The sequence below is a fragment of the Glycine max genome, chromosome 18 (genome assembly GCF_000004515.6).
Source record: "Glycine max cultivar Williams 82 chromosome 18, Glycine_max_v4.0, whole genome shotgun sequence".
Classification (NCBI taxonomy): domain Eukaryota; kingdom Viridiplantae; phylum Streptophyta; class Magnoliopsida; order Fabales; family Fabaceae; genus Glycine; species Glycine max.
In genome coordinates, this window is record NC_038254.2 from 10762065 (window position 1) to 10906243 (window position 144179).

Below are 144179 nucleotides of genomic sequence, written 5' to 3' on the forward strand. Positions count from 1 at the left end.
TAAAACCTAAGAATATATACAACAACTAAATAATATTTTCATACTAATTAACCAAATAATATTTTCAACCAAATAATATATATCATTCAAACTAAAAATAATTAACTTAAATAACATTAACTTATCAACTAATTTATTTAAAATTGTACTATGTATATATAACATATAAAATTGTAATACTAAAAAGGCAAATTTACGTGTATGAAGTGTCTAATATTACAATTATTTATTTACGTGTAAAGTACTTAATATTACAAAAACTATAAATTTACATGTGGCTAAAATTTACAAATATATAACTAAACCTAATATTAACTTGTGCCTAATATTACAAAAGCTAATATTACATGTGCCTGACTAAAGTCTCATATTAACTAACCAAATAATATTTTCATACTAATTAACCAAATAATATTTTCATACTAATTAATCAAATAATATTTTCATATATATATATATATATATATATATATATATATATATATATATATCACACATATAATATCTAAGAATATATACAACAACTAAATAAAATTTTCATTCTAACTAACCAAATAATATTTTCATACTAACTAACCTAACGTTGGAATATCTATTAATACATAAAAATTAACAACACAATACCTACTAATACTAACTAACTTAAACTTAGAATATCTATTAATACTAACTAACCTACTATTTTTATAATATTATTAACATAATATATAAATTTATTTACTTTGAAAACACTTACCAGGAATTTATGGAGGATAAGGGCACACACCAAACTTGAAGGAAGGAAGCACAGCAAGCACAAGAAGCTCACACTCAAGAAGAAAGAGAAAGGAGAGCTCAACAACTTGAAGGAGAAATGTACATCCATTTACGTTGATGAGCATTTTTTTTATAGGTGAAAACATAAACAAGCAACGTTCAAAAGCTTAATGTTCACCTGCAAATAATCCTAGCCTTTTCAGAACACTGCAAACCCTAACCCTAAACACTGCAAGCCTACACTGCCATCCTCAAAACTGTGGCATCTTCAAAACTGCACTGTGCATGGCGTGAAGGTGTCTCGCCAATGGGAGAGGCGAGACCCTCTTCACGTAGCTCCGACGTGGCATGTCTCGCCAATGGTACCAGCGACACTGTCCACGTCAGGTGTCTTGCCATTCATCCCGACGGCACCCTTCCAGGTCAGCAACAAATTCGCCATTGGGGATGGCGGCACAGGTATCTCGCCAACTCTGCTAGCGGCATCCATGAAAAAAACGGACCCCCTTTTCAAATACTTTGAAAACAAACCTTGATTGGTAAATAGTTTTTAAAAGTAACCCCCTCTGTGGTAAATTTGCCCATTATAGTTTCCTAATTTTTTGCAACCTAATGTAAGAATCCACTTAGCCATTTTCTTCACCTCTTTTTCTTTTCTAGAGTTACAACTACCATGCAACTGCATTTTTTTTTGTCAATTAAGCACTTTGCAATATTTTCATAACCTAGAGAAACTAATAATTACCATTATAATTTCAGCTTTATTTGTGATCATTTCGTTAGTTTATGATACTAATTTAGTCCACTTGGTGTATGTGACAAATAAAAAAATGTCACATTAATCAAAATTGATAAAAAAAAAAACAGCCAAAAGAATTAGTAGAAATACTATAGCATAACAAATTATAGTAAAAAAATTTAAATGGATCAAATTAAAACCTAAAAATAGAAAAGGGACCAAAAGTTTTTTATTTTAACCTTAATTTTAATATCTTTTGTGAATATTGTCAACTAACTAGAATGGGCCATCGATATAATTTTTAAAAATTAACAATTTTATTTTATATATATATATATATATATATATATATATATAACAATTCATAATTAAATATTAATATAAAGTGTCACTTGTCAGGAAAAACAAAAGGATTTTCCTAGTAAACCATGTTAATTTGGAACCATATTCCATAATAAATTGATACTAAATGGGTTTGATATGTATCACTTGAGGACATATGGTCTTTCCCTGTCGGTCTGGAAAAGAGAGAGGAGATTAAATTGGCTTCCCCAAATTTGTCTCTAGTCTCTACACTGAGGGTGCTAGTTTTGGAAATCAAAACTAAATTCAACTTTTGAGGAAAAGAACATGGAGCCCTTCAGAGGCCTCGAAGAAATATATCCAAATTAAATTATATATTATATTTGTCGTTGAACTTTATATAAAAAAACTAGTCGGTAACCCGTGCGTACGCACGGGTCTTTGTCTAAATGATTTTCGATGGAAGAATAAAAAGAAAGAGATTGTAAAAACATAAAAGAACTAACATTCATATTAAATAGTTCTAAATAGTAGAGTTGATCAATTGTCAAATTGTTTGAAGATAAATATAAAGACGTCAGAAACAAACATAACTAACATTGTTTTGCAAAATAACACAATAGGTTTTCCTAATCTATATCACTGTCATCCCAATCAATTGCACGCCTGATGATAACTTTCCAAATTTTGTCAGCATGCCTATAGTAGAATGAGAGTTCGTCTCCATGGCTAAAATCACCTTCTTGAAGGAATTTATACCAAGGCAGAGTGATATACTTATCACCAATTCCTTTGTCAAGCACAACTACATTCCACTGCAGTGGAGGTCCGAATCTTCTGAGAATTGTCATGTGATCACCACAGTGGATTAGGCATTGTGTGACAGAGGCTGGAAGTTGCTGTAGGGAAAAAAAAAGAGTTAGGCATTGAAATTAATATTTGTATAGAAGATATAAATGGATATGAATATTTTACCAGTGGATATGGTGCCCCTAGCATTGATTGGGTGATTTCATATGTCCAGATATGTTTTCTTGATGCGCGACGCCTTTTCCATGTCTGCTGGTGTAATGGTGGAGTGAAGTGGAGGTCAAATTTTGAGTGGTGGTCATAGGCTAGGAAATTTATGATCACTGATTCATAAATCTGCAATTTTGTCCTCAATCTTGTTAGGCCATCAACAAAGTAAAGTTTGCCCTTGTGTTGCCTAACTTGAATTTCGTAGGTTGCCCCATCATACTTAAATTCAACAATTTCTGGATAATTTGGTAGCCATTGGCGCTGATAGAACCCTGGTATTTCTATGGCGTCCTGCAAGGGGAAAAAAGTATTTAAAAAAGAAAAAACAATATCAAAAGCAGCAAAGGATAAAGTATGGAAAGGAAGCTTTTGATTTAACCTTGTCACAATGGAACGCAGCTTTAAATTGCAATATCAATGGCTGTCTGATGGTAGGCAATCTCAACTGCAGTGCAATGGAAAAAAAGTGGACTTAGCATTTAAAAAACATGTATATTGACCAATTTAATTGTCTACAGGTCTAAATTGGGGTGTTGTTGCAATGTAGTAGTAATTGGATTTAAGAGTTGTAAATTAGGATAATCAAAATAAGATAAGAGAAGATGCATATAATATAACACGTAAGCAATTAGATGCAAGACATGAAAATAAGCAATACAGAACATGTATAATTCATGCAGAGTAATGAAAGTCAAAGATCAAACCATGGCTGAAGAAAATAAAGCAGAGATAAGAAAATGCACCAAAAGCAAATACAGCAGCAACAAAAGTTCTTAATCAGAGATCATATGATCGAATAGATAAGAAAATGCATTTCATGATTCGAATTAAAGGCCAAAAGCAAGAAAGTTTGAAAGGGCAGAATCAGGATTATAAAAAGAATATAACAGATGATGTATATCAGAGATGATATGATCGAATAAATAAGAAAATACACTTCATAACCCCAATTAAGGACCAAAAGCAACAAAGTTTGAAAGGGCAGAGTCAGCATTATAAAAACAATGTAACAGATGATGTATATAACCGAACAACTCAGAATCTTAATACAATACTTGGAAATAATGGTAATAGAATGCTACAAAATTTAATAGGCACTTAAAAAGGTTTAACTTAATCTTCTTTCTGTTTTGTTTAGGCTGGGGCATAATCGAACAGGATACGGATAGGCTGTTTTTTCCTACATGCATGATTCAAATGTTATTCTAGATGACATGCTACCTAGGGTCCATTGACAGTGACAATATAGTAGCATCATTCAAAATTATTGGATAATTTTCACCATTCGTTAGCAATGAAGAAAACTAAATTAATATTTAAATTTCTTACTATCTATTTAACAATAGAATATCAGAACCACTGGAACATGTTTTTGAATTAGTATCAACAAAATGTCCAAATAGAGCATGCATTGCCATAAAAGCACAACATGAATGCAAAAAGTGTGAGGGGCAAAAATATGGATTTAAATGTTACTAATATCTAGAGAGTAAGGTAGATGATAACGTAGTATGCAAGAAACCTAAGACAATGGGTACAAATAAATGAAGTAGAAGCAGAGAAAATTGAATTAGGGCTTTGCCACACGAAAGAAAGTTGAGTGAGACAATGATGGATTCAAAGGTAGAATTGTTCAATATGTCTATCCTAAATTGCAATTGGAAAAGTCACAAATACAGATGTCAAGATGTTGAATTTTGGTTCGGGATATCGATGAAAAATCTAAGCAAAGGCAAGGAAAAAAAATCAGGAAATGAATGAACATGCAGTGAGGTATTGGGTTTAGTCTTACCTTGCTTGAGGCAGTCGATGAAGCGGAAGTCATGGTGCTAGTCGCTTTGAGAGAATGATTTGGTTAGAGTTGAAGTGAAGGTGGTAGAAAAACGAACCGTGGTTTGATGATGTAAAGTAGTGGGTGATGGAAGGTTCATTGCTTTTGGGGGGGTGTAACTGGCGGCAAGTTAAGTGGTTTGGGAACTGTGGAGCATTGAATGTTACGTTCAAAGGTTGGACGTGAATTGGCCGAATGATAAGTATGAAGGACTGTGGTGGTGGAGGTAGGTGAAGAGGTGTTTTTATTGCTGAATATAACAAAGAGCAAGTTAATTTTTTCGATTGTTATAAATACAATTTGCATCATCAGATGAATGACCTGTCTAATGCTGAAATCGGTAATGATTTGGCATAGATAATATTTTGCAAGGGCAATTGATTATCTAACAAAAGAGAAATGGTTCTACTAAAAGAATAATAATAAGTGTATTATCCTAGGAAAACAACCAGAATAACATATAGAATTCATTTGCTGAATGGTAGTATTTAAATTGAGATAAGCATTTTATTTTCTTTCGTGCAATTCATGAAAGAAATGGTTAATTTGGAATTCATGAAAAGGGATGAAAATTTAAAATGCAGCAAATAAGAAAATGCACTCCATAACGGAAGACTAGTTTTTTGAAATTAATGAATTATAGTTTGGCTTATTTGATGATGTTTTAACTGTGTATCAGAGATTATATGAGTAAGAAGCAAATACAGTTATGGTTAGAATTAAATTTGCAATCACAAATAAATTGGATTTACCTTTTAATATTTGTAAAAACCTCTTTGAAAACCACATTGGTGGTTGAAGTCATTTTTTTTTGTTCTGATCATGTATAAAATTTGAAGTCCTTTCTTTGACTTGACCCTTGATAATGCAACATATAATTGGCCATGTGAAAAAATTGGTTTTGGCAAGTAAAGTCCAATTGAAGATAGGGATTGTCCTTGGGATTTATTAATTGTCATTGCATAAGAAAACATTATCGGAAATTGTCTCCTCAATAGCTTAAAAGGCCATGGTGACTGTGAATGTGACATAGACATTTGTGGGATATAAACATGATCTCCGATATTTGTCCCAGAAATTATGTCAACTGCAATAACATGCTTTGCTAGTCTTGTGATAATTAACCTAGTACCATTAGACAACCCTTGAGTTTGGTCTAAGTTTCTTAATAGCATTATAGGTGTTCCAATCTTGAGTTTGAGACAGTGATTGGGTAAGCCAGATGTTGTCAATGAATTAAGAAATTTAGTTGTGAGTGAGCGGAAATGACAACTTTCAATGGTTTTGGATTTGTCAACTGAATTAGAGCTTAGATATTCCATTTGTTCACCTATCAATATTTTAGACATAAAAAAGAAAATTCATCAACCAAAAATGTAAAATCCAAGAAAGTTGACTAAAAGATGAAAAAAGAATAAGATAATTTAGTATATGATCACCTGGTATCATTGTAAGCATATAATCATTAACTTGTTGTACTGTTTCATTTGTAGAAGCTAATATTGCTCTAGTTTGGAAGTATTCACGATCATTGTGATGATGAGATAGATCTAGGAATGTAGAGCTAATTATACTATGAATAGGATCATTATATTCTGTGATTAATAGTTCCTGTGGAATTTCAATAGTAGCATAGCCATCATTTTCATCTCCAATAATACCATCACCAATATCTATAATCCATTGTGCAAAAGCCGCAGTTTCTTTTTGATCTGTTGTTTGCATGTTATTTTGTAAGTGCATGTTTTTTGTCAGTCTCAAGATCTGACAATGATCTCATAGATAAGAGGAATTAATTGTTGCGTTAACAATATCAGAGCGGCTGCCTCTTGGAATGACTGGCAGGATCTGCCGGAAATCTCCACCAAAGACCATGACTTTACCTCCAAAGATTTTATTGTCCTTTGAGTTGTGTTTGATGATATCTCTAAAACTGTGATCAAGTGCCTCAAAACAGAATTTGTGAGCCATGGGTGCTTCATCCCAAATGATCAGACTTGTCTGATTTAATAGTTCAGCTAATTGAGTTCCTTGATGGATATTGCAAGTTGAGTCTTCAAAAACTGGAACTGGAATTTCGAATTTTGAATGTGCAGTTCTACCTCCAGGCAATAACAGAGAAGCTATGCCGCTAAAGGCTACCATTATTACAATTTCATTGTCAGCTCTTAGTGAACTTGCAAGTGTTTTCCAAATGTATGTTTTTCCTGTACCTCCATATCCATAGAGAAAAAACATACCACCTTCATCTTTATTAACAACTTCAACAATCTGGTTGTAAATTGATGTTTGTTCATCTGGAATTATCGATATGTGGTGTTAGATTTAAACAAAAATGAATCAAGTTGAAATACTAATTTATAGATGAGAAAAGCTAAGAAGGAAATGGACATAATAATTTTCAAAGGGGTAAATTGCTCTGTAGTTAATGTACATGTCATGTGAGAAAATAAATGTTCAAACTCTTATCTAATTTCTTGATTGTTGTAATTCAGATCAGCTAATATAAGGCTATTGTCTAGATAGGTTGTACAATTCGCATCCTCTGAATATGGCATTGAAGGATAGTCTTTAAGCGATCTTTGATTTGCTTGCAGCAGTTCTTCCATTTCAAGCAAGACCAGATTTTGAAGAGTTCTATCATCAAACTGTAATGCTAATACACAAAAGAGAAAAAAAGTCAAATTATGTGTCATATCCATATTGATTTGTGTCATGGGAAATTAGCACTAACCTGGACTTGTTGATGATTTTTTATAATTATAGACAATGTCATCAGCCATCCAATGCCAAGTTTGGTCCCAAACTTGTTCAGGTTTTCTCATTGTTGCAGTTAAAAGTAACAACACAAATAGCTTTCTTATATAATGTGTTGAACCCCAATCTTTTGCTTCCTTGATTGCCTCAATGAATTCTTTATCATCTTGCAAAAATCCCATAGCAAAATATGCTTATTTATATGTAGGATACTGAACATTATCAACTGTTCTTAAATCCTCAAATGAGGTAGGTCCTTTACAAACAGTAAGCATCATTCTCAAATAAAATAATTCCCCTGTAATTGGTGGAACCCATAGTAATCTGCCAATGGTGTAGCCTTTCTTCCTAAGGTGCCAACATCTTTTCTTCTGATTGTATACAAACTTAGAAACAAATTCTGCATAAGTAAGATTTCTTCCTTCAACAGAATTTTGGTTGGTGTTCATCCATGAAATAAACTTTGAATCAGAGATACTTAGCTTAGACAATACATCATCAATATCACCATGGTCTTCGTAGAGAACACTATGTTGGCCTGGAAGATGGAAGTGTAATCTTTCAACAACATGTTTTCTGCCATGTATTGGAAACCCAAAGATTCTCCAAGTAGATTCACAGGGACATATGTATCTGTCAGGAAGATAGAAGTAGTTGTTATAACAATGATGATCAGATAAATTAGAGATCAAGTTTTAATAATACCTGCAATCTAGATATTCTTTGATCTCATCATTATGAGTGCCACCATTGTGAGTTTCATCATTATCTTCATGAATCAAAATAACAGTTACTCTATCATATCCCTTGTTGATGTACTTAAATAAATATTTGATAGAAGTGCTTTGGTTACACCATTCAATATTGATATGTGCTTGGTATTTTCTGAGCAATCTTGGATTGTAAGGTACAATATACCTGTTATCAATTATAACACCATTTTTCTCAATTGCATGACCATTGTTTCTTCTACGATAGACCGGAAAACCATCAGCATCTAAAATAGTATGTGGCTGGAACATTTTAGGATAGAAACGACTACACTTGCCTTCTTCCATGCATGGAGATCCAAGATTCAGAGTTCCACATGGGCCATGAACCATATGGTTTTTTACTAATGAATACAGTTCTGGATCATCTTGCTGTGAAGGTATCTCTACTGATATAATTTGATCAATTTCATCCGAGGATGGGTATTTGTTACCAGGATGTAAAAAAAGCAACAAATGGACATGAGGTAGCCCCCGTTTTTGAAATTCTATTGTATACATATCTGCAATTTATTAGTAAGTCTGTTAATAGACAACAATTAAAGTTATTAGATATGGTTGTGTGGTTAATATTGACAGTGTAAAATAACAATGTCACACATAATATAAATTCACCAAACTTAGAATCAAGTGACATGCAATAAATTTCCCTGGCATGTGATTCTTTGTCAGGTCCATAAGCATTTGTTCATACTTTAGTTTGTAGACTCTGGAGATTATGTCTGGTCTATCTGCTGCTTTTAGATTCAACGGATTCAGCAATCTATGGATTTCAGGCCAGTTTGAATTGCAGGTTAAAGTAAAAAAATAGATTTGGAAAGCCCACATGGCTACATATGGCCATACCATCAAAATAAAGTTGATCCATATAGCATGGACTACCAACAAAAGTTGAAGGCAAAATGACTCTTGTACCTTTATTTAGGCCTTTCATGCTTCCATCATCCAATGATTGTTGTAAGCTACAAAACTTGTCAACTCGAAGTTTTTTTTGGTTGTTTCTGATGTAAGAAAGCCTTTCTGATTCAACCATAGTATACCCCTCAACAACAAATTGTTGGAATAGTCTCCTAGAATTCAACAAATTTTTTGACTCATTTGATCTGCATTGTAGCCTATAAGAAAACCACTCCTTCATTGTAAGACGATTTCTTTTCCTTTTCTTACCATCTGATCGACTGCTATGTAGGATATTAGGTCTATATCCATCTTCCTCGTAAGGAAATAAGAGAGGGTATTGTAGAGCTAGATAGCTAGAATGTAATTCATGGATCCTTTGTAGTTGTCCATGCTGAGTTTCAATAATAATATCTCTTTTTGAATTTGCATCAAAATCGCCTACTATTAGTGCTGCAACTTTAGGAACAATAGGTACATTATATGTATGACCATCTTTTTCACGATTAGCAATCAATTTCAACTTGATATTATCCACTTGAGCATCTTGCAATCTATTTCTCGCCATCCTGAAAGTTTTTGCATGCACGTTGTATTCATCCAGCATCTCACTAAGTTTTGAAACAATGTGCTCTTGAATTTGATTATGTGGACTGCTGAGCAAAGCAAACAATTATATATATGATGATTGCAAGATTATCAATGCAGAATAAACAATTGAATTCTATTTAAATGTAACATTGTTGATCGATGTTGTGCATTTATAATAATAACAATGAAAGACTAACTACCTTATTGCATTAATCCTATTCTGCACTTCATTTTTTGTGTCAAAGATATACAATTGTGCAAATTTTGGTTCTTTCCTAGGCATTGGTAACATGCTACCTATTCTATGACATGGTTGACCTTGAATTCTTATTGTAGGATGTCCTCTTGAATGATTAATTGATTTGTCAAACTTAATACCAGCAGAAGTAAAAGCAAACATCATGTTATATGTCCTTATGTTCTGTTGGTAATTTTTACTATCAGATGTACCATGATCATACAAAAGTTGGCAGAGATATTTAGGTGGATTTTGTAACAATGGAAGTTCAACTTTGCAATTTCCACAACATAAACTGAATCTTGGATTTGTAGTTCTTTTATCTTTTGAGACTCTTTCATCATACCACATATTTGCATGAGTTGGTCACCAAGATCAGAATACCTTGAAATTGTTTGATGACATATGGCAAAATGAGGTTGGTTATTGAAAATGTTTTAGGAAAACATGTAAATTGGAACACGATAAACAAAAGCAGTTCTGTACAGTGCAAGGTATTCGACACTAAGCTAATAACATAGTGTTTATGAATATTAATTGTTACCTTCTCTATTAATTGCGGGCTCATTAGTTGAGGACATATAGTTTTGATTTTCAGGTGAAGAAACTGAAGCAGAGCCTATGAAAATTGCATTTAGATCAGATTATAGCATTATAATGTTGAAAATTAATTTGATAAAGTAGATTTTGATTGGTACTTTGTGTTGATTCAGAACTCTCATCCTCTGATGGATCACAAATATTAACAAAAAAAAGTGAATTAAATATAAGTTTAGTGGAATTTATTTAATGTGGAATGGATTCACATAATATTGAATGCACCTTACAGCTTGCTTGTCTTTGTGTGAAAAAAATGTGGATATTGTATTATTAAATCAACAAACTAATTACAATTATTAACTGTAATTTGGAAGATAATATTTTGAATTGCTTACAATCAATATTCTGAGTCTGATCATTAACTTTGTGCTGCCTGATACCTTTTTTCTTTATCCTGGCTTATGCTGTATCACTATGATTTGCATGCTCATGGTTATCCATGTTCTTGATGCTTGTTGTCAATCTTGACTGAGTTATTAAATTTTTAGTGATTTCTTGTTGGAATGTTACAATACATGGTAAATTAAAATTGCAAAAGTCCATGGACATGAAGAAAAGAAATGTTATTCCACTCGGACCAAGACATAACTTGACTTGTTGACTAAAATGATCAATATTGACAACTGGTTAAATGGATCATACTTTGATAAAAATGATTAGACATGCATGTATAGCCATGGTTTTGACGGCCACATTAAAACTTGAAAAGTAAGTAATAAACAATAAGCATAAGGAAAAATACTAAAATTATGAATGCTGACAGCTAATTAAATGCACTAAAATGATTAGACATGCATTTATAGCCATTGTTATACCTATGCTTTGGCGCCATCGATAAGAAATGTGATATGGAAAATGTTATGCATGGCAGAAGTAGGATATCAACCTAAAGAGAAATTGTTTTTTTACTTGTCTTACTAATTGTACATCATATTGAGAGATATGATGAAAGATGGAGTAAATTTATAAAATATCTGATTCTGCATTTGTCAAAGTAAAATCAAGCCAAAAATGCCATATAAAATAACAAATCATGCTAAACGATGATTGATAATAAAGAAACAATTAATTACATATCATTGATGATCCAAGATCATGTTTCTCAAGACTCGAAAGCTGATACTTTTGTCTTGGTGTGTATATTCTGCTGTTAGTAAATTAATCAGATATGAATGTTGGTTTAGTTGTCCTAGTAATCAATATTTCGTGGTAATTATTTCTAATATTCTAATTTGTTTCCTGTGAATACTTTGTGTTGAGACAATTAAGGATGTACACCTTAAAATCAGATGCTTTAATGGCCCTCTAAAACTTTGATTGAATTATAAGTTATCATGATTGTGAAGAACATGTTTTCTGAACTTTCTGTCTAGCAATCTGTGATTTGTATTTTCAAATATTACTTGTTCTATCTCTCACGATATATTTGAATTCATAACATTTGCATAGGTCGAGTTTCTTGAAACATGCCTTTATAACCATTAATATAACCATGCTTTGTCGATATTTATTTTAACAATTGAACAAATAAGGATTTTGAAATATAGTGCAATAGTTAAGGTGACATCGGATAAACCACAGAACTAAAATCCCAGAATACTTGGATACAAAATAAGATTCAAATTTAAACAAAAGTTGTGATCAAAGTTATAAAGGAACACCACCACAATAGAATTAAAGGTAGGAGCCAATTTACAATATACAAATAGCAGGGCAAAAAAAATTGTTCAGCACAACTTGCAAGCAACCAAATGCACTAAATTGCGCCATGTTTCTTTAATTTGTTGGATGAAAGATGTGCAAGTGAAATTTGAGAGGTCCCTGCTTCATCATCACAATCTTGAAATGACTGTCGCTTTGTAGGCGTCAAGGGAAGTCCAAGCAGTGGATCATGGTTTGCTATCACAGACAGGGATTGCTGGATAAAACAAATAGCAATGAATAAGTTGAATGCTAAGTTGAAAGCCATGAAGTGTCAAAATGCAAGAGTTGCAAGAAAGATCATATTAAAAAATGAGAGCAATGATCAAAACTCACAGATTCATGTTGGGCATAATGATTGGAATCAGAAACTGGGATATTCATTTTTGAAGATGTTTGAATAAGATATACATTGAAGATAACACAACCTATGCAAAACAAATAAGTATGAATAGAATACATAGTTTTCACAATAGTTAATGTCAAATAACTTGCATTGAACAGTACCTCAACATCAGCTAGCATATCCATCACAACATTTATTAAGCTTGAGTCAGCTGAACACTTCAAAACAGCAGAATTCTTGAACTTGGGTTGCACCTTTATCTTGAAAGCAAGTTCATAACCCAGCAGCTTATCAAGTGTTTGGGGTGAAACATTCAAATCAACATCACCATCCTTGTGCAAAGAGAATAATTGTATCACGCAAACAAAAAATAACATATCAAACATAAAGAGTTACTCTTGAATCCAAAAACACACTTCAATTTTAAGCTTATTAACTGCATCAGCTGATTGACCAATTAATTCATTGCATTCACGGTCCCAAAGTAGGAATTTTGTGCTTTCATTTCTCTGGTTGATCATCACCTCAAGCCTATACCTGCTACCATATGCACCAATAGTGAAAAAATGATGAAGGTATGAAGAATACACAACATCTTAAAAGATCACAATGACCTAAGCACAACTTCCTTATTGTATTTGCCGCATGCACATGTGAAGGGAGCCATCTCTGCATCACTTTTTTTGTGGCACCGAATGCAAGCTGTATAACACCATGAATGATTGTCCAGAACAATCCTAGTAATTGTGCCAACAATTACACAAACAATTTCCTATGTGAAACAACATACACATCAAATGAAAAAACTTCAGATAGTGCGGGGTAAAGAATTAAAATCTATATAAGATGATTACTTCAGAGATGGTATTAATGTCAGCAATAGTCTTTGCCTCAGCCTTCCCAAAGAATGATTCCTTTGATGATAATTGGATAGAACCTGAAAGTTGTGTACTCCCTTCACCATGGGATTTAAAACCTGATCGGGCCTCAATGCCCAACTCTGCAAGCCTACAAATATAGAATCAACAACAAAAATAAGACAAAAAATGATCAACATATATTACATAACACATACAAAAAATACCGTTCATTGAATTCTTGAATCTCCATCACGGGTTGGTTAATAATTAACTTTGAAGCCTTGAAAGAATTGCTGACCGATGGGGGATAAGATCCTAAATCATTTAAAAAACAGAACCATAACATGCAATAGCATAAACAGAGGAATCAATAAATTCAAGATAAGGATATACCCTGAGCTTCCTTTATTCTACCATGGGTCAATAGAACTCTAATTGGGCCATCACCTTCATAATCATCTAAGAACTTTAAAAACTGCAAGCAATAATCATCCCACAAAGTGCAAGATAGCAATTGCTGGCTATCAGAAACAAATAGTTATGAGACAATCAGTTAATAATAATGTAATCATAGCCACAACTTGACAAAGCATATGACACAAATTGTTACCAAAAATCAAACTTTACCTCAAGTCCTTTAGTTTAAAGACTACCCTTCTACCTTTTCCTGAAACTTGGCGAAAGACAACCTCCTCCACAACACCAATAACATCTAAAGCAAGTAGGAAAATCAAGGAATGTTATTTTATTCCAAAAAAGAGTAGAACTTTCAAAATAAACTCAATTGCAAAAATGTAAGTTAAAATACCAACCAATAGCCTAGGTTCAAACTGGCCAGCCACAACATCCGCAAATCCAGCAAACCTGTATTTTCTAAAAGGGATGTCCTCTAGAACACACTCCCTCACAACAGTAACCCCAATAAACACCAATTTAAATTGGTGATCACACACTCTGTACTGACCATTGTTTTTTAGCACTTTAAAATTGTGCATGACATAAGTACAATTTTCTTTCAAGTCCATCTTTTTTTACTTCAATTGGTCTTGTTTACAAACAGCGTGGATCTCATCACCCTGGATTGCATTAAAGTTACAACACAATGAACTGAACAATAAGTAATAAATCTACAAAAAAAAAAATCACAAAATTGAAGCATACGTCGGAGTCCACAAACACCATCTCAGCTTGCTCAGATTTGTTAGGCGTGCCAATAAACCATAGATCACTGATCCTCACACTAAGTTTAAGAGTTTCTTTTGAGCCATCGATACTTTTTATCTTGTCTGGAGAACGTGCCATAATATTGCGAAAAAAAAAACAACAAAACCACCATGAAAAGATAAACATGATAAGCTAAGAAAAAATCCAAAACCTCGTTCGACACAGAAAAATGAGAAGCTAACATTCATGTAAGAAAACACACATGAAAACAGCACCAGAACAGAACAACAGAAGTACCACGAACAGACAAACACGATAAGCAAACATGCAAACCAAACATCGTCCAACAGAGCAAAATGAAAAATAACATGCATGTAACAAAACAAACATGAAAACAACACTGAAACAAAAGCCAAAAACTGAAAAGATAATATGCATGTAAGAAAAGAAAAGCCAAAAAACCATAAGCTAACATCCAATGTAAGAAAACATACATCAAAACAGCACCAAAGAGAACCCAAAGCTGGTCTGTATCAGGAAAAATGAAAAGCAAAAAACACAAACTGAAAAATGAAATGCAAGAAACCACGTAAAGAAGCAAAGGTCAGCACATGCACAATCTTAAAAATCAAACACGTGTAAAAGCCACAATTTGCAAAATCAGACACCTGTAAGAAGCAGAAGAGTGGAAAATGAAAGGATTAAAAGACCAAAAAACCAAGGAAATGGACAACTGTCACAATCTTAGACAAGAGTATTTTAGGAATTTCCAGAGGATTCTCTTTTATAGATAGTATATAGATAATTACTTCTTAATTCTTATAATTACAATTTTTAAAATATTTATATTTTAATCTTGTACTTATAATTTTTAATCGTTTTTAATATTTACACTTATCATTTTAATCTCTTGTCCCAACGGTGAAGACTAGAAGGGATGAAAATTGCATGTATATGGACTAAAGAGATATATTTTTATGTATATAGAAATTAAAAGAGAAAATTTTATTCTTATAAAAATCAAATAAGTAATTAAACCTATAAAAAAATATAAAATAAAATAGACAAGTATTATCTAGTATACAAACAAATAAATGTTTAAATATATTTTACATTTGTTTTAGTTTGAATTATGTGTAAGTTTGACCATTAAGTTCTATTTTTAAAATAAGGTAAATTTTGTTTTACTATTTATATTCTTCTATTTAAATCCCTCAAATCCAAATATTTGCAGTTTATATTGAATTTAGAAAATGAAATAATTTAAAAACTTAGAAGTTAGAAATTTATAATGAAATGGATAAAATTTGAAGTATTTTATTGGAACTGAGACTAGGGTTTGAAGAGAGAAAATTTTTGAATATTTCTTATTTCGAATAAAATTTGATGTTTTGATTAATAATTAAGTTGTGAGTAAAAAATTTTAAGCAACTCAATTGATTCAGTTTATTAAAATTTTGAGAAAAAAAATAAAATTTTAAATATTTCAAATAAAAACCGTTAACAAAAAGATTAAATTTGTTGAATTTCAAAAATAAAAAAATATTCATTAGCTTGAATTTTTTTTGAAAAAGCAAAGTCACACTTACTAATTAAAATTAATTCAACTGAAAATTATTATTATATATATACATATATTGTTAGTATAAAAAGTCTTACCTTGTTAATCAGTAGAAAATTATGATATAACTTTCAAATTAATTATGGTAAAATTTAATAAATTTATCAATACATATTAATTTGTAATTATCATTAATTTATAATTAAATGATAGTATAATTTATTTATTCTTTCAATACGTAAAGTATTTATCCTCTCTCACATATATAACAAATAAAATTTTATAAAATAATATTGTAACTTCCTTCCATTGAATGGCATGCTAGTAAACAATGTATTTCACGTAAAAAAGTTAAGGGATGATTCAGAGCAAGCCTATCAAATTTGGACATGCATGCATGTTCTGTACATTTTAAGTGCTTAATTAACATGACCAGAGGAAATGAGAGAAGTGGTGCAGGGTGCAGCAGCCTTTTACTTTTATCTAAAATATACTTTATTAATTCAAAAACTGTCAGATCTATCCATGAGACTAAAGTATTTTTCTGACAAATTTATAATAAAAAAGTAATTAGCCTACTGGATGCCTAATGGTAATTAACCAAATACTAGAATCCTAATGCTTGTTTGGTTTGCTATTTACAAGGCTTTAAATAATTGTTCACACATTTTAAAGCGGCAAATAAAAAAATAACTATTATTAAATTGAAAAAAAATGTAAACTAGGTTGAACCAAATATTTTCTAAATACACCATAAAATATAGAAAACTTTGACACTATCAGAATTTTTAAATTAGATTCATTTCTTTTATTCTCAATTGATAAACATTATTAATCATAATTAATAAACATTTATATGATTTCATGTGGATTTAAAAGATGAGAACAAAAGTGAAAAAACGTGAATTTCACATTATTTTATAGTTTAAAAAAGTTGAAAGAAATAAAAAAAATTAAGATAAAAATTTTAAATTAAAATAAAATATAAATTTTACATTATTTAATTATCTATTTCTGTTGTTTTTTATTCTCTTTCTCTGTACAAACCAACCCACTCAAAAGATGAAGAAGCAGACTTTCTATTTTTTTTAAAAGTGAAGAAGCACACTTTCTAGTTTCTAGATCCACCGGTAAATTCCTTGTTATCATAAACACCTTTTTCTTTTTATTATTTTTTACAATCTTTTTGTTATCTCAAAAGCAGGTCACAGACAAGATGCTTAGTGAATGTAGACAAATATATGGCTTGTTACCTGTTTTTACGAAACTGACCCTGTGAGTAATTTACTAGAATACTCCTACAATCACAACTTCCATTTTAGCCGGCAACTTGGACCCCTTAGAAATCGCAGAAGAAATACTAGTCAACTGCTCTTATGAGAGTGACGTTTTCGTCTCTCTGTGGTCCTGCAATACTAAAATGTATATACTGTTTTTGAAAATTGTTATTCACTTTTATAATAATAAAGATTATGAATTAAATTCTATAAATTAAAAATTGGTTTGAAGTACAAAACATTGTTTGGTTTTAAGAATGAAAAAAAAAATCAGACTCACTCGACCACTCAATAAGGAGGGGTCATAGATCCAATTTATAATTCAACTCCATTAAAATTAATTAGATTGAATTATTTTTTAGATACTTATACTTCTTAAACTCGATGTACTTAATTCGACTTAACTTCTATAACTTTTCATTGTATTTAATTTTTATTAATGTTTTTAATTTAAAAATATATATGTACAATCAATTTTTTTTAAATGTAATTTTGAAATTATAAATGTTTCTTTTAAAATTATTCATCTACATCAACCTAATGACTGAATCTAATCTTTACCTTATCTAATTAGGTTAGATTAATTTGTATTCTCTCATACTGAATGTTTCCGGTAAATGGAGAGGATCTAGTGTTAATAAAAGATTTTAAATTTAATTTCTGTTCATTCTCTTTTGTTAAAACTGATATCAAATTCTCACATGTGTACATGTAGTCTAATGTAATAATAATTGGTTGCCTCTAATCCTTTGCTTTTGTTTTTTTTTTTTCCTTTTCTTTTCTAAGAGTTATTACAGTGATTCATATTAAAATGGGATGTATTAAGGTAGAAATAAGAGAGAGAAATAGAAGAAAAAAATGAGAAAAGTGAAAAATAAGATAAATAATGCAATTAAAAATATAAATAAAGATAAGAAGAAATTATTTTTTAAAATGTTTGTCATGTTATGTCTTGATTCTTATATACACTAGTGAGAATAGACCAAATAACGCATAGGTAATTTTTTATTTATTGTAAAGCATTATAAAAAAATATTTCGGATTATATAAGGCGGCAAAAAGTTTGATATATATCTTGTTTAAGCCTTCGAATGTTAAAAAACAAAAGCATTTAGAAAGGCTTTAATCCCTTCAAGAGGGTGTCATCACTGTCAAACACAAGAAAAGAGAATTTCAATTTTCGACATACCTATTCTATTATATAGAAATAGACATATATGAAGAAATTAATAATTTAAACATGCACAAGAATTGATGCTTGCTTGATGGGACCAAACTAAGTAAAGGCACGCGCAGCACAACTCAAAGCAATGGAGTGAGTTGCTTATGAGCATATTGAGAAAAAAAGGCAGAGGCAGAAGCAGAAGCAAAACCCCACTTTTTCATGGCCAAAATCATTGGCAAGAGCAGAAGAAGAAGAACAACGACGACTCAACAACTATGCCACAGAATGGTTCACCATGTCAACGTCCACTGCAACCTGTTCCATAGGGTGTCCTTTCTTGGCCGGTTCATTTGGGACAGGATGCTTCTCTGCTCTCTTGGAAGGCCTTCTTACCTCAGGCTGCCCCTCCGTGACCCGCCACCGCAGGCCACCGTCCACGGTGGCGCCTCCATGCATGGATACCCCTTCACCACCACCACCCCCTCCCCCTGTGACTCTGACTCTGATTTGGTCAACCTCAAGATCAGCTTGCTTGGTGATTGCCATATTGGAAAAACTAGTTTTGTGGTACTAGTTTTATGTTTTCATCTGATTTCTTCTTAGCTTTTGTTTCATTTTTTATTCATCTAAGATGTGTATCAGTTGTTTTTGCTTGTGATTGACATGTTGGAAAAACTAGTTTTAAGTTTTAATTTAATTTCTTATTAGCTTTTGCGTTAACTAAGTTTTAGTTCCTAACCTTTTTCTAGATTTGATGTTTAGTTTTAAACAAAAGTTTGATTGGTTGATGTTTTTCAACTTTTTTGTTGCTAAACTTTTATTTGACCAATTAAGATTCTTAAATTTTTTAAAATTTTAGTTTTTAATCTCTAAACAAAAATTTAAACTTATTATTTTTATTTAGGGATCATAAACCGAATTTTTATTTTTTAAAAGTTTAGGACTAAAAATCTTCATAAAAAATAAATAAAAATCTTGATCAGTTCAACTTTTGTTTAGGAACTAAAAAGTAAATTTTAAAAAATTTGAGTGACCTTAACAAGTTAAATTTTTGTTTAAGGACTAAAATCCAAATTTTTAAAAAGTTTAGGATTAAAAATTTAATTAACCCTTACCTTTTGATTCATTTTTCATTCATCTAAAATGGGTGTTGGTTGTTTTTGCTTTGTCATTGCCTTATTGAAAACACTAGTTTTGTGGTACTAGTTTTAAGTTTTAACTTAATTTCTTCCTAGCTTTTGTTTCATTTTTCATTCGTCTAAAATGGGTATTGGTTGATTTTACCTGGTGGTTGCCATATTGGAATAACTCGTTTTGTAGTACTAGGTTTAAGCTTTAATTAAATTTCTTCCTAGCTTTTGATTCATTTTTCATTCATCTAAGATGGGTATTGGTTGTTTTTCTATTTTTCATTAGGAGTGAATTTTGGTATTTGGTCATGTATAGTACTAGTTTCAAGTTTCAACCACAAGAAAAGGATGACCTTTTAAAAAACTATGACCCCTGAATTAGTGATGAAAAAGTAATTTTTGTTGCCAAAATTTGGTAACTAATTCATTAATTTTTTGTAGTTGTTATTCTTTTAATGTGTGTGTGGCTACTTTTTTTTTTTTTTTTTTCCAGATCAAGTATGTAGGGGATGAGCAAGAAAAAAGGAGCTTGCAGATGAAGGGACTTAATTTGATGGACAAAACTTTATTTGTTCAAGGAGCTAGGATTTCGTTTAGTATATGGGATGTTGCAGGTGATTTAACTTTCCCTTTTTCTGTATGTGTCTACCTTTTTTTTAAAATTTTTAATTTTAAAATTTTCTTTTATAGCTTTTCTTGGTTTTGTAGCTTTGAGTTTTGATGGTGAATTATTCTGTGTTTTGATGTATGTAGGTGACACAGGGTCCCTTTATCAAATTCCAATGGCTTGTAAAGATTCAGTTGCAATTTTGATTATGTTTGATCTCACCAGTCGGTGTACACTGAATAGGTAGCTGTTAGCTTCATTATCTGTGTTCAATTTCTGTGGAAACTTTTTGGCAGCAAATGCAAAGATATTTACTTCTTTGTTTTTTACTTTGGGGTGTGTTTGCAGTGTTGTTGGATGGTACAGTAAAGCAAGAAAGTGGAATCAGGTACCAATATTCAAATTCACATGGTGAATGGTTTTCAAATCACAAGAATTCTTTGTGTGGTACTGATAATTAATACCTTCACTTATTAGAGTTAGTTACAAATTCTTTTCACATGGAAAAGCTCTGAAATAGTACAAAAGGACAGGGCACATGCATTATTTTTCATAAAGCATTACTGACTATTATGATTTAGGACAAATACATGGTGTCAATTTCTCATTAACTCCCAATAAAAAATGGTATTGATTTATTGATAAAGGTTAAGTGTAGTAATTGTTTTATATGCCAAACTGGCAATTTAATCAATGTCATTAATTTAATGCACTTAAATAACCTTAATTTGGCTGTTTAATTTGTATTTTTGTAGTTTCTGATGTCCATATTATTCACTTGCAGATTGCAATTCCCATTCTAATAGGAACCAAATTTGATGATTTTGTTAAACTCCCCCCAGATGTGCAATGGACAATTGTAACACAGGTCAATAAGTATTGCTAAGTAGAAGATTTAGTAGCTCCTTTCTCTTAATCATTCATGCCAGTGACTGATTTGTTTGTTCTGAACATTTTCTCCCATAAATGCATTAATAATCCATTAACCCTTGATTGACGCGTGAAATTGAAGAATGTCTTCATTGACTTGGAGTCTTCTTTGGAATCTTGGCACTTGACATTTACCAAATTATCTATTTCCGCGTTATGGCCTATTTTATTGATTAAAGCTAGATTAGTAATTAATCTTAAAACTTCGTTACTTTAAATAAAGTGTTGCTTTCTATCTTAAGCTTTGTTCCAAAATTTAACTTGGTGATTACTAATGTTCAAACTTCATTACTTTAAATAATGTGTTGCTTTCTATCTTAATTAAGCTTTGTTCCAAAATTTAACTTGGTGATAGTGCATACAGGCAAGGGCATATGCAAGGGCAATGAATGCTACTCTTTTCTTCTCAAGTGCAACCCACAATATAAATGTCAACAAAATCTTCAAGTTTATCATGGCCAAGCTCTTCAACTTGCCATGGAAAGTGGAACGAAATCTGACACTAGGAGAACCCACAATTGACTTCTGAAATGTACTTTACATTATTGATTTATATGTAAATAGCAGGACAAAGAAAAGAAAAAGGAAAAAAGAAAAAAGAAGAGGTCCACTCATATTAACTACTCTTGCTTTGTAGAGTTCATCGCCTAAGAACCTAATTCATTTATCTTCATTGGGCCATTTTAACTACAACTTGTAAGTGTGAGAAGGGAGGGACCGAGTTTTTCAGACACTACATATAACACGGTCTTTTTGACACACTTTTAATTATATATATCGAGTGAAACACAAGTGGATCCTACTAAATGAAGTAGGTCTAACTTCTTATTTAGGAATCATATTTCCTATTTAGCTAGACCTGCATATATTATACTCAATATTAAAGAATGTGTTACAAAAATTTCTAATGTATGATGTTATATTGGCTCAAAGGTCTTATCCTTTAATGTAAGGAATAAAAGATGTGAAACACAAAGATCAGATTATGATCTTTTCTATTTTTGATGTTTCATGACTCTAAACTAATTTGTTTAACATTTTAATGATTCTACATGGTTTCATACTTTCATTAAATTTTGATGTGCAATTAGGTGAATCGTGAATTGTGATGTTACAGTTGAACATGGGCTGCTTATTTGTTGGTTAGCTGAATATACCAGGAGTATGAGAGTACGTTACAGACCAAAGATACATCATATTAATTCTATTCACTAATTAATGTGACTTTTATAGTCTCCCGCAATATTGATCAACAATTTGTGTGCATTAACTGAAACTTGCCATCAGAAAAGAACAGATAAAAATGGAACATATTTGAAAAGATGAAATAGAAATTTTTATTAGATAATTTGAGATATTTTATTATACAGATTTTTGAGAGCCTGTCTCTCCACAATTCAGATTCTTCTTAATTTCAGAGTGATTTTTCCATTCTGGATTACTTCTATTTATACTACATCTAATGGACACAATTATTCTGAATAGGGTCATGACCCCTTGATTCACATCTCCTGACCTTGCATCCCTTGGGCGGATCATAATGGTTGGTTGTGACTGTTCCCAAAGGTCATGTCCCCTTGATTTACATCTTTTGATCTTTCACTCTTTGGGTGAATCGTAATTGTTGGGTGGTTTACATCCTTTGGGTGGGTTGTAACTATCGGGTGGTTTGCACCCCTTGGGTGTTGTGCACCCTACTGCTAGTGGTCTATGGTTATTGCTTCTCTTGCTCGCTGTTTGCGGGTGTACACCTTGGTGTTGTGTGACTTATGCTTATGCTTATCAATACCCCTGCCTAAAAGACTCACCTTGTCCTCAAGGTGATAAGTCGGAAAAACCTCTTGTAATTTAGCCACAGATTCCCAACTATTTTCATTGGGAGGGGGATTTTGCCACTGAATTAAAACTTCCACGTTGCCAGGTTGTAATTCACGAATATCTAAAATAGAATCTGGATAAGCTTGTAATTTCTGATCCTCAGATAACATAGGTGGTAAAGGTTGGGACTGGAACGAGTCACCAATGGCTTTCTTGAGGAAAGAGACATGAAAGACCGGATGAGTTTTACTGTGAGATGGAAGATCTAACTTATAAGCAACAACACCCACCTTATTTAACACCTGGAAAGGACCATAAAATCGAGGGGAGAGTTTTTCATTAATCCTTTTAGCCAAGGATCTTCTCTTGTAAGGTTGCATCTTCAAGAACACCCAATCACCGACTGTGTATTCTATGTCCTGACGACGTTTGTTGGCATTTGCTCGCATGATATCTTGAGACTTCAACAAATTTTCTCTTAGAGTAGCCAATAATTTATCCTAAGCAATTGTTAGTTTATTGACTTTTTCAAGGCGGGAAGGAATGGTGGATCCCTTGAGAGTGTGAGGGGGATCATGTCCATACAAAGCTTTGAAAGGAGACATCTTGCTTGAAGCGTTATAATTAGTGTTAAACCAGAATTCTGCCCATGGAAGACAAAAGACCCATTTCTTAGACTTTGTTCCAGTTAAGCACCGTAAATAAACTTCCAAGCATCGGTTAACAACTTCTGTCTGTCCGTCAGTTTGGGGATGATATGTTGAACTGAACTTAAGCTGTGTACCTGTTGCTTTAAAAAGGACTTTCCAGAAGTTGCTTAAAAACAAAGGGTCACGATTGAAACAATGGAAGACAGAAATCCATGCAATCTTACAATTTTTTGTAGAAAAGTTGTAGCTACTTCGGTAGCGGTGAAGGGATGTCCTAATGGTATGAAGTGGGCATATTTAGTGAGTCGGTCAACCACTACCAGGATTGAATCCTTCCCATTGGATTTGGGCAGTCCTCCAATAAAATCCATAGAAATATCTGTCCATACTTGAGTAGGAATAGGTAATGGCTGTAGCAATCCTGCTGGAGACAAGTTATCGCTTTTGTTTCTTTGACAGACTTCGCAAGTAGCAACGAAATTCTTGATATCGGTTTTCATCCCTTCCTAATACACTAAACTTGCTATTCTTTTGTAAGTTTTGAAGATACCTGAATGTCCTCCTACCAATGATGAATGAAATTCTTTTAAAATGATTGGAATCCTGGAGGAAGATTTGGATAACACCAATTTCTCCTTGTAAAATAACTTCTGATCCCTCAAAGTATAGCCCATATGAGATGCAGGATCAATAATCAGGTCTTGCATGATTTTCTGTAACTTGTCATCTTGTTTGATCTCTTCTGTCCATTCCTCGAAATCGTGAATTTGTAAAACTGTCATGGCACAATAGGAACTTCTCCTAGAAAGGGCATCGGCGATAGAATTTTCCTTCCCTAGCTTGTACTGTATTTCAAAATCATATCCTGCGAATTTGGAAATCCATTTGTATTGTTCCTCATCGAGCATCCACTGTTCTGTCAAAAATTTCAAACTTTTTTGGTTAGTTTTGATAATAAAATGGTTTCCCAGCAAGTAGTGTCGTCATTTTTGGACTGCTTTCACGACTGCCATCAATTCGCGATCATACACCGATTTCCTTTGGTTTCTTTCAGATATGGTAGTGCTCCAAAAAGGCTAGGGGTCTTCCTTCTTGCATTAGAACCGCTCCTAATCCAATTCCACAAGCATCAGTTTCAACCACAAAAGGCTTTGAAAAGTCAGGTACTGCTAATGTAGGCAAACTGGTCATGACTTGCTTAAGTTGTTCGAAGGCAGTTTGCGCCTCTGGACTCCATTGGAAGGCATTTTTCTTCAACAAGTTGGTCAATGGCCTTGCTATTTTTACATAATTATGAACAAACCTCCTGTAATAGCCAGTAAGGCCTAAGAATCCCCTTAAGTTGGTGACATTCTTGGGCGTAGGCCCTAATGTAATTGCTTCCAACTTATGAGGATCCGTGGATACACCGCCAGTGAAAATAACATGTCCTAGATATTCCAAGTTTGCTTGGTCGAAGGAGCATTTCTTGTCGTTGATCTTTAATTCACTTTGTTGCAATAATGTCAATACATTTCGCAGGTGTTGCTTATGTTCTTCCATGGAAGGGCTATATATTAGGATATCATCAAAGAATACTAAAACATATTTCTGGAGTACTGGCCTTAAAACTTCATTCATTAATGATTGAAAAGAAGAAGGTGCGTTAGTAAGTCCAAATGGAAGTATCATAAATTCATAGTGGCCTTCATGTGTGCGGAAAACGGTTTTTGCAATGTCATCTTCCTTCATTCTGATTTGGTGGTATCCGGATCTTAAATCCAGCTTTGAAAATACGCTAGCCCCTCCTATCTCATCCAACAACTCTTCAATTACTGGGATGAGAAATTTGTAGGGAATGGTGATTTTGTTAAAAGCTCTGTAATTTACACAAAACCGCCAACTGTCGTCTTTCTTTCTGACTAGTATGACAGGACTGGAATAAGGACTCATGGACGGTCGAATGATTCCTGCTTCTAACATTTCAGCAACCAATTTTTCAATTTTTGTTTTCTAATAGTGAGGATACCTGTATGGTCTGATATTTGGTATTTGGGCTCTTTCTTTGAGGTGAATGGCATGGTCCTAATGTCGTTGCGGAGGAAGTCCTTCTAGAGGTTCAAAGATGGAGGGGAAATCATGTAGCACATGTTTTAATTTTGGCGGAATTGTATCCTTTCAATCTATCTTTATTTGAATGTGGTGATAGTCAATAAGGAACCCTTCTCCCTGATGCAAAGCTTTCAACATAGATTTAAGTGAGACGTCTTTCTTTAAAAGTTTGGGTTCTCCATTTATAACCACCTTTCTGCCATCAATCTTGAGGACCAACGTTAGTTGTTCAAAGTTGGCTCTAATATCTCATAAGCTTGCTAACCACTCCATACCTAAAACCATATCTACGCCTCTAAGGCCAAACAAGAAGAACTGCTGCTATACAGGTTCTTCTTGCACTTTCAGGGGAACTTCTCTACATACTCCCTTGCATTTAATTTTGTGTCCATCTCAAACTTCTACCACGTATCGCGAAGTGTCATCCACCTTTAATTGTAATTTTTCCACCAGTTCCTTAGAAATGAAGTTATGGGTGGCACCGCAATCTATCAATACTTTGACTTTGTAATCATCAATATTTCCCCAAATTTTTAAGGATCGTCGAGAAGTAAATCCCACAATACTATTCATGGATAATTGGGGTGTTTCTCCAATTTTTGGTTCGGGTTCCTTTTCGGAGTCTTCAACATCATGCTCATCTGTTACTAACATTATCCGAAGTTGTTTATTTCTGCATACATGAGAGGTGCTCCATTTTTCGTCATAGCGAAAACATTCCTCTTTCTTCCTCTTTTCTTGAAGCTCTGCTTCGGTTAATCGTTGAAATCCTTTGGGTCGGTTGCTATTTTCTAGTGTGTTCACGGATGTACTGCTAGTGAAAGAATTAGAAGGGCCATTACTTTTTCCTCCACCTTTCTGACTCATACCATAAGTAACAGTCTTCGTATAGGATGGATCTCGGTAAGAGGTATTGACTTTTGAAATTGAGTTTGAAGCAACATTTTGTCACACCTTCCAAATTGCTCTATTTTTCTGTTCGATCATTAATGCCTTCTTGACCATGATTGATAAAGTGGGGGGTTCGTAGAGTTTGATTTCTTCCCCAATGTCTTCCTTCAATTCGTTCACAAAAATGTCCTTTAAATGTTCTTCACCAACATTCTACAACATTCTTGTAAACCTTTCGAATTGCTCAATGTACTCTTCCATCGTTTCTTCTTGTTTAAGTGCAAGGAGGGCAGCAAAAGGGTTGAGAGTGGCTGAAGTTTGGAATCTTTCAAGAACGGAAACTTTGAAATCGCCTTATCCAATATCAGAATTGCAAGTCTCCCACCATTGGAACCAAGATAACACCTTTCCATCTAGCACCACCATAACTGCTTGAATTTTCTCTTCTTCTAGTATATCTCTCATTTGAAAGAAGTGTTCCAATTTATTTATCCAACTATAAGCATCAGTTTCCCCATCATATATAGGGATTTCTAATTTTCTCCATCATTCTGTTTTCCTTCGCCAGTGTGGTTTTTGGGTGTCTCTTCTTTATTGACGGAACCTTTGGGTGTGCCATTATCTGAATGCTTGGACAAATTTTCCATCATGGCTTCTAGGCGCGTAAAACGTGTTTCAAGTTGTTGTCGTTCTGCATCTCGTTGTTGTCGTTCTGCAACTCGGTTTTCTCGATTCGCCATTAGCATCTCCAAAATTATCTCCATTGTGTCTGGATTTTTAGAATTAGAGCGAGTTGTCACCATTGTTGGAAACCAGCACCGGATCGCTGCTCTGATACCAAATTGATAAGAACAGTTAAAAATGGAACAAATTTGAAAAAGATGAAACATAAAATTTTATAGATAATTTGAGATATTTTATTACACAGGCTTTTGAGAGCCTATCTCTCCATAATTCAGATTCTTCCTAATTCAAGAGTGACTTTCTCATTTTGGTTTACTTCTATTTATACTACATCTAATGGACACAATTATTCTGAATGGTTGTGACTGTTCCCAAGGGTCATGTCCCCTTGATTCACATCTTCTGACCTTGCACCCTTTGGGTGAATCATTACTATTGGGTGGTTTACATCCTTTGGGTGGGTTGTAACTGTTGGGTGGTTTACACCCCTTGGGTGTTGTGCGCCCTGCTGCTGGTGGTCCATGGTTATTGCTTCTCTTGCTCGCTGTTTGCGGGTGTACACCTTGGTGATGTTTGGCTTATGCTTATGCTTATCACCATCAAGTGTATAAAAGCAAAATTGATCAGTTAATTAGTTATTGGCTTAGAAAACTACTGAGTTTATGATTGCTGCAATTCTAAATCGTAATAATATGAAACAATTAAAAAATATATCAAATAGTTAAACAATTAATTGAAGAACTAAGTCCAAAGTTACAAGTTTTTTTTTTACAAAAATGATTATAGATGCATCCAAATAAATAACAGGTAAAATGCTTGTTGAAATATTTTCTAAACACAACTTTCTTGGACTTTTAATCTGTAAAACCAAAGTTCAAGAAAGCTAAGTATGATAAAAAATAGAGACGAATCTAGGGGGGCAGGCGAACCAAGAATGGACGCAAGTAGTGGAATTAAGTAAACCTATTACTCTTTCCAGAGATGGTGGAAGCTCTAGAAGAGACACAAGTTTCCTGCAATGATCCAAATAAAGCTCACTTAGGGTTGATGGAAGTTCCGGCTGAGACACGAGATTCCTGCAATCGCCTAAGCCAAGCCATGTCAGCATTGAAAGGTTTTTGATGTTTGCAAGAAAGCCCCCAAGATTAATATCATTGCACTGTTTGCATCTAAAAAAATCGTGACAATTGCTTAGATTAAAAGAAGTAAGTTTGCTATTACACCAAATCGATGACAACAATGGACATATAACACTGTCATGTAAACTCAAACTTGCCATTTCTTTCGATTTCACTGAAAACTGCTTGAGAGATAAACAATTGTCTAGAAAAGGTTCACGAAGTCGAGATTTTGATTTAACATCAAGGTTTTCAATCTCTATGCAGCCTCTTAAATCCAAATGTGTAAAATTGGGAAGAGATATCATTAATGGATGGACCTGATGCAAGCTTTCACAACATTGGAGATTAACATTTCCAAGTTTTTTTTTTCCTTGGATATGTTTGGGATCTCAATTAGATGTCGGGAGTGTTGAAGGTTTAATGTCTTTAAATTTCTCAGATTATGTAACAAGAAAGATGCATTACATTGTTTAGAAATTTTTAAATTCATAATCATGAACCTTAACTAAAAGAGTCTCCTAAGCAAAATGTAGTATGTTTAGCCACATTCATATATGAACTCCATCCCAAAGCTTTTTAAGCTTGCTCTTATGCATCATAAGATCTACAAGTTGTTCAACACAAAAGTTAGAGGGAAAAGACTCAAGACAAAATTCATCCCAGTGAAGGTACCTCAATTTATTAGGCAATGACTCAAGACCATTAGGAAATTTCACACTAAATTTGTTAATGCTGAAAAAACTATGGATTTTTAGAAGTCACACATTAGTTATCTTTGCCAAGGAACTAGATCTCAAACATAGATCCTGAGTTAAATTTTGCAAATATACTATTATGCCTTCAACAATTTCAGTTCCCTAACAAACAAAAAATAGAAGAATAATTAGCAAAGGCTATACTAGCTACATTCTAAAAAGACACATATATTATCAAATATAAGCAATTGCATCTTCCACTTACCTTGTTATATTTCAATATATCACACACTTCCCTATGTTTCCACAATCGACTTCGTCTTCCAAGGTCTTTGATAGATTCTTGATGAACAATTATCTGACCCATTTCCTGTATTAAGTCATACATTTCTATAACATTGTCATTTGAAATTGTTATGAGAGCTTTATCTAATAGGCTTTCTATCCCACATGCTGCAAATTCCAGTACTCTTGTTACCAAATCTCTTCCATCAGCTCTAAATAAACATGCAAGGTCTAAAAAAGTATCCTTCTCAGAACTATCTAAACCATCATAACTTAATTTTAATATGTTATGAATTTTCTCATTTGGAATCTCTTGTAGTTTTCTCAATTCACTTTCTCATGCTTCTTTACATCTTTTAGCAAGACTAGCACCCAAAACTTTTAAAGCCAAAGGAATACCTTTACAATAGGAAATTTCACTTCTTGATAAATCTTCATATCCAGGCTTAGGTTGTTGTTCACTAAAACAAGTCAAACAGAAAAGTTGAAGAGAGTGATGAAAGGTCAATTTCTTGACCTCATATATTTCATCTAAGTATTTGCTTGTTTATGGTTGTAACAACAACTCTACTTCCTTATCCGTAGACAAAGGTTAGATTTTCTAATTGCTTGAAAGTATCCACATCATCCAAGCAATAAAAATGTTTTTACAATGAAGCCTACACATGTCAAAATTGGATAATACAAACGATTAATTAAAACAATGATTTTCATTGTCTAACAACTTTGAAAAAAGTTTATTACATAAATTTGAGTCCAAGCTTGTTTGATTCTTCCCTTACATTTTCAAGGAAGTAACCACTTTCAAACTCATGAGACAACTTGACATATAAAGCCGAAGCAAGGGTCGTTTTACCTATTCCACCCATGCCCCATATTGCAAGGGTTCTAACCTCACTTGACCCAAGTTTTAATAATGATTCAATTTGTTCATACTTTTCCTCAATTCCAACAAGTCCTCTAAGTTTAATTGGGTATTTAGGAGGTAATTTTTGCAACACATCTCCAACAATGTCCTTAAGGAATTCAGATTCATTCCTAGCATATGAAAAGGCCAACAACAAAAAAAATGACGTGTTATAAGTCTAACAAATTCAAAAGAAAGAAAAAAACATAATTATACAAATGATTATACATATGATCAATATGGTGGTGAAGTAGAGAAAGAAACAAAATTGGGAAATGAAAATCTAATGACTTAGAGAAGAAAATCAATGCCCCTATTTTTCTACTTGACAAACTACTTAAGCAAACTTCCACGAAAGTTGTTATACTACAAAAGTATGCTTGCATGCATGTAATAGTACTAGAAGTTAGCAAGTACAAATGAAAGGAAATTAATCAGTGAGAGCATCTTTCATTTGATGCACTTAGGTTCTCCGTTATGTTTTGCAAATGCTTTCACATGGCTTCCTTTTTGCTTCCTCATATCCGATGGATCTATGTTGTAAAACACAAGTATCACAATCTTTCCTTGGTGTCTCTTGCTGTCTAGAATCCTATTGAGTTCCTCCAAGCACCACTTTGACAAAGCATAGTTCTCTGAGAAGATGACAATAGATACATGAGAATCTTCAATGCTTTTGATGAGTGCTGGTGAGATTTCATCTTCTTTTTTAAGCTAGTTGTCTAGTGCTTTCGGAAAAATGAGTGCTTCTGATGGATGGCGGATTGTAAGGATGCCTTCAAACAATTCAAGGAATTTCTCACCACCCCATCCATCTTGACAAAGCCATAACCGGGTGGGTTGATCCTTGTGTACCTATCTATTGTTGACCAAGCAATGTTTTGCTAGTTCAAGAGCACAATTAAGAGCAAAAACCCATCTATTTTGTGAGTATGGCATTGTTGGGAGCCGAGTTGAGGTATTAGAAGATAAAGAAGGCGGAATTGACCATAGTGGTCATAACCAAGAAACTTCAACCATATATTTAGAGCCATTTCATCATGATCAAATCAGAGCTACTAGTTAAGAAAATGTTGCGAAAGTCGAACCTAGCAGGAAAATTGTGGCTAGGCCAATATAGTTGTCAGAATTTGATGTTTCCTATGAAAGAATGAGGGGCTATAATAGCTCAAGTGTTGGCTTATTTTGCGGTGGAGCTGATAACCCTGTTGTATGAAGAAAAAGGAGGAAGAAGGAAATTAGATACTCTTAGTAGATTGATCATTACTGTTCGGCAATGGGGGAGGCATTATTTTGGAAGGACTTGATGGGCTCATGTTAAAAGAGTCCTTAAAGTTTGGCTTCAAAGCCAACAACAATTAACAAGAGTATGAGGCACTATTGGCTAGGATGAGACTTGCATTAGATGTGGGTGCAAAAAACCTAAGGGCCAAAAGTGAATCCACCATAGTAACAGAGCAAGTTAATGTCGACTGCCAAACTAGGGATCCCCAACTTTTAAAATACCAAGACATCGCCAATGAAAGAAAAGAGAAATTTGAATCCTTTGAGTTGGTCCGTGTATCGAGAGAGCATAATAGTCGGGTGGACTTGTTGGCAAAGCTAGCTAGCATAAAGAAACCAGGGAACAACAGGTCAGTCATCCAAGAGATCATTAGTCACCTAAGCATTGATGACTTGGAGGTTTGTACGATCACATAGGAAAAATCGTGCATGACTCCCATAAAAGCTTATTTTGAATAAAATGTGTTGTTGGAAGGGCCTAATGAAGCTAAAAAAATCCTCTAAAATGATGCAAGTAGATACATTGCTCTTGACGACCAACTATTTTAGAGAGGATTCTCGTTTCCTTTGCTCAAAGGCTAACAACACAAGAGGAAGAATACATCACTAGAGAAGTGCACGAAGGAGTTTGTGGTACTCATATCGGGGGAAGATCCCTAGCAACCAAAGTCGCCAGAGCATGGTACTGTTGACCGACACTAAAGGGGGACTGCATGAAATTTGTGAAAAAAGTGACAGGCCTCAGAGATACGTCGACTTACATAAAGCACCGCTAGAAAACCTACACCTGGTAACAAGCCCCTGGTCATTCCATATATGGTGAGTGGATATTCTGGGTCCTTTTCCTCTTGCTCTAGGACAAATCAAGTTTTTTATAGTAGTCGTGGACTACTTTACCAATTGGGTAGAAGTAGAACTAGTCGCAACCATCTCGACAGATAGGGGGAAAAGGTTTTACTGGAAAAATATCATATGTAGATTTGAGATTCCAGTGACAATTATCTCAGACAACGAACTTTTGTTCTCAATTGAATATAAATCAAATCTTCACTGTCATCACCATTGCTTGATGAGTTGCAAGATTCATTTGATGAGTTGTAGTAGTTAGAATCCAATATGTTTTCATTAGCAGGTTGACCAACATCTTCATTTCTTGGTCCTTGAGAACAAATACGGTCATTTGGATTGGGAAGTGTTAAAATCCAAATTTCGTCATCCCCATCTTGGGAAAGGCACAAAGATCTTAGTTGATCCATATGTTGGGGGCTACAAATTGATCTAACTCCTCGAATGCTCTCGCTAATGCATTTAATTCTAGGGGGAATAGGAGTAACTACCAAGTTGGAAGTTAATTCACTAGCCTCTCCAACCATGGTTGAAACACAATCCCTATCAGAAGTAGAATATTCACTTTAAGAGGCCATGGTCATATTATAAGAAGGAAATTGACAAATAGCCATTGCATGGTCCTCAACAGTTTCACGACTGGCATTAGCGCCAATTTCCATCAAATCAGCTTCAAGTTTCAGGAATTCTTCTTTAGTAAGGGATCAACAATCTTGAGAAGAAGAAAATTCCATATATTGAGGAAAGTCCATCATGCTTCGAGCAACCTCTAGGATCTCGTCAAGACTAGGGTCTATTTTGATATCCCTAAGACATTCCCTATAAAATCTATATAACTTCTCAGAACCTCTTTTTCCTAAGATTTGGGAACACCGACAAGTGAAGGACCACTAGCTCAATTAGTTTTAACAGATTTATTCCTATTCTTTCTTAGAAGTTCCTTAGGAGAAGGGCAAGAGTTAAAGTCGGGATTAAAATGGCGATTAGCCTAAGAGGAATGGAACCACCTTTGGTGAGTAGCACTGTTATCCACAGGGGGCGGACCCATATTAGTGGTAGATTGGGGTGTTCCAAAAGCATGGGGAATTTCAGTGGTGGAGGGTTGAAAACCACCGCCCCTTTTCTTCTTATTTCCAGTAGTCTTAATGCAAACCATCACTAGAGGAAGATAAATCCTAGAAATTATGAGAAAGTAAAAAAAAAGGGGAAGGATGTACCTTTTTTAGGGTAAAACTCTAGAATACGAAGGAAGCTTCAATCCACTAGCCCAACGAATGGAGGCACAACAAGAGCAAGGATCAAAGGACGAAGGTCGAAGAACAAGGAACAATACTTGGGTGATGAAGAAAGGGAAATTTTTGCTCTAAGAAATCCTATGATCGAAGAAAGAAAAAAAAATGGGGAAGGATGGTAATATATGAATAACTCTAAGGGGCATGAAACCATCGTGACACATGTGCGAATAATATCAATGGGATTTTAAACTGCCATAACACTTGGAAGAATAGGAATAAGAGCGCGAATATTCAAAATTCAAATGATTAAAGATACGTTGAGCCCAACAATAACCGCTTTGAAGATAGAGAGACTGCACCCAAAAATAAGAGCATATAATTGATGGAATCAAATCTTATATACATAAGGATCACATGAATGAGATAAAGCTGTTTAGATTTGTAACAACCTGGTATAATAACAACCAGATATGTTATCTACAATTCAAAGCAAACACTTGAAACTGATAACAGACTGAGATATGTATGGCATTCCTTGATTCTAGGGTTGGTTAACTTGCTGATCTAACACACCCCCGCAAGAGTGGGGTCCCGTCAGTGACACCAATCTTGTTTCGTAATTGTTGATGGTGAGTCTTCGAAAGAGGTTTAGTGAGACAATCAGCAAGTTGGTCAGCTGTGCAAACATGATGAATTTTGATTTTTCCTTGCTGGATCAAGTCTCGAACAAAGTGAATGTCAATGGAGATATGCTTCATACGATTGTTTGTGATATACTGGATTATGAGTAAGGTAGGTGGCACTCAAGTTATCACAAAGAAGTGATGGAGACTTGGGGATGGTGACACCTAATTCAGTCAATAAGGAGTGGATCCATAACAATTCGGGAATTTGCAACAGCTCTATATTCAGCCTCCGTTGTTTAGAGGATTTCCAAGATATCAAGTTGGAGCCATAGTATACAAGATGTGCAGAGGTAGAGATGAAATCATCTTTGTTTCCAGCCCAATCAGCATCACTGTAGGCAATGAGGGAAGAGGACCTTGGTTTCTGAAGCAACAACCCATGAAAAACGGTGCCCTTAAGATAGAGAAGAAGCATTAAGATAGCGAAGAAGCCTTTTTAATGCTGTCAAATGTGTGACAGTGGGTCGTTGCATGAATTGGGCCAGCTTGTTTACTGAGAAAGTAATGTCTAGCCGGGTCATGGACAAGTATTGGAGGCTGCCAATGGTGCTTCTGTAAAAGGTGACATCAGTGCTTGGGGAACCATCATCCTTGCACAAGGGAATGCTGGTTGACATTGGAGTGAGGACAGACTTGGCTTCATCCATCTTGGTTCGCTCAAGAAGGTCTATAATGTACTTATGTTGGCTGAGGAATAAACCCATGATTGTAGGAATTACCTCAACACCATGAAAATAGTGTAAGTTCCCTAAATCTTTGAAAGAGAAGGTCTTAGCAAGTGCTGCAATACACTCATCAACTTTGCGGGAGGAGTTTCTTGTAATTATAATATCATCTACACACACAAGTGTGTATAAAACAAAATCTGCAATTCTTAGCATGAACAGAGAGGAGTCAGATTTCGAATTAACAAACCCATAGTCACAAAGGAACTTTCGTAAGGTCTGAAACCAAGCCTGTGGTGCTTGCTTGAGGCCATAAATTGACTTTCATAGACAACAAACATGATAAGACATTTCTGGATGGATAAAGCCTGGAGGCTGTTTGCATGTAGACTTCCTCACTTAAGGAACCATGAAGGACGGCGTTGTTCACATCAAGTTGAGGAAGTGGCCAGTTATTTCGCAGGGCTAAGGAGAGAACCAATCTGACCGTCGTTGGTTTAACAACAGGACTGAAAGTCTGAGTAAAGTCCAACCCAGGTCGTTGATGAAAGCCTTAGGCCACTAGTCTGGCCTTATATCGATCAATATCACCATTGGCCTTTCTTTTAACTCTATAGACCCATTTGCATCCTATGAGATTGATATTTGGAGGTCGAGGTACAAGGTCCCACGTTCTTTGTTGGACTAGAGCATCAAACTCCTTACTCATAGCATCACGCCAGTCACTAGACTTGAGAGCCTGACTAACACATGTTGGTTCAATGGAGGAAGGGAGAGGATGTTTGGTAGTGAGAAGGTATTTGGGGTTAGGTTTTTGTATTTGATTCATTGATCTGGTGACACGACGAGGTGCGGGGGATGGAGGTGGTACTGTGGGAATAGGTAATCGGTTATTGATTTGTCTCCCTTTGTGCAACGTTGCAGTTGGTTATTGATTGACATAACGTGGGAGCGAGACGTGTTTGCATATTGTGCTTCAATTGCCACCCATAGAGATCGAGCCGTATCATACGAGGCAAAAGAGAGACTGTCTGCCTCTGTCATGGCTGAGAAAAGGAGATTAATGATCAATTGATCAATAGTGAACCAATTGGTGTATTGAGGATTGAGAGTAGAAGATCCATCTTAGACTATAGTGGGTGATTGAGACGATATAGTTTCGTCAAGGTGGCCCATGACTTGGATACCAGTGAGGAGAGAGGAGGGTGGTGACACAATTTGAAAGTGATGGAAGCATTAAGGAGGAGGGATGATTTGGAAGAGGTGGGGTTAGTGGTGGGCATGGCGGCTGATTCGAGGGAGGATCGAGGTGCTGTTAAGCTAAGAAAGCTGATACCATGTAGAGAATTGAAACAATAATGGCACACTCTTTCTATTGCTTTGGGAGTGTATTTATACATAAGGATCACATGAGATAAAGCTGTTTAGATTTGTAACAACCTGATATAATAACAACCAACCAGATATGTTATCTACAATTCAAAGCAAACGTAATTGAAACTGATAACAGACTGAGATATGTATGGCATTCCTTGATTCTAGGGTTGGTTAACTTGCTGATCTAACAGTAATCTAGCGACAAGTAAACTAGTTTTTTAATCTTTTGAATCTTGTAAGTCGACAACTTCTACAATAAAAGCAACCGACTTGAGGGAAACTATTGTGGCAGTAATCTAGCAATGAGTAAACTAGTGTTTGAATCTTGTAAGTCGACAACTTCTACAATAAAAGCAATCTACTTGGGGGAAAATATTTTGGAAGTAATCTAGCGATAAGTAATTTAAAATATTATTTGGGCTCGAATCACTAATAACCGAGAAGGTTGAGCTGAGAATTATCAATACTCAAACTATGGTGTTGACCTTCTTGGCAAAGAATCAAGGAGGGACACGTAATACCATGATCTTAGGACAAAAACATGTGCCTATACCAATGACAGCCGGAAGGCACGTGCGACAGTTGGCTAATTGATTTTCCTGCCTAAAGCATGGTATAAAGGGCGTGAATTGTTGGTATGTAACTACCTCTAATTCATTCTCTTACCCAATCTAAAATGTTTATCGACTTGAGCGTCAAAGTGTTTATAGGCTCCATAACACCACTGTTGGATTCGCCTGGCTCCATTGTGTCAGAATTTGCTCTTACAACTGAGTCTTGGAACAATCTTCTCTGAACTGGATCTCCATCTCCAAAACTGAACAAGAACCATTGGATTTGTTTTATTAATTTTCCAACATCCATTGATTTTGATTCAATTTGAATTTTTGGTAAAAAAAATTATGTAAAGGAAGCTTGAAAATTTTTAAACTATTGGATTGAGATTTAAATTTCACCACAACCGTTGATTTGATTCAATAAATGTCTAGCATACTTCAACATTTGTCAACTATTTAACCAAAATTCTAATTTGATAATAGTCATTGATTTGATTCAATAAATATTTAGCATACTTGAATATTTGTGAGTCGTTAAATTGATATTTTAATTTCACAACAACCATTGATTTCATTAAATACAAATTTTTATTCTTATAAACAACCCTGGAACATTTTAGAACCATTAGTTTTGTTTTCTTAGTTTGCCAACAATCATTGATAAAAATTCCAAACATTTTAGAACCATTAGATTTTTTTATTCATTTGACGACACCCATTGATTTGATTCAATGTAATTATTTATAAAAAAAAATGCATAAATATTTTAGAACCATTAGATTTGTTTTATTAATTTGTCAACATCCATTGATTTGATTCAATTGATTTTTTGGTAAAAGAATATTATATGTAAAGGAAGCTTCAATTTTTTTAAACAGTTGGATTGAAATTTAAATTTCATTACAACCATTGTTTTGATTTAATAAATGTCTAACATACTTCAACATTTTTCAACTAATTGATTGAAATTCTAATTTGACAACAATCATTGATTTGATTCAATAAATGTTTAGCATACTTAAATATTTGTGGGTCTTTAGATGGATATTTTAATTTCACAACCCTCATTAATTTGATTAAATGCATTTTTTTTAAAAAAAATCTTGAACATTTTAGAATCATTAGATTTTTTTTTTATTCATTTGACTAGACTGTTTGATTTGATTCAATGCATTTTTTTTAATGCTTAAACATTTTAGAACTATTAGATATGTTTTATTAATTTGTCAACATCATTGATTTGATTGAATATAAATTTTTGGTAAAATATTTTCTTAAACATTATAGAACTATTAAATTAGATTTTTTTATAATCTTAAAACTCCAAGAGATTTCATGTTATATTTCTAAGAAAATACTAACAATAATAATAATTATCATTATATCTAATATATTATTAATTAAGTTATGAATATAATTAATTCAAAAATAGGTTATACAAATATAATATATATAGATATATAGATATAGACATATACAATAATTTATTATTTAATTTTTATACTAAATTGGAAGAGACTTGCACAATTGTGAGCCATTATATTAAAATTTTATTTTGACGATAACCATTCATTTGATTCAATATATGTTAAAGAAATTTAACATATATGAATCTTTAGATTGATATTTTAATTAATTTGACAATAATTATTGATTTGATCCAATATAATTTTAGAGTAATGCACAAATACATAATAAGTTAGACCAATGCTGACAAATAACCAACGTGCAATGAATAAAGAGAGTATAATAATGCTACGAATAACCAGTATCGGATACTGGTAACCATATCAACAAAATAACTTTCTCTTGTGCTTCCAGACATGTTGAACTCCACAGGTCAATTTATTTGTGAAAAAATATGTATACTTGCAAACGAAAAATGCACCACACCTATATCTAAATGAGACTTGCAGAATTGTGAGACATTGATTTGATTTGATTAAAATATTAAATTAATAACAACTATTAATTTAATTTAATTTAATTAGATTTACGATTATGGAGGATAAATTAGGTAGAATAATGATATTATTACACAAGTTATACAAAAATTTTAAACAGCCTAATTTAATTACTTAAATCATAGAAGTTAATTTAAAGGAAACGGATACCAGCATTCAAAATTATATAATGAATAGCGATTATTAATGGTCATGATAGGACTGGAGTTACACATTTTAAACCAAAACAGGATCATGTACAACTTTTCCAAATTTATTTTAAATTAATTCAAACAAAATACTGGATTTAAAGAAGTTTTAGATAAGAATCAGTTTTAGATTATTTTTAAAACCAAAACAAATTAACCATGAGCAACTGACTCATTCTTTCTCTCTTCCTCTTATAAATTTCTCATTAGTTTGATTTATTTTCTTAACTTTCTCATTGTAATCACTCCCACTTTTTATTTGCACGTTCCATTTTTGTTTATGAAAACTATTCCACTAGACACTATTCTCCTTCTTATGTTTCTGTCTTCAAGAATTTCATCATCATTTACTTTCATCTCTCCATTGAATTTTATCATTTTATTGTCTCTCTTGATGATTTTTCTTAATCTGAATTTACATCTTATTTATCTTACTAAAACATTTTAAAGATTGAATAGGTTTAATTAAAATTTTAATTAACCATCTTCTTTAACTTTATTATAATTATATTTAATATATTACTAAACATTTTGACAATTGATAATTTTATTTATGGAAATATATTTTTAAAAAACTAAAAATAATTAAATAAAATATAAAAGAACATATAATTTAAAAAATCACGTGCAATGCACGGTATAAAATCTAGTAATTAGTATAATTTATTACTATTTTTCAACAATCAACAAAAAATATATTAATAAAATTGTTTTACTCATTAAAATATTTATTATTTTTCTTCATCTTTACAAAAATACCTTAAACATAACTTATTTTAGAATATAAGGATTAAAAAAAATTCACTAAACTCATATTAACTGGTATAAGATTGTTTCTATTCAATCAATGATCTTAAATCTCAATCTTAAATATGCAATGTATTAAATATTTGGAGGAAAAACTATGTTGTCTACATTAATTTTATTTGATTTAAATATAATCGACTCTCATAAATAAATGTTATCCTAAAACAAATTATTATTTTAATCTTTAAAATTACTAGACCATGCTATAATAATTTTTGAAATTAAAAAATATCAAATAGATTTCTAGAATTAAAATAAAAAAATAAAATAGTGGTAGTAAATGTCCAATGAAACTCACATTATAGGCGGTCGAATAAGTCCGGTCTATAAAATAAATGAACCTTTTTTTAAGATTCATATCCAGCCGATAAAAATTCACATATAAATAAATTGGCCTACGAACCAAAATATTAATTTGAAAAGAATATTTTTTATAAAATAATATTTTAAAAAAGTGAAAAAATGTATAAAATTAAAAAACAAAAATTTCACTTTTAAGTTAAAATCTATCGAATTAAAATATACCAATATTTTAACCATATCAAAATAATAATAACAACCTAACTTAGAGAGGTAAATTTTAACATAAAATCTACTAAATTCATGAACTTAACGCACCGATCAAGGACCTGAGTCCAGTCCGTATATCCACCCAGCCACTCAGTCAAACACACACACCTGAAAATCTTGTCAACCAATTTTGTACCTCTTCCACCGACTGAGTTGTCCAAACCACTTCTCCAAATTGAATGCAAAGCTTTTACTTCAAATAAAAGAAAAGTTGGATGCAAAGCTATATCATATATATATATATATATATATATATATATAAACGATAGTTATGTGCCGAATAAATAACCCAAAATCAAAAGATTACTTTTTAATTAGCGGGCAATAAAATCGATAATCATTGGCATTAACAAGAGGTTGGTGACTCTCTGTTGTTGTGGTGCAAGACAATAATCTTCAAACCAATTCCTCAAAACGCCTAACGCACCTTTCCATCAAAACCAAGCTTCAGATCCAAAGCGTGCAAATTCAGATCTGTTTCTTTCTCTCTTTCTCAATCAATCATCCCCAGGTTTGTCCCATGCTTCCTGAAAATTAAAATTTAATTTTACAATCAAATTTTCACGATGGGTATGATCAAGAGCCCGTGTTTGATCTCAATGGTTTCATTTTTATGGAGTTTCTTCGTTTTTGACTTGTACGAGGTAAATTTAGCTCAAATGGGTGCTTATCTCCCTCACCTTTTATCAAAGTAATGATCTTTTTATTCAGCTTCATGGTTGATGACTATGAGCTGATTTTGGGTCGGTTGAAAAATGGCAGTGCAGAACAACCCATACTTTGTATTTGCCTTTTTTTTTGTTGTCTTGAAAAGGATAGTTTTGATTAAATTCTCTTAGTATTTCTAATTATTATTGCAGTTTGGGGCTTACCTTGATTATAAGTAGTTGAGGGGTTTGTAGCATTTTGAATCAATTTCAAATTCAATCTAAATTTTGAAGAATTGTTATGTTTTCCTCTATGCTTTCTCAGCAGTTTGTATTGTAATATCGTTTTGTTTGAATTTAATTATGATTTATGGGTAGATTTAGCCATCTGTTATGAAATTCTGACTTGTAGTACTTGTACAGTCAAAGTTCTTGTCTTCAGTTCAATCCAACCCTAACTATAGAGTAGCTATCTAAGAGCTCTGGAGCTGGTTCTTCTTTTGGACTGATATAAAGATAACCTGTTTTTACATACTGAGTATTGGTTGGTCCCCACGTGATGATTCAATTATAGAAGCAGGTCCTGTGCCTGATCAGTGGTCCATGCACTAGCTGTGTTATGCGACGAAGTTTACTTATGTTGCTGGATTTGGTGGCAAGTGATGATATTAAACATAAGCTGGATGGAAGAGTATATACATGGATATAGCTTGATATGCAATAGGAGATGGTACAGAGTGAATTGGATTCTGAGAATGTTGAGTTCACAGTGATTGATGATGTGGGTAGTGAAAGCCTAGGTCCTGGCATTCGTAGAGAACTTTCATTTTCACGTTGGTGTGATGATGATGGAAGGATCCATTTGGATCAGCAATTAGGTAATGAAGATGCTGGTGTAGAAGATGACTCCGATTTTGAGTTACCGTTTCCTGAAAAGAATGAGCTGCAGAGCAGATCTTTAGATAGAGAGAGATTCTTTCACCAAAAGTTTCAGCTGAGGAATATGCAAATGAACGGTATTGGTACCATGGATGATGATTCTGTTCATCGGAGAGGTAATGGATCCGAAAAGTATGTGTCTTTTGACATTGAGGATAAGTCTGAAAGAGGAACAAAAGGTGTTGATTCCTACATTTCTGTGGGAGGTGATGGGTCATTGGGAAAAAGCTTCCAGAATCCTATTCATGCAGCAAATATATTGAAGACATTGTTTTTGATACTTATGTGGTACACTTCCAGTCTATTTTTGACCCTGTAAGTTCCTTGTTTACCCTGTTTGTCTTCGCTGGTGTATTTATCTTGTTTAGTGTTTGTGATGCAAATCCTTTTTTTCCTTATATTTCTTATTCTAAACTGTTTGAACAGGTATAATAAAAGTCTATTGGGAGATCATATGGGAAAGTTCCCACCTCCCTTTTTAATGAATACTATCCACTTCACAATGCAAGCTGTGTTATCAAAATTTATCACCTGGTTTTGGTCTCACAAATTTGAGACTAATGTTGTCATTTCATGGGGGGATTACTTTTTGAGAGGTAAATTTTCAATTCCTCAGTCTCATTCTTGCTATCATAGGTTTTAAATCTGCCCACTACTTTATTACGTGGATTAGATGTGCAATGCTGTAATTTCTTAATTTTGGGTAATAATTTTTCATATAGCTTAATGACTATTGTAAATGCAGAATGGCATCAGTTGCATTTACACTGCTAGTTTTGATTTAAAATAATTTGTAATTCTTTGTGGTGATAATTCTTCTAAAAATAAGAATTGTGTTTCTACTCAAATATCAAGATACTAGTAGTACTGTTGGCCAGACATGTAATATTTTTGTGGCTTGGAATAAAGACTGAGTCAAACATACTTCACTCTCATGCTTGTAGGTTGAGTGACTGTTTACATGGCGAGACAAATTAGCTCAACTTATCACCCTTTGCTTGGTTAATTACATGACGAGTACAAAAATATTGAAATTTGGCAAATCAATCCTTTCTTTTTGTTAGTTTCATCTAGAAGACTGGAACTTCTACAGCACTGTTGCTATTTATATTGCTAAGTATCTTTTGCAATAATCCTATCTCTACCTCGTCCTGTATTCAAACATCTTTTCCCAAATTATGCATCACTATAAGAAGAAATCTGAATGGTGCTGTCCCATTCCATGAGATGGGGAATACCCATGTTTGTCAGGAAAATGGAAATACAGAATGGAGATTCCATATCATGCCTCATTCCTTAGAACCAGAAATGGGGAATAAAACCCATTCCTCGCTAGCAAGGTGGGATCGGGATTCTATGCCTTGTATAATAAAATTTGATTTTTCTGTTCACTACATATCTTCGATTTCACAAAATGATAACTATTACCTTTACCTGTTATATTTAACCCACTTAAATCCATGATAAATATAGTGTGTTATCACTAAAATATTTAAAAAATGGAAATATGATAAATTTTGAAGTCTTTATTGTACCAATATTTCAAATGACAATTTACACGTTTTATTTTTTTTCTCTCAAATAAAATTTTTGCACTTCCTCATATTTTGTCATCGAGTTATAAAAAAATTAAACTTGAACATTAATCCAAAAAATATACATTCATCTTATACCTATAAGATTAAAGGGAGAAAGTGAAATATTTTTATTTTCTTATGAGAGGCATTTTTGTTATTTAGTTGAACTTTAATTTATGCCACATTAATTCCCTCAACCAAACAAAAAAACCTCCTAACTGGAGAATGGAGATTAGCAGTTGATCATTTCATTCCATTCCATCGTTATTCCATTCTCATTCTGTGGAATCTTTATTCTGTACCAAACATGACAGCATTAAGCCATATTCAAGGGCAGTTGTTGGAGAGGACTGAGTGGTGACACTCATCTATCTAGTGTGTGTTTGGATTAAAATTTGCAAACTCAAGTTTGGGTCAAGCTTAAGTTTGCAAACTTAAAAGTTAAAATTATCCCAAGTCTTGCTTTTCCAAAACTGAGTTTGCAGGAAAATTTTTACTCTCAAACATACTTTTGAGGAGTAACCAAACATGATCCCAAACCAAACTGATTTTACTCAAACATATTTTTTCACCCTCCCGTTGGAAATCCAAACATATCCCTAATAGTCAATAACGCTGACAACTTATTCTGGTTCAATTTTATAATAGTTCTTGCTGTAGCATTCTCAGTTAGGTGAAGACACATGAATGGTCTTATTGACATCTCCAACACCTTTTAATACAACGGTCTTATTGTCAGACAGAAAAATACCCGACTTTTAGTTTTGTGGAACTACTCCCATACTTCTGTTTATCAATATGGAAGCTCACCTATGTTCCAGCAAACAACATTAACCTTCACATTTGGCTTGAATAAAAACCAAATTCTGAGGGATATTATTCACCATGAGATCTTTTTTAGTAATTTCCTAGTGGAAACTCACCTATGTTCCAGTTTTGAATAATTGCCTAATCATCAATTCTTGTTATATGCTGATTTTAGTATCTGTTTTTTCATCGAAATGCACAAATTGGCCAGCAATATGAAATGATTTAACAACTCCCAGGATGATTGAATGTTCCGTTTTTTCTGTTATTCTTTCTTCTACAATAACCTTCACATTTGGCTTGATTAAAAACCAAATTCTGAGGGATATTATTCACCACAAGATCTTTTTTAGTAATTCCCTAGTGGAAACTCACCTATATTCCAGTTTTGAATTATTGCCTAATAGTCAATTCTTGTTGTTTGCTGATTTTAGTATCTGCTTTTCTTTTCATTGAAATGCACAAATTGGCTAGCGATATGAAATGATTTAACAACTCCCAAGATGATTGGATGTTCCATTTTTTCTGTTATTCTTTTCTTGAAGCACGCTTTTTCTGCAGATTTCTCACCACTTATTACATTAACTTTTATATCAACTAATGCCACAGATGGACTTTGCCTTTAACAGTTGTACCAACTGCTTTTGGAACTGCGATGGATGTTAACTTGAGCAATGCATCTCTAGTTTTCATCTCTGTCACATTTGCTACAATGGTTTGTCATTTCTCCTATTTTTCATGTACAATGATTTGGATTCTTCATTTTTCCCTCGTTTTAGTGGAAGTAACTATTCCTCTTCTTATTTACCTTTCCTTTTCTCTTGCAGTGTAAATCTGCTGCTCCAATTTTTCTCCTTCTGTTTGCTTTTGCTTTCAGGTGCATTCCCTGTCATTTTGTCTTTGTAACCACTCTGGTTATGGAAATAAATGTTAAACATTCTAAAATTTAAGCAGCTAAATCAATAAGATAATTTGTAGGTGTGTTAGGATCACAGTAACAATTCCTAGAATTCGAGGACTGGGGACCTCCCAAGAATAAAAGAAGATGATTTGGGATAATATTTTCCTGCCTTCTTCATAATGCTTACATTTTAATATATATCGCATACACAGATGCTGACAGTAAAATAACAGAATGCAAATGACAGACAATGTACCAACAATAATATTCCTAAAATCTAAGCCAACCAATACTATAATGCCAACACAGCACCCCTCATAACGGAATTGGTTAAGGCTTCCTCAGACATAGTCTTCTAGATGCTTTGGTGGAATAATCTTCCTCTGGGACCTTTCATTAACATCCACAGTAATATCATGTTAGGCCATGGTTCCTTTCCTATCATCCCCTATGCCATCTAAAAACACCTTGTCCTCAAGGTGATAATCAGCTTTCAAACTAGCCCAATCTTCCCATGAGGTATCATCAGGGGACAGGCCTGTCCATTGAACCAGTACCATCAAGCGGGGTTCAGCAGTAGAGTGATCTCAACGAGTATTAATAATAGCAAGAGGTGTGATCACAGGTTGGTTGTCAACTTCTGTTTCAAGTAATGCCACAGGGGAAATCGAATCTTCAGACAATTTGTGGAATGGTTTGAGAACGGAGCTGTGAAAAACAGAATGAATTCGAGACCCTTCCGGTAATTGGAGTTTGTAAGCCACTTTGCCAATTTGCTCCAATATTTGAAATGAACCATAAAAACACTTGGCAAGCTTGGAGTAAGGTGCATCAGTAGTTGATATTTGTTTGTGGGGTCGTAGTTTGACCATAACCCAATCCCCGACCTGAAAATTCACCTCCCTTCTATGAGTATCTGCAAATTGCTTCATACTTTCCTGAGCTTTCATAAGTTTCTTTTTCAAACTAGTGAACACAGCATCTCTGCTGGCCAAGAAGTCATCAACCGCTTCAATCGTAGAGGCACCAACAAGATACTGTGGAATGCTTGGGGGTTTCTTGCCAAAGGTAATTTCAAAAGGAGAAGTGCCAGTGTCAGAATGCCTGGATGTGTTGTAAGACCACTCAGACCATATTAAAAACTTTCCCCAAGAAGATGGTTTATTATGCACAAATGTCCGCAAATATTGCTCTACAACACGATTCAGCACTTCTGTCTGCCCATCAGATAGGGGATGATATGCTGAACTCATGCATAACTTGGTCCCACTTATTTTGAACAAGTCTTGCCAAAAATGACTGATAAATAATGGGTCACGGTCTGAAACTAGGCTGCGTGGCATACCATGAATTTTACCAACAATATCCATGAAAAGGAGAGCAACCTTATGGGCAGTGTAATGGGGCTGCAGCATGCCTGAATGAATTCCTTTGGAAAAGCGATCCACAACTACCAATATGGTAGTATGTCCATGGTAGGCAGGTAAGCCCACAATGAAATCCAAGGACAGGTCTTCCCAAGGGCTAGAAGGAATGGGCAGTGGGCATAGTAATCCAGCAGTCTTCTGTGTTTCATACTTAGTGTGCAGACAATCAAGGCAAGCTGCCACAAATTGCTGGACATCTTCTCTGATTCCTGGCCATGTGAAATTTTCCCCCAAATGTGCTAGTGTCTTTGTGGTACCCATGTCCTCCTGTGGGAATTTTGTGAAATTTATCCAACAATATCTTGATGAAAGGAAGCCCTTTTGGCAACCAAATACTTCCTTTCTGAAGAATCAGCTCTTGAGTAACGGTGAAATCAGGGTGAGCAGCGGGATCATGCTGAATAGCTTCCTGGAATGAGATAAAATCAGCATTATAATACAATTCTCGTTTGAGCTCTTGCAAAAATGTGAAACTGGGCATAGACAGCATGAGTAACTTTGCAGTAGGAGTCTTAGGAATTCGAGATAGCGCATCTGCAACTAAATTAGATTTGCCAGAACGATATTAGATTGAGTAGTCATACCCAATCAATCTAGCCAAGTACATCTGCTGCTCCGGGGTTTGCACGACCTGAGACATTAATTCCTTGAGGCTACGATGATTTGAAAATGGTGAAGTGATGCCCTAGAAGATACTTGCGCCATTTTTTAACAGCAGCAGTAATGGCAAAAACTCTCGGACATATGTAGAGGCGTGGAGGAGTTTTGGACAAAATGGTTTACTAAAAAATGCAATGGGATGGCCTTGCTGAGATAATATTGCTCCTATTCCTACCCCCATGCATGTGTTTCTAAGACAAACAACAAAGAAGTTTGGGAGAAGCAGGACCGAAGCCTTACTCACTGCGTCCTTCAAGGCATCAAAAGCTCGTTGCATGTCATAGGACCACCCGAATTGGTCTTTCGTCAGAAGTTGTGTCAAAGGTGTCACAACGGTGGCATAGCCTTTGATGAAGAGCCAATAGAAGCCCATCAAACCCAAGAAACACCGTAGAGCTTTAAGGGAATGGGGAGCAAGCCACTGTTGTATTGCTTGAACCGGTTCAACCCCATGTTCAGAAACAAGATATCCCAAATATTCGACCTGGCGCTAAGCAAAGGAACACTTGGACAGTTTGAGGAAGAACTTGCCTTCAAGTAACACCTGAAATGCTCTTTCTAGATGGAACAAGTGTTCCTTAAAGGTCTTCTATAAATCAATATATCATCAAAAAAGACAATAATAAATTTACGCAAGTAAGGTTTGAATGTACTGTTCATAGTTGCTTGGAAGGAGGATGGTGCATTACACAGGCCAAAAGGTATGATTCAAAATTTGTAGTGACCCTGGTGTGTCCGGAACGCTGTTTTGCTCACATCTTTGTCCTTCATTAAAATCTGATAGTACCCCTGTAAGAGATCCAATTTCAAAAACCAACAAGCGCCGCTGAGCTCATCCAACAATTCATCCACCGTGGGAATCGGGAAATGGTCCTTTACCGTAATCGCGTTGAGAGTGCGGTAATCCACACAAAATCTCCAAGTACCATCTTTTTTCTTGACCAGGAGAGCAGGAAATGAGAAGGGGCTTGTGCTTGGGCGAATAATCCCGTTTTACAATCAACTTGATTTTCGATTTCTTGCTTCTGGAAGTATGGGTAACGATAAGGACGGACGTTTACCGCGGAGCGCATGACGATTGTCATTGAACTTTTCCTCCTGGAGTCGAGCAAGAGTTGCCGCCTGAATCAATGACAAGGGTTGTAATGCCTGTACTTCACGATGAATCTCGGGAGATAATCCAAAAACAAAGTAGCTCAATAGGAAGGGAGAAGGTAAACCAATGATGCGGTTGGCAAGGGTTTCAAACTCAAAAAGATAATCATTGACGGATTCGCTCTGCGTAAGTTTGAACAAAGCCCCTGTCGGATCCTCGTACTATGACAAAGCAAAGCGAGCTTCCAACACTTGGAGGAGGCCGGACCATGATGCAATTTGACCATTGCGGGTCATCCATTGGAACCAAGCCAAAGCAGGACCCTCCATATAAAAAGAAACGATGGTAAAGCGTTCGTGGTCAGGGGTGGTGTGATATTCAAAAAATTGGGTGAATCTTAAAGATCCAACCCAAAGGGTTAGTACCGTCAAATCGGGGCACCTCCAATTTCATGCGATGAGGGTTGGGAGAGGAGGGGATAGAACATTGGTTTGCAGTGGAAGAGGTAGGGGAGTGTTGACTGGTTTCTAGTTGGGCTATTTTTTGAAGGAGTTCGTCAATTTTGGTGTTCATGGTGTTTTGAATGGCGGTGAGGGTGAGTTGATTTGAGGTGAGTTTAGTGATGGCCTCTTCGATGTGGTCCATATTGGATTTGGAATGAGTAGATCAGCCATTGAGCTCAATGAAAGCACCAAAGCTTTTAGGATCACAGTAACAATTCCTAGAATTTGAGGACTAGGGACCTCCCAAGAATAAAAGAATAGAATTTGGGATAATATTTTCCTGCCTTCTTCATAATGCGTACATTTTAATATATATCGCATACACAGATGCTGACAGTAAAATAACAGAATGCAAATGGCAGACAATGTGCCAACAATAATATTCCTAAAATCTAAGCCAGCCAATACTATAGTGCCAACACAGCACCCCTCATAACAGAATTGGTTAAGGCTTCCTCAGACCTAGTCTTCTAGATGCTTTGGTGGAATAATCTTCCTCTTGGGCCTTTCATTAACGTCCACAGTAGTATCATGTTGGGCCATGGTTCCTTTCCTATCAAGGTGTTTTGCTTTAATGAAAACACTCTTTTGATTTTGAAGTCTTGCATAACCTGGAAGACATTAGGTATTGTAATCACTAATCATTACATTCGGCAATAGTTATTTGTTCTGTAAGCAGGTGGAAATATTTTAAGAATTGTCATGCTAACAGTTATTTCAATTAAGATTTCTGTATTTTCTAATTTTTGTTATATTTTTTGTGCTGCTATCTCTTTTTTTTTCCCCTCAAATGATTGCATGTTTGGTTATGTCTCTTTTTGGTTGGAAGGTTGGAGACACCAAGTGTTAAACTATCAGGCATCATCTTAATCATTTCAGTTGGCATATTATTAACAGGTATTATATCTTCCTTCACTTCTACGGTAGTTATATGAAAAATTTCCTCCTATTATTAAAGTGTTAAGAGATAAAGGGAAGGATATTGGATTAAAAGCTCAAGAGAGCCAGAATGAACTGGGTAAGGATATTAGGTAGGACGGGTGGCTCCAAAGTAACTGCCTGTACAGAGTGTACACATGAGCAGGGAGGTGGTATTTAGATATAGAGTACATTCTTTCATGGGAGGTGGAAGGGGGGTACACAAAAGAAACGATGAGATGATTTAGAGGTGGAGAAATAATTGAGTGGTAAGATTTGGGAGGAAAGAGATCCATTGAAGAACCTCTGTCTGTGTTTTCTTTCTTACATTTCTGGCACCCATCATATCTGCTATTTCATTATGCATTTATTTTCACTCAAGAATACAGAGCACCTAAGCCAGTTTGGCTTCCTACGAGCTCAATGATTAAGTATAGAGCAAGGGCACCTTCCAAGAATAAGCAGGATCCGTATCATGGATGTTTCCATCTATGCTTGGCTCATTCAATATATTTCTGAATTTTTGGTGTGAAAGATTTTACTTCATATTTTTGTTGGAATTCTCTATCACTTAAAAGTTGAAAGTATTGGTTTTTTCCAGTAATGTTTTGGAACAGTGATAAAAAAAATTATGAGTTGAAAGGTTCTCAATTTATATTTTTGTTACTGTTAGCATCCCCCCCCCCCCCTCCCCCCCCTCCAAATGAATCTTTATCTTTAATGTTCAACCAAGACTTATCAAATTAGGAATTTATACGACATATAGAATTCAAACCTTCTAGCTTTAATTTTATTTTGGTGTACTGCAGTTGCAAAAGAGACAGAGTTTGACTTCTGGGGATTTGTACTTGTTATGCTTGCTGCTGTTATGTCTGGGTTTCGTTGGTGTATGACTCAGATCCTTTTGCAGGTATTGTAATGTATTTGCATTTTCATTTCTGTGTATATTTGATAGCTACATGTCTATGTACACAAAACACGGACACACACAAACACATTCACGCTCTTATTTTTACTGCTTCTGTTAACCATACATTCTGATACATTACTTCATTTTGTTGGGTTGGAACCTGATTTACATTCTTGCCATTCGTGTTGAACTGAAAACCAAATTGAAAGAAAGAAGCCTACGGTATGTGCCCTGCATAACTTCATGTCAATAATTTGTTGAAAATATTAATCTTGTTAAATTATATGATATTTTGGGGGTGAACAATTTCAGTTAATTAGAATTATTTGATGTTTTTAAACTTATTTATTGTTGGTTTTCGTCCATCAATTCATAAATCTGACATTAATTTCCACCAGTTTATGAATTTTTTATTGACTATGTATTCTTTCTGCCCTTTCTGAATACTCATTCATTTCTATTACCGAATAGTGTAAAATATCAGGTTCAGAAAATGGCACATTATGCCTAGTATTTATTTTTTCTTTGCATAGAGTCCTCGCTTAGTCTTGCAAATATATTTTAAGCTACTACCCTTTAGACCGGATTGATCAACTTACCTTAATAAACTTCAAAGTTGAATTACATTGCAATCAATATATTTTTCAATTCTGGAAACTTACATTTACGTGCAGGGTTATTGAATATGAAGCTCCAGAAGAAATTAATACATGTAGTTAATAAATAGAAAATAACATATGGAACTGTTGATTTGAATATTCAAGAAATTGATGTATATCCTTTGATAAAAGAATTCAATAAAAGGGAAGACTGATACAGGAGGATCAGGAATCCTCCTTACATCCCCCAAATCAAGAATAAAAGGGAAAGACCAAAATCAGATCAAGAGAGCACAGGGCACTCATAGTACTTGATGTGGGCCATGAAGTTCTAAAATATAGAGTGTGATTATTTATTTGAAGACTTAGTGAGGCTAACTTTTTATATTGGCATATTCCAGTCCAGACTAGTGTTTCCTGCTTTCTAAATTCTCACTCCATCTAGCATTGATCTTTTTTTTTGTGGGCCCAAGTTTCCTTTCCAACTAGAATTTTGCAAGTGCTGTTATATTTTAATAAAAAGAATATATGCTTTTCAAATGATTTCAGGTCTGAAAAATCCACTTGTCCTGATGAGTTATGTAAGTCCAGTAATGGCAGCAGCAACTGCCCTTCTTTCTCTTGCATTAGATCCATGGGATGAATTCCGAGAAAACAAGTACTTTGATAATTCATTGCATATTACTCGAAGTTGCTTGCTGATGCTTCTTGGTGGCACACTTGCCTTTTTTATGGTAAGACTGTAGATTCCCTTTAAGATGTATGTATGTTCTTTTAACTCTCTTTCCAGGCCTTTGTTAGGATATAAGGAGAAGGGAGAGTTAGTTAATATAGTTAGACTACTAATGAGTTAGTTAGTTAGTTAGAAGGGTTTATTAGATATAAATAGGGGAAGAAGGATAGGAGAGAGGGGGATCTTATCATTTGTAGATTGAGCATTAGCTCTTTATGAAAGGAGAAATCCTTTGTGAGGAGGAAACCCTTGGAGGAGAGTTTTTTCTCCTATTTTCTATTCTTGTCATCCTATTCAATGAAATTCTTTCTTTTCTTTCTCATTTCAATTCTTGGTTTCTAACGATTGGTCCAATCTGCCGGATCTTCAAGGGAGAGCCAATGTTAGAGATGGAGGAAATGCACATTTGGTCTAAGAAGGTGGAGCTGCCAGCGTTCATGGGGACAGATCCAATTGGTTGGATTGTTGGGGCTGAAAAATTCTGAGGTACAAGAAATTCCTTCATTCCATAAGCTGCAATATGCATTCATGAGCATGGAGGGTGTTGCGATGCGTTGGTTCTACATTTGGGGCCAAAAGAACCCAGATTCAGATTGGGAGTCATTTTCCACAGCTTTGATGAAAAGATCCGGAGATCACTATGGTAACCCACACAAAAAAAGATTAAGTATCATGAAGAAAGAAGAACAAATTGAGACGGAAACCCACATGAAAAAAAGGGAGACTTCCACAGAGTTCTTGAAAGAAAGGACCAACATTTCAGAGCTGAAACACATGCTGCGCAAGATATTGAATGAAGAAGTTGATTCTCATGCCTCTTAACAAGACAAAAATAGCATGGAGGGAAGTGAGTCAGAATGCAGTGAAGCAAAGGCTAGTTCTTGGACAAGAAAGGTGAAACTTTCCAGCTTTAATAGAAGCATAGAAGGGGGAACTAATTTAAAGGGTAATAGTTTTGAGTGTGACAGTGATCCATTACAGTTCTTGAAATCAGAAAACAGAAATAAATAAGGTTCCGTAATCAAGAACCACACCCTTTGTGGTGGAGAAGAAACCAAAAGTGATGAAGCAAAATTAGCAAGAGAAATAAAGATTGAAAAGGTTATGGAGGAAGAAGTTGATCCATCGATAAAGAGGGAGAAGCACAAGGAAAATAGAGTGACGAATGTGGGCTGCGAAGACGAGTTTCTTGATAACCCAATAACAGGTTTGATCAAAAAGGAAGTTGAAGCTGGTGATACAACTGAGCCTCATTCTTTTCAAGTTTCCATAAAAAGATTGTTATGATGAAACATAAATCACTCTTGGACCCAAATTCGATCATGAAGGTGGTTGGAACATCAATGGCATTGGAATCATGGAATTTCAACTTGCTGTGTCAGCCTTTAGCATTAAACTTTGTTGCATCTATGGCTGACAGCTCAGCAGTGGAGCTAAGGCAGAAGGAATGTACTGAGTCAGTCATGGTGATTAAAGTTATATGGTGTCCGCCCTTGTCCCTCCCACCACTGAAGCTGCTGGACCTCAGTTTGCTTGCAGGGGCAGTGGGTCGTTCCCAGTTAAGTTACAAGGGGTGCAGTTGTCTTCCAGCAATCGGAGAAAACTTGAGGAAGTTTCAGTGTGAAATTCCAGTTTTCAAATTCCAACCTTGAGGACAAGGTTGATTTTTAGGAAGGGTGTTGATAAGCATAAGCATAAGCCACACATCACCAAGGTGTACACCCACAAACAGCGAGCAAGAGAAGCAATAACCATGGACCACCAGCAGCAGGGCGCACAACACCCAAGGGGTGCAAACCACCCAACAGTTACGACCCACCCAAAAGGTGCAAGGTCAGAAGATGGGAATCAAGGGGACATGACCCTTGTGAACAGTCACAACCAACCATTATGATCCGCCCTAGGGATGCAAGGTCAAGAGATGTGAATCAAGGGGACATGACCCTTGGGAACAGTCACAACCAACCGTTATGATCCACCCCAGGGTTGCAAGGTCAAGAGATGCGAATCAAGGGGGCATGACCCTTGGAAACAGTCACAGCCATTCAGAATAATTGTGTCCATTAGATGTAATATAAATAGAAGTAAACCAGAATGGGAAAGACACTCTGGAATTAGGAAGAATCTGAATTGTGGAGAGACAGGCTCTCGAAAACCTGTGTAATAAAATATCTCAAATTATCTATAAAAATTTCTATTTCATCTTTTCAAATCTATTCCATTTTTTATCTGTTCTTATCAATTTGGTATCAGAGCACCGATCCGGTGCTTGTTGCCAACAATGGTGACAACTCGATCTAATTCTTAAAATCCAGACACAATGGAGAGAATTTTGGAGATGCTAATGGAGGACCGACAAAACCGAGATGCAGAACAACAACAACTTAAAACACGTTTTGCGCGCCTAGAAGCCTTGATGGAAAATTTGTACAAGCATTCAGATGATGGCACACCCAAAGGTTCCGTCAATAAAGAAGAGACATCCAAAACCACAACGGTGAAGGAAAAACAGAATGATATGATGGGGAATCTAATGCTTATAGTTGGATAAATAGATTGGAACACTTTTTTCAAACGAGAGATATACTGGAAGAAGAGAAAATTCAAGCAGTTATGGTGGCGCTAGATGGAAAGGTGCTATCTTGGTTCCAATGGTGAGAAACTTGCAATTCTGTTATTGGATGGGAAGATTTCAAAGTTGCCATTCTTGAAAGATTCCAAACTTCAGCCACTCTCAACCCTTTTGCCGCCCTCCTTGCACTTAAACAAGAAGAAACAGTGGAAGAGTACGTTGAGCAATTCGAAAGGTTTGCAGAAATGCTGCAGAATGTTGGTGAAGAACATTTAAAGGACATTTTTGTGAACGGATTGAAGGAAGACATTGGGGCAGAAATCAAACTCTACGAACCCACCACTTTATCAATCATGGTCAAGAAGGCATTAATGATCGAGCAGAAAAACAGAGCAATTTGGAAGGTGGGACTACTAATGAGTTAGTAAGTTAGTTAGAGGGGTTATTAGATATAAATAGGGGAAGAAGGATAGGAGAGAGGGGGATCTTATGATTTGTAGATTTAGCATTAGCTCTTTGTGAAAGAAGGAGAAATCTTTTGTGAAGGGGAAATCCTTGGAGGAGAATTTCCTCTCCTATTTTCTGTTTTTCTCATCCTATTCAATAAATTTTTTTATTTTCTTTCTCATTTCATTTCTTGGTTCCTAACAGCCTCCCAACACTCAAGGAGGAATTTAACGTTTTTATACTTGTTAGTTATTGTTGGACTTGTCCTGAACAGGCTTTTGTTTACAGTCATATTATTTAACTTCAATCTTTCTTCATACCAACATTTGGATCTTTATCTTCTTGCAGGTACTAACAGAATATGTTCTGGTCTCAGTAACTAGTGCTGTCACAGTTACAATAGCTGGGGTTGTTAAGGAGGCTGTCACCATATTGGTATCAATTATGTTTTGGGATGATTTCCATTTGTTGATATGGTTATCGATTCTGCGCATTTTATTATTCAATCAAATATTTCTAGATTACCTAGTTCCCCTTCTGTGGTGTAATTGTATCAGGACTACATTTCTGCAGCATATAGTTTTTCATTTACCAAGCTCACTTCACCTAGTCGGATAAGGCTTTTGCTGTTGCTGTTGTATGCTTTCATTTGCCAAAGATATTTTCTTTACTATGATCCTTGCTAGGCAAAACATTAACATTCATTTTATGAAAAAAGGAGAAAAAAAAGGTATTAGCATTCATGGAACTGGTAGTTATAGGAAAAACAAATTTACAAATTTATCTCTTTTATTGATATGTTTGTTACATGTGATGTGCATATAAGACAGAAATTACTTAAGGAGCATACAGACCTAGAAACCTTAAAACAAAGAAATTTCTTATTTTGGTTTGATCCTGATGTTAGGGTCCAGCTGTGATATTTCAAAAAATTAATTAGAGCTGTCATTTTTTTTACACTTCAGTCGATTGTTGTATTTAACTTTCTTTATTATTGAGTTAGGGTAATTTGCCAATTCTCTACTGCAGTGGAGTTTGACATGTTATTTTAACTTGAGCTATAACCAATTCTTGAGTTCCAACATCAGCTCATATAGATGTGCATTATTCGTATTATGTAATAGATATGTATTATTCTACTCTTATAATGCTTTTTATTGAATGAATGAATGAGCGCACACACGCATATATATATTAATTTTTTCTGACATCTTGGTTTGCTGGTTGTACATCTATTTGAACTTAATATTCTGGTTTTATGTTGTTTTTGTGTAGGTTGCGGTATTGTACTTTCATGATCAATTCACTTGGTTGAAAGGATTTGGCCTATTAACTATTATGGTTGGTGTCAGCTTGTTTAATTGGTACAAGTAAGTCATCATATGCTGAGCACTAGGGTCGTCATTTATGTCTTTGCATGATTTGCTTGCTAATGGCTTTTAAGGGAATCTTTGTATTTTCTTTTTATTACATATGTCAGATATTTTAATTTATATTTCAACTTTAATTGAAAAAATAAATAAGATGGTTTCTTTTATTTATTACCTTTTGTTTCTTTATTAGTTCAAGAAAAAACTTGGGTCAAACTTCTTCATACTCTTCTATATTTCTTTATCAGAGAAACTTAAAAAAAAATAATTAAACCTCTTTTTATATGCCTAAGTTAATAAGTAAAACAATGGAACTACAAGTTTTTCGATCTAATGTAACTTACGAGCTCAAATTACAACATGCTACTATGTAAATCCTGTACGCATGCTATCTTGTTTACCAAAGCCAAACTGGTGTTTCTCTCAGACATAGTAATATTTCCTATCAATTTAATGCTAGTCATTAAAGTGTGTTGGTTAACTTTTTGAAAAAAATTCAGATACCTTAAGCTTCAGAAGGGCCATGCTGATGGCAGTGATGTGGCAGAGCATTCAAGAGATTCTGCAGCCAAATATGTTATTCTTGAGGAGATGGAGGAACAAGAAGATGGCATCTGAAACCATTATGCCCCAAATAATAATTCAAAGCCAAAGTAAGCCTTTTTTCAGATGCCAGTTATATGACACAAATCATTGCCTAATCTTTTGTACATTCACAAAATGCGTATATTGTCGCTTCATACTCTAGGATTCATCCAGAGGCACTAAATCCAGATGCTACATTTTATAACAAATTATGAAAATGAAGTTTCAATTATAACAAATTTCCTATTTTTGCATTTATAAGGAAATTTGAAATGCATTTACTTATGAAGCATAAATTCTATTTTGTGGCTGAAATTTTAATATATGTAATGTCTTTGAGTACTTTCCAGGTGTTACATTTTTGTCCTTAATTTTATTACAATTCTCAGTTAACTATTCACTGAAGCCTGCTTTCTTGAATTATATGTACAGTGAAGCCATGATCTCTAAAGACCTATGGGCACAAAATAATCTTCCAGCAATATGCCAGTTGGCCTGCACCATCTCATCTTTTCGAGAGCCCTGTTGGAATTGTGGTGTCAAAGTTCTTTTTAAGTTTCTTTGAGTGAACAATTTTTTAAGATATAATGCCCTCCTGCGATCAACATCACTTATATTCTGTAAAAATATGCACTCAAACAGTTAATAGATTTTGTCATTTTTTTAGAGTTGACAAGGTATATGTTGCAGATCACAACAGGTTGTAATAGATAATTTTTTCTCATTTTTGCATTCTAGTATGGAATTGTATTTTTTTTGTCATATTTTCAGTATTTTTCTAGTATATACTAAAAGCAGTTCTTAATTTCTTGCCAACACACAAATTAGTAGTGGCTATTCAACAATCTTCTTTTCTGGAATTTGAATTTCATTGTTATGATAGAAAGGCAACTTAACATCAACCAGACTACTATATCTATGACAGCATCTACATGTAGTTTGCTTATAGGCTGTTAATAACCTGTAGAACCTCTAGAAATGCAAGTTGAAAGTAAAAGAACAGGCATTAATTAGCATTGTTGAAAGCATGGCAAGGAGGAAGCTTACTTGTTCTGGGATCATTGATTCATTGTGCACCACCTGTTTCAAATTATGCCAAAGAAACCAAAGAATCAATTGGCCACACTACTAATCAATCTTTCGATGTTACAAGGTGGTAGACCAATCCCCACAACTCCTAAAACTGCACAATAATTGTGTCCTAAAGTGACCTTCCAGGAATAAGATCTAGGCCGAAAATTATGGGCCAAAGATTCCTTCGTCAATTATCACCTCAAATGCTAAGCATAAAGAAAAAAAAATGCAGTTCTTGCCTGTATGTAGGATTCTCACTGGGTGATATGTAAGAATTAATGTTTCATGTGAGAGGCACGTGACTCATGTAGGGACTAATAAGTAAATAATTAATGATTAAGGGCTAAATTGTAATTAGGCTTAATAGGAGAAGTTTCTAAAATTAACTGCTACTTGATGGGAGTAGTGGTTATAAAAGGAGTTTAATACCCACTAACGTGAAATAAGGTCCCCTTCCTGACCAGAAAGTGTTCTCTCTCACCCATAGCCATCACGAACGGAGAGAGGCAGAAAAGAAAGGTCTAAGGAAGTGAAATCTTATTTCTCTCCTCTTTCAAGGATATCAAAGTGCACTGAAGAGAAGTTCCTATGAAGAAAGATACAAGTTTTCCTATGGAGAAAGGTACACATCATTATCTATTGTTGTTTATTGATTGTTTGTGAGAACCATAGGTTTCAAGATCCTGTTGTTTCCTATCATTGATAGTCTAGGAAACCCCTTAAGAATTTTTTACATGTGGTATCAGAGCATGTGTTATGAAATTTATGATTCTCCAATATTTTCTCTCAATTATACATGAACCCTAATTATGAAATTTAGGGATAATTTAATTTCTTTCAATTATGTATGAACCCTAATTATGAAATTTAGGGATAATTCAATTTCTCTCAATTATGCATAAATCCTAATTATGAAATTTAGGAATTTTATTTTCTGCTGCATGTATTGTTTTATTGGCAATATTTTTATTATTGTTGAATACCAATTTTTGGAGAAAAATTATTTGAAAACTTATGATTATGGAAGAGAAAGTTGCACGGCATGTATAAATTAAATTTGGAGAAATTTTTTACTTCTAATGATGAAAGAAAGGAAGTGTGCCTAAACGTAAAGATTTAATTTCAATTTTGAAGAGCTGAATATGAAATTTTGGAAATTGCTATTTGCAACCTTATGTTTACTATTTCCAATCCCACTTGACCTTTTTTTTTCAAAAAATTATTGTTGAACGTGATTAAAGGATTGAAAATTTATGTTCTGTAATTAAATTAATGTGAATGTTTTACAATTATTGATAGCAGTAAATATATGTATATGTTACATATTTGCCTGAACGTGTTTGAATGCAAAAATATAAATAAATGCAAATATTATTTTATGGCCTGAAATGAAATTAATAGAATGGCTATGAATTGTTAATATCAATAAGTATGTGCAGGCCATATATAATTGGTTGGAATTAAATGTATGTTGAATTTGTTAGTCACCAAAGTGGTCAAATTTGTAAGGTTATTTAATTTCAAATTAATTATTATTTCAATTATACTTGGTTGGAATTAAATATATGTTGAATTTGTTAGTCACCAAAGTGGCCAAATTTGTAAGGTTATTTAATTCTAAAATTAATGATTATTTTGATTACTCATAGAATAATGGATGCTAAATTATATGGTTATTGGTTTATGGGTAATTGAAATTCATTGTTATAAGGCATTTATGGATCGCCCAAAGGTTGATTAGTTGTTCTTATAATTAATGAATATAATTGTAGGCGATTTGTGTGTATCATTAGTTTTATTTATATGCCCAAAGGAAATAGATACTACTAATTGGTGCATATTTAATTGCCAAATAATGTTAAAATTTATTAGCATCATTATGTTTGTATGTTGTGTGTTGATGTATCACCCAAAGGAGAACATCAATATACATTGACTGTTGTCTGAATGAATCATATGTATGACATGTATTTTATGTCTCAAAACACTTATGTGAATTTTATTATGTAATACATGTTTTGAATTCATTGGATTCTTATGTATCATCTAAGCCAATTTTAATGGGCTTAACTTCTCTGACTGAAATGAGCAAGTTCAATTTCACCTCGGTGTTTTGGATCATGATCTTGCTATGTTTGAAGAGAAGTTTGTTACTATTATTGATGTTAGTAGCAATGAAGAGAAAGTTCATTATAAAACTTGAGAAAGATCTAACAGACTCAACCTAATGTTGATGAGAATGATTGTTGTAGATAGTATTAAGACAACTCCCTAAAATCGAAAGTGCTAAAAAGTTTATGGGATTAGTGGGAGAGTATTCTCAAACAGTTGATAAGTCTGTTGCTGGGACATTAATGAGTACATTGACCACCATGAAGTTTGATGGTTCACGTACTATATATGAACATGTCATTGAGATGACAAATATTGCAGCAAGACTTAAGACCTTGGGAATATAATGGCTGTGAATGAGAATTTTCTTGAAACAGCTGATAAGTCTGTTGCTGGGACATTAATGAGTACATTGACCACCATGAAATTTGATGGTTCACGTACTATGTATGAACATGTCATTGAGATGACAAATATTGTAGCAAGACTTAAGACCTTGGGAATATAATGTGAATGAGAATTTTCTTGTTCAGTTTATTCTAAACTCATTATCTCTGAGTTTGGCCTATTCTAAATGAACTATAATACCATGAAAGATAAATGGAATGTGCATGAATTGCACAGTATGTTAGTTCAGAAAAAAAAAACGAGGCTTAAGAATCAAGGAAGTCACTTAGTCCATTATGTTAGCCACCAAGGGAATCAATGAGCTTGAAAAGAAATTTATGAAGAAGCATGATAAAGGCAAAGGGTCATTAAAGAACAATGACAACTCTTTGCAAATCCAGAAGAAAGGTATCAAAGGGAAATAATTGTCAATTTTGTGAAATTAAGACATTTCCAAAAGGATTGCCTAAAGTGTAAGTCTTGGTTCGAAAAGAATGGTGAGCTTAATGCTCATGTATATTTTGAATCAAACTTAATTGTAGTTTCCCATGATACATGATGAATTAATTCTGGACGTATGACTCATGTTTCTAACATTATGCAGAGATTCCTTACAATTCAAACCATAAGCCCAAATGAGAAGTTCATTTTTCATGGGGAATGAAGTGAAAGCTCCAGTGGAAAAAGTTGAGACTTATTGTTTAAAACTCGACACTGGACATCGTTTAGATTTATTGGAAACTCCTTATGTACCTAGTTTATCTAGGAATTTAGTTTCATTATCTAAACTTGATGTTACTGCATACTCTTTTAATTTTGGTAATGAATGTTTGTATTTATTTAAGCATAATCATCTCATTGGTACTGGTATCCTTTATGATGGTTTATATAAATTGAAATTAGACAGTTTGTATGCTAAAACTGTTTTGACTCTGCATCATAATGTTGGCACTAAACATAGTTTAGTGAATGAACGATCTGCTTTCTTGTGGCATAAACGTTTAGGTCACATTTCTAGAGAAATGATGGAAAGATTAATAAAGAATGAAATTCTTCCTTATCTAGATTTTACGGATCTAAATATTTGTGTGGGTTGTATTAAGGGAAAACAAGCAAAACATACAAAGAAAGGAGCTACAAGAAGCACTCAACTTCTTGAAATTGTGCATACTGATATTTGTGAACCTTTTGATGTTAGTTCTTTCGGAAATGAATGATATTTTATCACCATTATTGATGATTATTCACGTTACGGTTATGTCTACTTACTGCCCGAGATTTCTTAGGCAATCGATGCCTTAGAAATTTACTACAATGAAGTAAAATGGCAATTAGACATAAATGTGAAAATTATTAGATATTATAGAGGTGATAAGTATTATGGAAGATATGATGAAACTGGGCAACACCCAAGTCCATTTGGTAAGCTTGTTCAAAAACGTGCATTTGTGTGCAATACACAATTCCCAGTACACCACAACAAAATGGTGTATCAGAAAGGTGTAATAGAACTTTAATGTATATGGTTAGGAGTATGTTAATCAATTAGACTTTACCCGTATCTTTGTGGATGTATGCCTTGAAAACTGACATGTATTTGTTGAACAGGGTTCCTAGTAAGGCAGTTCCAAAAACACCTTTTGAACTGTGGACAAATAGGATATCTAGTATAAGGTACCTGCATGTTTGGGGTTGCCAGACAGAAATAACGATTTATAATCCGCAAGAAAGAAAATTGGATGCAAGAACAATCAGTGGATATTTCATTGGTTATCCAGAAAAGTTAAAAGGATATATGTTTTATTGTTCTAATCATAGTAGGAGAATTTTCAAAACTGGAAATGCAAGGTTCATTGGAAATGATGAAATCAGTGGGAGTACAATTCCACGAGAAATGGAAATTAAAGAAGTTAGAGTGTAAGTCCTTTTAGCTTGTGCCTCTAACAGTAAGGTGATTGCTTCTTCAGTTATTGCTACAAAATTAATGAAGAGGAGCAACACAATAAAGAACCCATGATGCATAATGAAGCTATTATGGAGGAACCACAAGAAGTAGCATTAATAAGGTCTTAAAGAGAAAAGGAGACCAGCTATTTCGAATGATTATATGGTATACCTACATGAAACAGAAACAAACTTAAGCATTAATGATAATGATCCAGTTTTGTTTTCACAAGTTGTAAGTTGTGATAGTTCTGAGAAGTGGTTAAATGCCATAAAAGAAGAGATAGATTCCATGGAACATAATGGTGTTTAGGACCTTGTAGAATTACCAAAGGGTTGTAAGAGGGTCTTCAAGACTAAACATGACTCTCATGGCAACCTTGAGCGTTACAAGGCTAGACTTGTTGTTAAGGGATATACTTAGAAAGATGACATTGATTATAAAGAGACGTTTTCACCCGTCTCACGAAAGGATTCTTTCAGGATTATTATGGCATTAGTAGCCCATTATGACTTGGAGCTACATCAGATGGATGTGAAAACTGCCTTTCTTAATGGAGATTTAGAGAAGAATGTTTGTATGGACCAACCAATGGGGTTCTCAGTTGAAGGAAATGAACGCATGGTGTGCATACTAAAGAAATCAATATACAGTCTTTAAGCAAGCTTCCCGCCAATGGTATTTGATGTTTAATGATACCATTATTTCCTTTAGATTTAAGGAAAATACTGTTTATCGGTGTATGTATCTGAAGGTCAGTGGGAGTAAGGTTATTTTCTAATTCTGTATATTGATGATATCTTGCTTGCAGCAAACGATCTTGGTCTCTTCATGAGACTAAGAAATTTCTCTCTAGAAACTTTGAAGTGAAAGAAATGGGTGAGGTAAGTTATGTGATAGGGATAGAAATATTTCATAATAGATCACAAGGATTGTTAGGCTTATCTCAGAAAGTATATATATCGATAAAGTGCTAGAGAGATTCAAGATGGAAAGGTGTTTAACATCGTCTATTCTAATTTAGAAATGAGACAGAGTTAGTCTCACACAATGTCCTAGAAATGATATGAAACGAAAACAAATGAAAGTAATTTTGTATGCATCAGTTGTTGTTGCATCTGAGAGCTGAATTTGTAGTATGTTTTGAGGCTACAATTCAGGCTAATTGGCTGCGGAACTTTATTTCAGGGCTAGGAATTGTCGACAGTATTGCTAGGCCGCTGAAAATGTATTGTGATAACTCCGCAACAATATTTTTTGTAAGAACAACAAGTACTCTAAGGGTGCTAAGCATATGAAATTGAGGTACTTTATCGTGAAGGAAGAAGTTCAGAAACAAAGAGTGTCAATAGAACATATTAGCACAAACCTTATGATAGTTGACCCTTTGAATAAGGGATTATTGCCCAAGACATTATAGAACATGTTGAAAGTATGGGCATTATTGTTATTGATGATCATTAAGTGTAATTTACCTTATGTAATTTTGCTGACACTCTGAGCTTAATTATGATATGTTTCTAATTGCCTGTTCTCTATGTTTGCATGCATGTTTGTGTTAGAGTAATGTTAACAGGTTTTGTCTTGAAAGAAGACATTATGTTGGACCAATTATGTACTCCTAACTTATGGTCATATTAAGGAGAAGGCTAATTTGTAGTACATGGGAGGGACTATGTCGATTAGATGATGTACAACCGTCATGACTTGAATTGGTTCCTATTCTTAATCATGAAATTATGATGTACCCAATGTATAGAATAATTTAGTCAATTTTAATGCGCATTATGTTAGTTAATCTATTTATTTATTTAGTCCATAATGTTTATTAATGTCACATGAGCCAAGTGGGAGAATGTAAGAATTAATGTCTCATGTGAGAGGCATGTGACTCATGTAGGGACTAATAAGTAAATAATTAACGATTAAGGGCTAAATTGTAATTGGACTTAATAGGAGAAGTTTCTAGAATTAACTGCTACTTGATGGGAGTAGTGGTTATAAAAGGGGTTTAATACCCACTAACGTAAAATAAGGTCCCCTTCCTGACCAGAAAGTGTTCTCTCTCACCCATAGCCATCACGAACGGAGAGAGGCAGAAAAGAAAGGCCTAAGGAAGTGAAATCTTATTTCTCTCCTCTTTCAAGGATATCAAAGTGCACTGGAGAGAAGTTCCTATGAAGAAAGATACAAGTCTTCCTATGGAGAAAGGTACACATCATTATCTATTGTTGTTTATTGATTGTTTGTGAGAACCATAGGTTTCAAGATCCTGTTGTTTCCTATCATTGATAGTTTAGGAAACCCCTTAATAATTTTTTACATGATATACATCATTGTTAGGAATCTAACATTTAGTAGAATAAGCTTAATGTGGTATTTAAACCAATTTTCTCATCTAATGAATTAGTCTGTTAGGTTAAGTTTTCCTCCCGTGCTTAAGTCCTAACTATTACCCTTGCAAGAAGTTTTGATTTTGCTTGCTGGCGCTATGGCCGGGTCTTTACTTCTAGTTTGATTTCTTTTTAGGACTTTTTGGGAGAGGATGGGGGTGCTTAGATTTTTCTTAGACCCCTTCAAAGAAAAAATAAAATAAAAAGAAATATCCCACTTCTATAGGTTGGTGTAGAGGGTCTGTTTGCATGTCGTCATTGCTGTCTTCTTCATTTAATTTTTTGGTTTTGATTTTCATAAATGTAATGTTTTTAGTTTTGATTTCTATCATCATTTAGTAATAAGATTACATGCTTTAAATGCCACATCAGCAACCACGGGTATATAATTAGTAAATCATAATTTTAGTCCTTTAAAATGTGTAGCACTAACACATGTATTTGAAACCAACACCTTGATATTTTATGAATTACTAATTCCTACAGGACTACACCTTAGTCCAAAACTCCCCCCTCCCCCACCCTCCCTTCTCAAAGCAATTGTATTAATTTCATGTGATTTTATCTCTCTATGTCAGGAACAAAACAGAATTGAGCCAATAGTTTCAATTTCAATGACATGAGGCTAGAAAATTATAATGCTCCAACTCATTGATCCCATTTTTAAATAAAATAAATCCTAGATCCCAAACTTGCGCCCGGGTTCTAATAAAATCTGTTAGTTCAAATTGAAAACAGTTTTACCTTGGATCAAAAGTCCTGAAAACGAATATTCAAAGAAAATATTAATTGGGACATGATAAGCAATAAACACAAATAATACATAAATATTTAGATATAAATATTAGGAGTTTAATGTCTATGCACTAACTGTGTAAAATAATTTTATACTGTCATCCAATCACAAATTACCATTTAAATTACTTTAAAATAAATATTTTAAAAGTTAACAAACTTATCATACATGATAGGTTATGATTAGATGACTGTAAAAAAAATTATACTATCAGTGCATAACCTTTTCTTCTATTAGTTTGATTGATAATACCAATATCACCATAATAATTTCTTGAAAGATAGAAACTTCAAACAGAGTCCTTCAAATTCCATTAACCAATCAATTATTACTAGGATCCTTGTGCAACACACACACACAAGGTAAATAAATAATCACATAAATTTAATCAAACTTGAACTTAAATTAGAAAAGACAACAAAGTTAAGTTGTGTGTGCAGGAAGCTACACACGAAAAGGAGCCACCCCTATAAAGGAACTAAGGCAACAAGAGTCTTTCTGAGAGCAAGAGTTCTAGCAATCCCTGGAGACCACACCACTGTTTCCCATACTTAGGCACTGACATAAAAAAATCCTTTAAATATAGATATGGTGCATTAAATATGAAGGGAAAAAATTGAATTCCAATGCTACCATATAATTCTAATTTAATTTACAAACCGTCACTATAATTTAAATATTTGGGTTAACAAAATCATTCACAACTTGGGATTAAGTCTAATGAATGAAACTCATGCTTGATTTGTAATGTTTAAATTTCTTGTGACTATTGACTAGATGAATGAAAATTTTTCAACAAAACAGAAATTACAAAAACTGGCAATCACCAATTAAATTGATAAATGCCATTTTGAACCAAAACCAGAGAAAAATGTAGTAGAGTAGTAATAGTTGTGCACCTGTATTGTGAGGCAGAGGCACAATAAATGAACCCCAAATACTTGGGGCAATATTTTATGATCAGGTGACAATTTTGGGGTTCATACCAAGGGAAAGTCCTAGTGAGAGTTGACAACTTATTGAGTTTTAGCAAACCTAGACTTGGAAACAATAAATGCTTATCATGATTGTCATCAACAGCCACCCTTGCACATTCTTCTTCACTTGTAGGTTTATGTTCAAATTTAACAATCTTCTTTAGTTGAAAGCAAGATTCTATGTATAGAAAATGCAATGAAGAACAATGAAAAGCAACAGAATTAGGGAATATGCATTTCAATTTGTTGCATAATGTGATTCTAATGTTGTGAATTTTTTGGAGACAAACAGGTTCAGAAGAAGCATATATCTTTTCATCTTGCCCTGCTTCCTCTGAATTGAAAGAAAATATTTCTTCCAATTCATTGCACTCCTGTACAGTTAGACTTTCCAACTTTGGCAGACTTCTAACAATGATCATGGAGAATAATTTTTTCAATTTGTTGCATCTTCCAATTTCAATTCTCTATAGTGTGGGGAAATAAACTTGTTGGGGAGCCATTGACATGTTTCTAAGTGGTTTTGCTTCTGAAGAAATTATATCCTCCAGTTCATTGCAGTCCTATACACCCAGGAGATTTAACTTTGGAAATCTTGATAAAATGATTGGCGAGAAAATGTTTTTCAATTTGCTGCATTTCCTTATCACAATATTTGTGAGCTAGGGAAATCTAACTTGATGAGAAGGATCCGATAGGTTTCTAAGTCGCTTTGCTTCCATTAAATATGGAGAAATTTTGGCCTCCAAATTGTTGCAATCGCCAACAAATAGGGTGTGCAAGTTTGGCAGTCTGGATACAATTTCTGCAAAGAAGATTGTTTTTAATTTGTTGCATCGCTCGACCCAAATACTTTCCAGCTTAGGGAAATATTTGTTTTGGGAAGAAGCAAAGAACTTTTTATGTTTTTCTACTTCCCTTGAACCTAAATTAATTATTTTCTCACATTCATTGCAGTCCCGTACTTGTAGATTATGTAACTTGGGCAGGCTGGTAACAACTGTTGCGGAAAATACTATTTTTAGTTTGTTGCAATTTTCAATATGAATAGTTTCCAATTTGGGGACACAAACTTGTTGGGAAGGTGCATATAGATTTCTTTGTTTTCTTGCTTCCTCTGAATCTAGAGAAATTATTTCTTGCCATTCATCGCAATCATATATAAATACTACTACCAACTCTAGTAGGCTTGTAACAATGGTTGTGGAGAAGATTTTTTTTCAATTTGTTGCATTTTTTTATCACAATCCTCTGTAGCATAGGGAAACAACTTTGTTGGGAAGGATCATCTAGGTTTCTAAGTTGTCTTACTCCCATAGAATCTAAAGAAATTATTTCCTCTCATTCATTGCAGTCTGTCACAATCAGATGCTCCAACCTTGGCAGTCTAGTAACAATGGTTGCAGAGAAAATTGCTTTCAGTTTGTTGCAACCTTTTATATCAATCGTCCTCAGTTTGGGGAAACAAACTTGTTGGAAAGGCACAAATTGGTTTCTAAGTTGTCTTGCTTCCTGTGAATCCCAGGAAATTATTTCATCCCATTCACTACAGTCCTTTACAAACAATTGCTCCAACATTGTCAGTCTTGTAACAATGGTTGAAGAGAAAATTTCTTTCAATCTGTTGCAACCTTCAATCTCAATCTTCCTCAGTCTAGGGAAACATATTTGATGAGAGGGAGCAGAAACATTTCTAAGTTCACTTGCTTCCTCTGAATCTAAGGAAATTATTTTCTCCCATTCATCGCAATCCTTTACAACCAATTGTTCCAACATTGGTAAGACTTTAACAATGAAAACGGAGAACATTCTCTTAAATTTGGAGCATCTTTCAATGCTAATACTTGCCAGTTTTGGAAAGTAAACTTGTTCAGAAGGAACAGATAAATTTTTAAGTTGTCCAGCCTCATCTGAATCCAAGGAAATTATTTCCTCCAATTCATTGTAGTCCTTTACAATCAATAGCTCCAACTCTAGTAGGCTTGTGACAATGGTTGTAGAGAAAATTGCTTTCAATTTGTTGCATTTTTCAACCTTAATCTTCTTCAATTTGGGGAAACAAACTTCTTGGGGGAGAAGCGGATAGGTTTCTATGTTGTCTTGCTTCCGCTGAATCTAAAGAAACTATGCCCTCCCAGTCATTTCAGTTCTTTACAACTATTTGTTCCAACTCCAAATGGCTTGTAAGACTGGTTGCAAAGAAGATTGTTTTCAACTTTTTGCAACTTTGAATCTCAATCCTTTGCAGTTTTGGGAAACTAATTTGTTTGGAATGTGAAGACATGGTTCAAACTTGTCTTGTTTCCTCTAAATCTAAAGAAATTATTTCCATCCACTTGTTGCCGTCCTTTACAATCAACTCAAGCAACTCAGGTAGGCTTGTAACGATTACCATGCTAAAGATATTTTTCAATGAGTTGCATCTTTCAATATGGATGGCTCTTAATTCAGGGAAATAGTCATGACTGTGAAGAAGATAAAGGTTTCAAAATTGTCCTGCTTGATCTGAATCTAGAAAAGTTATTTCCAGCCATTTGTCGCAGTTGTTTACAACTAGTTGCTGCAACTTTGGTAGGCTTGTAACAGTGGTAGCAGAGAAGATTCTTTTCAATTTGTTGCAGCTCTCAATGCTAATCTTTCCAAGTTTGGGTAAAAATTGCAGAAAGGATCACTTACATTTCTATGCTTCTGTGCTTCCTCGGAATCTAAAGAAATTATTTCCTCCAAGTTGTTGCAATTGCATATGGACAACTCCATCAACTCTACTAGGCTTGAAACAATGGTTGCAAAAAAGATTGTTTTCAAATTGTTGCAACTTTTTATCTCAATCACACCCAATTTGGGAAAGGAAACTTGCTGAGATGGAAAAGATAGGTTTGGGAATAGTCTAGCTTTGTTTGAAGAAATAATTTCCACCAATTCATTGCAATCGTGTACAAAAAGCTCTCTCAACTCTGGGAGGCTTGAAATCATGCTTGGGAAGAAGATTTTTCTTGATTTGTTTGATCCTTTAATTAAGATCTTCCTTAGTTTGGGGAAAACTGATTCAAAAGGAGCATACAAGTATTTGAGTTGTCCTTCTTCCTTTGAATCCAAGCAAACTATTTCCTCCAATTCATTGCAGTCATAGGTACTTGTCAAGCCCTCTTGAACATCAATTGATTCAGAAGTTTTTAGTCTTAAAAATGCCAATTCCCAACTGGTACAAGTCTTCCCATTTAAAGTTCTTGCCACTGTCACAATGGCAACAAGCAGTCCTTTACATTTGTCAAAAACTCTCTTTGCTACCTCTCTTAATTCTTCTGGAGAATCATCATCTATTTGTGCATGTTGCTTGAACAATGTCCAACCTTCATCTTCATTTAGCATAAAGAGCTCAATCATGCTTTTGCAACTCATTGAAATGCAAATTTCTTGGTTGCGCGTAGTGAGGAGGATGCAACATCTCTTGTGATTCTCATTTAATGGAATCCCTATAGCTTCCAAGTCCAGCTTCTCCCATACACCATCCAAGATTATGAGAATCTTCTCAGTCTTTTACCTGTGAGATAATCGTAATGCCCTGCCAAGTTCAGTCTCTTCCGCCAGTGAGAAAGTCAAGTGATCAGCAATTTGGCCTTGAATATCTCTCACTTTGGCATCTTGAGATACAATTGTCATAACCACCTTGTCAAAAAGCTTTGACTCCTCTACTTGTTTCCCCACCACTCTTGCTGAAGTGCTTTTACCTGAACCTCTCATGCCAACCACTCCAATCAAATTCCTCCTCTCATTTTGAATTGCCTTCAGTAACTCTTCATAAGTTGGCTTCCTAGAATCCAAGGCCACAAAGTCTTTGGGAAAGAAGTAATTCATGCTTGAGAGTTCAACGGGGTGCGAAAATGGCTTGAATTATTTGTTGTTGAGCAAATTCATTTGTTGTGCCATGCATATCACCTCTTTTGCTAGAGAATAATTAAATGTCATGCTCAAACAGCCTAGGCTTTCTTGCACCCTTTCTTCCAGCCTCTGCGCATCTTCGAGAACCTTCTCCACATCATTCAGCCACTCTTCAACTGGTTGCACAATCATCTCTGCATTTGTAGTGGCTTCTTTAGCATGTTCTTTCATATGCTCAAATGTCTTCTCTAACCCTCTCTTTGATTTTCGAAAATCAATAACAGTTTTGTTTTTTTTTTAATGGCCAAAATTATATTAAATATATAATAGAAGATACATAGTACCAGAGGTACTACAAGAAGCCACAGGAGGTAGGATCTCCTGGGACGTAAAAGTTATTAAAATTATCCAACATCCCAACATAAACAATACAACCCTACCCAATAACACAAACACTACTTAAAAGCCAAAGCCATAGATGAGGACCATTGGTGAAAAGGAACAGTAAAATCCTTTTCCCACCCCCTCATCCAAGACCAAGAGAGGAAAATTGTATCATCCAACAGCTTCGAGATGACAAAAGGATGATTGTTGAAGATAATGTCATTTCTGAGCTTCCATATTGATGTTGTAGCTGCTATCCACCAAATTTTCCACCTTCTGTTAGTATCCTTCAATCCTGACATGGGAGAGTGCTGGAGGAAATTATCCATAGGCCTACAATGAAGCACTCTAGGTTCCTTAACCCATGAGTGAAATTCCCACCATAGAGGCATAACTTTATGACACAAGAAGAATAAGTGAGAGGCACATTCAGCTTTGTTTTGACAAAAGGGGCATAGATCATTTTCAATGGTAACATGCCTCCAAATTAAATTATCCTTAGTGGGCAATCTGTCCCATAGAAGTCTCCAAGCAAAAACTAGGGCTCTAGGAGGGATTTTGATGTTCCATAGGTGCTGGAAACCAAGAGACTGATCTTCATCAAGATGTTCAGCTTTGACATGAAGATAGGCAAAATTAGTAGAGAAAATTCCTTTAGGGTCAGCTCCCCACACCCAAGAGTCTTTCAAAGATGCAGATGGACTAATTGCAGCAGTTTGATCAATAAACTTTGAGGCTCTTCCCATTTCATTATCAAACAGATTGCGCCTCCAAGAAAAGCTCCATTCCCACCCAGATTCACAAAAGGATCCCATGCTTGCCACTGTCTGAAGTTTTTGAGATGAGACTTGATATAACTCAGGGAATTTATCTTTTAGCCTTGTCCCTCCTTCCACCCAAGAGTCCTCCCAAAAAAGAATTTGATCACCCCTACCCAGCTTCCAAATTAACTGCTTTGAAGCATCTACCATACTGTTGTGATTAATTGTGGACCTCAAATCAGACCACTAGTATGAGAATTTCTGCCTTGTGGACCCCTCATGTAAGCCTCTCCATCCCCTGTACTTTGAAATTAAAATTCTATTCCACAGTTGATCTGGGTGCTGAAACATCATCCATTTCCATTTTATTAGGAGAGCTTTGTTGAAAGCTTTAATGTCTTTAACTCCCAATCCTCCCCTTTCTCTAGCAGCACACACTTGACTCCAAGCCACCCAAGCTATCTTCTTCCCTTCTTGGTTACCACCCCAAAGAAAATTTCTTTGAATGGTAGTGAGCTTGTTAATCACTCCTGAAGGGGCCCTGAAAAAAGACATGTAAAACAAGGGCAGAGCTGTTAAGACAACATTAGTTAGGGTGATTCTACCAGCCATTGATATACTTCTCTGCCTCCATTTGTTCAATCTAGCCTCGAATTTATTGATAATAGGTTCCCACACCACCTTCCTTCTCGGATTAACACCTATAAGCAGCCCTAGGTAGCAAAAAGGAAGTTGTAGTGGTCCACAGTTCAAGAAATCAGCAGCACATCTGATCCACTGTTCAGACTGACCAATTGCTCCGAGTTGGCTCTTAGCAAAATTGATTCTCAGGCCAGAAGCTATTTCAAAGCTTCTAAGAATAGCCTTGATAACACTAACATTCTCCATAGAAGCTTCCCCAAAGAAGATGGTGCCATCCGCAAACTGGAGAATATTCACTGGGACCTTGTTCTTCCCTACCATAAAGCTGTGAAATAAGTTTCTAGACACTGCTTCCCTCATCAATCCTGTTAACCCTTCAGCAACCAAGACAAATAATAAAGGGGCCAAGGGATCCCCTTGTCTCAATCCCCTTTGAGGCTTAAATTCTTCAGTTGGGCTTCCATTTACAAGGATGGATATTGAGGCTGATGTAAGGCATCCTTTAACCCTGCCAATCCACTTTTCATGGAACCCCATTCTTCTCATCATATAAAAGAGGAATTGCCAGGACACAGAGTCATAAGCTTTTTCAAAATCCACTTTAAACACCAAGCAAGGTTTCTTTAGCCTCCTCAACCACCTCACTAGCAATCAAGACTCCATGTAACAGCTGTCTGCCCTTAACAAATGCTGACTGTCTTTCATCAACAAGGTGATTTAGAACCTTACTTAGCCTATTAGATAGGATTTTAGCAATAATCTTGTATACACATCCTATAAGGGATATGGGTCTGAAGTGACTAATATGTTGAGGATCCCTAAGCTTAGGAATAAGAGCAATGAATGAAGAATTAAGGCCCTTAGGAAAAGCAGCACTCACATGAAATTCTGCTAAAAACCTTAAGAAATCAGGTTTCAGTTCATTCCAAAAATGCTTGATAAATCTAAAATTAAGCCCATCTGGCCCTGGGCTTTTGTCATTGCCACAGGCCCACACTGCAGAATATATCTCCTCCTCTTTAAGTGGCTCAACCATCAAATCTCTCTAGATTGGGTGCAGAACATTAAAAGCAACTCCATCTAAGTTGGGTCTGAGCATATGAGGTTCAGAAAATTTGCTCTGAAAATGATGCATTACCTCAGCCTTAATCATGTTAGGGTTTTCTACCCAAGAACCATCAATCAGCAGTCCCCTCACAGCATTTCTCCTTCTACTGTAATTAATAATTCTATGAAAATATGAAGTATTTTTGTCTCCCTCTTTAATCCACTTTCTTCTAGATTTCTATCTTACAAAGGACTCATGGATAGTTACCTTTTCCCAAAGATCAGCTTGAGTCTTCTTGACCTCTTGGATTTTCTGATCAGAAGGTTGTGCTGATAGTGAGTTCTCCAGATCATTTAGCTTTTGCTGAATCTGCTTGACTTTGTTACCCAAGTCTCCAAAGTTTTCTTTACTCCAGTTTTTCAATCTTTGCTTGAGGGTCTGAAGTTTGCATTTCAACACATATCCACCCCACCTTGTAGGTTGAGATTCAGACCAGCAATCCCTCACCACCTTGTGATAATCTTTGTTCATTAACCAACCATCATACACCTTAAAAGGCTTAGGGCCCCAATCAATGCATTTAGATTGCATAATGATAGGACAGTGATCAGAATAATTTCTTTCAAGGATAAATTGAGAGCTATCAGGCCACTTAGATAACCATGCATCAGAGACCAGCACCCTATCTAGTTTGCTTTTATAGGATCCATTTGGCCTAAACCAGGTAAACAACTTACCCACACAGGGGATATCATCAACCTCCATATCGTGTAGCCAATCATTGAATTTAGTTATCAGATTAGAATCTGAATTACTATGATTGTTACCCAATCTTTTAGAGGGATGTCTGATACAATTAAAATCCCCTACAAGACACCAACAATCCACTTGAGATTGAAGCTTCCTTGTACTCAAAGACTGCCATAACTGTCTTTTACCTTCTAAATCATAGGGAGCATAAATATTAGCCAAACCACTCTCTTCATCTCAGCCATCCAAACCCCTTCCAACAGAATCAGACCCTTTTCTGATAGTCTGAAATCAACCTTAAATTTTTTATTATTCCAAATACATAACATCCCCCAGCAGTGTTCACAGCTGGATACCATTCCCAAGCAAAATTTGGGTGTCCCCACAAGGCTTGAGCAACTGCCTTATCAAGAGAATCCCTCTTAGTTTCTTGCAAACAAAGTAGATCCACCTTATGCTTCCCAACCAAATTCCTGATAGAGGCTCATTTAATACCTCTACCCAACCCTCTAATGTTATAGGATAGGATATTCATGTATGAGCTTTCCTATTCCCCAACTCCATAGCTTCCTTTCTGTCCCTGGATTCCATATTAGCATAATGTTGAATGAATTCAGAGTGTTCTGTTTCAGCCTCCACGCCTATTCTTTTTCCAACATCCCATAGTTGTTAGGCCTCCTCCATCACCTCTGTGCTACATATAATCTTGCTTTTTAACCTGTTGTCTGCCTCAAGCTGGCTCGGGTTGTGGGTCTTGTCTCATTTATCAGTAATGGCCTCCATGTCATCATCTTCTTCTTGTAAATGGAGTTGCTTTTCCACAGATTGCATGTTACGGGGTTTATTCAGGGGGTGTCTTTGTCTAACATAGACTTTAGAGTATTTATCTGGTGTCTCTTTAGGGTGTTAGGCTGCAGGACAATTTTTTTTCTTATTGCACCTCTCAGACATCAGTAATGGGCCCAAGTTATGACTGGGCCCAACACCAGCACTAGACTGCTTGGGGTACAGGTCCGAATGGGGTTGAAGGCACCTTATTTCTCCCTCTGCTTCCCCATTATAATATATTTTAGAAGTCACTTTATCTCCTTCATTCAAATTATTTCCTTGTTGTTGACTGTTTTCTTTTCGAGCAACAGTCTGAGCCATGTCACAGGTTGCCATTTTAGTGAAAACCTTCTCGTTATCCGTTGCTGCCCAGCTAGGTTCAAGGTCAACCTTTGCCAAATCAGGATCGTGAATCTCCTCATCGATACCTTCTACCTCATCACTATGGGTATCGTGATATTGGGTTTTACCCGTTGGACCGATTTCACGACAGTACCCATCAGTCTCTTCCCCTGACCACTGGTTATTGCGGAAACCCGGTTTGTTGGATAATTCCGGCGAGAAGGAGAAGTTAGTATCCTTATCGTCGTCGGCGCCGCCAATGTCTCCGCCGTCATCCGAAGTTATCTCCTCCGACCAGTCGTCGGAAAGCCCCATACTAGGATCCAAACCACCCTGTTGTTAGGCCAACACCCCGGCCTCCATTTCTCTAGAGAGTAGAAGAGTGAGTTGCCACTCTCTTTCTCCGTTTGGATGATGAGTTGGGCTTTTTCATCCGATACCCCAGAGAAGAGAATCATGTCATCTCCGAGAAATCTGGTACGAACATTGTACCCCAATTCCCAAGCAATACGATCTTCTAGAGTCTCCACTGCCATAACCTCCTTTAATTTCCCTACCCAAGCATCATTACACCAGAGTCCCCTACCTGCGTACGGGGTAAGCATTATAGATGGTATTACAGCTTCGTTGCTCCTCTTATGGCCTGAAAGCTTCCCCATAGTCGTCACTTCCACATACGATCTCCGATAGGGATCAGTGGGAGCATCGCAGAGTTTGGGAGACATGTTAATGAGGTTTCTTCCAATAATAGTGTTTTGCTGCATCCCTTCAGCCCTTGCTGTCCTCATGAACCTAGGTAAGTTGACAAACAGTTTATGCTCATTGATGAAGATATTGTCCAACTTCACCTCCAAACCTTTTGCGTCCGAGACTCCCTTGAAACGCACGAAACCATATCTTCTACCTTCCCTATTGTTCCTTTTCGCTATGTAAACTTCTCTCACATCACCCCATTTTTTAAAATGCTTCCACAACAACTCTTCATCAGCTTTGTCAGGAAAATGGGTGAAGTAGTATGACGTAATGTCATCCTTGTCCCTCCAGTTGATATGGTAACGTGTAGGTTTACCCCTTGCCACTAGGTGTTGCGTTTGATTGTCAGCCTTCAGGGTCTTCTTCAAACCTTTCGCGGTCTTTTTACTAATCACCTTAGTCCATACTCCTTCGTCATCACCAGCATTGTCCCATCCATAGTTGTTGAAGTGCATCCCGACAATTGGTTTTTCCTTTCGATCCATGCTTCTCCACCTTCTTGTCCATCTACTGTTTGCTCTAGGAGAGGCTCTGCCTCTCAACCTATCTCCAAGGTCCTTACGATGAAGCTTATACTCTCTAGGATGGTGTTTTTCACTCTCCCTCGTTCTCACTCTCTCGCTTCCTCTCCCTCTCCCTCTGTCATGCTCTCTACGTCTCTCTCTTACTCTGTGTCTCCCTCTCTCTCTCTGTTACTCTCTCTCTCATCTTACTCAGGTGGCTAGTATAAACTCTCTCATCTAACTAGATAAAATGATGCCTATTCAATAACAGTTTTGTGGAAACAGAATAAATATCGAGTATGACCTATAATGAATCCACTGTGTGCTCTATTATTGTTGATGCCACAGCTATACCTATTTCAGCCATTTTCCTGCAATCAAAAGGTTTCAAGATTTTATTTTAACATTGTGAATGTCTTCATAGGTTTGTAAGATAAAAGTCTGAGTGAAAGCCAGAAATATCTACTTTCGTTTTATATTATACTATTATAGCAATGAAATAACAATGAAATAATAATTAAAATCAACTTATTGAGAACCCATAAACTTTTCAGAGTACAGATTTTCTCATACTCTGCAACAGTTGTTCTTGACATACTAAAATATGGTCTTTCCCACAATGATAATGATGACAAAAAAGACAAAGATAGCACATCTCCAGTTTCGGCCAAATAGCAATATTTCTTTTCTTAAGCTTAATTAAATTTATGCTAGCAATTAGATAATCACTAGCAAACCAAACAATGCCCAACAAATCAAAAAATAAAGAACAAAATTAGTTGGTTTACCATAAAAAACTCACAGCTAATGCATGACTCATTATTTAATGAATGTGTAGTTGTTCTCACGTAATAGAATAACGAACAATAATCATATATACTAAAAATATTTTTTTATGACTATATGACATGCTGAAAATTATGCCAGAAAGGGAAAATTCAGAGCATTTATCTCAATCAACAGCATCAAACATGATGGAACTAGCAATTTCCTACATGTTCAAGAGGTCATCAAATTATAAACAAATAGAAATTTCAAGAAAAAATGTTTATAAGCGTAAATAAATTTCTGAATTCAATTTTTTTAGGAAAAAGCTTTCAAGAAAGAAAAAAAAAAGCAACAGAGCCAACAACCAAGTGATTTTGAAAAGATAATGCACATTCCTTTCCTTTGTTTTCCCACCACTAAATACATATTATTTAGCAAAAAAAGAATCCAAGGGAGTAAACCAAAAACATTGAAAACACGTTTCTTTGATTCCTAAATGATGTTTTGGTTCTATCTTATCATGTGAAATCCAATCATACAAAAGTAAACTACTAAGTATTACAGATATGAAGCAGTACAATGTGCAATGAATGAGAATGAAACGAACCTTGGATTAATATTACTGATGAACAATGATTCCTTGAACAAATGTTGTGCGTTTCTTTCCTTAACAAGCTTAGATTTCAGAATGAACAAGAGACTCGAGAGAGGCTACTATAGAGAAAGATATACATATCAATTGGCAAAAACTTAGTATTAGTTGACAAAGACTTGGTGACTGCAATTATTGAGGAAGACTTGACCTCTCTTTAAGTTAATTGAGTAGTGTTAGGGCCACTTATGTCTGATGATGGGTCCTAAAATATCCTTACCTGTGATATAGTAAAAACCATACATACTACTACATTCTAGTAAGGGTTTAGTTTTGTTAAAAAAAATCATTAATTTGTAAGAAAATTAAAAAGATAAATACAAATTTTACTAATTTATCATGAACCTAAAATATATTTTAGCTTTTCTTATTTTTGTTATTATGAATTATTATCATTATTAATTCATTGAATAACTAAAAGTATAATGTTAAAGACATATTATTGCATTCCTAAAAAACTCACATATTACTTTTTATTCATGTCCGAGAACACACGAAAAGAGGACAAAGGACTCTAGCTCAAAGCCAACATCAGCATCTCCCTCTAGCTTTCCTTAACCATGAATATAAGGTGAATCATGCAACTCACCTTTATTTATACACGATGTTCTTCAACATTGTTGTCCATGTGTTGCGGTCTTATTAGTCACTTTAACCATGTGTCTGTCCCCCCCGTACATAGTATGAGGTGTGTTTCATCTCTTAATCCTGTTGCCACATCTCTGAGGTACCGCCTCGTATTGTACTTTCTGTTGTTTCATCTTTTCAGTTATAACGAGAGTCGGGTATCACCTCATCTACCCAGTAATAGTTGTTAGACAAATGGCCTCAATTATCTTAAGAAGGGGGGGTTGAATTACAATACAAAGACTATTCCCCAATTAAAATTTCACTCCCTCTTTTTGGATTAACAATGCACCCTTAACATGAATTACTCAAAAAAAAATTCAGAATAAACTTCTTTAAAGCAAAAGATAAATAGCAATAAATAAAAGAAGTTTAAGGGAAGAGAGAAATGCAAACGTGATTTATACTATTTCGGTCACTTCCCGTGCCTACGTCCAATCCTCAAGCAACCCACTTGAGATTTTCCACTCTCTTTGTAAAACTTTTTTTACAAAGTCTGAACCACACAGGGACAATCCTTCCCTTGTATTCAGGAATCCTTTATACCAAGAGACCCTTGGTCTGTTAATCCCTTTTCAGAAGTAAGAAGAAGAGAAGAAAAAATCTCTCTTGAAAGAGATAGATATTACAATGGAAGATCAATCAAGATTCCTTATTGAATATAAAAGTGTTTGACCAAAGAATCCTTTTTGAGAGGATAAGACATTTCAGTTCAGAAAAACTCTCTTAATCTTTTGAGAAGATAAGACTTTTTGGGCAATAAAAACTCTCAAGAATTTTCATATCCCAAGTCACTTATATATAGGCCTTTGATGGCCATTCAAAAACATTTGAAAATATGTGACTATTGGGAGTTATATTCAAAAATCCTCACTGGTAATCGATTACAATAATGGTGTAATCGATTACACAGTTATTTCTGAAGAGTTATGACTCTTCTCATTTGAAATTTGAATATTTAAACATTGGTAATCGATTACCAACTTATTGTAATTGATTACACAACTTTGAAATTTAAATTCAAATTTTTCATGGTTGTTTTAAAACGTTCCAAACCTCTGGTAATCGATTACAAATGGCTTGTAATCGATTACATGCTTTCTAAAATATTTTAAACCTTTTCAGAAAGCATATTGGTCACTGGTAATCGATTACATCCTCTGGTAATCGATTACCAGAGAGTAAATCTCAATTTAAAATGATTTAGATAAAATTCTTTGGCCAAACCTTTTTCTTTTTCAATTTGGAAACTTCTTCCTAAGATTCTAGAGATCAACTTGATCATATATCTTGATTTTCTTGGATTCTTGTCTTGAATAAAACTTAAGAAACACTTGATCCTTTGGCATCATCAAAACATCAAAATATCTTGCTTCTACAAATAGCAATAATCACGACTAACTGGTCATCCTAAATATTTTATGATGTAACTCCATGTGGAGCTTGTAGGCCTTGGATCTTCTTCATCAATGGAGTCCTTTGCTTCTTGAAGATGAATGACAATGAAATGGAGAAGGAAGAAAGATGATTGGAGACGCCACTTCAAGGAGAAGATGAGTCAAGAACAAGCTCACCACCATAGGAAGCCATAGATAAGAGCTTGAAGGTAGAAGAAGATGAGTGAAGGGAGAAGGAGAGAAGGAGCATGAAATTTTGTGCCTCAAATGAGGTCTGAACTTTGAAGTGTAATTCTCAAATGATCAAAGTTGAAAAAATTCACACACAAGGCCTCTATTTATATCCTGAGTATCACACAAAATTGGAGGAAAATTTGAATTTCTATTCAAATTTCACTTGAATTTGAATTTGAATTGGTGGAACCAAATTTGGAGCCAAAATTTCACTAATTATGATTAGTGAATTTTAGTTATGGTTCAGCCCACTAATCCAAGATCAAGTCCAAGATTCTCCATTAAATGTGCTTAGGTGTCACGAGACATGTAAAACATGAAGGGCATGCACAAAGTGTGACTATATGATGTGGCAATGGGGTGTAGCAAGCAAATGCTCATCTCCCCCTTAAGATGGTCCACAATTTAATTGGATTGGACTTCTCCCAATTCAATTAAATTTATCTCCCAACACACACACATCAAATAGTGCACTTAATGCATGTGAAATTACAAAATTATCCTTAATACAAAAACTAGTCTAGGTGTCCTAAAATACAAGGGCTAAAAAATTCTACATTACTAGGGTATCCTCCCTACACTATGGAGCTCTAAATACAAGGCCCAAAATAATGAAACTTTAATCTAATATGTACAAAGATAAGTGGGTTCATACTGAACCCATGAGCCCAAAATCTACCCTAAGGCTCATGAGAACCCTAGGGCCTTCTCCTGCATCTCTGGCCCAATCTTCTTGGAGTCTTCTATACAATGCCCTTGGGGGGTAGGATTGCATCATTTTATGATGTAGGCATATGCAAGATATAGTTGTCCCTTCACTAAGGTCATCAGAATGCTTATCCCGGACGGTGTATAGGCCTTCTAGCATTGAGCCTGATGGCGTAAATGCTTAAGGAAAAGTCGTTTAGTGCTCCTATATCGATATTATCGGGATAGCCATCCAGGATGATGCACAACTCTTTGAGCATTAAGCCTAATGACATAAATGCTTAACAGTGGGTTGTCTAATGTCCTTATGTCAGGATGTTTATCTTAGATGGTGTATAACCCTTCAAGCATTAAGCCTAATGGCATAAAATGCTTTGTGGCATGAATGCCTTTTTAATGTGTTGTTTGAATTGGAAGGGTTATGTCTCATTCATTATTGGAGTCGTGTTGTTTGAATTAGAAGGGTTATGTCTCGTTTAGTGTAGAAGTCATGTCGTTTGAATTAGAAGAGTTACTTCATTTATGACGAAGACTACCATGTGAAGGTAGAACGGACTTTGGTAGGTGCGAAACAAAAACATTGTGTAATGTGATACGTTAGATACAATCAATGGTCAAGATAAGTGAGGATTATAATAAACATGTTTACACCGGAATAAATTAAAAAAAAAAAGAAGAAAGAATTCGTCTTTGCCCTCTTCCCTTCATCTTCTCCTTTGCTGGTGATGTTGGCATTGTTCATGGTAAGGTGTGTCTCCTTTCTTTTTCTTGCTTTGCGCCTCGTATTCCCATAAAAAAAAAAAAGATCGAACCTCGTCAGAGAGGATGAGGGAAAAGGTGAGCATTTTATGAAGAGGAGAGGAGAACCTTTGTCGCTTCAAACAAATCTGCAAAAAAATCAAAACCAAATCTGTGTCTTTGCTTCAAATCGAGAGGAAGGTGGCGGTCTTCGACCCGTGGGTGCTGCCACGAGGACTAACAAGGATTCTGATATTGTTGTTCTTCTTGTTGTTGGTGTGTGTGTTAAGCGGCAAAATGACCCCAGGGGGTTTCTTTTAGAAACTTATTCCCAAAAGGGGTTTATTTTCAAACATTTTCCTTGGGGGGTCTATTTTGTAAGGGTTTGGTAAGGGTTTCTCCATTCCTATTGGCGAAACATTTATTTCTCCATTCCTTCCAGCGTAACACGCAGTAACAGTGCATGCATCCATGTCAGCGTAGTAGGTTCACGTGAGTGCCATGTGTGTCGCCATCCACATTGGTGAAACACCATGGGTTTCGCCATCACCATTGGCGAAACACATGCCCATGCATGTCGCCATTCCTGCCAGCGAGTCCACCATGGGTTTCGCCATCACCATTAGCGAAACACATGCACATGCATGTCGCCATCCTTAGTGGTGGAACACCTCCCATTTTCACGTAGCCTTTTTAGAAGCTTGTAGCTATTGAAGCATGTTTCGTTGAAGGTGGGAGCGAAATTAATCCAACTCCCCCACCCTCTCCCCCCCCCCCCCTTTATATAACACTTTTATGTGGTGCAAAATAAACACACTCTCTTCAAGATTTTTCTAATTTTCTACCTTGAAAGCGAAAATTGTGATTATGCACTCCTAAGAGACATAATTGGTTCACTGCCTTTACTGGAAATTGCCTCCCTCTGATTATGCACTCCTAAGACACACAAGAGACACACTAGTTTCAAGTTTTGTTATTTCTCCGTATCTCTCTCATTTTAATATTTCTCGTATGTCTCCTTTTTAAACCCTCACATCATTTACAAATTTTTTTGTAGGATTAAGTTTTAATCTCAAGTTCAACTGAAATAGTATTTTTTATAATTAGATTATTTTATTTTGAAGTTATTGTTGTTATGATTAATTATTTATAATATTTTTTTGTAGGTATATTTTGGTATATGATGAATTCGGTTATATCAGTCTTATATTTCAATGGAAGGGTATATGAAGAAAATGATGGTGTAATATTTGAAGGCAGTAAAAAAGAAATTCAGATTAATCGTGGAATAAGTTTTAATGCTTTGAAAAAAAATGGAGATAAGGTAAGGTTAGAAAATAATGAAATTATTTCTTCTATAAGTGTAGATTTCTAGTTTCAGGAAAATATGTTGCGTTGCAAATTTGTGATGACGAAGATGTTGAAACTATGATTGAAAGTTTTTGACAAAAAGAACAAATGTCAGTTATAAAATTGTACATAGAAAAGGATGTTGTTGGTGGTTCTACATTTCTTTCTGCAAATTCTGTTAGATCATGTGGAAATAATTTATCTAATAGTGAATTGGAACCGCCAAGAAATGTAAGCAATTTAGATGATGATGAAGATGAAGATGATGATGATTATCTTGTGTCTAATTCATACATTGAAGAATCTTTAGGTGAAGATGATAGTGTTGATGGTATATCTGATACAGATGATGAAGTCACTCACATGGTTGAACCAGTTACAATTTTTCAACCAAGAGAAGGTATATTTAATTAAATTAAAAAAATAGTTGAATACATTAATCATTTTATAACATTTGTATTTAATGGTAAATAAATATTTTGGTGATATTGACCTGAATTTTATTTTTTTAAAGTATTAGGTGTAGAAGGAATTCAAAATTCATTTTGGAATGATGTTTTGCATTATAACAATATCAATTGGAGTCATCCTGATGAGGAGGACATTTGCGGTTTGGAGATGCCATCGAGTTTTAATGTTGGACAAGAATTATATGTTGGTATGGATTTTGATAGTAAAGATGCGGTAAAAAATGCACTGAAACAATATGTTATGAAGGTGCATCAAAGTTTTAAAGTTCTTGAAACCAAATCGCACAAATATATTGTTTGTTACCCAAATAAAAGCACAGAGCGTCCTTGTCCTTTTTATATGAGGGCAATTTTATCTAAAAGAAACTGATTCATGGAAAGTAACACAATGGGGTGGACCACACACATGTCTAAATATGAGTATAACACAAGATCATGACAAGCTTGATTCAGATTTAATTGTCACTTGTGTAGTAAGTACGTTTTTAATGTTCATATTATCCTACTTTTGCATTTTTGGTTATTTAAATTTATTTATTTTATTAACAGACATGATTAGAGAAGATTCATCAATAAAAATTTCTTTGATTCAAGAAAGGATAAACAGTGAATTTGCCTATAAGGTTTCGTACAAAAAAACATGGATGGCAAAACAAAAAGTGATTGCAATTGAATATGGCGATTAGGAAGAGTCATATGCCAAACTTTCATCGTGGCTAAAACACATGCAAAATAATTCTTTTGGATCCTATTTTCAAATACTGCATGACAATTTTATTGTTGGGAATAGGGTGAGTCGTGAACACCGTCAGTTTCATGGATTATTTTGGACTTTCGGTCAATGTAAAAAGGCTTTTAATTATTGTAAGCCAATTATACAAGTTAACGGCACACATTTATACGGGAAATATCATGGGACCTTGTTAATGGTCACATCATAAGATGGAAATGGTGGTGTTCTTCCTCTAGCATTCGCCATAGTCGAAGGTGAAACAATAACAGCGTGGTCATGATTTTTGGCACACTTGCGTGAACACCTGACAAATAAAAATGGTATTTGTCTCATATCTGATCGTCACGCGAGTATAAAGTCTGTTGTTGCTAACGAAGCACTTGGTTGACAAGCTCTCCACGCTTATCAATTTTACTGCGTCCGACACATAGCAAGCAATTTCAATCGCAAATTCAACAATGCCAAACAAAAAGAAATGTTGAAGAAATTGGGTAAGATTTAATTTCTAATATGATGTTAATTTAAGTATCATCTATACTTAAAATTATTGTTGCTAACTAATTTTATGCAGCCTACACTCCTTGCAAGAATACATTTGATCAAAATTTAGAAAAATTTCGTCAATTGAGTCCAGCCATAGCAACATGGATTGATCACATTTCAAAGGAAAAATGGACCATGGGCTTATGATAAAGAAGGGTGTAGATATGGTCACATGACAACCAATCTCTCAGAATGTGTAAATAAGGTATTGAAGGATTGTCGCAACATAACGATTACAGCTTTAGTGAAATCAACATATAGTAGGTGTCGAAAGTACTTTGTTGATCATGGTCGCCAAGCCCAAAGAAAATTAAATGCAGGACAAGTATATTGTTCTAAGGTTGTTAAAGAACTTCGAAAAAATCAAGAACAAGCTTGTTTGCACATCGTCCGCATCTATGATATCCACTCAACAAGGTTTGAAGTAGAGGAGACCTTCAATCCTAGAACGCAACGTGGCGGACAAAAGTGGGTAGTTAACTTGAATGACCATTATTGTCAATGCGGAAAGTATTCTGCACTTCACTATCCATGTTCACACATTATTGCTGCTTGTGGTTACGTGAGCATGAACTAGTTCCAATATGCAAATGTTGTTTACACGAATGACCACATCTTAAAAGCTTACTCTGCACAATGGTGACCTCTTGGGAATGAAGCAACAATTCCTCCTTCTGATGGCTCATTGACACTTATCCCTACTCCAAGTACAATTCGTGCGAAAGGTCGGCCAAAATCAACAAGGATGAGGAATGAGATGGATTGACTCGAACCATCTGAGCACCGACAAAAATGTAGTAGATGTGGAAGACAAGGACACAACAGGCGTCGATGTCCAATCTGAATGTGAAAGTTGTTAAATTAATTGATTTATGTATTTTGTTTGTCTACTTCAATGAAATGGTAGCTATCCATCATCAGTTTGTTTTTTAAATTACTTATTATTATATTTTTGTGTGCGACATAAACTGCATCAATTGGTTAATATTCATAACATAAATGATAATAAAAGTCTAAAATTTAAATTAAAAACATACAATAAAATATTTAAATACTAATATGAAAATCAATCGTCATGATGTCCATGATGACGTGAGGATGTGCCACATGGTTGTTTCCATTTTTGTGCGTGTCTATCAAGATTTCTTCTGCCACGATGTCTCCTATCTTCAACTTGATCAGCCTCAGCAGAAAACTGGTGACGTAAATCAACACCTAATAATTCATCCATATCAGGTATTGCTCCGGGTACATTCCATTGAGTACCTAATAGGGCATTAGGTGTTGGAACTAGAGCATGACGTTGCAAGGGGTCATAGTAGGCCATGAAAAATTGGGATATGTCTCCGCAGCACCACCTGATGAATGTTCGCTTGCAGAAGTATTACTTTGATGACCTTCGAATGGATACTGATACATCTGTGCTGGATACTGAGAAAATGTTGGTGGTGTGTAATACATTCCATGGCCATGCTCTACCATCTATAGGTACAAATATGGTTCCGCTTCAACAGCCTCCCTTCGTTTGGCTATGCTGTGAGTTTCAACACTTGATTGGAGAATATTAAACTCTTGTGTTGGAAATTCATGTTCTGTTGGTGGACCGTGTGATAGAGGTTCAGTGATTCTCTGCAACTTCAGCTTATAATTATTAGGTGTTCAAATTAATGGACTAAAATTTCATAAATAATTTAAACTTAAATATTTAGAAAAAAAAATTAAAAATACTAATATAGTTGTGTTTGCATTTTTAGAGTCAACAAACATCTTCATTTTTTGTCTATACCACACCATATAGTCGGACTTAAAACTCAGTAGGCCTTTTTGTCGAGGATAACCGTCAACCCTAAAATCAACCCGATTGTTCCATTGATTGATCATTGGGCCTAACAGTTGGCCCCAATTTTCATCATGTTTACCTTTCAATGTTATGCTATGAATATTAAAGGGTTGCGAATGACACCGTGGAATTGGTTGTTGCATTCCAAATTGTCTCAACACTTTATCAGGTTGGTGCCACTCAATAACTTGGAAACAAATTAGTGGCACCGCTACACATCATGCTACACTTCCAACTAAACAAATTGGAGACAACACTGACATAACACACAAACTGCATATAATTCCAATTTTGTTTATTTTCAGTGAAATATGACATATTATTTATTATTTAAGCAATGCATTTAAATGTTCTTACCTCATGTCATTTCATAATATCTAATTTGTGACGAAAAAGTATCAAATCATCATTGCCGATATGTTGATTTCCCCGTCGCAACCACCTAAAAAAATTATAAATTAATATAACTTACATTATTAATTATTTTAAAATGAAATCTAATTTTTTAAACGACTAACTTGTGTCCAAGTCGTTTATTTTCTATTAGTGGAGGAGTCCTCTTTGGAGTCAAACTTGTACATCGTTCTCATGTCCACATTTGTATTAAGACGCACATACCTCCAATTGATTTAATTTTATAATTGGTGGCGTTGCAGATCTCTCTATATAAATAAGCAAGTATGGTAGCTCCCCATGCATACGTGCTGCTCTCTCTAAAGTCCCGTAAAAATTATAGGTACCTTACCGAAACTTTGCTACTGCCTTTGTCAACAAATAAGACACCTCCAATGAATCTTAGGATCCATGCATGGGTAAACCTTTCTACTTGTTGTAAGTTGCCGTCATGGTTATTTAATTGTGGAAAATGTTGAGCCAGCCAACCTAATTTAATCAAACTACCTTGAAATTCACCTTCTTCTGGTCTGACCCCTAACAATTCTCCACATAAATCAACCCAATTAAGGTTTGTTGGACCAATTAATGGTGACACATCCACATGGAGACCTAATAAAACAAATGCCTCTAGAAGAGTAATAGTGCACTCTCCGCATCTCATGTGAAAAGTATGTGTTTCCGGCCTCCATCTTTCTATCAAGGTGCTAATTAATGCCGCATTTATTTTTAAATATCCCATTTTCATAATCCAGTAAAAACTAGATTGCCGAAGTAGAGGAATAATTTCGTCTGGTATTTCTTCTTGACCTTGGTATGTGGGGACAACTCGTCTAATGTGTAATTTTCTATCTTCTTCCTCATTCCAAATATGCTGTGAAACATGCTTATCTTGCATCCATAACATGTCACCATCAACTGGATCAGATTTAATTTTTATATTTGACGAAGATGATGAAGAAGATGCCAAATATGGATTGTGGCCGAACCAGTATAAAACTGTGTTTGCATTCTCTCTTCCCTTATCTTATTTATTATGCTGTGAAACATGTTTATCTTGTCCCTGTGTGGTTCAGACTTTGTAAAGGATTTTACAAAGATAGTGGAAATCTCAAGTGGGTTGCTTGAGTACTGGACGTAGGCACGGATTGTGGCCGAACCAGTATAAAACTGTGTTTGCATTCTCTCTTCCCTTATCTTATTTATTTTGTTGCAATCAATTGTGTCTTGCATGTTTAAAGAACATTGTTAAATTGATTGTTGTTGCTTCTTCTATATTCTAAGCCTATCCCTCTTAAGATTATTGAGGCCACAAGGTCCAACAAGTGGTATCAGAGCAGGATTCTTGTATAAAGTTTAAAAACTTCAAGAATAGATATGGTCTCATCCAAATTTCCATTTTCTGAGGGAAATTCTATCAATAGGCTCTTATGTTCAATGGTGAGGGTTATCATTATTGGAAAACCCAAATACAGATCTTTATAGAAGCCATAGATCTAAAGATATGGGAAGCCATTGAATTTGATTCCTATATTCCTACAATGGTAGAGAGAAATGCAACTATATAAAAAAAAACTAGAGAAGAAAGAAGATGATGATGAAAGAAGAAAGAAGAAGATTCCTCTTTAGCCCCAAAATGCTAAGTGCGATCAAATTGGGCACATGAGATTCAATTGTCCTGTGTTTAAAAGAAGAATGGAAAAATCCGACAAGATGAATTTCAAAGGGAAGAAAGAAAAGAAAGGATACATCACTTGGGAAGATAATGTCATAAATTATTCAAGTGATTCAGAGTAGAAAATCATAAGTCTGGGTATCATGATGAAAGACTATGAAAATGGAGAAGAGCAAAGTCGATACATTGATAGCAATTTCTCCAAACACATGACATGCATCAAAGTTTATTCATATTTCTCTCCAAGATAAATGAATATGCGATATATGGAGACAACAAACAAAGGTCACTTGATCAACAACCCCAACAAGTAATATCAAATGATACCAACAGGTCACTTGTCTTTGATTGATTACTTTTGATGCTTGCTTTCTACTTGAGTTTAGACTGTCCTTGATGATTGTGATTGAATTTGATTGACTGTGTTTGATGATTGATTGATTGTATTTTTGATTGTGTGTTTGATTGTATTGTCTTTGATGTTTGTTCCTGATTGAGTTTTTGATTGTTTTTAAAGAATCTATTAAACTTTTCAAATTAGTTTCATGTTTTAAGAAAACTATTTCAAATTTAGAAAAGGAAATTTTGAAATTGAAATTTGAAATTGAAAATTGAAATTTGAAAAGTTAAATTTGAAAATTGAAAATTGAAAATTAAAATTTGGAAGTTGGAAGTTGGAAGTAGTTATTGGAAGTTGAAAGTTAAAAATGGAAGTTGGAAGTTGGAAGTGGAAGTTACTGGAAGTTGGAAGTTGGAAATGAAAGTTATTGGAAGTTGAAAGTTGAAAATGGAGGTTGGAAGTTGGAAGGGGAAGTTACTAAAAGTTGAAGTTGGAAGTTGGAATTTGAAATTTAAAATTTAAAATTTAAAATTTAAAATTTGAAATTTGAAATTTGAAATTTGAATTTTGAAATTTGATTTTTTTTTAATAATAGAAATTATTGTGTATAGTTAGTTGATTGTTAATTTAATTAATTTGATTTGAAATATTTGATTATTGATTGTATTTGATTGTGTTTGATTGATGTGTTATTGTACTTGTTTTTGCTTGATTAATATTGAATGATTGTTTTAATGCCTTTTGGTATCACTTGATTCTCATACATTTCAACAAGTGGTAACATCTTTCTCCTCTCTATTCATGATTTGTTTTTGATGTTGACAAAGGGGGAGAGAAAGATAAAAGATAAAATAGTAAGAAAAATTATCTATTGTTTTATGAGACAACTTTTTATATATGAAAAATATGAAATCTTCAATTGTCTCATATAAGCAATCATTGTAAAACCAAGGGGGAGTAAACTATATGCAAATAGATATTTTCTTTGTTGTTGCTCCTAACCTACAGGTGGTTGTCATCATCAAAAAGGGGGAGAATGTAAATCATGAAGATTTTGATGATATCAAGAAGAATTTGCTTGAGAAAGAGGGAGATGTAAATCATGCAAGCTTTGATGGTGTCGAGAAGAAATCACATGTTTGTCATCATCAAAAAGGGGGAGAATGTGAATGTATGTATACATGATTTTGATGATGTCAAAGAAGAATCTAACAAGGCTACTTCAAATGATAAGCATTTGCTTCAAGAATAATTCAAGATTGCTTCAACAAACAAAGCCTTGTTTCAAGATTCACTAAAGACCAAGCCTTGCCTTAAAACAAAGTGCTTTCAAGACATGCAAGGCTTTGGTAATCGATTACCAGGAAGTGTAATCGATTACCCGAAGACAGGGTTGAGAAATAGCTGTTGAAAAAGGTTTTGAATTTGAATTTTCAACATGTAATCGATTACCATATGTCTGTAATCGATTACCAGCAACGAAACTTTGGAAATTCAAATTCAAAAGTCATAACCCTTCAAATTATAACTGTGTAATCGATTACACAAACATTGTAATCGATTACCAGTGGAAAGTTTTCAGAAAATCTGCCAACAGTCACATCTTTTCATTAGATTTGTGAATGGTCATCAAAGGCCTATAAATAGGTGACTTGGGCACGAATTTTAGAGAGAGTTTTGCTTGGAAAAAGTGTCTTATCCTCTCAAAAGACAACGAGAGAGATTCCAAAAGAACTTCATTGTCAAATGCTCTCTCAAAAGAAATCCTTGACCAAACACTTGCAAAATCTATAAGGATTCTTACATAATCTTCATTGTAATATTCTTCTCTTGAAGAGAGAATTCTTCTTCTATTCTTCTTATTCAATGAGATTGGTTAAGAGACTGTGAGTCTCTTGTTGTAAAGCATCTGAACACAAGGGATGGGTTGTCCCTATGTGGTTCAGACTTTGTAAAGGATTTTACAAAGATAGTGGAAATCTCAAGTGGGTTGCTTGAGTACTGGACGTAGGCACGGGTTGTGGCCGAACCAGTATAAAACTGTGTTTGCATTCTCTCTTCCCTTATCTTATTTATTTTGTTGCAATCAATTGTGTCTTGCATGTTTAAAGAACATTGTTAAATTGATTGTTGTTGCTTCTTCTATATTCTAAACCTATCCCTCTTAAGATTATTGAGGCCACAAGGTCCAACACAAATATGCTGTGAAACATGCTTATCTTGCATCCATAACATGTCACCATCAACTGGATCAGATTTAATTTTTATATTTGACGAAGATGATGAAGAAGATGCCATTAATACTGCAAAATAAAATATAATACAATAGCTGACAAATTTTTTTATAAAATATTTGTACACAATATAATAAAATTAAGTACATTTATAAAAATTAAATTAAATATATATAAAAAATATTAATGACACCATAAATATATTATACAAAATAAATTAAAATATATGCAAAGAAGTTAAACAAATAATAACACAATAAACATTATAAAAGCTAAATTCAATTCAATATATGCACAAAAATTAATAAACAAATAACAGAATATATATATATATATATATATATATATATATATATATATATATATATATATATATATATATATATATAAACAGAATAATAACTTAGCATAAATACTTTTATAATATTAACATATTGATAATAAATAATACCAAAATATATATGTAAAATAAATATATCATACACCTCTATAATGGACCTTGTATTTTGGTTAGTTTGGGAAAAAGAATAAAATTGTCTCCTATTTCGATTGACTAACAAAAATATATTTTTGTTTATTTATTTGGGTTATAGGAATTTGAATTTTTACCTTTCATTTTCTTACAACATTTAAAATGAGGGATTGAGGGATTTTGAGTGACTAGTTTGTGGTAGGACTAAAAATCGGTGTGTGAAAAACTTGTGACTGTATTTTATTGTTTCCGTGACCAATCAACATGGTAGAGACATTAGGAAGATAATGATAAAAATAAATTATATACAGATTTCTCACATTTTACATATGAAAAATTATAAATATTATTTTCTTACTATGTTTTAAGTAAAAAATATATCGATGACTAATTTCTAATACGAGAGACTATTTTTAAGATATTCATATTCAATTATATTTAAATAAACATAATATTAATACCAAATACCGATCCTAAGGCTTGTGGGAATGCACTCTTAGAGGATTGCAATTTCAACACCTCAATTAAAATTAATATTAATATTAAAAAATGTAAAAAATTATAAGATGAGAAAAAATTTCAGTCAAATTTTAACTGTTTATAATTAATCATTTCTAAGTGTATTTTTTAAACACACCTAGCTAATACTATCTATAATTTTTTTATAAGAAATAAGATTAGTTTATTTTTACACTAGACTTCATATGTAAAATTTGATAAACAATATTGGATGATTTAACTGTTGAATTCAATTATATTTTATTTTAAATAGAATTACTAAGTGAAATAACTACGAAAAATTAGACACATATTATTCGCGCAAAATGTAACTGCTTTTAACTTAAAAAGAAAGTTTTACCTAATATAAAAACTAAATAAAATTATTGTTCAGTAACAATAATATAAAAATTGAAGTGGATGACAAATATATCATATATTACTGGATTGAAGCGTTTCGCTACCACTAGCGGAATAATTCGCATTGAAGGTTGAACCGGGATTGAAGCTTTTCGCCACCACCACTAGCGGAATAATTTGCTTGAAGGTAGAACGTGGAGAAAATCTTGAAGGAGTGTGTGTATTCTGCACACACAATGGTTAAATGGAGTTGGTCGCTCCCACCTTCAAAAGAAATAATGGCTATGCCTGCAACTTCTGAAAAGGCTACATGCTTCAACCAAACAATGGCTGCAAGCTTCTGAAAAGGGTACAATGGTTGGGGCTGGCTAAGCATGCACATGAAAATGGGAGGTGTTTCACCATTGAGGATGGCGACATTCATGTGTTTCGCCAATGGTGATGGTGAAACCTATGGTGGACTCGCTGGCAGGAATGATGACATGCATGGACATGTGTTTCACCGATGGTGATGACAAAATTCATGGTGTTTCGCCAGTGTAGATGGCGATACACATGACACTCACGTGAACCTGCTACACTGACATGGATGCATACAATGTTATTACATGTTTAATGATAAAATAAGTGTTTTGTCAATAGAAATGACAAAATTCTTACAAAATCCTTACAAAATAGATCCCCCAAGGAAAATATTTGAAAATGAATCATTTTTAAAAATAAGTTTTTAAAAGAAACCCTAGGATTATTTTAGCCTGTTAAGTCGTTTGTTGAAAGAGAGAAGATTTTCCAGTGAAAAATATCAAGCTGCAAAAGAGACATGACGTCCCAAATGACAAGAAGAAAAGAAAAAGGAGATCGACGCATTTTGTTGTATTTTATTTCAATTTAAACATGCCTGTCATAATCCTCATTCATCATAACTATTAATTAGATCTAACTCACTATATTACACCACATTTTTCCTAAAAATAGTTTATCTTTTTCACCCTATTCTTTGTCCTCATTTATTGTAGAAGTCACCTTTATGTTTCGTGAGGTGCACCGACGGTGTTTAGCAATCATAGCTTTTATGGGAATACGCGTTCCCTTTGCTTTTCTTGGGAGTTGAGATCTTTTGTCCACGTGGTCACGCCCCAACCGTTAGTTTGGGTTGGGTTTATTCATCCCCAACCGCCAGATCTTGACTCTTCCCGCTTCATGGGTTGTTGAGCCGAATGTGCCATCGGCTTTGACGCCACTGACCCACAACCCTGGTACCGTATAAATAGGCACATTGGTCATTTTCTCTTCTGCTGTTTGCTGTGTGTCAAAGATTTGCTGAGCTTGGAAGGTTGTTCTCTAAAGTACGAAGGTGACTTCTACGTGTGAAGAAGATGAAGGTGTCATCTACATTCTTTAACTTGCTTTCCTGCGTGGTCGTTCCTTTATCTATTATTTGTGGTCAAGTTCTATTTTCTTGTATTCCTCCCTTTTTCTTCTTCGCTCTTTTTTTTTTTTTTGTGTGTGTGTGTGTGTGGAATGCACTGGTTGAGCGTCGCCTAAATTTGGTTGTGCTTTTCAGGAGACGAGGGTGACGACCATCGCATTCATACGACAAAATCTATTTGTGCAACTTCTTCATCTACCCTTCCTTTGATAGGGGAAATCGAAGCCTATGAGTGGACATTTTCATCCGAGCATGTGTGTGCCGAGAATATGGATATGGATGATCAGGCATATTTGTGTCCAATGATGTTGTTGTTGCATCTGATGGTGAAGTCAAAGCCGGTAATGACAATGTCGATGCTAGTAGGGAATGTGTTATGAGATTTTCCTATTTTGGGGGTATGGATGATTTGCCTGATGGAGAGGTTGAAGTGAATGGTGAGGAAAATAGCGGAAACACGGTTCCGATGCTAGTAGGACCCCGACTGTTAATGTGTTTTTGCATTACTTCTTTGTTTGCCAAAATCCTAAGGTAGATATGTCTTTGAGCGATGTCTGCGCCGGGGTCTCTTGGCTACCTATTCCAACAGCATCAAATCCTTTAAAGACCGATTTTTTCGTGCTAATTATCCATATAGCAGTGAAATATATAAAATAGCTTGTAAGATTTCATCTTCTTTTTATAATTAGTTATCGTAGGACATTCAAGTTATATTAAATTTCACTCATTTTTTTTTACTTTATTATTAGCATGTTTTCTTTTCATATTTTTATAAAATTGAGAAAACCTCTTGTTGTTATATTTTATACGAAACGAAATTACCAAAAAAGAAAATAAAATCTTCATCGTAAAGACAATTTTTCTATTTAAAAGAAAATTACAAAACAAAAATCGTGTTTAAAAGCACCATTTCTTTATAAGAAATTATCTTTGAGATCTAGATATACCCATATCGGTAATTTACTTGGAATATACCCATATCGGTAATTTTATAAGAAAATTAAACCCTTTTGGTAATTAAGCCCAAGAGAGGTACATGACATCTGTTATAGTTACGGGTTTTTCCATGTTGGAAAAATATACTAGTACTTGAATGTGACAGAGAATACATAAGTAGGATATAAAATATAAAATATGATGTAATAAAAGAGAGAAATAAAAGGGTTTTTAACGAGATGTTTAAATTAGAAGTAAAAAAAAAAAAACAATGTTTAAATTTATAGGATGTGTCATTATTCTCTTTCATTTTGGACTGAGTTTTCAAAGGTCTTACTTTGTATCTTTCGTTTCTTGATATTCAATGCCGTCATCAAACCCAAACCCGAGAGAGAGGAAGTAACAACACTGACCCTCACCGTCACGTATCCGCCACCAAACCCCACAAACACAGTATTCCCATCTTGTTTTTATTATTTATACGGTAAACAAAACACAACACACCAAACATCATTCGACCATACACATTGCTGTTCACCATTTTCAATTTTCTAAGGTAAGATTCCAAGACATCATTCCCTTTCCTTTATTTTTCTTTTTCTCCTATGCTTTTGAGTGTCGTCTTGAATTTTCTGCTGAAAAATCTCCTTTTTATTTTTTAATTATTATTATTATTATTGTTTTGCAGTGGTTTGGCTTGGTTTGACATACATAAACCTTTCAAGATCTCAGAGGGGCAGAAGATCAAAGCCAAGACATCCTCTCGTATATAAAGAGTGTCTCTGATTTGATCTTTGTTTCTTCTCTTTCTCTCGTTTGAGATTTTTCAGTACTCCACCAAGGTTTTGTCAGAAAAGCTTGAATTTTTCGCCTACCCTTTACAATGATCTCTTCGTTGAGACAGCCTGTTGTAGGGATCAGTGGTTCTGATCTTCTTTTGAGGCAAAGACATGCAACTCCAATTAAGGCAAGGTCGTTTTTACCCTCTTTGTCAAGAGAAAAGGGTCAAGGATCTCTTGTTTCAGTTCAAAAGCCACTCCACATTGGTGCTTCTCTTGGTGTTGGAAATTTTGTGTCAGTGAAGAGTGATGCTAAAAGGGGTGATTTGGTGAAGTGTGAGGCCTATGAGGCAGACAGATCAGAGGTTGAGGGTGCAAGCACACCGTCAGAGGCTGCAAAGAAGGTAAAAATTGGGATATATTTTGCAACCTGGTGGGCTCTGAATGTGGTGTTCAATATTTATAACAAGAAGGTTCTGAATGCCTACCCTTACCCTTGGCTTACTTCAACTCTCTCACTTGCATGTGGGTCTCTTATGATGTTGATCTCTTGGGCCACTGGGATTGCAGAAGCCCCCAAGACTGATCCTGAGTTTTGGAAGTCTTTGTTCCCTGTAAGTTTTAATTGGTATTTTTGTTTGTTTATTGAGGGAAAGAAAAATTGATGGGAGGAAGTGAAAGCTTTGTTTTTGCTTGCTCTTGTTTTTTTTTTTTTGTTCTGGGGAAACAAGGTTTTTCTTTTTAGCAATTTTTGCACACATATCTGGATATGTTGGTTGATTCCAGAATAAAACAAAAAACAAAGTAGAGGAAATTGAGTCTGTTCCATTCAAACCTTGTGGCTGAATTGGACAGAATTAATTTTGAGAATTTTCGTTTATCAATTATGGCAATTTTCAAGTTTTGAAAGAGTGGTTTCACTTTAGCTTGAGAATTAACAAAGTTTCTTCCTCCACCCTCCAATAAAAAATTGCCCTTTAAATTGTTGGTATGAATAATTGTTTCAAAAATGTTATTGATCAATTTAGTCATTCTCCTTTATTTATCATTTTGAATGGATGATGACTTTAGTTTTTGTTTTGTTTCTCCTTCAGGTTGCTGTTGCACATACAATAGGACATGTAGCGGCAACAGTTAGTATGTCAAAAGTTGCGGTATCGTTTACACATATTATCAAGAGTGGTGAACCTGCTTTTAGTGTTCTGGTTTCAAGATTTCTTTTGGGTGAGAGCTTCCCTGTGCCTGTCTATCTGTCTTTAATTCCAATCATTGGTGGATGTGCACTTGCTGCTGTGACTGAGCTCAATTTCAATATGATCGGTAATAAACTTGTCCTTTGAAGATTTTTTTTTTAATCTTGTTAAGCACAGTAATAAGTTGGAGATAGGACGATAAACTGACATGAATCTTGAATTTGACTTGAAAAAAGATAATTTGAGTTTAATTAATTGGGTTATGTTATGGTAACGTGACTTTTTCTTTGTGTTAGTGAACTAGCCTTTACTGTATTTTGTTGTCTATTCTTGCGTGAGTTTATCCACCAAGCGCAAGGGTGATTTGCTTGTGATTTAGTTGCGTAATGGTGTCATTTATGGTTGATTGTGCTGGAACTAATTTCTCATAATTATAGTCCTCTGCACTCTCCTGACTTTAATTTCATTGACTTTTTTTTTTCAGGTTTTATGGGAGCTATGATATCGAATTTGGCATTTGTATTCCGTAATATCTTTTCCAAAAAGGGCATGAAGGGAAAGTCTGTCAGTGGAATGAATTACTATGCTTGTTTATCTATTTTGTCCCTTGCAATTCTCACACCCTTCGCAATTGCTGTGGAAGGACCACAGATGTGGGCTGCTGGATGGCAAACAGCTATGTCTCAAATTGGACCCCAATTCATATGGTAATTTCAATAAGACTACTTATATAATGTTATCTCTACTATGTTTGTTATCATGGCTACACTCATCTCTATCTGTATGTATCTCTATTTTCCATGCTCTAAGGTGATATCTGGAAAATTTCATAATATTTGATTAGGGTTTAAAGTTCAAACAACTATTATCTAAATCTTTTGCTTATTCTTATGCGGGAATGCAAAATTATTTTATATTTCCTAAATTATGGGTTCATTTGTTTTTGAAAGACACGTGTAACATCAGTACGGGGAAAGGTGGAATAGACCTGTAGAGCAAACTTAGTTTCCTGTTCTGCCTGAGACATTTCAGTGTTCCTGGTCACAAGTCCCGACCATCAAACTGAAGATGACTTAAATTGTTGGTAGTTAGCGAGGATATCTGGCTTTTTCATCTTTATGTTTAATAAAGTCATTTGTTTTTAAGAGATATTGGGGCCTTGGGGGTCAATTTGATAGATTTTTATTTTGAAGTGACTTCCCATTCACATCTCTGAGTGTTGGAGATCCTATATTAACAGCATTATTCAATTGGCTTGCATATTCATACCTTACCTGATTCCTTAATTATTTATTTGCCCTTTATAAATTGGAGAAAATATGAACTAACTTTAGGGATTTGATGTAGTATATATAGAATGAATGATATCATTTAATTCTGGCTAGAATATGTCAATTGTCAACTTCATTCTTTTCTGCCACAAAAAGATTATACCATGTCGTTATGCTAATTTGAGACTTGCAGGCTGATAGATTGTCTGAGCAAGGCAATGGATTGATTATCAAATACCTGTTTTGTATATGTTGTAATTTGAATGAAAGACTACCCCTTTAGTGCAGTTTAGTTTAAATATTGTAACTGAACATATAGCTTTCATTTCTGAATTCTGATTGAGTTGTCTGTTGTTTTCATCCTCTATCTTTTGAGTCTGAGCTTCTGCTCTTCTCAATATTATGACTAAATGTATGGCTGACAATTGTACACAACAGGTGGGTAGCTGCTCAAAGTGTATTCTATCATCTATACAATCAAGTGTCGTACATGTCTCTGGATCAGATCTCTCCCTTGACGTTTAGCATTGGAAACACCATGAAACGTATATCTGTCATTGTGTCTTCCATTATTATCTTCCACACACCAGTTCAACCCATCAATGCTCTTGGTGCTGCCATTGCTATCCTTGGAACCTTCTTGTATTCACAGGTATTTTCTATTATTCATTTTTTTTTTAATTTTTTTATGTATATCATTGCTTATTGATCTTTTGGCAGGCCATATTATTTACTGCTAAAAGAAAAATGCTATTTATACTTGAAATATTAATCACATACTGTTACATATTATTGGTTTGAGGATTCATTAGAGAGAATGTGTTTAGGCCTTAGGGTGGTTGTTGATGCTCATTTATGTGGACTAGCACATCAAAGTGGTGAACCCTTTGCATTGTTAAACTATCTGGACTTCAAACTGTCAAATTTTATATGGGTTTTGTTAACTGGAAGAATTTTGATTTGGTAAGAGTTTACAGTGGAGAAAAAAAAGTGGTTCATAGGGTGGAGTTGGTTATCAACGATTCAGCGTGCCTCATGTTTTGCCCTCCCATCTGATGAATGCTACTCTGACTGAAGTTAGGTGAATTGGTGTTTTATTGGTAGCTTGATTTTGAAATGCCTCCTAATCCTTTTGGTTCATACATTGAACCTGCCTTTACTCATTCCTTTTTCCAAGTCAATTTCAACTTAAGTTGGCTTACCTTCAGGACCCTCCAAAGTTGACCACACCAAATACTTGAGCATATGCTTTGGTTCTTCACAGTGAGGCTTCTAATAGGAGCATCTATGGTTATATGATGGTACCTTGAATGTAGTTCCCATGTGGGTGGAACCTTGGAAAATGGACAAAAAGAAGAGTTAGAAACAAAGTAGAATATTGATTACTATTAGATTATGCGTTTCTCTAAGATAATTGTGTGCTTTTCTTTTAGAAATAATGATTTATTCTGGTAGGTATACTTGTGCTTATTTGTTGTTCTACTGATTTCTGCAGGCGAAACAATAGAGTTGGGGAACTAAGATTCCTCTAGGGACTTGTTTGTTACTGTTCTTCATGCTCAACCACGGACAAGGAAGTTGATTTTGTAATGTGTCACTGCTGGAATTTTGTAATACTAGGATGATCTGGCTGTCAGTCCATCTGTAGATATAATAATAAGAATAATGCTGCTGAGGAAACGTTATCATAATACAGATGATTAGGTTTTTTTTTTTTTTTTTGAATTTCTGAAATGCCAATGATTTGAAATAAATGCCTTTTGTTTATATAGTATGAGAAGAATTTCTCAAGACATTGTTTACTATAAGGAGCTTGCAATAAAGTGATGCCTATGATCAATTTGATGCTCACTTGTCATGATTCACATAATATATAAATGTTTTATGTTGTTAGTTAGTTAAGATGCAAATTGGGGTTTAATATTTTGGGTCATTGTTACCTTTTTAAAGTTATTCTTAGGGAGGTGCATTGTGGTCCTTTCATATGTATATGCCCTTTGACCCTTTCCATGTGATGTGTGTTAGTTTTGTGTAGTGAGAAAGCGACTCTTAACTTTTCTAAAGGACGTGTTCCCATTATACATGTCTTCGTTTAGGGTTGATATTTGCATTTAATTCATACAATAATTAATTTGAGAAAATTCGAGCATTGATTCAGGATGTGGGGGCATATTTTCGGTTTGATTCAGGCCTGGCTAGTTAGGGGTGAAAATGAATCGAATAACTGTTTAACTAACAATAATAATAATAATATTTATTTTATCAAATCTTATCTTATCCAGATTTTATTCAATTTAGATTTTATTTTATCCAGATTTTATTTCATCAAATCTTATCTTATTTTGTCCAAATTTTATTTTATTTCGTTTATAGGCTTGGACTTAAAATAGATTTGTAAGCTATGGGACTGAAGACCTAATCTATACATTTTTTAATATTATGCTCTTTTTTTATATATACTTTGTGCTTTAACGACTTGAATTCAATATGATTTTGTTTATCAATTATTTTTGGATTTGTACATTACTTATACGAAATTTTATGTTTTTTTTTAGTTAGTATTTCACTAGATTTTAAAATAATTAATTAATCAAAGACATCTTTAAGCAAGCTTTTAAATAGGCTCATGGGGCAAGTCAGGCTTTTATGTAAGCCGAGCCGAGAAGTTCAAGCCTTACGTATTCAGCTCAAGCCTAGTAAAGCTTGGCTTGACTTGATTTATTTCTACCCCTATGACTAGTGATAAAATATAATTATTATTGACATGGTATATAATTATTATGGTTTCTTATTTGTCTTTTATAGTATGATAATGTAATTGAAAGTTTAACTTATTGTATTAGAATATTTAGGGCATTGCTACGTGCACTCATGAAACATCGCATATGAGGTTCAACCCAAATTATTTTTTTAATTTTTTTAAAAAAACGTGTTATGAATTAATTTAAAATTAATGATCCAAGCAAGAATTGAATCTATGACTTTCAGGTTATTAGCATAACATTTTAACCAACTAAATTAATAGGTTAATTATGTTCTAAAATAAATCATGTTGCTATATATAAGACTAAAATTTTTAATGTATATTTAATACGCATGTAAATTTAAATAAATTTTGTGACAATTAATCTTGATATAACTCATACAAATTATTTAATCCGTATATTTTTTATAAATAAAAAATATTTATTATTAAAAAAATTAATTTATTAATAAATTAAAAAATATATTTTTGAAAAAAATTAAAAAAAAAAACACTTACAAATTACGTGATCCATATGAATTAACTCACGAATCACGTGATCTGTATCAATCATACGGATTATGCTAATCCGTAAGTAATATCTGTAAATTTGATTCTTTTATTTAAAAAGTTTAATTAGGTCCTACTATTAGAAGTTTCATTCGGTCCTTTATTTTTTTTAAAAATGCTTTGGTGTGGTCCTTTATTTTAAAAAAAAATGCTTAGGTGTGGTACTTTATATTTTTAAAATGTCATGTAATTCTTTTTTTTTTTTTTTTTGAATTTGCAACTTAACGCTAGTCTCAGTTGAGAGATTTTAAAAAATATATTTAAAAAATTGTTGAATTAATAAATAAATGGGAAATGGAAATATATTTATATATTTTTTATAATTTTATTTTGTGGATAAAAATATATTTGTGTAATTATAATTTAAAGTTTGTTAGTTAACTTTTTTTTAAAAAAAATCTTATAATTTTGAAAAGAAAAAACATTTTATTGGAGTGAATTTTTACTCAATACTAAGATTTTTGTGTGAAATTATAAGTCTCGTTATAAACAATTCATCTATACAATTATTTCAGTTAATTAGAAAGCATGGCCTAAACAGTAAAATTAATGTGATTTTTCACTTTCGTATTACATTTCTATAAAATTTCTGTTTATTCATGCTAGAAGTGAACCTATGCTTCATAAACCTTGGTGAGCTGAAGCGGAAGCTGTTACCGGTTACCACAATCAACAAGTCTTGTCGGAGTGAAGTGTGTTTTATACGATATTTCGCGGATTTATTATAATTATTGCCCTATGGTTAATCAAACTAAAATAAATTATAAATGAATAAAAATAATATTTTTTTTAAAATTAATCTTATCATTATTAATTTTTTTGGTTTTTATTATTTATTATTAATATTATAAAAAATATTAGTGAAAAAAATAATTAATATTACATTAAAAAAACTAAAATAATAATTATTTTTAGTTTTTTTCCTTAGATGATTATTATGACAGAGAGTATGATGTAAAGAGTGATTAAACAAAAGTTTTAAATGTTTCATAAGTTTTGGCATTTATAAATCTACTTATTTAAGACGTTGTGTTTTTCTCTACATATGAACTTATAATGTAAAAAATAATAATAAAAGTAAAACTCATAACATAAGAGTATCTAATTGCACTTCAATTAGAATTTTCTAAAAAAAAACTGGTAAAAAAGTAGAGAGGATAGAGAGTGAGAGAGAGATATGAACCAGTTCATGGAGACTGTCTATACTTCAGTCACGAGGTTCCATGTTCATACTTTAGCTTCCATGCAATTGGACAAACGGTGATTGATAAACAAGTGTATATAGAAAGTAAAAGAACCCTTTGTCGTAAACGGTTTTGAAGGCCATAGAAGCCATTCGAAGAGGTACAATAAATGAACTAAACTATTGCTGAGGCACTAGTTTGAAGGGGCTTTTGTAGATGATATTTTTGTGTTTGAAGTCCCAATTAAACGTTTTTGTGGATAAGGTCCCCTTAGTAGAAGCCAGAATTAAACTTGGTCAAGAATGTTTGTCACCGTATACACACCTTTTCAACGGGTGATGCTATTCTCACCGTGATTTTTGCTCTTCCCACCTAATCACTTGTTTGATTTTTCATTCCATTAATACCCTTGACATTGAATCCCAAAATACACAACCAAAACCATGTCTCCCGTGTGAATGTGGGATGCAATCTAAATACACAATCAAAACATAATTCCGTTGTTCAACAAATTCAATTTCTGTTGTTTATTGGATTTTAATCTTCTAATATATTAGAAACATGATTCCTTTGGGCAACATAATCACATTTTCATTGGGTATTTTGTAGAAGGTAGTTCCTGTAGTATGAATTGGTCGGGTTCAAGCAGATTTCTGCAATGCAACTTTAATCGCATTTCCAAAAAATAATTCAGTGATCATTTTACGAAAAATTATTCTTTTTATGGAAAAAAATAATTGTAACAAACGGGCCTTTAGTTTATTTCCATTGTCAACTTTCAAAGTCAAACCACTCTCTAGCTCTCAACAAACACACCAAACTTGTTTGCCTCTATAAGCTTCTTGCAGATAAGATTTTATTGCATTCAGCCACAAATTTTATTATAACATAAACTAAGTTTATTGAGGATTGAATAGCAACAGTTCTCTGATGCAAATATACATGACTATTTAACTTGGTCTAATAATAAATTGTATTAATTATGTCTCTAAGTATGAAAATGAAGCTCACTCAGCAAGTTTTGATCCTTTCAAAGCTTCAAGTACTTGATAGCAGTTTGAACATCCTTATCACCCCGGCCACTGAAGTTAACCACAACCTTGGCTCCATTAGCAAGGGTTGGACACACTTTCTCTAGATATGCCAATGCATGAGATGTTTCCAGTGCAGGAATTATGCCTTCAAGTCGCGAAACTCTCTTAAAAGCTACACATACAAAAAACATCCAAATATAAGATAGTGAAACTATATCTGATAAGAAAAGCATTTACATCTAATCACAAAAGAAGTATAAAATATAAGCATTTCATTAAATGCTATATGATGGAAGATGGCAAGATGTTGCGGATACAATGGAATTATGAGTTAGCATTTTTTAACTAATTCATTTATAATATTCCCACCAGCACCTATGTTTTATATGATAACAGAATTCATATCAGGAAGCAACATGCGTCTAGGAGTTAATAGATAAGCAGTGAGATTACATTAAAGTGGCAGCTGTAAGTTTTCAACATTGATTAGTACCAACTGATACTAACATAGAGCAACTCATTCTAGATATATGAAACTCCTAGAAATTAGGGTTAAATATGTTTTAGCTTGCTGAAAATATAATGGTTTATAGTTCAGTCCCGATAAAAGTTATCAACAAGTGATTGAGGTGAGGGTTATCATAATGTACACCAATGCAAAGGAGGGAGAGAGAAACAAATCACAACAACTGAAATTCAAAATCTATGCAATTTCCACTTTATACTAAAACTATTTTTTTTTATGTAAATGTGTATTTCTGTGTTAAATAAAGCAGCAAGCTCAAGGTAGTCCTACCTTCCAATGCTTCTTCATCTGTGATACTATGATATTCAGCACGCCCTAAATCTTTCAAAAAGCTATGTTCCGGACCCACACCAGGGTAGTCCAAGCTGCACACAATTTGGTTGTTGTTGAAAACATAATAACACAATCAGAACAAGCAGAACTCTAATAGACTATAACAAATGATATAACAAATTATCAGTCAGATAAACTACCCTGCACTAATAGAGTGAGGCTCAACTATTTGTCCATCATCATCCTGCAGCAGATAGCTCATAGCTCCATGCAAAACCCCAACTTCTCCTTTTGTTAAGGTTGCAGCATGCTTGCCGCTGTCCAGGCCAAATCCAGCAGCCTCCACACCAATTAGCCTTACATCTTTGTCATCAACAAATTCATTGAAAAGTCCTATGGCATTTGAACCTCCACCAACACATGCAATCAAGACATCTGGTTTCCCTCCCCACTTCTCCAAAGCTTGCTTTCTGGTCTCCTTGCCAATCACAGCATGAAACTCTCTTACCATCATTGGATATGGATGCGGCCCAGCAACAGACCCCAAAATATAATGAGTTGTCTCCACATTAGTCACCCAGTCCCTTATAGCCTCTGATGTCGCATCCTTAAGTGTAGCAGTCCCAGAATGGACTGGTCTCACCTATATTACAAGATTATCCTATTAGATAGACCAATGTGTAGAGCACTAAGACAGATCTTAAATTCAAATCATAGCAACTAGATTTGGACACACATGAGGTCACATCACAACACTTTGTCTAATATAGAGAAAGAGCATACAGTTTCCCAGATTAACAATGTAATTAATCAATCCAAGTGTTTTTTTCTTCATATAAATCATTCAACACCTAATCTTTGGATGCTATAATTAGTCACATAGAGCTAATTATATTAATATGATGTCAACTTTTTTTTTTTCATTTCCTCATAACATTCTCATGTCAGTGCCACTATCTTGTTCCAAATCTTAGTTTTGTGCTTTTATCATGTCTTTTAGCATGATGCACCCATACATATACAGTACAAAAACTTTTCTCCAGAAAATGGCATATATCAAGTGTAAGTCATTAGATCAGAAAAAGTGTTAACAAAAAAGTTTTAAATATTGGTGTGTAGAAATAAAACCTTGATTTCCATAACAAACCATATACTTAAAGAATATTCATAAATTATTCGGTGAATAAAATAGTTCAGCTGATGATTGCAATATAGAACAAAGAAGCATATTCAATTTATTTTATCCATAAGTCAAGCTCCAAAAAAAATGTGCCTAAAAGACGTGTAGTGTAGGTCTAACAAAAGAGGAACAATGAAAAGTTTATTCATGGAACTGATGGAAGGATTTGTCCCCTATATTTTTATTAAAAGGGAAAACAAACAAACAGATTAAAAGACATTTATACGCAAAATGCACTGTGCAATTCCACTAGAAGATAATATTTACATTAATTATAATGTTTTATGGAGATAATCTTTGGAGGCACAATAGATGTCATCAAAAGGATTAATGAATAACGACACCAATCACAACAATAACAAATGATATACCTCAGCACCGAGAAGACGCATTCTGAAAACATTGAGAGCCTGCCTTTCCATATCCTGCGCACCCATATAAATAATGCATTCTAAACCAAATCGAGCACATACAGTAGCAGTGGCAACTCCATGCTGACCCGCTCCAGTTTCAGCAATAATGCGTTTTTTGCCCAATCTCTTAGCAAGCAAAGCTTGAGCAACAGCATTATTAATTTTGTGAGCCCCAGTGTGATTGAGATCTTCCCTCTTCAGATAAATGTGAGGTCCTTCACCATTAGGCCTCTTGTAATGCTCCGTCAACCTTTCAGCAAAATAAAGAGGACTCTCCCGGCCAACATAATCTTTTAGAATCCCAGCCAGTTCTGTCTGCAACTCAAAATCTAAGAAAATTTCCATTGTTTTTCCTTCCAGGAAACTACATTTCATGGTTTCTGAATGTAGTTAACATACAAATATGAGAGATGTGCTAGTATGTAGGAGAGACAGAAAGTTATTCTGAATCTAATTGAGTGAAGATTAACATGGAGTTCCAAATTGTTTAGTTCTGTATGAAACTCGAAAAATAAAAGACTAAAGAAATTCTGAAGAATGAAATGATACACATTCAAACAGTCACAAAAATGTATATTTCACAGGCATAAAAAATTGAAGAAACAGCATTTAGGAAAGGAAATAAAACATCAAGGATAGTACTTCAAAATAACAAGGTTACATGTAAGTATTCCTTAGTTTCTCCCACGGCAGAAACTCATGGTTTTAAATTGCAGTTGTGCTTTCATTGTGAACCTTGTTATTATGAAAAATTGAAGACAAATGCTGTAGAATAGCCACAATTACAGTCGCAGAGACCCCAAAAACTGTGGTTTTGGACCGATCTTTAAAACCTTGCACAGTTAAGTTTCTGGCTATGCCCTACTTCCACGACCAGAGACTTCAATTCAATAGACAAAACAACATTCCCAAATATGCTAAACTTTCAAAACAAAAAAAATCAAAATATTTACAATCATCATCATTGCCACATTTCAACAATCAAGTTGTGTGCCACAACACCAAATATTATGCAGAATGAAAACCAAAACTTTCACCAAAAAATCAAAACAAGGAAAAGCAAAACTCATCACAAACTAAACTTCAGCCCAACCCCACATTGCAAGGGATACCCATTTCCACCTTAACCCAATGAAACCACTCCACACAACCCAAATCACACAATACAACACAACACAAACTAAAAAGCCTTTAGTTTGAGTGACAAAACCTGAAACTCTTCATCAGCAGCGAGGGAATAAAAGGCAGCCTCAAGCTGAGAGAGAGCATGCATCAGAGTCTCAGGGACATACTTCCCTCCAAACTTGCCAAACCTCCCAAACGAATCGGGTCTCTGAAGCAGAACCGACCCATTACCCATTTTGTCATGTTCCTCCAATGGCACAACAGAGGAAGAGTCTCTTGTGAGAGAGCAAGACACAGAAGAAGAAGGGATTCTCAAAGATGCAAACTTTGGCATGCTTGAGGGGAAATGGGAAAATGGGTGGTATGGCTCTTTGGGAATGGGAAGCACCCTTGAGGAGTTGAGACCTGTGAATGGTATTGAAGCAGCCATGTTGTAAGGTTTTTACTTTTTTTTTTTCAATTGGATTTGATTTGACGCTGATAGGAATGGGATTTTGTGTTGTTGGTTGTGGTTTAATTTATATGATGGAATATTGTGGCGATGCAGAGGGATTCTGGATCTTTTGTGTTTTTTGTCTATATGCAGAGATTGGATTTAGTGTATAAAAAGGGAAAAAGATCATTTTGGTACATGCATGCCAAACTGTTCATTAACTATTTTTTTAAATAAGAACTTTTTTCGACAATTTTTTAAAATAACATATATATATATATGCTTGTTTAACTAGAGGCTCTTATGAATCAGTTCAATGTATACCCAATATGTGGAAGTTTATTCAGTCGATTGAAAACAGCCGAAAAAAGAGTTAATTGGGATGGAAGGGGTTGCGCTGTGTTCTGTGAAAGCGTAGAGGAGAGGAGTTAAAATAGGAGACAGTGTTTGGATGAATTATCATATTAGCAAAAGTAGATAAGAAAAACTTTAAAATAAAATAGGCATGAAAACTTTCTAGTTTTAGGATTTTATTTTTTGCTCGTTTTAAGATACAAATACAGTTATTTTATTTAATTTTTTTAAAATCATTTAATACTTTCTTATTATATATTTGATTTTTTTAGTAACATTAGAAAAAAAAATAAATGTTTAAAATAAAATAAATACAATTAATATTATAAAAAAGAAAAAAGACTGTTTATTTTTTTACTAGAAAAATTATTATATTTCAATTGACATAATATAATTATTGAATTTTATAAAAATTATTTTACAATGATAACATATTAAATTAAACTCTCTCACATACAAATGTGTAATTGTCGTTAAAAAAGAAGAAGAAGAAAACGTAAAATAGACTTGTGCTAACAAGTACGATTATTAGATCGGTTGATACAAAGTCTTTTTTTTTCACCTTTTGTTTTAATTATAATTAAATTATTAATTATATTTAATTCTCACATTTATAATTTTTTTATCTTAATCCTCAAATTTATTAAAAAAAATAAAAAAAATCTTATTTATTTAAAACTTGTTAAAAAATAAATAAAATATAATAAAAAATTATTTTCATTCAAAATAACACTACTCAAATAATTTAATCTTATTAAGCATTTATAACTCAGCACTTGATTTTAGATTTATAGTATAAGACATACTTTTTTCACCTATAACTATAATAACCCTACCTAATTCTATATCATAGCTGTCTCTAATAAAACATGTGTTTTAAAAAAAGCAAACAGGCATGGCATAGTACAGTAATCCCCTTCTTCCATTTCTGCTGTTGAGTGTGTCTCCTTCAACGCCACATGCTACGGAGTATCATCTATATTGAAGCAGAGGTCTTTTGCATTTAATTTTTTTTATTTATAAAAAAATAATAATCCTTAATATTAATAAAAATATTAAATATATATAAAAATATTAAAAAATGTTAAATAAAACTAAAAGAATGTATTAATTAAATAATTAAAATAAAAAAATTATTTATGACTTTAAAATTATAAATAATTTATGACTTAAAAAAATTCCATTACGACTTCAAAGTCGTGTGGAAAAAAAATTTAAAAATTATAGTTATAATTTTTTTATAACTTAAATGAAAAAGAAAATTGTAACACAATTTATTAAAATTATCTTATGATTTATTTCTCCACGAGTATTAATTTAAATTTTATTTCCATTTTATAATTTTGAAAAAAATTACTCTCTTTCCATTGTTTCGCCGACAAATGCTATCTCCTTATGACTAATGAAGAAACTTTAAAAATATTTGTAGTAGGAGATAAAAAATTATACTGCTCATAATCTTTTTTATGTTTTCTTATAATTTTTACTATACATTTTTTTTTCTTTTTAATTTCTTAACTAATATGACAGGATATTACCAGCAAAATCCTTTTTTAAATAAAGTTACTTCCGGAAATGTCTTGATTCTTGAAACAAATAAGCATTCAATTTCCTTTACAAGCAGCGGCATTTTATACCCATGTTGCTTTCATCGGGACTGTAACGTATTTTCAGTGCCTTATACACACATGACGTAACTGAAACTCCTCTCAAATCCATCATCAATTAGGGTGTTGACGGATAAAGTTGGACTAAAACAATTATCCAATTCTAATAATCTTTTATGAGTTGACTGAGTCGAATTTATATTGATAAACTTCATCTAAATCAATTCGATCATAAAAGAATTGATTGGGTAAAGTGATTCGGTTTAAACATTTAAAAGTTATTTTTTATTTTTTTAAAATTAAAATTTTTTAGATCAATAATTTATTTTTATCTAAAGTTTTGTAAATATATAATGATTAAATACATTAAAAAAATTAAATTGTGATAATATATAACTAATAAAATTAATGGTTTTAATGTTAATATAATATTTTTATTTTAGATAAAAATAAAATATTGTGTTAATATGAAAAAACATAAACAAAATAAAGATAAAGATGAAAATAATAGCTTAAAAAAGAAAAAAAAATCATGGTGATTTACTTTAATAATTTAATAAACTATGTTAGTTAAAAATTAACATATTTTATATTTAATAATTTAATTTATATATAATAATAAATTTAATTAGATGTTACGGGTTGAATTGAGTTTTAAAAATAGAACTTGTTACTCGATTTGTACATTAATTGAATTGATTCTGATTCGATCTTTTAACAAATCCTAACCGAACTAATTGGATTAGATTCATAAATTATCTATTATTATCAACTAATATGATTTGTTATGGGCAAAGTTTAATCTATATATAAAATTCATCACAATTCATAAATAGCCAAATTTCTTAAATATGGCATTAGATTTTTATTTATTTTTTTATTTCTAGGAATCGAAGACAGTGTGGGGAGATTATGATAACTTATGCCCTTATTCAACCACTAAGTTAGATTCCTTTCACATGCTATTAGATATTTAATCTTAAAAAAAAAATATATTACATTTATTAAAATTATAATAATTGAATACAATATCTATTATCACCTCATTTTACTAATTAAAATAAAAATATTAACAAAAGTTAAAATGATGCACATTAATAAGTTCTTTGTTAAGCTTTTCTTTTCCCTTCTCAATTCTCATATACCGTTTAAATTGCTAAATTTTATGGCCGCCTTAACAACTTATTGATGTGCAAATAATTTGACTTTTTTAAAATTATTTTTGTGGCAAATATTTCATATATACTAGCATAATATTTTTCATTACAATTCAAATCCTATATCTAAATATCTAAAATCTTAATTCAGTTTATTGAATAATTTGCCTAAATTATTATAGACTCTTATACCTAAATTCAATTCTTACAAATAAAAAAAAATTATATCCAAATAAAGGAGCATTGTATTAAGTCTTTTGGAAAGTTTTGTAAAACTTTCAAATCTTTTTACTAACAAGGATCATTTAAAAAATATCTCTACTAAGGTAAAAAAAAACAAGACAAATAAGGCTTTGTAGTTCTTTAATAATATGTTCATCTATTATTTAATAAATTAACACTTCATGAGTTATTAAACTTATTCAATAATGACAATTTTTTGTAACATTGATAAGCATCAAGATTAAACTCAATTTGTTGAGATGCTCTCACAAAAATTGCCTCAAGAAATAAAATAGTATGATGACAAATGTTAACCAGTACCCTTGGAGTATTAGTTAAAGAATTAAAAGAAAAAAATACTTTTATTAAAATGCTTAAAATTATTCTATCCATGATTGTTTTTACGCTCTTCTATGATTTTCACATTAAATACTTTTTTCTTTTAGTTTCTTAACCAAATGCTTTAGAACATTAATTAACAAGATTCTAATGGATTTGTTTGGATAAATTTCTCTAGAAACACTTCTAAAAAAAGAAAATAAGAAGAGAAAAAATGAAATAAACTTCTCCATGAATTAAAATGAGATTTCCATTGGTTAACTATTAACTAGTTTGTAGATATTATCTCATTTTAGAGAAGTTATACAAAAAAACATTTACAATTAACTAATGGTTCACTAATGAAAAATTCATTTTAGATTATGGAAAAATTCATATCATTATTTTCATCTTATTTCTTCTCTTAGAAATGTTTCTAAAAAAGCTTATCCAAGCAAACCAATATTAATGTCAAGTACTTCATCTAAGACAACTAAAATTTTGAGTTGTGCTTATGAGATTCACACCATGTGAAATTATTAGGTGATCTTAGACTACCAACTGATCCGTGATCCTAACCAATCTCTATATGGCATGTAATCAAGTATTATTAATGGTTTTTTCTTAAATTTAAAAACATAAATTCATGTCACATAATTATTGATCTAAACCATATACAAGTAGTAGTGATCCGGAACAACCAAATAATTTCTCCAGCAGACTACCTAAGGAAGATAACACAATGCTATATGAAAATGTTGAACCTGTCGGAAACTAACAAGCAAATGTTCCAACCAAGCAGTTAAATTCTTAAGGCAAATTTATCAGTTTACAACAGCGAACTTTGCTTAAGTTGAGGGCTCAAGTTTGAATTATACAACTTAAAGATAAATTGTCCAACGTGTCTTGTATATATAATAATAACAAGAAACTTGCTGACAAACTGATCTAGAAACTTCTGAAAGGAGGGAATACACATAAGTTGGACATGAATTACAAAAAACTGCAGGTCAAATGCTGCTTTAATCAGTATTGATGAGTAGATAGAGCGAAATTGGAGACTAATGTCTATTGCCCAATAGAATTCTCATGTAGTAATACATATTCTCGACTGCAATAGAAAACAAAAAATGTTATTAGTATGCGTTTATATAGAACAAAGTAGTAAGGTACAAAATCCATTACTTCATTGGGCATACTGAAAAATCAAGAGGAGAATAGGGCATAAGCGTTATAGATGTATTCTTTTTTGTTCCAACAAAAAAGAATAAGAAAGCAAGGAAAATCATTGCATTAACATGCCTCAGACAAACTAGTGCAGCCACGAAAATTTTCAGTCACATGCTTTAAATCATCCCGACAAAGATGTCCCAATATTATGAAATTTTCATCTTCATGAGAAGTAAACTAATTGTTTTTCAGGTTCATGTAAATTGGCTTCAGACTTCTGTGTCAGAACAGGAATGCCTGAACTTGGTACTTGCTAACCAACAATTTCCACATACCTCCTCTCAAGTGAAGGTCAATACAGACGATATGATTCCATACATTCAAATTGAGCTACTTAAAATTTTGTCCTTCCTTTCCACCCAAAAAGATCCAAATTTTCATTTAATCATTTTACGGAATTGTTTTCCATTACAGAAATTTTTTTCTTGAATCTAAACCTAATTACCAAATAACTTGGTTCAAATAATGAATGACAAATATTTCATATTAACAAAGCCATAAAATATAATCTTTTTTGTCATTGGAAAGTGGGACAGTTACTAATACAACTTTGGCTAATAATTTTCTACTCAAACAAAAGAAAACGTACTTTGAACATGAAAATCAATTAATATCTACATCTCACATACCTACTGTTACCAAATTTAATGGTGTCCTTTTCCCTAAGTTCGTAATATCGTTGAGGTTCAATGGGACCATCCTGCAAAAGCAGAAAGCATCAAACAGATTCATTAGACATCTAACTTCAGTTCATTCATAGCTACCAGAACAAATAGACAAAGAAACCAATCAAACTATCAAAAGCATTCAACGGCCACTCACATTTATGAAAGTTTTGTTTGTGCTTCCAAGGTCCATAATGTATGGCCTAGCACAGATCATATGTATATTAGGGTTTGCACATTGAGGAACTGTTAGCTGTTCATGAGGAGTCAAGAAAAGTAAGAATCAGCCATTACCTTACTTGCTTTAATAAGGTACCATCAGGTTGCTCCTTTTCGACTTGCCTAATAAGAAAAGAAATTTTAAATATTCAGAAAATTCAATCACCAATAAAACACTGTAACCAAAGGAACCCACATGGGGTTGCTTAAATCGATGAAATACCGGAATTGAATAACAGCATGTTGCTTGCTGCAAGATGGATGATCTGTAGGGATATCAGCAACCCTTCTTTCCCTTCCAAAAAGATAACAACTTTGGCGATGTATATAAAGGGGCTCTGTAAATCAATCATATACAATTTTTTTTATAGCATAAGTAGGTATAATGCAAAAATTGTTCTTTGGAAGTCAAGAAAATTGTAATTTCATTTAGGCCCATCCATGTTGTAGAAGATTTTTAATTTAGGCTATGTTCGACAAAATTAACTGAAAAGCTAACTAGAAGCTGAAAAGCTAGCTGAAAGCTAAAAAGTTAGCTTATTAAATTATAAGTTTCGGTAAAACTAGCTGTTGACGTAGCTGAAAAGTGTAAAATAACAGAAAAATAATAAAATCATAATTTATTAAAAAAGGATAACTAGGAAATTGGATAAATACATTAAGGATAAAAATGAAAGAAAATATAAAAAACCAGAAGCCCGAAGCTAGCGTTTTAAAAAGCTACTTCAAGTAGTGTTTCAAAACAATGCTGTTAATGGCGGATGGCGGAAAGCCAAAAATCCGCCATAAAAATATGACGAATGGTGTAGTGACAAATGGCAGAAGTCATGGCGGACAAAAAAAAAATATATATATATATATATATATATATATATATATATATATATATATATATATATATACACACACACACACATTTATATATACATATAAATATTAACAAAACTAGATAAAAAATAAATATAAATAAAAAAATAAAAAAAACAATGGATTGCATTCAAATAAACTAAAAAAGTTTCATGAGTTCACACAATAACCAACACCAAATAAACTCATTCAAGAGTTCAAAATAACAAAAGGATAAAAGCATAATGCAAAGTGCAAAGTAAAGGTTGAGGCTCTAATCATCTTCTCCAATCCCAACATAATCCTCTTCGTTGTAATTAGTAGAAGAGGACTGAATAGAAAAAAAAAAAAAAGCAGAACCAAAAATTAAAAAAGAGTGTCAAACAGAAAAAAAAAACTGAACCAAAAAAAAAAACAGAACCAGGTGCCGCCGCAGTCTGTAGTCATTGCTGCCGCCGTCGCCGTCCGTTGCTCGCGTGCGTGGTGCCATCATCGCTGGTTCATACTGGGTGCTGCGTGCTGCTCGCGCTGGTGCGTGCTGGAGTTCGCGTGGTGCTCGCGCTGGAGTTCGGGAGTTCACATGCTGCGTGCTGCTCATCCCATTTTGATTCGAAAACCGGGTTTAGGGTTGGGTCAGGTCAGCCCAAGACAACCCAATCTCATTTTGGGAAAATTTTCAAAAAAAAAAAGTTTCTTTTGCCATAATCGCCACCACTGTTAAGCCTATGGCGGCCGCCATTTGAAACCCGCAACGCCACCGCTATTTGGTGGCGTTTTTTCAAAAATCCGCCATGCCATACCGCCATAACCGCCCTTTGACTAAAAAAAACTTGTTTACCAAACAGTCAAACAGGTTTTTCAGCTACTGAAAAAAGCTAGAAGTTAACTGAAAAGCCTTGCTGAACATAGCCTTAATAATTTGACTGCAAGAAGAATTGAAAAAATGATTAAATTTAACTGCTGAAAATTAAGGAAGGAAATTGTAGATCCAAAAGCATAACATTAAATATGAATACAATAAAATGTAGAAGTAGAAAAGGATTCAGAAAGGGCTTATCTAATTATGCAAAGCTCACCCTAATGCATAAGGTATTAGAAACTCATCAAATAAATTGCAAAGCAAAATCTATGGCATTCATGATAAAATAGAGCAAAACCAAATGGTGAGGACCAAGCAACCAGAGCTTATTCTTATCAGTTAAGCATATTTCTGCTTATGTACACAAACATGCAAAAGTGTCCAAGGCTCAGGACGATGATTATAACATAAGAAACAAAAAGAAATGTGGACAATATAAACTAGAAAAATTCCAGGGCATAATGCACGGAAAAGGACAAAACAGTTTATAATTGAAAACACCTAAAAGTTGAGAACAAAAACTACAGGTCTGTCTAATTGTCATAGCACTTGTGTGGGAAATGCTCTCACAAAATATTGACATATGGCATACAAGTTGGATAATTTATTGTAACACACATACTATAAGCAGAAACCACAAACACTAACCGTTTAGCACTTCACCAGCCTTGAAAACATAAAGTCTCCATTTAATATCTGGTTTGCGAGCCTCTGCGGGTTCATTGAATAACAAAGTAACACCTGAAAAAGAAATACTGTTCAGCATACAATTAAAAATGAAAGATAAACTCCTTAAAAAAGTCAGATAGATAGTTCTATATGTTAAACAGTAGTTAGTGTTACCTCTAACTCGATTTGTTTCAGATGCAAGCTTTCCAGATAGCTCAAATGAAGGTTTTTGCTGCAAAAGTGTAAATGACAAGGATTTCAGAAAAGTCAACAGGAGTAAATCGCTCAGAAAATCTACATCCTTATTTATAAAAAAAATAACAATAGTAGCTTTTAATTTGTTAAATCATAGTATTATGTTTAGTTGAGAATCAAAATAGGATCAATTTCAGATTATGTCTTTATTATCATATCAGAATTATAGGAATAATATCTCCTATAATTAATTATAATTAATCTATATAAAGGAGCATCCGCTGCATGTACTCTAGCACACGGTTTTCAGTCCAAATATCCCTCAGTTTCTCTCATTTTACAATTAATTGTATTAATTTGCTAAATCCTAGTATCATGTTGCAATGCAAGAAAAAGGTATGTGGGCAATTAAACATTGTATTAATTAGTTGTTATCTTTTGTATCATGGATTAATTGCATTTTTCCTTGGATTGCAATGCAAGTAAAGTTAATAAAGACAAATTAAGTATTGGGCACACAACTTACTCTGAATTCAATCAACATAAACATAAATGTTGTCATAGTGTTTTCAACATTAATAATACTTAAATATTTGTTCTCTCTTTTTTCCCCCATATTCATTCTTAAATCACATGTCTTTCAATTTTCCTTTTGAATGGTAAAGTCTCACCAGGATGCCTCACTCTAGCCCCCATAAAGAAAAAGGACACCTGATTGAATATTATTGTAACTAGTAAAAAAAACTGTAACAAATACTTCATACAACATCTTTGTTTATGTTCTTTGAGAAGAATAATCTCCATGCCATACAGTGGTAGTAACCTTGGTCAGATGTGGTTCTTTCACAAACATCTAATGAACAACACAAGTGGGCAATTAGACATTGTATTCACATGTGGAGCATCCAATCCAACCTCCTATTAGCAATATAAGCCTCCAAAAGATTAAAGCAAAATGCAACACTATGTCCTAAAAAACAGATGCACAGTTAATCATCTAAAAGTGGTCTCAAATCCTACCTCGCCAACACAAAAGGACATGGAGAACTGCATAATATTCAGACACAATCCTAACAAAAAGCACATTATTACCTTCTGTTTTTCTTCCAAAGCCTCCTCAGCAGCCTTCATCTTCCTAATAGACTCATCCTCATCATCCCTGCCGAAGCAGCAATCAGACTGTCATCATCAAAAGCTATACCAACTAATTAAATTTATATGAAAAGTGAAAACATAGCATCCAAAGCTCCAAACTTCTAAAGAGAGAGAGAGATGCAGAAAATGCAAGAAATGACCTGAAGCCAAGTAACAAACTAATGTCATTTCGGTTTCATTACCACTATTTAGAAAATTTCAACTTTATTAAAATGAGGCACTGAGATCCTTATATTCCATAACTGAGGTTTGATCATTAATCTTTCTCTTAAAACAGACACATCATCACTTTTCATGTATACACATAAAACTGTTTGGCACCTACTACATTCCATTCATAGAAAGTAATTTTAGCTCTGCGCGAGATTCCATGTTTGAATACTCAACCTGGTGTTCTGCAAAAAATATAGGTGTTCTGTAACATGTTCATGCTCAAGGCAGCTTAAAAGTTAAAAAATTATTTCACAAACACAATTTATTGCTCTGATGATCTCAAAGTTTATATGCCAATTGAGATCACTCCTAGTAGCTCATCACTGCAAGGAACACCATATGGATTATAACTTACAATTTTGGATTTAGATGGATGCATGTTCAATGACTTGATAAGGTCACAAAATAGATGCAACTACAGTAACCTTTCCCTTTTTATCAAAGTTTGGTAATGTGTATAAACAAAAAAGTTCCTTTCTTTAAATTCAATTTGAAAAATCTAATTTGCAGCAGATTGAAGGACAAAAAATTATTCCAAAATGCAGCACTCCCAAAGTATGAATAGATTTGGGTTAAACAGCAAAATCAAACCAAAATCAACCAGCAAAGCAAGACTAGAATATGAAATTCAGAGCTGAAACAGCAGCTTACATTTGTTCAGCTCCTCTTGAGTTTATCATCTGCAAAATTTAAACAGCAATCCAGATGAGCATCAATTCTAGAAAATAGTGAAACCTTAAATGAAAAAAAAAAAACAGGAATACAGAGACCATAAAGATGGCAGAAAACAAGTGAAATGAAAAATTAAAAGCCAAAAGTATGGAATAATAAATTAATCAACATTTTGGGAACCAAGAGGGGAGGCAGGACAGAATCAATCTGCTATGAAATAAAAGTAAGGCATAAGAATTTGGAAGTGTCTCTTCCATTCTAATTTCAAGCAACATCCGACATGTAAAATAACACATACAAATTGTTCCCCATTGAAGCCTAAAGCTCAACTCTAATAAGCTCCATCGACTTGACTTGATTCCCCTCAGCACACCCTCACAACAACCAAGAAAAGGAAAACAAAAGAAAGCAAGAAAGGTCATGCTACACTTTATTAAATCCTCTTTCCCTCAATCCTCAAAAGGTGATGCAAAAAAGAAATATTTTAAGTCTTCGATCATTTGGAAAACAACCACTAGTATACAAGTGTAGATAAACTGTCATGATCCCATATGCCATGATTATCGTTCCTCACAGGTCATTTCCAATTAATCTAGTTAAATTGATGCTTCACTAATAATTTTCCATGCTTTTCATCACCAGTCTTCATACAAATTATTACTCATGCATCATGCTTATAATGCTTATCACCCTCACACTCACCTATGATTTATAAATTGAAATTGCTAATTTTGTAGATACTAAAATTAAAAGCTTCCAATGTGAAACACAACATTCTAATCTATAACCTCCATAAGTTCCAAGATGCCACAATCTCACCTTAACCCTTATGTAATTTTCAGTACCACAATATCCTAAAAAAATTTATAAGAACACCATGGCTCCATAATAAATCCATCTGGTAACACAATAACAACAATAAGCGACATGAAATAAACATGTACTCAAGAAGAAAAACCGACACTGGATAAAGCAATTTTCTTTTTTGAAGTAAAACAGCAACACCAAATGCAAAGTACCAGCGTAATATGTGTCACCACTACCTATATTCTTGATGTAAATTGCAAAACAAAACAATGCACTTCAAAAGCAAAGTGACTTCTAATAGGTTGTCAAAACACAAGCTAACAGAACCAGAGCTCTTCACAACTTCTACAGTTGGAGCCACCACCTTAATCACATAACTAGGGTACAAACCATCATTTCAATAACAATCACCTGTTTTTTTTTGTTTTTTGTTTTTTTTTTTTTCTGTTTAACACATTTCTGTAGTACCAATACTAGACTTAAATTCACACTCAGAAAATCATCAAATACTTTCTAAGATCCTCAATGCCACCTTATGTAAAATTTCAACCATATCCTAATTCAAGTTTCATCCTCATTTGTAAAGTCTCCCAATCACATAAATTCACTTCATTTGCCAAACACTCTGAGATCCACTCATAACATCAGAAGAAGCTTCACATTTTCTTAAATAGTTAAATTACCTTCAAAATTCTACATTCCACAATTCAATCAACATCTAGTAATTAATACCTAAATTCCCACCCAACTCATGCAATAACATCCCTTTCTAGCAACCATGTACCAACATTCCAACCATCTCCCAAACCACATCCTCATCCTTTCAATTCCAATACCAGCATTAAAAAAATGTTTCACATTCCTCAATTCAGCAAAACAACACACACATACCAAACAAAAACATAAAACAACTGAAATTAAAAAAATTATATATAGAATTTGAAGAATTGATAAGAACAAAATTATAATGGAGGTTGGATATCACCGGACACCTCATCACGAGGTTTTGCATCCGCGGCGGAAGCGTGGTGACGTGGCGGAGACTCTGACCTATGCCGGCTCCTCCCATTGCGGTCACGCTCCGGCGACCTCTCTTGCCTCGACCGCGACGACTTGTTACTCCTTCCGCCACCGTCTTCGTTCTCTGTTCCCTTCTCCGATTTGCTACTCCTTCCGCCACTGTCTTCGTACTCCATTCTCTTCCCCGATTTGTTACTCCTTCCGTTACCCTCATCATTCTCCGTTCTCTTCTTCTCCCTCCGCTCACCGGCGCCCCTCTCCGAACCTCTCCCTCTGCTACCGCCATGGTTCCTCTCGCTCTCGCGAGGCTCACGCTCGCGTTCGGATTGAGCTTTCTTCAACCGCTTGGTTCGCGGAGACGGAGAGCGCGAACAAGGGGGAGAATCCGGCGAACCGGGCCGAACCGGTTTGGCTGTACTGCGGCCGGAATACTCGTGCTTGTCTCGCGGCGGCGGAGAGATACTACTGCGGTGGCGGCGTGAGGAGGGAGAATGGTTACTGGAGTGACGGCCCATGGTAGTAACGGTGGAGGTGCTGTATCAGAATAATTGAATGTTCCAGAACTGTGGTTAAGTTACTAACATCACAATGTTAAGCATTGTGCATTGTTTGTTACTGCTTATACGCTCTGTGATCGCGATTGATTCAGATTCTCTATTGTGTGGTGAGTTCAGAATTTGGTGGTTTTGGGTTTATCAATCTCGTGAGAATTTTTTCCTTCAATCTTTTTATTTTTTAATCATAAAATTCAAGTTCTTTGATAAAGAAAACCAAATCTAATATCAGTTAATGGTCAATATATTTATGTTTATATAATATATTAAAACACATGCTTAAATATATTTTATTCTTTTAAATATGAGTTAACTTTTTTGTCTTTCAAAATAAAAGTTGTTATCCTCAAAGTCATAAAATAAATTTTTTTTTACTCTTCACTGTAGTAGGTGTCCAAACAAGGAATAATGATTCATAGTTTAAGGTACTTTTAATTTTAGTACTTACTGTGAATTTGTAATTCCCTTTTGACACTTACTATGAAAAATAATTAAAAAAAAATAACTTCTAATTTGGAGGATTAAAATATATATTTTTATATTTGAAACACTAAAAACATATTTAAAACACACAACTTAATAATTATTAAACTAAATTATCAATTTAATCCTTAAATTTGTATGCAACAAACAAAAGGTCTTTGAATTTGTGTCTCATCCTCGGTCCTTAAAATTAAGGAAAATCAAATAAGTCTTTGAAATTAATCAATTTTTCTCATTTTGATCCCTAGTCAAATAATAACATGAGTCTAGAGACTAAAATGAAAAAAATAGTTAATTTTAAATGTCTTTATTGGAGTTTTGTAATTTAATACAACAATACAACTTGTAGTTTTGAATTTAAAGTTACCTTCAATGTCATTGTTCTGAATTTGATTCCTAGATATATTTGAATATGCATAGTTGTTTATTATTATTATTACAATTAGTGATTATTTTAGTCTCTAAATGTATAAACAATTAACAATTAAGTTTTTGAAATAATGAAAATTGTGATTTTATTTTTAAATTTGTAAAAAGTGTGATAGTAACATCTTGTCACTGAGTTTTATGGGACCAGTTTAACATTAATTTATAAGTTCAAGGATCAATTTATTATGAAACTTAACTACAGGAAGTAATTATTGCACTCTTTATAGATTGAGGGACTAAATCAAAATTTTCATCATTTCATAGACTAAATTGTCATTTGTTTACACATTTAAAGATCAAAATGATCATTTACCTTTATTTTATGTTTGTTATATAGGATAAATGACCTACTTGATTCTTCAAAGATGCTCTCACTGCCAATTTAGTCCCTAAATTTTTTAAAAAAGCCACCAGTTTAGTCCACAAATGTGTAAAAGTTGCAACGAAATAGTCCAACAATTAAGCCAACACCATTTTTGTTAATGTCTGAGTGCATATGTGACACGTTGTTGATGGAGCAAATTCACACGTGCAATAGGTGTTCTACATCAGCACATAATGTTTTAGATTAAATTGTTACTAGATGATTTTTTTTTACTACTGCATGTAATGTTTAAGTAGGTAACAACTCTTTGAGTAGAAAATATAAAGTTTCTTTTTCTTCTTGTTGTTCAACAAGCTTGTTCTCAGATTCTCCTTCTTATTCGATTTGCCTTCATCCTTCTTCTTCTTCTTTATTTCTCCTTCATCACTCTTCTTCTCTAAAGTGAATATTTTGAAGAAATATTTTTTTGTTTTGTTTTTTGTGTTGTAATTCCATGACAGTAAATGTTCTCTAGTGTTGGAACCATTTAAATAGAAAGAATGCTCCATTGATTTCAAGCTCATGAAGTTAAGTTGGGTTTTAATTTTGTTTTTGTTATTGGAAGTTGTATGGCAGACCAAAGTTGAATGAGACCAAAAGGCAAAAAAGAAAAAAAAAACTAACTTTTGAAAGTAATTGTCAATGATCCTCCACATTTGACACATAATGTCAAAATGGTCCCAAAAAATAAACTAACTGACAAAATAGTTCACGACATGATTAATAAACGTGTATTCATATTGAAATTTGTAAATCTATTTATTACATTGCCAAATCCTACTAAAATTTGTAATGTGAAGCTACCCAAAACAAAAAAAAAGGACACCACCAAGGAGAAATTTAAGTGGGGAGGGGGAGGGGGGAGTAGTGGCCTTCCTTTCCCAAGACCCTTTATGTATATATAAGATAAAAAAAATAATTTAAAAAAATACTAATAGAGGAAAATAAAATAGGTTTTTGAGTTGATATTTACTCAATTTTCTTCTAGTAGTAGATTCTATCTCTTGTTTTGCATACTATATTAATAATAAATATTTTTGTTCAACTTATTATTTATTAGAAGTTAGATATTTAAATAATTGTATAAAAATGTTTTGGCCCCCCTTTGATGTACTCCTGGATCCCACCCTAAACACCATATATTGTCCATAACCTTTATGATATTGTGCATAAGTAGTAGATAATACTATCATTAGAATTTTTAAAAAATGTTCATAAATTAAATTATTCCTCAAAACACCATTACAAATTAATTGTAGCTTAATAAGTCTTCATTTGTTCAACAAGTCATTGCCTTTCGTCTTCACACTTCAGCTAAAAAGGCATCATTGTCCATAAAACATTTGTCTAACCATTAACAATGCAAATTGAAAGGATGATGGGTTTATGTGTTGTCTAACATTCTGTTTAAGTGTTTCAGTGTTAAATATCTTAAGAAGCATATATGTTCATTCATTTTGAAGTGCTGAAAATGATGCTCAGAAAGGTTGTCTCAGAACAAATGTCAAGAGTTGAGAACTTAGAAAATTTCTTAAAGCACATATGCATGATTAAGAATGCTTCCCTCTGAGTACTTGGTTTTTGGAAAGGCACTAAACAACAAGGCTTTACAAAAAAGATTCATTGAACGCTACATGAAGAGCATCCAAAAATGAAGTTGTACTAGAGTCTACATCAGAATGATGAAGAATATGACTTAGAAGAACTGAACTTTAGAATAGAGTTCAAACTAGTTCAGAATGCTACTGAAGGACAACTTCATGACTTCCATATGATGCCACAAAAACAGAGGGCACATAAGAAGACTAAACTTGACAACACTTCACTTTCCACATGTTGTCACACACACTAGGTGCACATTAGAAAGTGAATGCTAACAACATTTGAAGATGCAAACCTGTTGAAAGCTGAATTTGTCTATGAGAAGCACTAATGAGAAGCATCATAATAAAATACTAAAGAAATTACATAGTCTAACCTGGGACAAAACACTAACACACCAACAAATGTACCTTCACTCAGTATCTATGAAGTAATCTGCTTCAGAATGCTTTATGTTGTGAAAATGTGTTAAGGTTAATGAAGTTGTGCTGCTTCAGAAGGGTATATCAGTTGAACTTCATCAAAAAAATCTACTACGAGTATGGATTCGTTCTCAGCAAACATAGAATGTCTATTTTCATGATACATTAGAATGTTCATCAGAAAGGTTCCTCAAAATGACTTCCTTAGAATAGTTTTGCAAGCTGTCACTTCATAACAACTGTCATGAATGAATACTTGCTCCAAAAACATGTTAGTTGAGTGGGCTCCACTTCAACGGTCGTCTCTGAAGCTTTAAGAGTTTATTGAAGAGCATCTTGAAGTCAAGTTGAAGCATTCTAGTGAGAGGAACTCATGCTTAATCTCTGAATGAGAAATATGCATTTTCTACTTCAACCCTATCTATTGAGAGTGGCCTATTTCTAGATTAAGCTTGTAATTTGTAATGGATACTAGATACAAGTGAGAGATTGTATTTTCCTGAGTGAAAACCCTTTGTAAGGTGAAAATCTATGTCTGTGAAGTCTAAAACACAGAAAAACTTTGCTATTGTAAGTCCAGCAGTGGCTGGCAAGGTTGAAATCTAGGGGTGTTGTTGGTCTAGTTGAGCTAGGTTGGAAGTCTAATAGGAGTGCTGTCAAGTTGTTGAAATATAGTGGTTATTGGTCCAACAGTTACTAGTTGTGTTAGTGAAATTTCATCTTGAAGGGTGAGGACTAAACATAGCCCAAGATTAGGGTGAAACAATATAAAAATATTGTGCACCCTTCTTCTTTCCTATCTCTACATTGATTTTGAACAGATCTATTTTCTTGTTTTGTTTTTCTTTAAAACAAAAAAACCTTTTACAAATATACATAAAATTGAACTAATTTTATCAAATATTTTTCAAATAAACAACCTTTTCGAATCAATAACTTTGACCTGTGAAAAAAACTTTTTTTTTAATCTAGAATTGCTTAAATTTTTGTTCTTAGCTCAAAACAATTGTAATTTTGAACTAATATAAGAAACTTGGTTATTTTCATTAAGGACAAATTTTTTGTAAAACCCCAATTCAATCCCCCTTCTTATGGTATTTTTGTCACTTCAATTGGTGTTAGGGCTTAACTCTTAGGGTTTAGCATACTTAACAGTGTGAAAGGAAGATCCTAGAAGAAGTGATGGCTGAACAAGCTCCAACAATTTTTATATCTAAAGGTGTTGGTGTGTTAATTTTCTGTCCAAGGTCAGATTGAGTGATATTCTTTAGTCTTTCATTCTTATGTTTCTCATCAATGCTTCTCATGGACAACGTCACTTTCAACAGACTTGCATCTTCCTTATGCAGTCAGTTTTTACTTTGTAATGTGCCCTTAGTGTATGTGGCAAAATATGGAAAGTGAAGTGCTCTATCAACTTATGTCTTTTGATGTTCCCTCTATATGTGTGGCATCGTATGAAAGAAATGATGTTGTCCCTGTGATGCTTTTTGATACATTTGAACCAGTCTAATGTTCAGATATTGAAAGTCAAGGTCCTCATCATTCTAATGTTGACTCTGCCAAAGCTTTATTCTGACTTTGGATGCTTTATCATGTAGCCTTCGTCATAATTAAAATCGGGGATATTGATTCAATAATCTCTCCCTTTTCTATGATGACAAACCCTTAGGAGCAAATTAAAGGGAGGCAATACCTTTCCGCGTTTTTCAATTTTTAACTCCTATGGGAAGTATGCATCAGTTCTATTTCATTTTAATTGAGGAGAGGCTCCCCCTCAATTCATGCATTATAAGTTATAATTATCACATCACAACATAATGCATAAAATAAAATAAAAATAGACTCAGAAGGATATAACCATTTAATCCATATCAACTTCATTAATCAATAAGATCAAATAAATACATAAAAAAGATATAAATAAAAACATGATCCTACAAAAAGTGATTCCCTTTTGTCAGACCCTAATTTCATCCGGGTATAATGCTTTTATCATTCATATATGATGTTTTGATCATTAATAATCGAATTACAGTGTTTGGCACCGATTATAGTGCAAGGCCAAAGGGTCACACAGGGTTTTGATGGTTGTTTGTCAGTTCTAGAAACAAAAGCCATAAAGAAGAAGGGGAAAATGGTCATTTCCTAGAGTTTTCTGATCCTAAACTCGCCCAGGTTAACATCTAGCTTGCTTGGGCCAAGAAAAAGCTTCAGGCCTAAGAAAGCTACTCACCTAGGCGAGCTAATGACTTCAAGCCTAAGCAAGCAGCTCACCTGGGAGAGCTTACCTTGCACCAAATGGCTTTTTCTATAAATAGCCATGCAGGGGGAGAGATTGAAGGGTTCTAAGAAACTGAAGAAAGAGAAAAAAAATGCAGAAAGGAGAAAGAGAAGAAGAAAAAAGAAAAGCTGAGGCACTGCTGAATCGAATAGTGGATCGTTTCTTATATCATTTCTCTTGCTAGTCTTGTACCCTATGCAACAATCGGTTAGTTTTTCTTAAGATTTTGATGTAATCTATGTACCCTTATAGGTCCTTTGTGATGTTATGTGTGCATTTATCTTCTCCACTTAGCATTGGTAATTTCATTTTATTTGTAAGGCTTAGTTCTAATCGGTCACTAGTGTCATGAAATTGGATTTTTTTAGTAAGACAGGAAAGTAATAAACAAAACCAAATGAAAAAAATCAATTCACAACCAAACTTCTTTTCGTCAAATATCACTTGAGATCATTTCAAGGTACAATGCCTTAACGACTTTTTGTTTGCATTTAAAATGAATCTTAAAAAAAAACATAAACATTCTTATTAAAGAACTACGTATGTCTGATTTCCTCATTGCACCTAGAGATACGTAGGAGCAAGGACAACACCCTTATCGATTTGAAAAAAATAATAATAATAAAATAGGAAAATAAATAATTTTGAAGTCATGTTTTGTACACTCGATTAAAGGTTGTCGTTCCTTGTGATGGACGTGTGGGATGCTAATCCTTCCATATGCGTAAACAACTCTTGAACCCTTCTTTTCAAAATTTGCAGACCTCTTTTTGGTTTTCTAACATTTTCCTTAAATAAATATTGGTGGCGACTCCCACTCATTTTCTTCCTAGAAGACAGAAATACCCCCATTATTTTTCTTTCATCGTCCGATCATAAGGTAGGTTGCGACACCTTTCCTACTTAATCTCTCCTAAACTTCTCCCCTTTTTTAATCAATCAAAAAATAGAAGGGAGGAACAAAGGTAGCAGATCATTCATGCTTGTTAAGAGATGAATTTTCTGATAATGAAGATGAGGATGGAAATATGGTAGCCCTTGGAGGTGGTAGAGGCTCATGTTGCATAGGTGCAACTTCAGGGATAAAGGCAGCCTGTGCCTTTTCTGAGATCCATTCCTCAAGTCTAAGAAGTCTCTCAAAGAACTCATTCATGGTCCTCTAAAGTTGATCAATGTTAGAGAACAACAACTTTTGATCAGAACGAATTTTCCTAACCTGCTTCTCCATAGAAGTTAACCAACCTTCAACTGCCCTCGAAGATGGTCCAACAACAGTAGGAGGAGTGGGAATATGAACATGTGGAATCTCCTCTTGAACCTTGGAAGGTTATATAGTAGTTGACTTAGTTGGACATGAAGGAAAATGGATAGAAAAGGTGGAAGACTCACTAATAATAGGGTTAAGGCCATAAGCATTCTTGACAAAAGTATTAAAGATGGGAGAGTTGAAGAGATTCCTAAGATTTTTAGTGTTAAACACTGAATCCTTCACAAACCCAACATGGGTCCTCTCACCAACTTCTACTTTTGGTGCATTATGACAATTGTAGTAGTAACACCAACCTTTTTTGCCTTATGAGAAAACTTCTTCTTCTTTTTATGTTCTTTCCTTCTCTAAGCTAATCATCTGTCTTGAGCTTGGCCAACACATCATCAATAATCTCAACATTGAGATCTTCCTGTGTAGGTGCAGAACCCTTGGGGTTATGAGCTTCAACAACTTCCACACCCTCAGAAGGGTGGATGCATTCATTCTAAGCTTTATTAGCTGAAAACTACTCATTATAAGGCTTAAAATGGGCTTCCTTATCCTTCTTCTCTTCCTTAGAATGGTGTTTTGAGTCATCATAAAAAGAGCCAAAAATCTAGTGGTTCCTCAAAAGGGTTTTCTTTTGATACCTCTTTCTCATGTTGTGGGGATATTGTTTTTTCTTCCTCATTCTAAGCACCCTCATAATAGTCTTTAGAAGACCTATTCTTCTTAGAGTTATCCTCCTTAAAACTCACTTTTTCCTTTTTAGATGCCTTCTCAATATGCTCAAAAAGTCATTTTTTGAGGTAGATGCTTCAACAACAGGAGAGGAAATAATCTCTTTCTCCTATTTCCTTTTTAAGGTCTCCTTTACCTCATTAAACATTGATTGGGGGCTTCTTCTAGTACTAGTCCCCAATTTCTTCTCACTCTTGATATGATTAGTGAGAAGGGGTGAGGATCTCTTCTTGTTCTTTTTCTTCTCATTTTTTTTCTTTCCTTATTTCTTTCTTCTTTTTCTTTGTTATGAGCATCCTCCTCATCAAAACAAGTGCATCAAGTCTCCATTCGTGGTTAGGGATTCACCCTCAAAGGTGCAACATTCTTTTCACCCTAGGATAGAACCTCATTATACCTTGGTTCATCCTTTAAAGACACTCCAAAGTGTTTGAAAATCATAGTCATCAGCATCCCATAAGGAACACTAGAAGTGGACTTGATACGCTTGCTTACCTTGATCATATGGTTGATGATTAGATAGGGTAGACTGAGAGGGATTTTCCTCCAAAGATAATAAATGATCAAAAGATCATGGTCATTTACCTCTTGGAAGGTACTAGCCCTTGGCAGCACAAAATGCATGTTGATCTAGTGGAGAATCCTTCCAAATGATGTCAAAGATTTATAATTGAAGTCTTCATCTTTATCCTCTAGGAACTTCTTCCGAATCTCGTTCATTTTTAGCCCCATGATTTCAAACCAATCATCATAGAGCCTTGAGCTATCAACAAGAACTCCCAACAGGTATGCTATGAGTTGTTCTAAGATCAAAATCTCAATTCCCTTCAATGTAGCCTTTAGTGTGAAGTTGCTGCTATCCACTTTAGTAGTAGTAAAGAAGGCTCTCACCCACCTTAGGTAGAATGGTTCATTCACTCCAAAGAACCTAGTCCACCTCTAGTTCTTCACAAAATTAATAATGTCTTAGCCATTATCCTTGATCTCTAAGAGATCAATATACTTGTCATAGACAACCTTCTTTCCCAACCCATCTTCTATCAAACTTCTCCTTCAACTTCTTGTTAGTGAAAAATGTAGGAGCTCTGTATTCTAACCTCTTCCTCTTCTTTTTAGACTTTTCTTCTTTCACAACATCCCTCTTCTTTAGTGACCCAATCACAATACCCGTGGCACAAAGTGTGTGAAGGTAATGGTAGCCTCTGAATCAGACTCAGAGGAAATGTGGATTGCTTTGGCTTTTCCCTTTTCTTGGCTTTTAAAAGAGGGTGAGTGAATAGATTCACTTTCTGAGGTTGAAGATTTGGAGGGATTTTGATAGCAACTGCCTTTCTTCTGACCATTTGGGAGGTTTAAGAAAACACGAGAGAATATAAGGGAGAGAAAAAGAGTTTGGATGAGAGTAAAGTGAGAGAGAAAGTAAGAATGAAATAAGTTTTTACTGCTTCTCTATAGATATGGATAGTAGGAGAGAAATAAGATAAAACAGAAAAAAATATAATTTTAAGTGATAAAAAAATGATTTTAATAAGATAGCTGTTGAGCACAATATATAGTTTTGACGTAAATGCACTTTGCTCAGAAACAACAACAATCCCAAATTGGTCAAACAAACATGCAACACATCAAAATTAGCAATTACAACAAACACCCAAGCATATATCCTATCAAATTAAGCACAAAATTACATGCCCATTTAGAGATCAATCAAATTATTGGCATTAACTAAGGATTTAAGAAACTTAAACCCGTCTTTGACCAAAGGTTTATCTTCATTCATTATGTTTTGTTTTATGGGAGATCAAAAACCAAATTCCCTTTGATGGGCGAACCTTAATTTTTTGAGGGCGAAAGAGGGAACGAATCCCATCATATGATTCCCCCCCCCATCATACCAGGCTCCTGTGAGGTTTCATCAGCTTAGAAAAAACTCATTAAACATCTTTTTTGAGTTTGCACTAAAGATTATGCCATCTATATAGATATGAACAATCAATAGATCTCTTTTTTTATCTGTTTTTTAATAGTGTGGTGTCCACTTCTTCTCTAGAGAAGCCATTCTGACCTAAGAATGAGCTTAGTCTTTCACATCGAGTTCTTGGAACTTGTTTCAATCCATACAAGGCTTTGACAAGCTTGTATATATACTGATGTTTCTCCTTATTTTCAAATCTAGGTGGCTGCTTCACATACAACTCTTCATTTATGAAACAATTCAAAAAAACACTCTTGACATCCATTTGATATAGCTTGATGTCTTTATGTGTTTCATAGGCTAAGAGTATTCTGATGGCTTCAATTCTTTCTACTGGTGCAAAGGTTTCTTCGTGGTCAATCCCTTCTTATTGATTGTACCCTTGAGTAACCAATCTAGCCTTGTTTATGACTACTTCTCCTTCTTCATTGAGCTTGTTTTTGAACACTCATTTGGTTTCAATAACTAAATGATTCTTAAGAGCGAGAACAAGATTCTAGAATTTGCTCTTAGTGAATTGACTCAGTTCCTCTTCCATAGCAGTCACCCAAGAATCTTCACTTAGTGCTTCATCAGCATTCTTAGGCTCAATGGTTGATAGAAGAACCATCATTACTTTTTCTTTGTTCACAAAGGCTCTTGCATGACTTCAGATGTTGTTTCTCCAATGATTAGATTTGGAGGATGTAAGGAAACAAATCTCCAATCTCTTGGCATATCAACTTTTGTTTTCTTTTCTAAGCTTTGCCTTTTTGAAGTTAGTCTTTCTAAGCTTCTTCAGAAAGTTATTCTTCACTTTTCTTTGGGATTTTTGAGCTAGTGTAGTGTTCTGAGCATGCTTACTGATCTTTGTTCTTTCTAGTTCTTCTAGATCTATAATCCTTCTCTTCTCAAGTGTATACACATACTTTCTTTACAAATTGAGTTCTCAGATTGTAGATTATGTATGCTTTAAAAGACAAAGAATAACCAAGAAAAAATATTTTGTCTAATTTTTAATCAAACTTCCCAAGGTTGTCTTTGTTGTTTAAAATATATCATGTACAACCAAAAATGTGGAAGTATGGTACACTTGGTTTTCCTCCTTTTCAAAGTTCATAAGGAGTCTTGTTCATAACCTTTCTGATAGAAACTTTGTTTAGAATGTAGCAGGTTGTGCTGATAGCTTCTACCAAAAATAGTTTTGTATGCCAGATTCACTAATAAGTGTTCTAGCCATCTCTAGCAAAGATATACTTTTTCCTTTCCACAACACCATTTTGTGGAGGTGTTCTTGGACAAGAAAAATTGTGGGAGATACCATTTTCCTCAAAGAAAGCATTTTAAAATTCTCCTCTATGATCACTCCTTACAGAGACAATTTTTAAATCTTTTTAATTCTGAACTTTCTTACAGAATTTTCTGAATGCTCCAAAAGACTCATCCTTATGAGAAAGGAATAAAATCCATGTGAATCTAGTGAAGTAATCAACTATCACAAATCCATATCTCTTCCTTCCCAGACTAATTATTTTAGTTGGACCAAATAAGTTTATATGCAATAACTCTGGTACTCTCTAGTACCAAATATGTTCTTTGTAGGCCTTAATGTATTGTTAGCATGAATTTGAATCTCTTCCATATTAAACACTATTAAACATGTTTATCCTAAAAAAATAAATAGTGAGATGAAAGATATAAAAAAAATGTAGCCTACATGGTCCTAATATGCAAGTATGCATAATTTTTTTGAAATGCATGAATGAAATGATGACTACCATTCATATGTGAATATTAAAGGTATGCATGTACGAAAATTAAGAAGATATGATATGTGATATATATTTTTTGAAATGTGTGCACGAAATGAAGAGAGGTGCATGGGAAAGAAAAGTTTGTTCCCCCTATGACCTATCAAGGTAAAAAAAATCTAGGGCAAGATATTCCTAAAGGTCATGGCCCTAATTTTGGGTGGTCACTAAGTATGCTTATCAGTGCAAAGTTTTCAAGGTGGATCTAGATTCCTAAAGATTTATGGGTCCCTAGATTGCCTTCATCACATAGACAAAGACCCAACCCATGATTCAACCACAATAATGAATGGTACCCTTTCAATTATAATTGTCTCATGGTACCGATAACAATATGAGTGTGGTAACTCAACAATTGTCAAGTGGACATTAAGTCCCTTAATAATAGTCATCTAGGCACCTTCTACTCCTAGGCTCGCACATGCTTGGATATAGAGCCCCAAAAAGTGAGGCAAGTGATTGTGAAGTGTGTGTGGGGAACATACAAACCTGTGACCCTAACAATAAACCCAAATCTACACAGAGAAGAAACAAAACAAATATATACAAAGTAATGGTATTCTATCCTAAGGCTGAGGAAAAACACAAACCAACTTTACAAAAAAAAAAGGAAAATAAAATTTAAAAGAAAAAAGAAAAAGAGAAAGAAAGAAAAAAGAAAAAAGAAACTAACAACAAGACAAAAAAAGAAGAACGGGGTAAAATGAATATTCATAAAAATAAGTTTTCACAATTAATTATGTAAGGCCTAACTCTCAAATATCCCTAGCGGAGTTGTCATATGTCACAACTAATGTTACGACGAGACAACAAAAAAATAAAGATATGGAGTACCAAAATTTTATTTTGAGAACAAAACATTGGAAAATCCTTTTCAAGAGTGGTATTTAAAATCAAAGATGGTTTAGGAGTCAATGACCTATAGGGAAGGTATTAGCATCCTACAACACCTGATAAAATCATCAGTACCTTTAATAAATTAATTGTGCAAAACTATATAACTTTATGAATATTTATTTTAGCCCAAAAAAAAACATTTGATTTGTCTAAGACATTTTATTCATTTGAAGAAAAAAAAACTACAGCTTATCAGTTTGCATCCTATACCAGAATTCCGTGTACAGAGACATATCACCATACACCACAGAGCACACTAAGGCAACAAACATTTACCTTTAGATCTTTATTATTATTATTATTATTATTATTATTATTATTATTATTATATGGACAAGTTAATAAGACCAAAATAAACCTTTTAATACCTATATTCTTGTTGTTTACGTACAAGGAAATAAAAATACCAATAACAATCTATATTTTAAGCTTTCCTCTATCATTTAATGAACAAACTAAAAAATGCTCACAAGGTGCATATATGAGGCGCTGCATGGATAACATGACCATGATGCATTAAATAAAAAGAAAATGACATTTCTGAATACTTTAATCATATGCACAAAAAAACAGAAACGTGAAATTCCATGTCACACTTATGATATTTCATTCACCAATTAATATTTACAAGTGAGACAATGAAAAAAAATGAACTAAAGACTTCAGTGCCAAAAGTGCAGCAAAACACAACACACTAGACGATTGTGTGCGATCTTGAACTTCCAAATATGAGTGGTGCAACCGCAGTAATGATTTAAGGAAACCTACACACTTATTTACCAAAAGGAAAAATTGTTGCCTTCTCTCTGATTTTTTTCTCCCTTACCCCCCTTTGTGAGTGTTTGTGAAGGCTTTTTATAGGCCAACACAACTTGATCTCCAAGCCATTAGATACTCCCCCTCTTTTTCTGCATGTATGTGACTGTTATAGCAACAACAAGATCACTTTGTTAAGATTTTTTCTATTTTCCAAATCTAAGATTTTATCCTTGATAACCTCCTTGCTCACTAAGTAATTTTTTCCAACATTTGCCACTTTTTTTCCTTTGACTAAGTCTTCTCCATATTTTCCTTGATTCTATTTTTCTCTATTTTTCTTTTTTCAAAAATAAATTTGCACCTGGATAAATATTGGTATTCACAAGATATTTACTTAATAGGTAAGATTTTATCCTATTATCCTGTATTTAAAAAAGATAAAATTTGATAATCTTTTATACTTTAAATACTGGATGTGGGTAGTAGGTCTTTGTTGTGGCTTCCTTTTTTGTGAATTATTTTACTTTCTATACTAAAAAACCTACTTGATTCACTCTTATTTTGACATTACCCACTACACCATTGCATATTTTGGAATCAGAAACTTAACATTGCAATTTAGGAAGCCAATTTATGTTAGTGGTTGGAAAAAACTAGAAAAACACAAGTTTATCCTCTTGTATATAAGGTGGCTACTCTTATTCTCACATTGCCTGTTACTACAACCATTGCATAACGGTCTTTTTCAGCTATGAATATAGTTGAGTTCACTTCGCAGCAAGATGGGAGATGAGTTTTTAAATGATTGTCTCTTAATATACATTGAAAAGAAAATTACTTAAAATTTTAGTATAGATTTAATTATAGATGATTTTTGTGACATACAAGAAAGAGATTCCATGTTTTAATAGATAATTTATGTAATTAATGTTTTAAAACATCATATTATCAAGATTTTATATAAAAATTTGTATAAATATTTTTTGGATGCTATTTTGTTTACAAAGTTAGCCCCCTATCATGGAATGCTGGCTCTGTCCTTGGCCCTAGAAGACTCAACAATAGGTAAGAAATCCTCGGGGTACCTCAAGCATCCACGTTGTGATGTGGCACCTCAACCTTGGTTGTGCCATGATGACCTGAAAAGATCTTGATTGTATGGGTGAGCTTTTGATCTCCACACATAAATCACCAAGCGAATAACCCTCAGGTCATAGACAAACATACCCCAGACACAACATAATAGATACTCGAGGCACTCTCTCAATCCCACTCGTCACCCCTAAAGGTTAATCACATTCTTATTTAATCACTGGCCCATTGCCATTTGAACTCCCAAATCACTATGGTCTTAGGCTTTTTAGCTTGGATGATTGTTAGGAGTACACCTTCACCATGGTGTATGGTAGGCTTTCACCAACTAATGATGGCTTGCATACTATGTCAGGGTTGCCTAGTCGGCTCATTTTATCTATATCATGACTCAATGCCACACCCCCTAGATGATCATGCCATGTGATCATCTCCTAAATACCACTCGATAATCATTCATTACTTTGAGGATTGACTCCTCAATAACACTCTCCATTGGGATTGTCCCATAGATTACTAGTTTCCATCACCACAATTTGAGATGACACTTCGATATATCATGAATCCTTTCATGGTGATCCCTTCTCTAATAAAGAGCACAATTGTCTCATCACAGACACGCCTCTCATAAGCATAAAATACTATCAGACATTCCACATGATCCATGTCATCTTCGTGATGCCTCGATTCTCGATTGGCATGCATCTCCCTTTGATATCATTTCATCATTTTCGGTCATGTACGACCCCATCACTGAAGGTTTTCCTTTCCTTGATTCTCACAATTGAACCAACTGATGAACGCAGACATGACAAACACATGTGCTTCCAAGCAAAACTCCCATCACGAACCCATTTCATGACTACAATGTTTTATTATGTCATATGCAATTCCTCACGACGCTCAAAATCTTATGCTTAATTATGTAATTAAAGGTTTGCCAAATCCTTGCATAAATACTAATTAATCTCTAAGTCCATGTATCATCAATAAGTAACTCCATTGTTAAGTCAAATTCTTAATTAATGGTTCACACTCTTTTTATTAGGGGATTCACTACTTTCCATAATGAATTTTATCAATCGATCATTATTAAATTACACAAATGTCCTCCTCACAGGGTCCATTTGCACCCATGGGTTCTCTGTTCCCATCCCCCACATCATCAACCAAGTGAAGCAATTACATTTGTACACAACTAAATGCCTAGAATTCACACTCTGTAGGTCTTAGTTCACAGTTATAACACATAAATTTTAAAGGTAATAACATACACATGATAACAAACTCATATTCTCAACATAATGACAATTATGTGAGAGTTTAATTCTATTTTGTGTGGTGTAGATTTGATTGTACATTGAATATAAGAGAGTAACAGAATTTTAAAATTCTGTTATAAGTGCCTAGTCTAAGTGTGAAGGGTTGTTGCTTTGTTTTGCTTGTATAAAAGGACATACATACATCTTAATAATATGTGTGTGTTTTTCATTCTATCATTTTTCTGTCTCTGGTGCTATTCCTAGTGTGTAGGTGTGTAATTCTTTGCTTGAAACAGTGAGTGATACACGAGTGAATGTGTGAGGGAGTGAATTGCATCTCTTGTAATTGAGTGAGGAACAATATGTGTTCCAACAATTGGTATCTAGAGCATTGGTTTTGATAGAAGGGGCAAGAATCGCTAACAAGAAAAGAAAGAAAAGTTCTTGGAGGTGTTCTTGAAGGAGTTCTTTGATGACTGCAATATCTGGCTCAATTCCTGCAAATCTACCAATTCTCACAAGAAAGAACTATGAAAATTGGAAGATTCAAATCAGGGTGGTGATGCGATTCCAAGGGGTTTGGGAGTTCGTAGAAGAAGGTTATATACCTGTGGGAGAGAGAGCAACAGATGAACAAAAGGCTATTGATAGAGAAAAGGAAAAGAAAGATTGCAAGACACTTTTCATTTTGCACCAAAGTGTAGATGCTGCTAACTATGAAAAGATAGCAATGGCTCAAACCCCTATAGAAGCATGGGACATTATGGAGAAATCTCATGATAGAGCCATAAAAACCAAGAAGATCAAGCTGCAAACTCTGAGGAGACAATATGAACTACTACAAATGGAAAAGAATGAATTAGTTGCTAAGTACATCACAAAAGTACAGACAATGGTGAATTCAGTGAAAGACTATGGAGAAAAGATAATTGTGCAATCAGTTGTAGAGAAGGTGCTTAGAATCATGCCACCCAAGTTCAACCATATTGTGGTAGCCATCGAGGAATCCAAAAATCTTGAGCTTAGCTTAGAGGAATTGCAAGGATCTTTGGAATCTCATGAGCAGAGAATGAATGAAAGGATCAATGAGAAGAAAAGTGAACAAGCCTTGCAAGCACGGTCTAATCCAAAGAAGCATGGTGATAGATGGAAGAAAGAGAAAACTGAAGGAAAGAGCAATAAATGGAGGGGAAATCAGAAAAGTGATAAGGACCACAAGAAAGGAGGAGGATCCAATTCCCAAAACTCTTCAAATAGAAAGAAGTTTGACAAAAGAAGTATTCAATGCTTTAACTGTCAAAATTTTGGGCACTTTGCTGATAAGTGTTACCGCAAACCCAATAACAAAAGAAAACCTAAAGACGATGATGCAAAATTGGCTCAGGAAGAAGATGATGACACTGAACAAGTACTGTTAATGGTAACTACTCAAATTGAAGGGGCAAGTGATAATTGTTGGTACCTAGACATAGGTTGCTCAACTCATATGACAGGAAGAAGAGAGTGGTCTCTCAACCTTGATCAATCCGTGAAGAGCCAAGCCAAATTTGCTGATGATAGAACTTTGAGTACTGAAGGAATTGGGAAGATCCTTATCAAAACAAAGGATGGAGGTCAGTCTTGCATCACTGATGTACTCTTTGTACCAGGTATGAAAAGTAATCTCCTCAGCTTAGGTCAATTACTAGAAAAGGGCTTTATGACTAAGCTTGAAAACAAGATATTGAGAGTGTTTGACAGAAATCACAAGCTCATTTTGAAGTCCTTTCTTTCAAAAAATAGAACATTTAAAATTGAGATTGATGTGATAGAATAAGAGTGTTTTGCCACTACAGTAAACAATGAAGAGTGGTTATGGCATTACAAATTTGGCCATTTAAATTTTGGAGATCTGATTCAGCTAAACTCAAGAGAAATGGTGTTGGGTTTGCCTCAGATCAAGCCTCCTAGTGAAGTATGTGATGGTTGTTTACAGTGTAAGCAATCAAGAAGCACTTTCAAACAAAAAGTATCAATCAGGGCAAAGGAGAAACTTGAAGTGATTTACTCTGATGTGTGTGGCCCTATGTAGACTGAATCTCTTAGTGGAAATAGATACTTCATATCCTTTATTGATGAATTGACCAGAAAAGTATGGGTTTATCTAATAAGAAGGAAGAGTGATGTCTTTATTGTCTTTGAGAAGTTCAAAATATGGTAGAAAAGCAAAGTGGCTCATTGATCAAGATACTGAGAACAAATGGTGGTGGTGAATATGTTTCTGTAGAATTTCAAGAATTTTGTGACCAGGAAGGCGTAATTCATGAAGTGACTCCTCCCTACACACCTCAACATAATGGAGCTGCAGAAAGAAAAAATAGAACCATAATGAATATGGTAAGGAGCATGTTGAAAGGCAAGAGTCTGCCCAAGTACTTGTGGGGAGAGGCAGTGTCTATAGCTGTCTTCATCTTGAATAGGAGCCCTTCAAAGAGATTGGAAGGAATAACACCTGAAGAAGCTTGGAGTGGTGCTAAACCAAATGTGAGCCATTTAAGAATATTTGGATCACTTTGTTTTAGGCATATCCCAAATCAGTTAAGAAGGAAGCTAAATGATAAAGGTGAAAAAATGATCTTACTCGGATATCACTCAACTGGAGGCTATAAGTTGTTTGATCCGAAGAGTAAACAAATAATAATCAGTAGGGATGTGGTATTTGATGAATCTAGAAGCTGGGACTGGGAGCAGAATACTGAAATGAAGGGACCTTTAATAATGATAAGGTCAGAAGAGGAAGAAACAAGTAAAGGGAATGGTAAAACCACTCAAAGAGATGTGAGACCCTAGAGAAATGCACCCAAACCAGCTAGATTTCAAGGTTTTGAGATGTTGTCTGATGCTGATGTAAGTGCAGATGGGAATCTTGTACATTTTGCTTTGTTTTCTAAAGCAGAACCAATAAACTTTGAAGATGCTATGACTGATCAGAGGTGGGTTGAAGCTATGACAGAAGAGCTTAAATCCATTAAGAAAAATCAAGTGTGGGAGCTGGTATCTCAACCAAAATCGAAGAAGCCCATTGATGTGTAGTGGATCTATAAGATTAAGACAAATCCAAAAGACAAAGTGGTCAAGTATAAATCTAGACTTGTGGCTAGAGGATTTTTACAGAAAGCCGGGATTGACTACAGAGATGTGTTTGCACCAGTTGCTAGAATTGAGACTATTAGAATAATAGTGGCAATTGCTAGCCTAAAGAATTGGACAATGCACCAACTAGATGTGAAATGTGCTTTCTTAAATGGTCCTCTTGATGAGGAGGTCTGCGTGACTCAGCCACCTGGATTTTCTATAGCTGGCCAGGAGTCAAAGGTTCTCAGGTTGAGAACAGCTCTTTATGGACTTAAGCAAGCCCCAAGAGCTTGGAACAAGAAAATTGACGGTTTTATGATGAAGATCAACTTTGATAAGTGTAGCTGTGAGTTTGGAGTCTATGTAAGATCCAAATCAGTAAGTAATATCACTATTGTATGCCTCTATGTGGATGATATGTTGATCACTGGTGGTAATGAAAGTGAAATAGCAAAACTGAAAAGGGAATTGATGAGTGAGTTTGAAATGACTGATATGGGGGTCCTATCCTACTTCCTTGGACTTGAATTCAAGAAGATTGAGAGTGGTATTTTGATGCACCAGAGCAAGTATGCAACAGAAATATTGAAGAGTTTCAACATGGTTGAATGTAATTCAGCTGCAACACCAACTGAGGCAGGTCTTGTACTGGAAAAGAAGGGCAAGGAAGACAAAGTCGATGAAACTGAGTTCAAACAGATTGTTGGTTCTCTCATCAGGTACTTGTATCATTCAAGACCTGATTTGGAATTTGTTGTTGGACTGGTAAGTAGATATACGAAAAGACCCAGAATTCCTCATCTCCTAGCTGCTAAGAGGATTCTAAGGTTCATAAAAGGAACCATCAATACTGGAATTCTATTTCCAAATAAAGACAACAACAACTCAGAAGAATTAGTGGGATATACTGATGCGGATCGGGGAGGAGACAGAGATGACAAAAAGAGTACTACAGGTTACATATTCATGTATGGTGCAACACCAATATCATGGAGTTCTAAGAAGCAATCCATAGTGGCTTTATCATCATGTGAAGCTGAGTATGTTGCAGCTGCAATGAGTGCTTGCCAAGCTGTCTGGTTGGACACATTATTATAGGAATTAAAAATCAAGGAGAGTGATGGAGTGAAGCTTTTTGTGGATAATAAGTCAGCTATAAGCTTGTCAAAGAATCCAACCTCTCATGGTAGAAGCAAACACATAGAAACAAGGTTTCACTATCTTAGGGATCAAGTGAACAAAGAGAAACTGAAAGTGGAGTACTGCTGCACATTTGATCAACTTGTTGATATTTTAACCAAACCCCTCAAAGGGGAGAGGTTTAAAATGTTAAGGGACAAAATTGGCTTGATGAACCTAGGAGATCAGAATTAAGGAAGGGTGTGAGAGTTTAATTCTGTTTTGTGTGGTGTAGTTTTGATTTTACATTGAATATAAGAGAGTAACAGAATTTTAAAATTCTGTTATAAGTGTCTAGCCTAAGTGTGAATGGTTGTTGCTCTGTTTTGCTTGTATAAAAGGACATACATACATCATCTTAATAATATGTGTGTGTTTTTTATTCTATCATTTTTCTGTCTCTGGTGCTATTCCTAGTGTGTAGGTGTGCAATTCTTTGCTTGAAACAGTGAGTGATACACAAGTGAATATGTGAGGGAGTGAATTGCATCTCTTGCAATTGAGTGAAGAACCATGTGTGTTCCAACAAATTACACTTCCTTTAGAGGAAGGACATCATTGTCTAAGTGCAATTATGACAAAAATGACAATTAATTAATAGCATTTATCACAATTCAATCATTTGCATTTAATATAAAAAAATTTATCGTCATAAAATTTCATAAATAGCATGTCAACTCAATAAATCACCATACTTCACAGAAACACTTATTATTGTCATGTAAGATTCACCAAAAAATTCTCTATGTCCAAATTTACTCAAACAAAACTTATTTTGCATTAAAAACCAAATCTGTTCAGTAACCGAATTTCATCTTTTCGAAAATCCTAAAATTACTTAAACAAGTTATAAATTCGAAATCTATGTCCACAACTTGACTAAGGTGTTAGGTTTAACACATAATTTTCCAAAGACTCACAACTTATGGAAATTATGTATTAAGCATTTATTATCACTGGTCGTCTAAAAACTCAGATTGCACCATTTAAATTCTAAAATTTAGATTTCGATTTTATAAAATTCCAGGAAAATTACACAACACTCTTTCAAGTCCATATATCAACATAGTTGTTTTCCAAAGTTCAATTTCTTGCAGAAGTATTTTTTACCAATTAATGTGTCTCCTCTGACCTAGGGTATAGATTTAACATTTTGGATCATGAAAATTATTTCATTCTTTTTCATACTTTGTCAATTTTTGTGAGCGCTCCCCATGGCTAAGACAAGGTTCCCACCAAATGGTTTATCTAGATTCATTACACAAAGTTAATGAAAAATAAAAAAAATTTCTAGGCAAATTTTGAGAGACGGAAAGAAAATTTAAAATAAAACACTTGGTTCAGAAAAATCTGAAAAAATTACCGCAAGGTGTATAGGAACCCCAAAAACTATAGAACAATGCTTAAATCTCAAAAATCCATTTTCGAAAATTACCTTAAAAATTAGACAAAATTGCATTTTTGGTCTTCCAATTTGTTTCCAATTTTAATTTTGGTCCCCCTTTAAAATTATTGATGAATTTTGTCCTCCCATTTTATCCAATTCTAGATTGAGGGACCAAGATTGCGTTATTGGATAAAATAGGAGGATAACATTAATTTTGCCTAAAAATTAAAACAAGTTTCAGCAGCATCTTTGAAGCATTTTCCGCCTTTTTCAACCCATGGGCAAAACCCAATGTCATTTCCTTGTTAAAAACACCCATGAACGCTCCAAACACCACACAATTAAACATGATTTTTGAGGAAAATTGAAAAACTCCCCATACCTTTTGAATAGAAGAAGAGATGAAGAGATTGAAGTCAACAACACAAAAAATCACTTAGATCTAAACTTCACAATATCAAAACTCCCCTTTTCCCGCAAAGATAGGGCCGACACACACCATGTAGGGCTCTTGGGAGTCCTATGTTGTGCTCAAATACAGATCCTAATCCCTTGGGCACCAATTGACAATTTTTATGACTGTCATTTCCTAACAACTTTTTAATATTTGTAAATTGACCTTTATTTTAATTTTTACCCAAAATGTAAATATTAACTTTTTAAAAGTTACATTACTCTAATCTAATTAAATTAGCCTTAGATAATTTATTTCATTATTAAATCTCACTATAATCAATTTCTAAGCAATTTTCTAACTCAAACAACAATTAGAGCAATTATGCACATAATCACTCTAATTTGATTTTAATCTCTATAATCACTTGTATTTATCACCATGCAAGTCATAGCAAGAGCATAAAGGATTAAAAAGCAATTATCTAAAATGACTACACACAGTTAAACATACATATAAATAGAGTTGTAAGATTTTTAGGATGTTACAAAAAGTCACATTGAAATTATCCAGGAAACAATATACTTCAGTGTTGTATATAAGGCATGCCTTTTAATTCAATCTCTTTCCCAAATAAATGAAATCCTACTAATGCTATACTTGTGTTTTTCCCCCCCAGTAAATTGTATATTTGTGAGGTGTGCTTTTATCAGAACTTAGGTGACATAAAGCTTGCCTAGTGTTGAAAATTGAGGCAAGATAACATGCACACTTCAGTCTTTTAGTGTTGAAAGTATTTTGTTTTAGTTCTTAGTTGATGGGTCACATTTCGTGGCAGCCATAATAAATCATTCATTTTTTCCTTTTATTTCTTTTTTAAAAAAACTCTTATTAATTTTGTAGCCTCACTAAACAGTTGAAGCCCACTTAATTAAATCCCTAAAAGCCTATTGAAACTCTAATTGGACCCTTAATCACAAAACTAAGTACAAAATGCTAAAACAAAAAATAAAACGCAAATGCAGGGCAACAACTTTGAATCTAAAATTTGACCTCTGAATGATCCGAATTAACTTGAGCTTGAGAGAGACAAAAATTTAGATGTCTTCCTTAGCTTTCCATCAAGGCCAAGATCACCAAATTCAGAGTTTTGTTGACAATATTATGTCCCGTACAAAAAACAATGTTAACATGACTAAAAATGCAAAAAAGTTATTAAAACTTAACACTTGAGTCCAATATCACAAAACTAAGTCATGGGGTAAAAAAATAACTATAAAAAGTAAAAACATGTCAATTTTGTCCAAAATAAATCACTAATTAGTGCTAATAGTGCTTTATTTGTCACCGTCTCTCCTTCATGCCTACTTGGCATGTAAAGATAGCAATATTAGTCAAATACTAAAAAGTGACTTTACTGATGATTTTTTTTGTCTTCTTTTAGCAAAACATTTATTATAAATGTTTTTTTCTTAGGTCGAAGACCATAGGTGTTCCTTAAAATATCCTTTATTAAAATAACAACCCATACTGAAAGTATATAAAATCTCAAAATTATATTAATCTGAAAATACCTCATGTATAATAATTAAAGTCAAACAAATAAGTCTTTACATAAGTAAAAATATTATTATCAAAATATGGACATTTAAACTAAATGAATACAAAATATAACAAAAATGATCGCATCCAACAATAAAAATATTATTATCAAAATATGGGCATCTAAACTAAATGAACACAAAATATAACAAAAATGATCGCATCCAGCGTCTTATTCTGAAGTACTAACCAAATTAAAATAAATGTAACTAAGAAAATTGTCAAAGTCTCCTCAAACTATACAACTTCTTTCTCATACCCTGAAAACAACACTGATAAGGAGATGATAATCCCAATGAATAAAACAACTAATAGGAGTTCACAAATAGTGTTGTTCTTAGCGAAGTGGTAATCTAGAAAATCAACTATAGTATCCACAATGAATTTAAAATAAGATTATATATGTATATATTTACACCCCAATAAAAATCTTATTAAAACA

At 34.0% G+C, this 144179-nt stretch overlaps 10 protein-coding genes, 1 long non-coding RNA gene and 1 pseudogene across 13 annotated transcripts; 3 read left to right on the forward strand and 9 right to left on the reverse strand.

Annotated features, from left to right (window-relative positions):
• On the reverse strand, positions 5398 to 7474 carry LOC100778282 (ATP-dependent DNA helicase pif1; annotated as a pseudogene).
• LOC102668919 (replication protein A 70 kDa DNA-binding subunit E-like) lies at positions 12259 to 14711 on the reverse strand. The gene is made up of 11 exons (XM_014770508.2): positions 14571 to 14711; positions 14468 to 14485; positions 14218 to 14368; positions 14037 to 14121; positions 13803 to 13930; positions 13634 to 13724; positions 13404 to 13557; positions 13164 to 13321; positions 12966 to 13086; positions 12711 to 12881; positions 12259 to 12420 (listed from the first exon to the last, which is right to left on the reverse strand). Exons 1-11 carry the CDS (start codon positions 14709 to 14711, stop codon positions 12259 to 12261), a joined length of 1380 nt encoding a protein of 459 aa, XP_014625994.2.
• A 3809-nt stretch (positions 14712 to 18520) lies between these two features.
• On the forward strand, positions 18521 to 21857 carry LOC100800216 (septum-promoting GTP-binding protein 1). 2 transcript variants are annotated; one of them, XM_003551849.5, is made up of 6 exons: positions 18526 to 19143; positions 20200 to 20320; positions 20460 to 20556; positions 20662 to 20701; positions 21098 to 21181; positions 21608 to 21857. In XM_003551849.5, exons 1-6 carry the CDS (start codon positions 18796 to 18798, stop codon positions 21770 to 21772), a joined length of 855 nt encoding a protein of 284 aa, XP_003551897.1. In that variant the 5' UTR covers positions 18526 to 18795; the 3' UTR covers positions 21773 to 21857. The 2 variants fall into 2 exon arrangements, with proteins under 2 accessions (XP_014626751.1, XP_003551897.1); XM_014771265.3 differs by lacking the exon at positions 21098 to 21181 and having other exon boundaries at positions 18521 to 19143.
• Positions 21858 to 22943: 1086 nt separating this feature from the next.
• Positions 22944 to 23510, reverse strand: LOC113000167 (uncharacterized). The gene has a single exon (XM_026126838.1). The coding sequence runs from the start codon at positions 23508 to 23510 to the stop codon at positions 22944 to 22946; it is 567 nt and encodes a 188-aa protein (XP_025982623.1).
• A 17139-nt stretch (positions 23511 to 40649) lies between these two features.
• On the forward strand, positions 40650 to 57979 carry LOC100800750 (probable sugar phosphate/phosphate translocator At1g06470). The gene is made up of 13 exons (XM_003551850.5): positions 40650 to 41075; positions 41635 to 42465; positions 42577 to 42746; positions 45164 to 45249; positions 45362 to 45411; positions 49951 to 50018; positions 50849 to 50949; positions 51159 to 51171; positions 52098 to 52282; positions 55649 to 55735; positions 56576 to 56670; positions 57171 to 57323; positions 57688 to 57979. The coding sequence occupies exons 2-12, from the start codon at positions 41939 to 41941 to the stop codon at positions 57286 to 57288; spliced, it is 1500 nt and encodes a 499-aa protein (XP_003551898.1). The 5' UTR covers positions 40650 to 41075; positions 41635 to 41938; the 3' UTR covers positions 57289 to 57323; positions 57688 to 57979.
• Positions 57980 to 68280: 10301 nt separating this feature from the next.
• LOC121173924 (uncharacterized) lies at positions 68281 to 70323 on the reverse strand. The gene is made up of 2 exons (XM_041011769.1): positions 69616 to 70323; positions 68281 to 69054 (listed from the first exon to the last, which is right to left on the reverse strand). Exons 1-2 carry the CDS (start codon positions 70321 to 70323, stop codon positions 68281 to 68283), a joined length of 1482 nt encoding a protein of 493 aa, XP_040867703.1.
• Positions 70324 to 71273: 950 nt separating this feature from the next.
• On the reverse strand, positions 71274 to 72173 carry LOC100779882 (uncharacterized). The gene has a single exon (XM_006603144.1). It carries the CDS (start codon positions 72171 to 72173, stop codon positions 71274 to 71276), a length of 900 nt encoding a protein of 299 aa, XP_006603207.1.
• A 36-nt stretch (positions 72174 to 72209) lies between these two features.
• Positions 72210 to 73142, reverse strand: LOC106796869 (uncharacterized). Its single transcript, XM_014770509.1, has one exon. The coding sequence runs from the start codon at positions 73140 to 73142 to the stop codon at positions 72210 to 72212; it is 933 nt and encodes a 310-aa protein (XP_014625995.1).
• A 21018-nt stretch (positions 73143 to 94160) lies between these two features.
• LOC100801832 (glucose-6-phosphate/phosphate translocator 1, chloroplastic) lies at positions 94161 to 100320 on the forward strand. Its single transcript, XM_003551852.5, has 7 exons — positions 94161 to 94243; positions 94426 to 95782; positions 95915 to 96619; positions 97100 to 97325; positions 97683 to 97905; positions 98908 to 99121; positions 99965 to 100320. The coding sequence occupies exons 3-7, from the start codon at positions 96110 to 96112 to the stop codon at positions 99974 to 99976; spliced, it is 1185 nt and encodes a 394-aa protein (XP_003551900.1). The 5' UTR covers positions 94161 to 94243; positions 94426 to 95782; positions 95915 to 96109; the 3' UTR covers positions 99977 to 100320.
• Positions 99123 to 100073, reverse strand: LOC106797135 (uncharacterized). Its single transcript, XR_001386161.3, has 2 exons — positions 99931 to 100073; positions 99123 to 99803 (listed from the first exon to the last, which is right to left on the reverse strand). It is a non-coding gene; the product is annotated as an uncharacterized lncRNA (long non-coding RNA).
• Positions 100321 to 103790: 3470 nt separating the features above from the next.
• Positions 103791 to 108351, reverse strand: LOC100801288 (tryptophan synthase beta chain 1). Its single transcript, XM_003551851.5, has 5 exons — positions 107603 to 108351; positions 106351 to 106707; positions 105000 to 105442; positions 104797 to 104891; positions 103791 to 104172 (listed from the first exon to the last, which is right to left on the reverse strand). Exons 1-5 carry the CDS (start codon positions 107945 to 107947, stop codon positions 103997 to 103999), a joined length of 1416 nt encoding a protein of 471 aa, XP_003551899.1. The 5' UTR covers positions 107948 to 108351; the 3' UTR covers positions 103791 to 103996.
• A 4043-nt stretch (positions 108352 to 112394) lies between these two features.
• LOC100780414 (FHA domain-containing protein DDL) lies at positions 112395 to 120930 on the reverse strand. 2 transcript variants are annotated; one of them, XM_006602164.4, is made up of 10 exons: positions 120131 to 120930; positions 118311 to 118339; positions 117384 to 117450; positions 116271 to 116328; positions 116076 to 116168; positions 113946 to 114060; positions 113798 to 113845; positions 113661 to 113706; positions 113468 to 113538; positions 112395 to 112719 (listed from the first exon to the last, which is right to left on the reverse strand). In XM_006602164.4, the coding sequence occupies exons 1-10, from the start codon at positions 120671 to 120673 to the stop codon at positions 112677 to 112679; spliced, it is 1113 nt and encodes a 370-aa protein (XP_006602227.1). In that variant the 5' UTR covers positions 120674 to 120930; the 3' UTR covers positions 112395 to 112676. The 2 variants fall into 2 exon arrangements, with proteins under 2 accessions (XP_006602227.1, XP_014626583.1); XM_014771097.3 differs by having other exon boundaries at positions 120124 to 120850.
• Positions 120931 to 144179: the final 23249 nt, after the last annotated feature.

Bases quoted from the DNA above. Each gene is read 5' to 3' on its own strand.
- LOC100800216 (XM_003551849.5), top strand. From the start codon at position 18,796: ATGGCCAAAATCATTGGCAAGAGCAGAAGAAGAAGAACAACGACGACT. The intron at 19,144-20,199 runs GTACTAGTTTTA...TTTTTTTTCCAG, and splicing joins TTGGAAAAACTAGTTTTGTG to ATCAAGTATGTAGGGGATGA. The intron at 20,702-21,097 runs GTACCAATATTC...ATTCACTTGCAG, and splicing joins AAGCAAGAAAGTGGAATCAG to ATTGCAATTCCCATTCTAAT.
- LOC100779882 (XM_006603144.1), bottom strand. From the start codon at position 72,173: ATGGTAGATGCTTCAAAGCAGTTAATTTGGAAGCTGGGTAGGGGTGAT.
- LOC102668919 (XM_014770508.2), bottom strand. From the start codon at position 14,711: ATGGCACGTTCTCCAGACAAGATAAAAAGTATCGATGGCTCAAAAGAA. The intron at 14,122-14,217 runs GTATTTTAACTT...TACTTGCTTTAG, and splicing joins TGAACCTAGGCTATTGGTTG to ATGTTATTGGTGTTGTGGAG. The intron at 13,558-13,633 runs GTATTTTTTGTA...CTATATTTGTAG, and splicing joins ATTCAAGAATTCAATGAACG to GCTTGCAGAGTTGGGCATTG.
- LOC100780414 (XM_006602164.4), bottom strand. From the start codon at position 120,673: ATGGGCCGTCACTCCAGTAACCATTCTCCCTCCTCACGCCGCCACCGC. The intron at 116,329-117,383 runs GTAATAATGTGC...ACACTTTTGCAG, and splicing joins CTTTGGAAGAAAAACAGAAG to CAAAAACCTTCATTTGAGCT. The intron at 113,846-113,945 runs GTATTTCATCGA...TTTTCTTATTAG, and splicing joins CATGCTGTTATTCAATTCCG to GCAAGTCGAAAAGGAGCAAC.
- LOC100801832 (XM_003551852.5), top strand. From the start codon at position 96,110: ATGATCTCTTCGTTGAGACAGCCTGTTGTAGGGATCAGTGGTTCTGAT. The intron at 97,326-97,682 runs GTAATAAACTTG...TTTTTTTTTCAG, and splicing joins GCTCAATTTCAATATGATCG to GTTTTATGGGAGCTATGATA. The intron at 97,906-98,907 runs GTAATTTCAATA...TGTACACAACAG, and splicing joins ATTGGACCCCAATTCATATG to GTGGGTAGCTGCTCAAAGTG.
- LOC121173924 (XM_041011769.1), bottom strand. From the start codon at position 70,323: ATGATTGAGCTCTTTATGCTAAATGAAGATGAAGGTTGGACATTGTTC. The intron at 69,055-69,615 runs GTAAGTGATCCT...TAGTTTCTTTAG, and splicing joins AAGCACAGAAGCATAGAAAT to ATTCAGCGGAAGCAAGACAA.
- LOC113000167 (XM_026126838.1), bottom strand. From the start codon at position 23,510: ATGCGAGCAAATGCCAACAAACGTCGTCAGGACATAGAATACACAGTC.
- LOC100801288 (XM_003551851.5), bottom strand. From the start codon at position 107,947: ATGGCTGCTTCAATACCATTCACAGGTCTCAACTCCTCAAGGGTGCTT. The intron at 106,708-107,602 runs GTTTTGTCACTC...TTTGAGTTGCAG, and splicing joins CTGCTGATGAAGAGTTTCAG to ACAGAACTGGCTGGGATTCT. The intron at 104,173-104,796 runs GTAGGACTACCT...TTGTATGTGTAG, and splicing joins AGATGAAGAAGCATTGGAAG to CTTTTAAGAGAGTTTCGCGA.
- LOC100800750 (XM_003551850.5), top strand. From the start codon at position 41,939: ATGGTACAGAGTGAATTGGATTCTGAGAATGTTGAGTTCACAGTGATT. The intron at 42,747-45,163 runs GTAAATTTTCAA...TGCCTTTAACAG, and splicing joins GGGGGATTACTTTTTGAGAG to TTGTACCAACTGCTTTTGGA. The intron at 56,671-57,170 runs GTAAGTCATCAT...AAAAAAATTCAG, and splicing joins AGCTTGTTTAATTGGTACAA to ATACCTTAAGCTTCAGAAGG.
- LOC106796869 (XM_014770509.1), bottom strand. From the start codon at position 73,142: ATGGGGTTCCATGAAAAGTGGATTGGCAGGGTTAAAGGATGCCTTACA.